The sequence below is a fragment of the Halichoerus grypus genome, chromosome 4 (assembly GCF_964656455.1).
Source record: "Halichoerus grypus chromosome 4, mHalGry1.hap1.1, whole genome shotgun sequence".
NCBI classification, from domain to species: Eukaryota; Metazoa; Chordata; class Mammalia; order Carnivora; family Phocidae; genus Halichoerus; species Halichoerus grypus.
Window position 1 is genome coordinate 55,425,716 of NC_135715.1, and position 144,179 is coordinate 55,569,894.

Here is a 144,179-nt window from a genome sequence, read left to right on the forward strand (position 1 = left end):
CTCATTCCCCGTGTGGCTGCAGTGATGGGTTACTAGAACCTAGAACCAGCCGACTGAAAATAACTCACTGAATCAAAATCCCTAGAGATGCGGTCCAGGACTCTTCATTTTGACAAGTTCTCCAAACACCCGTGTTTGGAAACCACTGACTGAATGTCCATATACGAAATGATTCCTGAACTCCATTATCAGCTCGGAGGAGCCTCACACCTTTTAAGGATTATAAAAACTGGAGATGGAGTGTTCTAGAGCCTGACCATGGGCAGAGAGCTTCTTGAAACCCAAGCAGTTACCCGCTTCCTCCAATTTTATACTCAAATCCCCAGTAAGCATGCTGAGTAGGAGGCCATTTGCTGGAGATTTTCCTACTTTTATTTTACATTATTGACTTTCTTAAGATTTCTCCTTAAGTTTCCACAGCTTATGTCTGACTCCTTTGACTATAGATGACTCTCTTGGCTGCGTCTTGGCACTTTGTGTTTCCTCCTGTGCCCAGCACATCATCTGTGCCCTGTGGATTTCTAAAAGTTCATTGATTGGTACAGCTCGAGTGTCAGTTCAAAGTTGAGAGATACCTTGAAGGAAACATCTGTGTCTGAGGTTCCTGCTCCTTCCCTCGTGCCTGGAACAGTGCTGCCACGTGGCAGGGGCCCAGAAAATGCATGCTGATGGACTGAGTGACCTTAGACTTGCTATCTTTTTTGACCAGTGCCTTCATATCTTTAGGAAAATCTGCTCCTGTTGGCAGTCACCTGAGAACATCCAGGCATCATTCCAGAAATGGCTGCTTCTCAGGTGGTTCCTCCAAAAGTTAACGCTAACACCCACTAACTGCCTACTTGACATCTCCTCTTGGCTGTCTAGTGGACATCTCTCACTTCATGCACCCAAAACAGAACCCCTCATCCTCTCTCCATTCTGCCCTATTCCCATTCTTCACCATCTTGTGCAATGACAACCCCATGCTTCCAGATGTTCAGGTCCAAAACTCTGGAGTCACCTTTCATGCCACTCTTCCTCTTGCCTCCCATATCCATCCACAGTAAATTCCGCTCACTCTATCTTCAAAACACATCCAGAATCTGACCGCATCTCAGCACCTGCACTGCCCCCTCCCTCATCTGTCTCCTGCAATGGTCTCCTCCTGTAATGGTCTCCTTGGTTCCATCCTCAGCCTCTAGTTTACTCTCAGTACAGCAGCTAGGGTAAGCCTCTGAAAAGTTAAGTTATATTGTGTGACTCTGCAGCTGAAACCCCTACAATTCTTTCTCATCCCATTTCTTCTAGAATAAAAGCCCAAATCCATAACTGGGCCCTTCCATATCTCTGTGACCTCATTTGTGACTCCATCTTACTCAGTCTGCTTCAGTGACATCATGCCAGGCACCCCCACCCCTCCCCGGGAGGTGGCCGTTCTGAGTGTGCCCCACGGAGAACCCCCCCCCGGTTTCATCCACATCTTTGCTCAAGTGCCATCTTCACAGTGATTATCCCCTCACCACTGAATTTAAAGCTTCACCATCCCACCACCACACATAATCTTCTTGCCCAGCCCTAATTTTCCCATAACATTTACCACACTTTCACACGAGGTATACATTACTTGTTGATTATGCTTATTGGTCATAGATTTTCCCAACCAGAATGGAACCTAGGCAGAAGCTTCGGTCTGTTTGCTTCACCGATGTTTTCCTAGTGCCTAGACTATCTAGTAAACTGTTAAGGAAGGAAGAAGGGAGGGAAGTAAGGGAAGATAAGAGGGAGGGAGGGAGGGAAGAAAGAAGGAAGGAAGGAAGGACTCCATTTTGTTGGAAGCCCTCAATATTACAATCAAAGTTGTTAAGGCAAAAGCAACATAAATCCACACTGAGTGAAGGGAAGACCACCACATTTTTTGAGAACCAGTAAAGGAGGCATTTCTCACATGTCAATTGTTTCTGATTGAACTCTGTATGAGTGGTCTGTGGCACCTGCTCAGATTGATTAAATGGCTTCCTGTCTAATCAACTCTGCATCAGTTATTATCTCTGCTCTCACCCGTCAGCCATATTGAATGGCAAATGGCTTCCTCTGGCTCCTTGTCAGGCTTTCAAAACTATGGGGTTTGTGACATAGGTTTCTGAGGAGGGTGGAAGAAGACCCTCATCTAAATAGAGGTTGGCAGAATCTCCCTGTTGGTAGCCAAAGGTCCCCACTGTAAGTGTCCCTCAGAAACCAAGGCTTTTGTGGGGATACTGGCTTATGCGAGCCTGAAGTGGAAGCTTTTATCCCGTTACACCTAATCTAGGAGCCACTGCTGCCTGCAGTGAGGAGGCGGATCCAAGAAAGATGTGGATAGGTCAAAAGCTGTTTCTGCGCGTCAGCAATATCCTCTGCATTAGCATTCAACAGCAGCGCTGAGTGTTAATGGGGGAGGATCTGAGGTCATGTCAGTCCCATGATTCCCTATGAATACGGTCCTTGGGGCACTCCCACAGAGGGGGATTGAAGGTGAGCTCATCCTTCTGATACCTTCTAGCCACTCAGGAACTCACCCTTCTGGGTGTGGGCCAAGTACACCTGTGTTGTACTGGTTGAGGTCCTGATGGGTTGGGTCATCGAAAGCTTCCTCTGTGCTTCCCAAAGGCTGGGACTGCACATGCGGGTGGTCCCTCTGGGTAAGAGTGGTTGTGTTGGTTTTAAAATGTGGTCACGAGTTCTTTCACACATCCCGCCTGGAGAGGCTGGGGTCTATGTCTCTCCTTCGGTCTGGGTGGGTTCTGTGATTACTTTGTACCAATAGAGAAAGGGGAAGCGATGCTATGTATGTGACTTCCAAGGTTAGGTCATTACGTGTCATGCAGCTTCTGCCTTGTTTGTGGAAACATTCTCTCGGAGCCCCGAGCCACCATGTACAGAGTCTGATGATCCCGAGACCACCATGCTGGAGAGGCCCCAGGGAGGTAGTCCGAGTGACAGCCCCAACTGACCAAACTGAACCTTAAGTCCTCCCGACCCAGACACCAGACCCGTGAGTAAAGAAGCCTCTTTGAGAGGGGATCCTTCAGGCCTTGTGGAGCAACTCTGCCCTTTCCACATTTCTGACCTATAGAAGCCTTGAGCATAATCAAATGGGTATTGTTTTATGCCACTAAGTTTTGTGGTAGTTTTGCAGCAATACGTAACCGGACCAGCGGCATATGGGGAAAATACCAGTTTTGGAGTCACTTATAGGTCAGTTCGAATGTCAACTCCTACTTGGCTAGCTCGGCGACAGGGCACAGGGTCTGGTACATCTCTCAAGTGGGGAAAAGAGCACGTGTGCTTCAGGTTGATGTAAAGGATCAGTGAGGTAGTAGATGTACAAGGCTTATCATGTATTAGGGATCTGAAAAAAAAATCTTAGTTTCCCTTGTCTTCCCTTCCCTTCTACCGTAGAAAAAAGAAAACCGTAGCCTGGCTGTGGCCATGTTGGAACCGTGAGTATGGCCAGTGCATCTTGTGATCCCAGGGTGGGCCACTCTGTGTTAGAGCTGTGTTAGAGTGTCCCAGTGCCCCAGCTGCCTCCCCTGGCTCCTTTAGGCAGGCTCTCTACAAGCTTAGAGCTTCGCACTGGCTCTGGCCCAAAATAGTTGTTCCATAAATGTTGTCAAATAAATGTGTTAAGAAATATGTATGCAAGTAGAGATCTGAAACCTGCATGTACGGCTTCATAGTGGGTCAGGGGTATACAGGGAATTCTAGTTCTAAGAATCAAACCTGATTTTCAAAAGTCAGCTGTCAAAGACATCCAGACTCTGGCTCTATTCCTTATTGGCTGTGTGACCTTAGGCTAGTTACATAACCTCTCTGTGCCTACATTTCTCCATCTACAAAAGGGGAGCAAAATAATGGTACGTACCTAAGTGGTTTGTTGTAACAAGCAAACCACTATGCAGAAAACACCTATCACAGAGCCTAGCTCATGTAACCTTGTAGTGTTGTTTCTCAAAGTATGGTGAATGGGACCAGGAACATTCATGTCACCTATGAACTTGTTAGTTTTGTGGGAATCTCAGGCCACAACCCAGACCAATCAAATCAGAATCTGCCTTTTAACAAGATCCACAGGTGATTCATATGCCTGTTAAAACTTGAGAAATACTGCTATCCTAAGCTTTAGCGATAATGATGGTATAGAGGAGAATTGTCTTGCATTTGGAAAAACATCTTTCTAAAAATTTTGTGCAGCCCCAACACGCAGTGTTTTACAAAATGGGACGGCCTTGGGATTAGGCCCAATGAAGGCCAGTGCCGAGGGCCGCCATATACCTGTCCAGCGGCATCCTCCTGTTTTCCTCCTCCCACTATGCTCCATCCTCAGCATTTCCTCTCTTCTTGCCTGTAGGCTAATGCACACTTTGCCAGGGGCCCCCTACTTCATTCCTGGGCCTGAGCATTCTCTGGGGTTCAAGTATGGCTTATTGTCCAGTGCTTACTCCAGGTAAAGCGAAACGGTGTTATCTGCAGTGTCCCATGCCATGGAAATTGGCTTGACATTTGTCAGAGGCTTCCTCTTTTGTTATGTGTATAAGTGCACCTGTAATTTTATCTCAGACTAAGGGAACATTAAAAAACATATTCCTTTGTGTAAAGCCTTAGCTTCACAGTTAACACCCTCTGCCACTCTTACGCAAAAATAACCATTGTGGCCTATTTGTGGCCTGGTTCTTTTAGTAATATATACCTCTCTAACTACGTGTGTCACTGTGGAGACGGTTACTCAAAATGGGTTTTGGAATGAAGATAATCATTACTTTTAAAATTACTGCAATCTGACTTCTCATTAAAATTTCATTAATGCCTTTCCTGAGTGTGTCAAATGGGATACTCTTAAAAGTGTATTGCTCTATTATATTTCCATTAATATTGTCCACTATTTTAATAGCCCTGGAATGTTTTAATACCTTTGTGTACCTAATGCAAGAAAAAAGCCTTGTAGAATGACTGAACTAGAGTAAACACCCTGACACAGTGTTCTGCACAGCCCTGTCCCATTCCCACAACTCTCTAGAACTACCTCTACAGAACTCAGCAATAAAAGTAGCAATTCTGGGCAGTGGGGGAAGCCTAGGTGACTCAGTCGGTTAAGCATCTGCCTTCAGCTCAGGTCATGATCCCACAGTCCCAGGATCTAGCCCTGCGTTGGGCTCCCTGCTCGGCGGGGAGTCTGCCTCTCCCTCTCCTTCTGCCCCTCCCCCCTGCTCATGCTCTCTCTCTCTCTCTCTCTCTCTCAAATAAATAAATAAATAAAATATTTTTTTAAAAAGTAGCAATTCTGGGACACTATCAGTTAGGAAATCAGTGGATTCTGCATTAGGAGTCTTTGGACCCCTGTGTTGTCATTTGACCGATAAGGGCCCCCCAGGGCTGGGAATGCAGTTTTCTCGGTGGCAGGCTGGGGACAGCTAGGTCTCCTCCGGGTACAGCAGGCTGGCTGTGGCCAGCTCTCTGGACTTCACGACCAGGGCGGGGGCGGGGGAGGGGCATCTTCCACTCCTGCTTGGAGGTGCTCCAACCCCTCCCCGCCCCACAGACTCGCCCTTGCCTCCTCTGCCTCACACAACCATAGTCCTAAGACAATGCAGACGCCAGAGATGAAATGGTTTGGAACAAAAAGGGAGGAAGAAGCCACCGCCTCACCGCCTCACCAAGGCGCCTGTGTTCATGCTGATTCTCCTCCTGCTGTGGTTTAATGACTCAGTTGTGGGCAAAGAAAGCTGCATGTCTTTATGTGCCCAAAGGGAGTCATTCAAATTTGCAAAGCCTCCTTCCCAGCCTGCAGGAGTCCGAAGGTTCTGGACCAAATGATCTCTCCCAGTACAGATGTTATTGTTTTAATATAATGAAAAATGCAGTGACATCAAGGGCTCACAATAGCCTCCATCATTCATCCTTTCAAGCCAGGCAAGTGTAGTTCATAAACGGATAGAGTAATCAGGGAACACAAGGCAGGCTGATCTATTATTCAGGTTATTACAGAATCGGCAATGTTTACTTTCTTATTATAGTTTTCCAATTAGTGGGAGAGCAATGGCAATAGCCCAGCTTGGGGTCTCCAGGGAGATGCCTGAAATTTTCCGTGCAACTTAAAGGGATAGAAGAAGTTATCAGGGCTGTGACTTGTGCTAATCTTGCTTTTTCACCAAGGGATTAGGTGGAGAGTTGGGGATTTGCAGCTTGAATCAGAGGAGCTGTTGGAACTTTCTTCATGGCCTCTGAGTGCTGCCCGCGGCTCCTTCCATCTCTGACGGAGCAGGTCACTGGGTCCTTTGTGCGCAGGCTCTAGGATTATCAGGGCTTTTGGGAATTGGCAGCCGTGTGGTCAGCTCTTTCCTGTTCCGAGTGCAATGAACGTTCCCTCCACTCCCGGCTTTGTGCACCCCTGTCCCTCGGCCAGGGGTGCGGTTGAGGACGCCATACTTCGCCGGGCATTTCTCCTGCTCCAGCCTGTGCCCGTGGCCTTTCCTGGAATGCTCTCCTCCCCTCTCGTGGGCCACCACCCTGGGGTGGCTTTTCCAGCTCTGAGGACAGCATTCTATGCCCATCTCCTTCCTCTCGAGGCTCTACTGGTCTGTAAACAGGCCCTTGCTTCTTAAAAAAATATACTACACTAAGATCTAATTCTGAGAGCAATTCATTTTAGAAAATGGTGGTAATAAAGAATATAATGTAAACTAGCATATAATCCCACTGCCCCAAAAGGTAATCATTTTTAGCTCTTTATCAATGATTTTCATACATACATATTCAGTTACTTTCGTCACTTGACAGCATGCCAGGAGCTTGTTCTCATGTCATTAACAATTTTTCTAACAGCATCATTTTAAATGGCAGAAAAGTATTTTATTATACAGGGGTCTTGTTACTGTTTTAAAACCAATTCTTTATTTTTGGCCGTTTAAGTGGTTTCTAAAATTTCTCGTGCAAACTGTGCAATGATGAATGTCTTTGTGCACATCTGTTATTATTGCCTCAAGATAAATTCCTGATTGGTGGAATTGCTGATTTAAAGTGCCTGCCTATTTGAAGGGTTTGACCAACATTGACATTTTGTTCTCCATAACTATTGCTCCAACTTCCCTCGGCCCAGCAAGCAACTGTATTATTAACAACTGCTTTCTTGTTTCACCGGGGCAAATGGGCAAGTTCCTGAAGGGTGGGAATCCCCTCTCCTCATTTTGTCCCTATGCGAAATATGTGGGACTAGGTCTCTTATCCATGTCCAGCTAATCAAGGCTGGATCCGGTGAGAAGCTCACACTCAGGGTTCTGCAAAGTGCAGGGTCAGATCTGGTCTTTATTTATAATTCTGATTTTTTTTCCATCATGGATTTTTTTGGCATCAAGTTTTTAAACATATTGCATTAAAATATTTATCTTCATTATTGATTTTGGGGCACCTTCTTAAATTTGGCAGCTGAAGGGAACGCCTCACTGTCCTCACCCTATTCCTGGCCCAGTGCCAGCTCGAGAGGTCTTCTCTAACCCACTGCTACCCACCTTGCAGGGCCTGGGCCCTGTGGTCCTGCCTGGGCTGACCAGCCGCTGAGCACTCGGCCTCAGCCGTGTCTCTGTGGCCCCTTCCTGCAACAGTAAATGCGTCCCAGTCCTTGCTGATGCTTGTGAGGGAAATGGGGGCTCTGAGGTTGAGGTGAACCTTTGCCCACGTGTTGCTTTCACTGGGTGTCTGGTGCTGGAGGAGGAGGAATTCCGGGCAAGAGAACGGGGCTGAGGGGCAATGTGTCTCGGTGCAGGGCTTTGCATCTGGCCAGGAGGTTCGGAGCATCCCAGATCCTCCCTTCCTCCTCCTGCTTTCTAAATCCCATGGGTTTCCTGCCTCGTGGTCTTAACAATTTAATGGTCATAATAATAGACCCTGTTATCAGGCACTTATTGGATGCTCAGGAGAACACAGCCAAGAGGAGGTAGAGTCCTTACTTAGACTCACGCCACCAGGCCGTGGCAAAGTAGTCACAGACCGTGGCTCTGGGTTCAGCCCTACTGCATTCAAAATCTAATTTGGCCATTTTCAAACTGGGTGACTGGGCACGTTACTTAAGCCTCCTTAAGGAAGCCAGGGTTTCTTCAGCTGTAACGTGGGACTAGCAGGAGTGCCCATTTTATAGCGAGTGCTCTGCTACCTAGTACTTTGTACGCAGAAAGTAGAAAGCCCAGTGCTCAGCACGCGCTAAGTGATGCCTCGGTGTTCGTGTGGCAGAGGCAATGGTCTTCCTCCAGCAGCTGTTCTCTCCTCTTTTTTTTTTTTTTTAATATTTTATTTATTTATTTGACAGAGAGAGAGAGAGAGAGCACAAGCAGGGGGAGCGGCAGGCAGAGGGAGAAGCAGATTCCTCACTGAGCAAGGAGCCCGATGCGGGGCTCGATCCCAGGACCCTGGGATCATGACCTGAGCCGAAAGCAGTCACCTAACCGACTGAGCCACCCAGGTGCCCCACTGTTCTCTCCTTCTTATATGGAGCCAGGAGCTCCCAGTTTTTCTGGGCATATGGCCATATGAGCACTGACAATTCTTCCCAGCCTCTGAGTCAGTGTGGTCACCCGAGGTCCAACCCTTCAGAGAATCATAGGCTCAATCCCAGCATTGAGGGGTCTTAGAAATCATCTCATTCTTCATTACATAGTGTGTGACCTGAGGCCAGCAACATGGGTGTCCCTGGGGAGCTTGTCAGAATTGCCGAATCTGAGACTCTCCCCCGCCCTTTGGAATCAGAGCCTGGGTGTTTACAAGATTGCCCAGGTGATTCTCAGGTACCCTAATGTGTGAGAAGCGTGGATCTGGTCTAATTCTCAAATCTGTCTCTCCTTCCCCACTTCACCGTGTCTTCTATCTCTCCTCTTACACCCGTATTCCCTTGAGTGGTAACAGTGTACTCTTTCTCCCTCTCCTTTCTCTCTGATGCCCCTCTTCCCCCATGGGGCAGAGAAATAGGACAACTTGATGTCACATTCTTGAAAAGCCACTTGCCTTCTAATCTAGGCTCTCAAGATGCTCCTGCTTTGCTTCACATTCTGGACATCCCCAGTCCATCAGGCTTGGCTCTGACTTATATAGGAATGGTGACAGCTTGTGTGGAGCCACACTTACCAGCTTCTGAGGTGACTGCAGGATTCCTGAACCTGTGTGAGTAGGCAGCGTGTCCCTGATGGGCCCCAGAGGAGGTTTCTGTCAACCCAGGTGGTGGATCTGGGGTTAGGCATGGAGAGGGAGCACAGCGAACCAAAGAGCTAGGATAGTTGAGTGACAACAGAATTGTACCAACATCGCACCCACCAATCCTCAAATCTGCTGACAGGGACCCAGTGTCACAAAAGCCAGGAGGTGAATCATGTGGAATTCTCTTCTCAGCGTTTGCTAAAGTCACGTTGCTCTTTGCTTTCTGTATTCCTCTGGACTTACATTTTGCCACACGAGCCTTCAAATTCAGCTTTATCAAAAGTAGCAAATGTCAACTGAGCTTGTGCTAGATGCTGGGCCATGTGCAAGGGTTGAAGAAGTGGTGGTCCTTGCCTTGCTGTTCACACCTGGGGACAGAGACATCTGTGAATGACTGGAAAGGAAGAGTAGCTGGACGGAGCTATGATATGCACAGATGAAGGGGTGACAGGAGAGGAGTGTGGCGTGGGCGGGGGGGGGCGGGAACAAACACCTGGGCTGTCCACCCAAAGGCCATCAGTCTTCCTTCATCCCAGCTACAATCGCTGTCATTTTGTGATCCCCCATATTAGGTGATCAAGGGCATCAACGGAATTGGATCTTATGTAACTTTGACAACCTAAAGAGGTTAATGAAGAAAGGGAGGATTATAACTTTTTCAAAAACATCACCAGTGGAAGTAATCATATTCCTTTTTCATCTGTTTATGTCTTAAAATCTATTTCCTTCCATTGTAATAGAAGGCCCTTGACAACAGAGATTCTTCCGCCTTGTTCAGGGCTGTTTCTCAACACTTTGGGAACAATGTCAGGCATGTGGTAGGTACTCACATGAAATATGCAGACCCACCCAGGCAGGCAACTCATTTCAATTCAGCAAATAGTTACATGGCTTTTCCTCTTGCATGCCAGACCCTGTGTTGGGCCCTGGGGATACTGTGGTGAACAAACACAGATCTGGAAAGAAACACAAGACAAGGTAGTGCAAGTGTAATGAGTGTTGTGTGGCAGAGGGTTTTAAAACCATGTGAGCCTGGAGCACTTGGGTGGCTCGGTCAGTCAAGTGTCAGACTCTTGGTTTTGGCTCAGATCATGATCTCGGGGTCATAGGGTGGAGCCCTGTGCTGGGTGGGGAGTATGTTTGAGAATCTCCCTCTCCCTCTGCCCCTCTCCCCCATGTGCTCTCTAAAAGAAATAAATCTAAAAAAAAAAAAAAAAAAAGCTGTGTGAGCCTTACGTTAAAATAGAGGTGTCAAGCACGACCCCCTGAGGCACGAGGAGTGAGAGTTATTCATATAAATGTGGGCGGGTGGGCAGGAGGGAGAGCATTCCAGGCAGAGGCAACAGCGTGAGGACCCTGAAGAGAGAGGATGTCACACGCGTCCCAGGGCCTGAAAGCTGCAGGAGAACAGAGTGAGGGAAGGCAGGTGGATGAGGCTGATGGAGGGAGCAGGATCAGAGTGGGCCAGGTAGGCAGAGCTGGGAGACAGAAGGGAGGGCAGACTGGGGACGTGCACTGGGAAGGATTCAGGTGGGGGTCAGGTGACTGTGGACGCACACAGGTGAATGGCAGCGTGCGTCGTTACTGGTGAGAGCTGACCGCGGGGAGCTTTTTCCCCCTGAGCACCCCTGGCCTGAAGCCCACTGCTCAATGGCTTCTGTGGACCCCACTTGTAGCCAGAAGAACATTGGCAGTAGAGTCACCCGGACTCTGACAGTACCCCTGGGAGGGACCTCCAGGGCAGAAATAGGGGTGGTGGTGGCGTTGCCATGAAGCCGAGCTCTGGAAGCCGAATTGGCATGACAGTATGGCCTCTGAAAGGAGTGCCACATTTATTCTCCCTTGTTTTATTGACGTGTGCTTTTAATTTCTGTTAAAATAACAGGATGGAAATGTCTGAGGCCTTTCCTGGCAGAGCTCTAAGCCCTGAATTTAGCTCCATTAATAGGGCTCTCAAGACTTCCCTTCCCTCAGGCTCACCCAACTGGTCTTTCTCCAGAAATATTTTGAGTGTAGCAGGATTGGCTATTTCAGTCAGCTCAGGAAGCATTTCTTGGGCAGGCATTGTCGAAGTGCTAGGCATGGAGGGGGACCCAGAGATAGATGGGACAGTCCGGGCTCGTAGGACACACCCGTTAGGGGAGAGGTATGCAAACAACTCAACTATGGTACAAGGAGGGACGAACTGGGCCCTCGAATGGGGCTTATGTAAAGCATTCAGGAAGAGTAGGGGATCTGGGGGCAGGGAAGCGTCACTGAGGAGTGACTATCTACTGAAGCTTGGATGCTTGATAGGGGAGAAGGGGAGTTCCAGGGGAGGGAGCTGCATAAGCAAAGGTCTAGAGAAGTAAGCTCATCCTAGGTACTGATGCATAGCGTGTGTGGTGGGACACATGGAAGACACAGCTTGAAAGGCAGCAGGGACCCATTGTGATGACTGTACACGCCACACTGGAGAGTTAGAACTGCCTCTCAGAACAGTGGGGAGCCGGGACAGACAGTGAAGGAGGAGAGCGACGTGGTCTGATGTGTGCTGTGTCAAGGTCATCTTTCCGGCAGTGTAAAGGGCAGACTGGAGACGCCACATGGGGAACGGGGTAGGGGATGGATAGTAATTAATTTTAGGATCTGGGGAAGAACTTGGAAAGAAGTGGTGGGCCTGGGAAAGAAACATTAAATACAAGCTGTAAGCGAGCAGTATTTATCAACCCCATCTGAAATGAAGTTCATAAATAATATAACCAACCGACTCTCGTAACTTCAGAAAGTATCAGGCACTAAGCGTAATATAAAGGAGAAACAGCAAGAAAGTTATTTACTATCAAATAACATGCATTTCAACAGGAACCAGTCAGATCTTTTCACCCATACTAAGATCACTGTGAAGGCGCCACCTTGCAAATACAACATGACATCGTGTGGAGCATCTTTGTGGCAATTTGCATACCTTGAGTGATACTGCCATTTGTGATGGAATTTTCTGAAACGTGGGACAAGACTTGAAGAACCAGTGGGGTAGGAGAAAGATCCAGAGGATGCCAAGGTGGACTGGAGAAGCCTGCGGAGGAAAAGGGAAGATGCCCCAGGTGACTGAGAGTGCAGCCTTTCCTAAGGCAGGGAACACAAGGACGCCAAGTTTGTTGGGGATGCCCCCTGGCTGGTAGAGGATGCAGGTCCATGTTGACCTGCGTGAACCAAATATGAGGTGCCTAGAGGAGCTTCATTGTGGCATTTAGGAATTTCCTGGAAATCCATGAGCATCCACGGCGTCAAATGTGACAGAGAGTTTGGGTAAAACGAAGTCTGGAAAGAGGCGACTGTATCTGGCAGGAAAGTGGTAGCTTGTAACTTGAAAGAGCCAAGAAAAGTAGTTGTGAGGGATGACGCTGGAACGCAGAAAGGAACATACTGGAAGTTAATGAAGTAGGAGCGGCAGATTTTAAGAGTCTGGATGCTTGGAAGGAGTGGGGAGTGGGAAACGAGTACGCGAACAGAATGTGTGCATTCACGCGCAGGCGCACACGCAGAGAGGTGGCTGGGGGAGCGGAGCTAGGGAGAGAGGAGAGTGAGTGGCAATTCATGTGACTTGAGTTCTACTTAGAACTTAGAGAATTATGCCCTAATTTTACTAGACTTGTTGAATTAATAAAAAAAAAAAAAATCAAGGGCTTTTTTTTTCTTAAGACATTTAAAAGGCATCTAGCCCAGTGTTTCTGGTGCACAGCATTGCCGCTTTATCATTTTTAGTGGAATCTAGGCGTTGGTTGGCCGTGCAGTTAAATGGAGGTAACCTAGTTAAAGGATTCAGGGGCAATTTAATTATTGTTTTCCAGGGACCAGGCCAAAGGATCCCCTGGTAGCCGAGGAGGCCTCTCTTGGGCTAAGGCTTCTCCAAGAGGCGGTGGGTGGATTGTAGATATCATCTCTCCATTTGGATATGGACAAAGAAAAATATGTGTTTGTTTGTTTGTTTGTTTAAAAAAAAAGGTCCATCACAGAGTACCAGCATAGAAATCCATGTGCAGCCTGAGCCCTGAGATTAGAATACTTACAGGCTCAGGTTCAGAGCTCATTTCCCCCGCGGCACAGCCCCTCAGTCCCTCCCTCCAAGCCCATGACGGGGGAAAAATTCATCTAATTCCATTTTACATCTCTGACCTCTTGGGCTTATTACCTTGCCTTTCTCCCATTCACCCAATTGTTTTGTACAACTGAATCAAGCTGACATTTTGATAGTAAACTCCAAGATGGGGTGAGTTTTCAAATTTGGTGTCTTTTCCCCTAATATGGTTTTCATTGATTCAGAGAGTTACTCTCTTACAATTCCCGGGCAGGGATGGAGACATTCTTCTCCGAGAGCAGGTGCGGAGAACACTCTCTTTGTACAAAGATGGCTTAGATTTCTTCCCAGCTTCCTCTCCTGCAACAGCTCAGGAAGCTTAAATGGGTTGGGGGATGGGGCATGTTTCGAATGGAAGCTGTAATTTCAAAGCAACCAAACAAAATAGATCCTTCAGAATGGTTTTATTTTCTGTGGCGACATAGTCGTGGGCAAAAAAATCTCCTCCTCTTCTTTAACCTGCATCTGTAGCCTTTTGCATTACCACGTCACTAGCAGAAAATAGGATTTCTCACCTACAGATGGTGAAGAGAGAAGAGGCTAGCCTGAACATTAGGTAGAAATTACTTGTCAAGTTTGATCAATTCAGAGAAAATCCAAATCCCCTTTGAAAAGGCACGGTTGATATTCCAAGATTAGTGGGGATGTCCTTTTAGATCCATTGTTTGGCTAAATTGTCTGCATATGCAGCGTGTTTGCTAAATGAATGATATATTTGCATCTAAATGGTCCATAAATGATTTGATTCTGCTCCAGACAGGGTAATAAACCAGCCCCCTCCCCACCATTGGACTTGTGAGTTGTGTGTGAGTGTGGACTCCTCTCTTCTTGCTTTCACTGTGCTGCTATTTGACAAGACACTGGGGAAGGAATACCTGAATCTGTTAACGAGAACCAATCTCCATTATGAGCTGAGGTTTGAGGGAGCTGACAGAGGAATCTTTCATAATGTGCTGCTTTTGGCCTCCAGCTCTCTGGGCAAAAATTTTTAAAAGGAAATCAGAAATCAGAGTTGCTGCCACTGTAGAAATTCTGCTTTGCGTGTTGGGGACAGGGTGAGGCATTAATTACCGTCTGCATGCTGCTTTTTATGAGAGCATTAAGTACCTATGTCTCCCATCCAGCACGTTGGTATTTACAGCACACAGGTCGGGCCTGAGATCTACATGTGAGTTGGTACTGCGAGGAGTTTAGCTACTGAGCGGACACGGCCAGGTATTAGAGTCGCGTAGAGCTTTCCTTCCATGTCCAAGCTGATGAGTTCCAGCTCTTACTTTGGAAGGCAGGGAGCTGACAATGGCATTGACAGTTGCCAGTTTCCATCTGCAGTTATGTCAGGCCTGTTATGTCAAAACTGTGACTTTTTATGGCCTCCTTTCATGAGATTTGTGACGTTCTGTTCTTTTAAAGGCTCCAAGGGGATGGTATACCTTGATTTAAGAAAGCTCAATATATTAAATCTCACTTCACGTGAAAGAAATGTAGAAGCCCAGTTACTCACTTTGCAAAAGGATTCACAATGGGATTCTTTCAGTAATAAATATTATATGTGGCACTTAGAATGTGAATTCATTCCTTGTTTCAGGAGTAGGTCTATTGGCACAATGCAGTCTACTTAAAGGGTTTTGGTGCTTCTCAGGGCAGATTATTAAGCCCTTGTTCCCCGGGCCCCACCAGCATGGGAACAGTCTAGAACTCAGATGACAATTCCAGTGGTAGCTGCTGCTGCTTATCACCAGTTTTGTTCCTGAAACTCTGTCATTCTTTACCATGACAGCTTCGGTTGATGTGTTTAGTGCAGACGCCTGTCCCCTTTCAGATTGCCTTCTTGACCAAAGCTGAGTCTGAAAGCTAGGACCTGTACCTTGTAGTTTTCCTGGCATTTAGGGCTCTTCATGTAATTTAGGGATTTGATCTTTAGGCAGGCTTGGAGGAAGGGACATCTGGCTCTTGCAGGGGAGGAGGAATCATTTTCCCTCTACCCTTCTGAGTTCTTAGCTGAGACTCTTGGAATAAAAGATGAACAAGAGAAAAGCAGTTTATTAATATGTATACCTCATGTATACATGGGAGATACTCAGGAGATACAAGTAAGCCGAACAGGTGGCTTTAGAATTCAGGGTTTAAGGGACACCTGGGTGGCTCAGTTGGTTAAGCATCTGTCTTTGGCTCAGGTCATGATCCCAGAGTCCTGGGATGGAGCCCTGCATTAGGCTTCTTGCTCAGCAGGGAGTCTGCTTCTTCTCCCTCTGCCTGCCACTTCCCCTGCTTGTGTGCTCTCTGACAAATAAATAACAAAATCTTAAAAAAAAAAAAAAAAAGAATTCAGGGTTAAATACCATCTTAATAGGGAAAGGAAAGGAGGGATTTAGGCCTCTTAGGAAAAGGGAATGATTTTTCATAATGATGAATGGGCCTTTAGAAAAGTAGTAGGGAGTAGGGGCGCCTGGGTGGTGCAGTCAGTTAAGAGTCCAGCTCTTGGTTTTGGCTCAGGTCTTGATGTCAGGGTCATCAGATTGATCCTCGCCTCGAGCTCTGCACTCAGATCAGGATCTGCTTAAGACTCTCTCTCTCTCCCTCTGACCTTCCCCTACCCACACTCTCTCCCTCCCTCTCTCTCTCTCTAAAATAACAAATAAATCTTAAAAAAAAAAAAAGTAGTAGGGAGTTATGATAGTTTGTGACAAAGTTTGTCTGAGTATGGTGTTGACTTGAAGTCTCCTCTCCATGATAAGAGTCAGTCTTCCCCCATTGGTGAAACTCTGGGGGAGGGCATTTATGACAACTGAGTTCCTTTTGGAGGACCTGTCTTTAGGCAGATAAGGGGAGTTCAGAGAAAGCCTCTCCCTGCATTTGCTGTGTTTTAAGCACCTACAGCTCAAAATATCAGTATACCAAAGTGATATTTTGGGGGGGGCATGTCCTGAACTCCTACAGGCATATTTTGGAGTGGCTTGTTCTGCTCCTCTTCCCTCTTCTGGGGCAGCTGTGACAGAGTTTCTGAGCCTAGTGTTTGGTCCCTAGCACCAAAATGTCAAGCAGCAAAAGGTAACAACAGTGGTATTTCTGCTAGAAGAATTCCGTACTGTAGCCGAGAGTTTTCTCTGGCTCTGTTTCCCTGTGTGTGACTCTGAACTTTCTGTGAATTTCCTAATATACTTCCCACTTAAACTAGCTAAACTAGATTCTACTGTCTACAACTTGGCTGATATATCCTCCCCTTCCCTGTGTGTCCTGGGTGGTTCACACTCAAGGCTGCTGTGTACAGCTGTTGAGATTGTACAAAGGACACCATTCACATAGGCTGAACAACTTTGCCTTATGGATTGCTGTCTTCTTGAAAGCCTGTTGGCTATCACTAAGCCCTGCTGCTCCTACTGCCTTAGTTTGGGTCTCACTCCACAATCTGTACATGAACCACCCAAGTGTGAAGGGAGAATTTTCTACAAAGATTACAACTCTTTCAGCCCACATGACCTTCTCCAAGAGATTACAACTCTTTTAGGATGTACTTTCTTCTGTACAGACCTTTAGAAAAAAAGTTTTCCAGGGGCTGGCGATATTAATCATGTTTTTATTTTTTGCAGTTTAGGATGCTTTGATACCTTGAGGTCTTGAGCACCTGGGGAGGTGACTGCCCCTCCCAAAGTCAGCTAATTCCTAGAGATAGCAAACAACTTGCCTATGAGCATGCCTTCAACATGCAAACCAACCAATCCTGAATCCACACCCCAACCCTATTTCTTTTATCAGGTTTTTCAAGTCTGACACTATCCCCCCCCCCCCCCCCGCCCTGGCCTAAATCACTCCAGTGCCAAGTACCAGATAAATTCAAGAGACCACCTTTGTAGCCTAGAGCCCACTGAGACGATTGAGACTATCCAATCCTAAACCTGCTCGATGTTTACTTTGTAACACCCATTCCTTCCTGTAAAAAACCCACATTCAAATCTTTTGCCCATGCTTTTCCATCCCTCCTATCTCCTGATCAACCCTGGGGCTACCTTGCATGGCCCTGCATGGCATGGTGTGCCCCCTTCTCTTGGGAATTGTAAGCAATACATTTTTCTTTCAAAGGCAGTTGTCTCCATGTCTCATTTTACCATACGTGATTAAAATGAACCCTGGTACATCTTTAAAAACTGAGAAAGAAGGTATTTGAGTAGTACTACATACTACCATATTCCAAACTCTTTATCTCTTATAATGAACTGGATTTCCCAAGACAAAACCTTTGTATTTTGATTGATTTCTGCCTCAGGGAAGTTACTTGCAGAATTATCCATCAGTGTACTCCCCTTCATTGTTAGGATTAAGCTTAATCCTAGTGTTAGGGACAGGCCACTGACCATCAGATTCAAAGTCCCTTTCATCACTTATTTCAGGGAACCCAGTAGCTATCATATAAGCAAGGCTGCTACAAACTATATAGTTATTCTACCAAATCCCTAAATAATTATGGAATTCCAGAGTGATAAAGAACTCCAGGAGTTACCTAGTCCGGGTACTTCCTCTATTACTCTTGTCCTTATTCAGTACTTTATCCAACTCTCTTCCCCTTCCACCATTTCCAACAACTGATCATCCACTGCATCTGTTTGAATGTTAATTGTGTGTTCTAGTGTAGAAGTTGACAAACTATAACCCATGGGACAAAATCATTCTGCTGCATGTTTTTGTAAATAAAGTTTTATTGGAACACGGCCACACTCGTTTATTTAGGTATTGTCTGTGGCTGCTTTCACATCACAATGACAGAACTGAATAGTTGTAATGTGTAGGGTATATGGTCTGCAAAACCTGGAATATTTATTGTCTGGCTCTTTATATAAAGAGTTTGCCAACCCTTTTTCTAGTGGATAAAATGGGCTGGTAGTCTTGGATATTATTTATAAATTCTTCAGGGACAATTTCAAGTTCCTCTTTATCCATGAAGCATTTTTCTTTAAGGTTTTATTTATTTATTTATTTATTTATTTTTTATTTTTTATTTTTTTTAAAGATTTTATTATTTGAGAGAGAGAGAATGAGAGAGAGAGCATGAGAGGGGGGAGGGTCAGAGGGAGAAGCAGACTCCCTGCCGAGCAGGGAGCCCGATGCGGGACTCGATCCAGGGACTCCAGGATCATGACCTGAGCCGAAGGCAGTCGCTTAACCAACTGAGCCACCCAGGCGCCCTTATTTATTTATTTGAGAGAGAGAGCAAGTGAGAGAGAAAGAGAGAGAGAAAGCACACATGAGTTGGGGGAGGGGCAGAGGGAGAAGGAGAGAATCTCAAGCAGACTCTGTGCTGAGTGTGGAGCCTGATGCAGGGCTTGAGATCATGACCTGGGCCAAAACCAAGAGTTGGATGCTTAACCAACTGAGCCACCCAGGTGCCACTCCCTGAAGCATTTTTAATTATATTAGCTGCCATCAAGCTCCTCCTCAAACCACATCAGTAAAGTCTTAATCATTGTATTGACTCTTCATTATATAAGGCTCTGTGTTGCTGTTGGCAGGCAATTGTTCACGAATATCTCATGTTTTTACAAATTGAGGCATGAAGAGCCAATTTGCTCCAGAACTCTTTTCAGGAATATCAATAGAAGCATGGAGATAGCAACTCCTTCTAGAGCCAATTTATTTACATCCCTGGATAGTAAAGAAGGACGTATTTCCTTCTCAGAGAGATATTACATTCCAGGCTAATAAAAATCATCTCTCTCTCCAGAAGGGAGAATGGGCAGGTTTGCTGGCAACCCCGTATAAGAGTAGAGTCTCCTAATCTCAGGGTTTCTGTCCTAGAATGCGCTCCCACTTCGTGTGCAAGGCAACACCTGGCCCTCATTGCATCATCCTGTTAGAATTGGGGCTCAGGGAACCTGGACCAAAATGTTCTGACAGCTGGAAATTATAAACTGTCTAGCCCATTTGGGCTCACTGGCGCCTTCTGGCCAAATCTACGCACCCACGCAAGCCAGCCCCGCCGCTGTTCCTGTGCCGCTCCCCACGAGCTGCAGGACCGCTGGGCCGCTGCTTGATGTAGGTGTAAGTGCATCCGTTTTGTCGCTTCAAGTACACCGAGAAGCTCCTCAAGGGCAAGGCCCACATCTTCTCTTCCCTTTGTATCCTCCAACAAGCCCAACGTACGGTAGGCATTCAACAGCATTTTGTTGTGCAAACTAAAGGCACCTATACATCGCGTCCTGAAACGCTCTTCTTAGCGGGGCACAAAGACTTGGAACTATTTCAAATTGCCATGGCTTCCCTCTGCCCAGGTATGTCTGAGACTCGGGGATCTGAAGCCATCTGGTCTTGGTAAGAAGCAGAGTCCAGTTTCACCCCCCCCGTCCCCCAATGTCCACCTAGGAAACAAGCCCACGGTGGATGCGGTGGCAGGGCCTAAGGAAAACAGCCCCGCCAGCCCTGTGGCCAGAGCGAATTGGCCACATCCTTGGCTGCCCAAATTAGGGGCAAAGTTACAAGGGGGGGGGACCCTCCCTCCTTGAGTGCCTGCTCTGGATAGGAACCTGTACTCACAATAAAATGAATGTACTTTATGGGCTCTTTCCCTCTTAGGTTGGCCAGATTTAGCAAATAAGATACAGGACACCCAGTTAAATTCGAATTTCAGATAAACAATGAATACTTTTTTAGTATAAGTATGTTTATTGTGTATTGCGAGTATTGCAAAAGATATACTAAATTTTTTTGTTGCTGTTGTTTATCTGAAGTTCAAATTTAACTGGGCGTCCCGTACTTTATTACACAGCCCTAGTCTCTGCGGTCTCCCCACTAGAGCCCATTCTGCAACTGAGCCTCTTCCTCAGAGCGTGACCCCTACTCTAAACCTGCCCCGTGATAAGGGTTTTTCTGATTCTCCTTGTCTATAGAGTAACTTTTCCTGGGTTGGTGAAGAAGCAGAGCTGGATGTTTAGGGAAAGCATGAGCCTTTGAGGAGAGTTTCCTTGAGTTTGCCCCAATAGCCTAGGACCCTCTGTCACTGTTTGCCAAAAGCAGCTGGGCTTGCCTTTTGAATGATCTGGAAGCATTTTGATGCTTTTAGGGTGCTTGATTTCCTGTTTGATTGCTTTATTTTTTTAAAGATTTTATTTGTTGATTTGTCAGAGAGAGAGATCATGAGCAGGGGGAGTGGCAGGCAGAGGGAGAAGCAGGCTCCCTACTGAGCAGGGAGCTCGATGTGGGACTCTATCCCAGGACCCCAGGATCATGACTTGAGCCGAAGGCAGACGCTTAACCAACTGAGCCACCTAGGCGCCCCTGTTTTATTCTTTAAAATCTGTAATTCCCAGAATTGTCAGGTCCAATCTAAAAAATAAAAAAAATGTCTATCTCCTTTGTATTAAAGAAAGTGGAACTGAAGCCCAGGAGGAGGAGAGAATGGGAGAGGTAGTTGCCTCCCAGATGGGTGGTAATCCACGCCCCGAACTCGGATCCTTAAGAGATGCTTTTCCCGTTGGCCCCTTGCAGAGGGTGTGCAGAGGACATCTTGTCTTCCCCCAGGCTAAGAAGAAAGCAGTTCAGTGACTTCCTTTCCTCTCAGCCCCTAGGCAAGTCTTACGTGGAGCTTAGCTCTGAGCTGCCTCACAAAGTGTCCTGATAATTCACATTCCCCACGGAGGGCCCTGAAATGGTGACCCTGCTCAGGCATCCTGGGGAGATTTGCAGGATAAATACATGCCTCCCTGGGGATTTGCCAGGTAACTCTCTGTCAGAGCTGGGAACAGAGATTTAAATATGAATTATCATTCCAACCTGGCAGGGATTTACAGATGAGCCCCTTCTGTGCTCCTGGGAAGATTTACACAGTCCTTTCCTGGGCGCCAGGCTGCGGGGCTTGTCACTGGGGGACACTCGGTCCTGGGGATCATCCTGCGCTGGCCTCCCTCAGCCGGGCCCGGCCGCGGGTCATGGCTGATGAACTCTGGCATCCTGCCTGCATAGACACTTCTCCCGCGCCTCTGTCGCCGCCGCCCTCTGCGTCTGTCCCTGAATGATGGACGAATAGTTCCCTCTCCTACTTGGTTATAGGGAACTCCTACCGAATTCCCTTCTTCTGTCCTTTCTGGTCTCCTTAAGTGGTTACTGCTTCTCCATCGGTATGAAATGTTGGCCGCTTACCCGTCACCTCTTCTCCTGCTTTCCTTGCTCTTATGGAAGGACCAGCTCTTTTCTTCAGGTGTCTTTACCGGCTCCTTGGTTTTCTGTGGTTTTCTCACCAGTGAGCTCAGCTCTGGATTTGAGAATTGAATGGTCAGCCAGACCCTTAGCAGAATCCCAGAGAAGAGAGTGTTAAAAATCAGAATCCTGGGTCTCACTCTGGACCTCCTGAGTCGGAAATCTCTGGTTCTGGGGCCCAGAAATTAAGTTCTCCTGGTATTTCTTAAGCACGCTAAGGTCTGGGAACAAAAACCCCAGATCCCGGAATGGGGCTAGGGCCGGGCTTCCCTCCCCTGTTGTCTCAGGCGGGTCAGCTTCTCCCTTTTTCAGTGGAGTCTCGCTCTAGCACCGAGCAACCTTCCTGCACAGCTTTGAAGGTTTTGGAGGGAAGGGGCAACTATCTGGAACAGCATGGGACGCAGAATTGTCCTGAGAGAGGCCATGGCCTGAGAAGTCACCTGGCTCATAAATATTCATGCTGGCCATGTGGTCAGTGTGTGATCCCTCAGATCAATTCAAGGCCGTGTCTGTAAGCCTTTGTGAGAGCATGAAACAGGTTCTGGGAATAAGGAGGTAGGGAAGAAGATAGAGGTTAACGTGAATTGACAGGCAATAGGATTAGTACGCTTGCTCAATCCCGATCTTGCGAGTAACTAACAGTGGCCTGAAATTAAAGAATTAAACCGTGAAGGCTCCCTTGACAACTGATCTGATAGGCCCAGAAGTAAATTTCAGGGACATTGTTGTCAGGCTAAAGGAGGGGAGAGCCGAGATAAGGGGCACAGGGAGGAAGGGAAGGGGAGCGAACGCCTGTCTCTTTCTTTGCAATCCAGTGAGGGCAGCTTTGGTCCCCTCGGGGCTGCACCTAGCGGGCAAATAAGTTGCCAGGGCTTTTATTCACCTCTAGTAGCACTCTCTTCCTTACATCCAATTATGACTTTAAAATAGAGGCAACAGTGAAAAGGAGAGGAAGATAATGAAACATGAGTCAAAAATGGCAGCTGGTGAATATTTGGTAATTGCTTTCCCTTGTAGTATTTCATTTCTGTTCCCGCATGTTGCACAGTAGCCTGTGGGGAGAAAAACAAAACAAAACAAACAAACAAAAAAACCCCACCACCAACAACAAAAAATAACTCCAAAGGATTCAGGAAAACAATATCAAATGCACTTTAATGACACTCTTCATGGGAGACAGGATAGAGGTAAATGAGCATTCTAAGTTTGCTTCTTGGTGACTTAAACATCATAAGAAAGCCTAGAAAAGTATATATACATCAATAATTCAGAGTGAGTAAAATGATTCTGGGTTTCTTTTCTCTTTCTTATGTCAATACCCTAAAAAAAGGTTAAAAAAAAAAAAAGAGAGGAGAGTGTTTACAGTACTCAAGGTAAAATATTTTCATACAATACTGGAAAAGACAAACTCTAACTCATGTAGGTAACGCATGTGATAGCCTGATTTGGGAGAAAAGAATCAATGCTTATCTACAACAGGCCTCTTGGATCTCTTTTCGGTGAGGTTTTTTTGGCTGGCCATTCTCCAGGTTAACACAATGGAGAACTCCTAGTTCTTGAAGGAAATTTTCAGAACGAATAATCAGAAAATCTAACAATCTACTGGGAGACTCTACTTTCGATGCTATTTGTAGTTGAACTTTTAATCAAAGCACAGTTTTGTGACGTCCAGTCCCTTCACCTTCTGCCAGAAATTGGATCTAAGTGGAAGCATCAGCAAGCATCAGTTCTTCCCTCCCCCACATCGAAACCACTGGGATCAGAGTAACCGATTCGCTGTTGACCTTGAGGTTCTGCCTGCTTCCAAACACAGCCTGGAGTTTCCTGTGACTTTTACCCTAGCAGGAACCATGCCCTTCATTTAGAAAGAGTATTGGTGAGAGTAGGTAGAGTAGGCTATGGATTGTGAACAGGATCCTTTGTTGGGTTGCAGTGAAGTAGCTGGAGTAGGAAAGTAAGGTGCTGGGCTCTGTTCTTTACGTGACGTCCCTTGACTCATTGCCTTTTCTGTCCCTCAGCTTTGTGCTATGTAAGGGTCCTACTTTGGTGGTAACACATTTTATGTGATGCTAGAAACCACTGCTCACTGTGCCCTTCTCAGATGTGGGATATTTCCAATCATTAATTTCAAAGTAAAGTATTTCTTTTTCTTTTCTTCTTTCCAAAGTAAAATATTTCTTTAGATGAGGTTTTGGTCTACATGTAGAGATAAGAAAGATGACCTATAAGAGCAAGTAACAGGATCATCCAGTCCTGTAGAGCTTGATTTTACTTTTTGGATTGGGATGGCCAATAAGCTGGTTTCATGGAGCTATGACTTTTCCATGAAAGTCGTCAGATAGAACTTCCTGCGCTAACAGCAATTGAGCAGGGTCTGGAGAAGGGCAGGGAATGCCCCTGAAGCTGCTTAGAAGCCCCAGACTCCTTTCTACAGAACAGATCATGTTTTCCCCATAATTCGCTGTTCTAGCTTGGCCGTGATCTGTGTCCCTGTCAGTGTGGCCAACAGAGTTTTACTTCTCCTTCCAAAGTCCTCTCTCCTCCAGACTCTGTGCAAAAGAGATGTTTCGGTAAATGTTTAACAGCTAGTTCTCCAAGGGGGAAAAGCCCTGGCTTATCACATTTGCCAATTTCCAGTCGTGTAAACACTACCTCCACAGCCAATTTTAAACTATTGCTGTAACGTCACTCAGTATGGAGTTGGGAGCGCATCACTGTGTGATATGTTCGCCAGACAATTATGGTAGATGTAAATAATCTCAAGAGCGCAGAAAATAAAAGAGTAGTGAGATAATTAGGAAGTGAGGAGTTTTGAATAGTTGTTACCTTTGTTTTTATTATAACTAATTGTACATTTATATAATTTAATTTTTAGTCATGGCTGTGCTTCGCTTGCAGAATTCCTAAAACATTTAACAACTGGTATACAAACCAACTCTGGCCCACCAGCCTGTCTTGGGCTGGGAGAAGAGTGGGAAAAAGGAGAAACGAAAGGGCATGGTTAGTCCTAAAAGGCCTCTATGCCATTCAGACTTTCTGAGCCTTGGGTCCACGAATTCATAGAAATAGCGCGAGTTGATATTGGCCTGGACTTCGGAGTTAGACATGTGGGTTCCAGACCCAGCTCTACTATTTGCTGGCTGTGTGACCTTAAACAAGGTCCAAACTCTCTCAGCTTAACTTCTCACCGGTACAATAATAGTACCTGTTTCATAAGGTTGTTATGGGGATGAAATGAGAATAATATATTCAAAGTATTCAACTTACTGTGTCACACAGTAAACCTTCAATAAATGGTAGCCACGAGTCCTGTTACTATTATTAACCTGGCCCATTTCTAAAGTGTCAGAAGTAGCCATGGGTAGTGATGGGATCTATTTCAGATGCAGGTTCATGCAAAGACTGTTAAAGATAATCTTCTTTGTATGGGCTGACCTCCATTTCAGCATCTACTATTTATGTAGGCACAGCCTCCAGGGGAGGAATGTCCACACCTCCTGAAAAAAAATCATTCTCACAGATGCCTGGAGTTTAAGTACCAGCAACTCATTTCTTGCTGTAGGTGGGGCTCTCTCCCTAGGCCTACTTCTAAAATGCAGATACCCCTTAGAAACTGAGTCATTAAGTCAGCACCTGGGTGTGAATGAGGTCCTGGGATCCCAGGGCTCTTCACGGGACAGACTCCAGACTCTGGGAAATCTAAGAATGAGGATCCTGGAGTGGGTGGGTGATGCGTTCAAGGACACGGAAGACTCCACAGCCGGTTCCCACGCCCCCTACTCCACCCCCTGCTTCCAGGTTGACCAGTTCTTTAAGCTGAGCTGCCTTTAAAAGCAAATCCCCTCCTATCTCTCTCTCTCTCCCTAAACCCTCAGGTATCCCAGAACAAAGACCTGGTTGACCCCTGGGACCATAGTCCACTGATGAGGTGGGAACACTGCTGAATATCTGGGGTCAGTCTTCCTTTTTCAAGAACACCAAATTGTAGTCAGTTGGCCGGGTTCTAATCACGGCCCTAACCACTTGATGTGTGACCTTGGGAAGGTCATTTCATGTCTCAGAATCTCTATTATTTCTAGTATATTGAAGATGCCGTTAAGGATTAACCTGAGACTGGAATGCGGGAGCGTTTTGTGATGCCCGAGCTCACCACCACAGGCTCTTTTGGTGCTGTTTTCTCTTCTCCACTCATTGTTTTTGGTTTGCTCTTTTTTCTTCAACTCCTCACAAGTGGCTATGGGGAGAAAGGCCTTCTTGGGAGCACCGTTGATGGATGAAAATAAAACATTTCTACCCTTTATTCTAAACATTCTTAAGTACTGAAAATACAAGTTCCTATCTGGGGCTACCCATTCATAATACAGTCTTGTGTGCAATAATAACCAGAAGTTATTCCCCTTTTGGCTCAGGTAACAGCACAACAAGAAGGCAGAGGTGATGTTGGCAGGAATCCTAAGGCCCCTGTGGACTGTAATTATATGCTTGTTGAGGTTTTGTCTGTTGGTTTCTCTGGGGCACCTGTGATGCTAGAGAAATGTTTCCGAGTAGCTGAGTATCAGAAACCAGGGGAGGGACTGCGGCTTCTCGAAGTATCAAACTTACAGGCAAGGAGATCTGAGGTTTTGGGGAAGGGCCTGGGGATAAAGGAAGGAACCAAGTGAGCCAGTCTCTCCCAGGGCTGGCCAACCAGCCTCAGCTTGTTCCCAGGCTGTCTGTGTGGTTTGAGGGCAGAGCTGGTGCCCTGGGAGGATGTTCTGACAGAGCGAGCAGGTTACAACCCTTTCCTTGGGACTGTGACCTGATGTTTGCCTCAGTCGGTGATGTGATGTTTATTGGCCCCCTCAGGGCGCCAACCTAACAAAAGGTTGGCCCCGCGGTCTCAGCGATGGCTGTGTGACTAGAGGGGGCTGCATTATGAAATCTTCTGACTGGCCCCACCCTTCTGGTGTTTGGGGTGTGGGTTGGCAGCACAGGTGGCTGGAGGAGTACCTAATTTGGGGGGGGAGGGTATTGTGTTTCGGGATCACTTATTTTTGGTGGGGAAAAGACTGCTGATGGCCAGCCAGGGCAAGTTGCCTGAAACTAAGTACTCACTTGGAGGCCTGCCCAGATGCAGCCGAGGTGGCCGAGGTGAGGGAACGGGGCAGAGAGCAACGTCTGGGTGGCGGAAGGCTTGCTCAGTTCTAACAAGCATTGTGTGGGGTTTGGGTGCCATGCTTCTCAGCGACCAGAGAGTAGGCAAAGAGAGAACAGAAACATCAAACAGGAGGGAGAAGAGGGTCTACTGGGAAGGCTGAAAGGTGTTCACCTTTGAACAGAAGAGACAAAGTCGATTAAACATGCTTACTTTCTTCAAATACACAAGAGAGACTTCTACAAGTAGGTGTTGAATTGTTCTGACAAGCAAATATGAGAAAGCAGTCTATGTAGAGGCAAGATGGATTTTTGTCGTCTTTTCATTCACACTGCAACAGGGAGCTGATAATAGTTGACCAGTGACAATGTTTGTGTGCTGAATGGGGCCCTTGGAGCTCTTAGACGGTAAGAAAAAGAAAGAGGACGCCCCCCCCCCCCCCCAGGTGGATGAGCCACCTCTGACCTCCAGAGGTCAGAGGTCCTGGGCACACCCTCCCAATTCCTTGTGTTTGATGCTGAGTTGTGGTTCTGGTTTACAGACTATCAAGAGTAAAGTGGGTTCTTCGCATGATATAAAAGAGTTCGGCCCCAGTGGAAGGATTGATGGATTTTACAATCTGATAATAAAACTCTCTGAAGAGAGAACGCCCTCCCAGAGGTGGGAGATTAATTTTATCTTTTTTCTCAACGGCTTCTCTTCCCCTGCATCTTGCCTGTTCTTTTCTCCTACTTGCTCGACAGAGGGCGAAGAGGTTTTCAAGAGAGCACCATAAACATGAGGACTTTGACTCCAGAACAGGAAAGGACAGGCCAGGCTGATGGCAAGCCCACAGCAGCCTGCCAACAGAGGTCACCCTGGCAGCCTCATGATGTGATGTCACCTCCAGCCTCATGCCCTGGCCATCTCCTCATGTCCAGGCAGCTTAGCTCTGACCCTAAAGTTCCCGGGAAGGTGTCAGAGTTGTGTCTGGTTGGTCTGAAACATGACTCTGAGCTGGCCAGGTCCCCTTCCCCAACCTGCTGCCCTCACACATTTCAGAGTTCGCTTGGTCTGAAATAGACTGAAGAGAGAAGGAAGAAATGATTTGGACACTAAATCTCCTTTCAACCCCAGCAGTCTGCTTCATGGTCTCGGTGCCTTTTGCTCATGTGGGAAGCAGTGGAAAAGGGCAGTGGGGGTGCAGGACATCACCATTCGGACTGAATCGGATTACAAATGCTCTATCAAGCTCTACTGACAAATCAGGACAAGCATCACACCAAGGTCTTGAATCACAGGCTGTTTACCTACTATAATGCCCATGGTAGACAAATGCTAAATACCACAAAGTACCTGAGACAAAAAAAGAAAGGAAGGAAGGAGGGAAGGAGGGAGAAGAATAAAAAGAAGCCTGGGGTCCTGGCATTCGGAGATTCCCAGGGACACAGGCAGAGCGTCTGGGTGCGGGGTGGCTGCGCCCCAACGTCCGGTGGCCTCTGGCTTCACATCTCGGCTTCTGAGGAGCAGACCTCCGCGGCAGTGATGGCGATCCCGATGGCCAGGCTGCCGTTGTCGGAGAAGAGCTGGGCCAGCGAGGTGTTGAGGATGAGGCAGTCCCCGTCAGTGATCACTGAGTCCACGCACTCGAGAACAGACCGGGGCGTGGCCTCCCATTTGAGACGCCGATGGTTTCTGTTGAGCTCCAGGCGATAGGTGAAGCAGTCGGCCTGGGTGGGGGTCCCGATCAGCATCATGGTGGCAAAGAACTGGGGGTGCCCTTCATGCCTCTCCTGTTTCCTAAGCACCAGCAGAAAGTGGTGGCCCAGGCAGGAGTGCATGATGATCCAGTCGGCTGGTGCGGGGAGGTGCATGTCCGTGGCCAGGAAGACGATCTCCGCTCCCTGAAGGATGTCGACCCTGTGCATCTGCCGCAGGTGGGGCACCACCACCTCCAGGTGGCCTTCCCACTGGCAGGAGAACAGGGGGCACATGCAGGGTGTCACCTGGGCGGCGTGCAGCCCCGCCTCCTGGTGGTGGAGGTGGTGCGGGCGAGCGTGGTGGCGAAGGTGCGGGTGGGGGCGGTGATGGCGGTGGTGGTGGGTGAGGTGGTGAGGGGGGAAGTTGCCTTGCTCTGGTGTGCTCTGGGTGACGGCTCGGCAGCTGGACACATACTGTGGGAGAAAGAGCAGAGGGTTAGTGGCTGAGGCCAGTCTCTCAGCCTCGCTGAGACTCCCCAGGTATGCCAAGTGGTAAAAGCAGACTCCCCAGTGCAGGTAGAGAAAGCTTGCTTGCTTGCTTTCTCTCTTTCTTTCTTTCCTCCTTCCCTTCCTTCCTTCTTTCCTCCCTCCCTCCCTGCCTTCCTTCCTTCCTCTCTTTCTTTCTTTCTTGAGGGGAGGGGGAGGGTCAGAGGGAGAGGGAGAGAGAGAATCTCAAGCAGACTCCGTGCTGAATGTGGAACCCGACCCGGGGCTCAATCTCACAACCCCGAGATCATGACCTGAGTCGAGATCAAGAGTCTGACACTTAACCGACTGAGCCACCCAGGCACCCAGAGAAAGCTTTATTTCTTAAAAAATGAGAGGACTGCCAGACTGTTTTCCAAAGTGGCAGCACCATTTTATAATTCTCATCAGCCATGTAAAAGGATTCCAATTTCTCTACATCCTTGCCAACACTTGTGATTATCTGATTTGACAAATACTTTTATGAGGCACAATTAATTGTTTTGAGTGTTTTACCAGATTTAGATGCTGAGACTGTTAAGTCTTCTCCATGATATTTCATTTTGGTATAGAATCTAAATTTTTCCAATTAAAAATAGAAGCTCCTGCAAAAGATTCTTCCCTGAAAAAAGAGATTTTCCAAATCTAATATTACATTAAAACAAAACAAAATAAAACAACCCAAAAATTGAGGTAGATGCCTTGGGTGGTTGAGATTCTGAAAATTCAGTCCAAGAAAATACAATATTTATGTCTTGCTGATTCTTTAATAAGATATTGAAACAAATAGGCAATTTCCCCCTCAACATGCATTATGATGGTCACTAGTCATAAAGGACAAAAAAAAAATTTTTTTTTCTTTTTTGATACTGTTAATATTTTTGTGCAGGCATTGGAGGTCAATGGAATTTCTGACTCCCTTTCTTATCACTGCTATTATTTTTAGAACAAAGTTTCAGTAAGTGCCCGTCTGTCCTTCCCGTGGGGCCAGCAGCTGTGCCATCTTGGGTGCCCTTCTCCTGGGTCCTAAGGTGGGGTGCAGAGCTGATTAGGTGCAGTTGGGCCACCGTTCCCAGACAGGGGGGCCTCACTCTGATTCCTGGGGCTCCACCTCACCAGCCACATTTCTGTCCTGTTCCAGGCTCACTGCTGCCAGGCAGCTTCCCAGGGGCTCAAGTCGAGGCGCCCTCCACCCTCAGACTCTCCCGACCTTCTGCTCCTCGTGGCGGTGTGTCCACAAATACTCTCAAAACCACCAGGAGCTGTGACGGCCCCTTCTGATCAGGTATCAGTAGACATTTATTGAATACTTTCTATGGCCAGACCAGAGGGTGCTAGGGGTCCAGCTGTGAGCAAAATAAACTGCGTTTCTGGCTGTGGGGGGCACAGACATTAGCGTGCATATCATTAACTGTGATTTTCGCAAGGGTCCTCCGTGTGACATGAGGACTATGATTCATATATTTCAGCTGAAGAAACGGGCTCCCGTGGTAATGGTCCCAAGGTCACAAGGCTTGTAAGCGAAAGACTGGGGTCTGTTTGCATGCCTCCTGACTCTGCACACAGAGGCTCTGCTCTCCCTTCCCTCCCTTCGGTTATCCCTGCCTCCAGCACCGGGTCCCTTCTGCCCTAGCTCTCCAAGCCCTTTCAGAAGGACGACAGGTGCCTTTGGGCCCTTGCCTCCTCCCCTCATTTCCTTCCCGCCCCAGTGTGCAGAGGGTGAGGGCAAAGGTCTGCCTTGCCAACTCTGGTCACGGCGGCTGCCAGAGTTTCTAGCTGCCTGGGCTCCGAGGAGGGCTAATGGTGGGGGCCAGGCTAGCTTTCCTCTCTTTAGGGCATCCGGGGCACCCCCATCCACTGCAGATACACACCCACATGGTGTGCTGGGATGGTCACCGTGTGGCCGAGGTGACCTGGAGGCAGGTGGGGGTCAAACTAACTCTGCTCCCGGAGTAGTCAGCTCCAGCTGCCGGTTTCCGTGCTCTGCCTCGGGAATGCAGCAGACCTGGACTGGGAGCTCCCGGGGCCCTTTCAGTAGTTCTCGCCCTGTTCCTGGACGGAAGCTAACGGGCAGCCTGCTGTCACCAATCCTGCACGCCTACCAGGCTCATGAAGGACTAGTCTGTGTTCCAGAATCCTGCTAGTGATGAGCCTGACTTACCCTTTAGTGTTAAATGTAGGAAGGGAACTAACTAGTATATAGCCTCTACTAAGAATTAGGCAACAAATAAGTTGGTGTTTTTTTACGTAATTATTTCATTTAATTTTTCACAGAAAAGATCAATTCCCCTTTAAAAAAAAAAGGACATTAAATCTGGCTTAGTTCCTACCTGCCTGCTGGTGGCATGTACCATTTGGTCAGTGGGCGAGGGGGAGTTCCTCCCACCCCTTGGGGTTGTACAAAAGTCCAGGGCTGACACACTCTGTCAGCCAGGGGCCAGCCCTCCCCCCCCCCCCCAGGTCCAAAGCTTATGGTTCTAGCAGCCTCAGGCCTGGCAGCTAAGCTCAAGGCGGCCTGGTCTCGGCCTCTCATGGAAAGCCCCAAGCACTGTTCCCTCTCCCAGCCTCTGAGAAGCTCCTCTCTCTCACTTTGTCTTTACAAAAATCACTAGAGAAACATACTACATTTGTCTTACAGATGAAGAAACACAGAGAGGTTGAGTCACTTGCCCAAAGTCACGGGGCTTGTAAGGGGAGCAGTTGGGAATAGAGCCCAGATCAGTCAAAGGTGACATAGATCACAGACTGGCAGTCAGCAGACTTTGGTCTTTTTCACTGTTTACTTGTCCAGCAGGCCTGATTAGGTCAGTTTCCCTATCAAAATATTTCTCTTCAAGGGTTGCTTGGGGATCAAATGAAATAATGCCTGTAAGACAGCTTTAATAACGACATCAAGTATTACATCAAGATGGCATTTCCATTTAGATGTGGTTTTGGGGGATTACTCTGGTGGCCTTCTGCCTCAGTCCGTGCCTGCCTCTGTCTGTCCTGGTCCACTGATCTTTGCGCTTGCGGAGCACCCTGGGCTGAGCACAGGCCAACATCAGGGCTTAGAGACCCCAACGTCACACTTGTCCTGGGGTCTCCTGTCACAACACCGACCCATGACAACAGACCATCTGGAAATTCCCATCTCAGAAATGGGTCTCTGAGCTCATTATTCTCCGCAAGCCCTTCTCCAGATCCATTTTCCGTTTCCCGCAACCTGCTCTGTTCAGCTAATATTAGACACGTGAAATCAGAGTAGGACGGGCTGGGGAAGAAATACCTTCACCTTCCTTTCTTCCCTCCCTCCAAACTCCTGCCAGCCATTGGCCAAACCCAATCAGAGACCTGCCAGAAGGGAGCCCAGAGTTGCACTCAACAAGGACCTGCTCCCTTTGAAAATGGTGCTGGGTGAGAGGCGCAGGTGCAGAGGGAATGCCCACCTGTACGCAAATGTCTCAGTTCCCTCCTCTGGGATATTTGCTGATCTGGCTGGGCTGGGCCTCCTGGGCTGAAATTTGACTAGGCTGATAGAAGGGGGAGACAGATGCATGCCTACAATTCATTTAGCCATTTGATAAAAACGTATGATGCAGCCCCTAATACATGCAAGGGGCTGAGAATCCCCCACAGAGTAAGACCCGAGTTCCTGCCTCTGTAGCTCACTATGAGTTTGTATAATATAGAATGCAAAACTTCAGGATGTGGGGGGGCGCTAGGGCAAAGTAGGGGAGGTAGCTCTTCTAGTCAGGGTGAAGCGACATTTACACTGGGCAAGGTGTGAAGAGTGGATGCTCTAACAAAAGAGGTCAAAGGTTTGATGATGGGGCAAATAGCAGAGAGGACAAGTCCCGTGTGGCCGGGTAGATGGAGGCCGGTAGAGATGGAGCAGAGGTGGCCATAGTGCTGGAGGGCTGTCCGAGGCACCGAGATGGCACCAGTGCTCAGGGGAAGGCATTAGGGGGCCCAAGAGACACAGCTCCATGCCTTAGAGTGCTCCTGTGGGCCCAGGAGGGGGCCAGTGGCCAGTCCCCACGCTTGTCCAACCAGAGGACCTTAGCAGTGGCCATTCCACGTGGACTCTCTGTTACTTCCTTTTGGCCTCATCTTCCACGAGCCTATTTTCATTTTTTAATTGCTGCAGAGAGACAAAGCCGGGGGGCGTCATCCAAAGGGACCGAAGTGAATGACTATGCAAATAAAGCACGATATTATAAACTCAGTGAGCCCGTGCCCTTACTGTGCCCCAAGAAGGCTCTAAGAATAAACACCGCCTTAATTCTTCACCTCGTCCTGCTCCATTTTCTGATGTAAAATATGTTTCATTGAAACGATCTTTGGGTGAGTGAGGTCACAGGGCTTCTGGCAGGGAGAAAAGGATTCTTTTAATTGGCAAAATGCTAATCGTTTTGGAAAATGAATTCTAATCTTCCCATCTAATACAGTGGATGTGTGAGTAATTACTTTGCTTCACTAAACTGTTAATGCAACATTGGTGATTACACTAATTAAAACTAATGAACTCTTACAGACTGATAAACTCCTCAGTCAGACAGCGGATGCCTTCCTCCCATTGGCTGTATTTAACTTCCCATTTGGAAGAGAGATCTTGAATTAACCTTTAGAATAATGTGCAAAATTGGGTTTAGAAGTGTTGGGCTTTATGGACTGGGTATAATTCTTTCCCCAAGCATTAGTGAGACCATTTCCACTGAGGGTGTAATTGAATTTAAAAAACCGCCTTCTTTAATTTTATCAGCCACACTTCCATGGTTGGTAATGGCTATGCCTCCAAATCCTGGCCTCCAAAGAGGAAACCTTCCTCTGGAAAATCGCATGACCCTTTCTCCAGCATCTGCTCTCTGTGATCAGCAAGCCCTGCTATTGCATTTCAGCAGGAGGAAGGTTTGTACCCAGTTTCAAATGACAGGCATTTGTTCGGAGTTTGCTCTGAGTTTGCTCGTGCCCTCATTTGTGAGAATGACTTAACCGGGGTTTCCAGTGCCTGAAGGGCAAGGGCAGTGATGCTATCCCTAGAGACGCATTTCACGAACAGGAAGAGCAGATGGGGGAGGGGGTAACACTTCAGGGCAGGTATCAGAGTTTGGGGATCAGATCAAGGCCTGAACCAAGTCAGGAATCAGGTCTGCTAAGAAGAGGGAGTAATTATAACTACTCCTAGGTCCCACTCTGTAGTGCTTAAAATTTTTCACTGTTTCCGGGAAGGACGGTCAAGGCTGAAGGCTGAGTGTCGCCTATTCCATTTTCCTGGGATGCCCTGGCTCTTCACCTCTTTTCCTCAAAACCTAGAATGACTGTACACGTGCACACAAAACCCGGGAGGACTCTGGAATGCCTTCCAAACAGTTAAAAAAATAAGTTCAGCTGAGATAGAAAACAACGCTTTTGTCACCTGGGATAGGACATCTTCTGTAGCAAATGTGTCTCATGCTCCAGACTTAGTTATACTTGGTCCACAGATGGATGGGATCTTCCTGTGGACAGCATGATAATGTCTAGAATTTTCTCTAAAATACTTTTAGAGGAGGGAATGTGATATGAATGTATACCTTTTTAACCTACACTCTAGGGGCTGTCAGTTCCCTAATGAGGAATTCACACTTTGAGGGGATCATCCAACATTTTATCAGGAAGGCCACACTCCAGAGGTAACGACTCCAACTGCCTCAATTAGTATCCATATTTCTGATCCACACCAGATGCTAATTAACATTTCGCAGAGGTTTTCATTGACGAAATTAGTAGTGAGTTAATCAGAATAATAAATGCTAGAAATGGACTCGCCCTGATGAAATTTGTGGTTTTCAAGCCATGCTGATTGGCTTAAATGCTTCAGAGAGATTCTTCACTTTAGGGATGGGCCTGGAAGCTTATTCCCTAAATATTCCTGTATCTGGCCGCTGAGTCGAGGACCACCTTGAGGAGATGCTGATTACTTGCCTCTGTTATACCGCTGCATACAGAATTTCTTGACTGATGACCAACATTATCTTTAAATCGAGCGAGGAGATACCAGTTATCAAGCGCACAAAAGCCTTGGGTCTTGGGGTATGTATGCCATTCACCAGTTAGAAAAGAGGAACGTGAAAATTTTGGTGGACAAAACTGTTTAAAACCAAGGTCCAAGGGCAAAGAGCAATGAGAGGGGTCCATACAGGTGTCTACAGATACCAGTGCTATGGCTTCCAAAGCCTCTAGGCCAACCTGGTCATCGTATAAATACAGTACAGTCTCATTCTGGGAGGGGCTGGGAAGGACTATGTGGGTGATATTTTGAACCCAAGAAACATGACTCAGTCCTTGAGCTCTCAGGGACCTTCTTTAGTACCTAGATCCAGGCCCTTGGCTGCCCAGGGTTGGGTGATTTATGTCTGAATAGGTTCCATGCCTTTTGAGAGCCTTCAGGGTGGGGACTTACCGTTCACATGACCTCACTGCTAACACAGTGCCTGGCATGCAACAGATGCTTGCTACATATTTGTCATGCTCATCGGTGTCTCAGCGACAGCTTTCCATATGAGGCTCGTGCTGGTTCTTGTCCTTTATATCCTGTAGGTGGGTCAGCCACAGTCCCAACTGGTGCTGTCTGTTTGAGACCGATCAGCCTCTGTAAGACGGATGCCCCCATTCTCTCTGCCCAGTGAATTCAAGCAGCAGTGAAGACCTGTCCACAGAATCCCCTACTTATTGCAGCTCACACTGAAAATCACTAGCTCAAGGCCTTCTCTCCTCAACTCGGTTGGAAGTTATTGAGAGCAAGGGGCTCTGTTTGGTTTCCCCCGTGCCTAGTTCAGCGACGGGCAAATCCAGCACTTTGCTATGTGTGGCATCTGGTAGACTCTCAATAAATTTTTGTTGCTTGAGTGAATGCATGCATGCGTGATTTATAAATGGAACCCTGTTCTGGACCATATCCGTAGGAAAGCTCTTTGTTTTCAGTTGGAGGCTCTGTCCTCCGCTCCTATAGAAATATGCGGGATGTGTGTGGGTGTGTGTGTCCGTGTGAGTCCCCAGCTATGGGCTTATCAGGAAGGTCTCCTGGCAGCCCCTCGCCCAGAACCCGACAGCGATGGGACATAGAGTATGTACTGGGCTCTGACCGGGAGGAAGGCAATGAGGTGTGCTCAGCTGCCAGCACAGGAAGTAAAATGAAAGCTTTGAAGAACATACTTTTCATGTCAGAGAGGTATGATTATTTGCTTTTACTCTTTATGGAGATTACTCTAAGCCTCAGGCCTTCCTTTAATCAATTGCAGATAGCTTTTTATAAGTTTTGGGAAAGACAGCCTGCTGGATCAACCCAGGAAATCTGCCCACCTCCTAGACTGATCTAGACCCACTTTCCCTCCCTATACCTCAGCAGGACCGCTGGCCTAACAAAAGGCTGAATGCACCCATACTTCCTTATTAGTTATTTTCTGCTTGTAGTCACCAGGAAGTAACTTCCGTCCAACCAAAGCTTATTGGCCCTCTTCCAGCTCTACCTCTCCTCATGAGACGAGGAACGAATGGGTTGTGTCTACCCAGAGCCCCTGAACTGGACCTTGTAGCCCACGCTCCAGATAACTGGGATCCTGGAACTCTCTACCCAGTGGCTCTAAGTCAGCTTCCTGCAGCTAAGCTATTCCTGGGATCCAACATCCAGAAGGTGGACCATTAGACATGAGATGTGGCCGATGGGTGACTATTTTGCGGGGGATATGCACAGATCTTGGATGTGTGGCTAGTGGGGCTTCACTTGCCTTTGCCTGAGACCTATCACAGTGCAGGATTAAGCCTCATTAGGAAGAGAGTGAGACAGGTCATTGGCTGGGGGCTGTGGCCATGAAGATCACTATGAGGGCATAATTATTAGAGTGGGAGGGTAGAACATATTTGAAGAGTCTCTTACCTTGATTTTTATTTGTAAGTATCAGGACTTGTAAGTATGTGGACCTCCATTTGCACTTTTGCCTTGAGCCCTGCAAATGTGAGGGGCGGGCCTGCAGTCAAACCAGGGAGTCAGAGGAGTGCTGCTCCGCTCTTCATTGATTCTTGGGCTCTGCCTTTCATCTGCGAGATTTTGAGCCTGCTAATGAGCGTTATGGGTCTTGTAGATGAAAGACTTTTTCTTAAAAGCAACTTTTTGTGTAGTCAGATGTTTATATCTGCAATTGGCAAGTGAAACCTGGTGCTCGTGTGAGCAGTTTAAAGCTGAAAAATAAATGAATTGGAGCCCCATTACCGTGAGCATCTCCATGGGATGACTCTAGGGCTGAGGGAGTGACGTGAGGGGCGTGTGCGTAGCATGCTGGGAGCACTGCTCCAACCAGTCTGGACAAGCGCAGGCTGTGGGCGATAGGGCTGCTCAGGGGGTGGTGGGAGTCCGCGCCATCACCCGGCACGAGCGCGTGGGTGGCTAAAAATGACTACATATGCAAATGCAAACTTCAGAAGCTGGGAGGGGGCAGAGGTGTGTCCTGGGTGAGCTGAGACATTTTGACGGCCAGGCTGCTCCAAGGCCATATGCCATCCCTGGTGTTTGTTTAAGACATCATGACAGGAACTCCGCAAATTCAGTCCTCTCTGCCAGAGCTCTCTACCTTCACCTTCACCCTTACCCCCGGAGTAGCCTTTGGTACCCAGCCTGTGACTGCTGATACCGTGGAATTTCCAGTATCTGTAGGGACCTGGGGAGGCAATGCAGAGAGGTGTTCATTCATGTGTGTCCCTGATCCCAGGTGTATCTTTGAACTCTTTATTTGCAGATTCAGAGTCAAATGTAGCAGAAGTGTTCTTGAGCTCACTCTGACTAGACTTTCAAAGTGGACCCGTGCTTAGGGTCAGGACTCGCTTACTGTATATAATATTAGGCCTGTCTTCTAGGACTTTCCATTCTGTCCCTCCTGGCTCCCAGTCTCCAAATTTTCCACCATTGATGAATTCCTGCCCGCACATTGTACTCTTCAAAGTCTTCTAGGCCCATAATGGCCAGGCTGTGAGAGAAGCAGGGGTTCTCTGCCGGCCTCGGACCCCCCCATTAGGATCCTGTTTTCCTACCTGAGGACTTGCCTCTTCCTTGGATGATTAGGACTGGGAATGGCTTCACTGTCAGGAAACACCATGTCTACACACAGGCATGGGTGTGGCTGGCCGGTAGTCCATCCAGGATGGTTATCAACTCACATCTATATGCTAATACCAGAAAGGCCCAAGTCCAGAGCAGAGGACCGGGTCATTTCACACAAAGACCATCTTCCAACAGCAGGCTAAATTCCCACGTAATCATCTTTAGCAAATTAGGTCTTCCTATAAGCTTGTCTTTAAAATAGGAAGTGTGTCATTTGATGAGAAGTAGATGGAAAGATGGTGCTAGAGTAGAAGGAAAACATATTTGAAGTCAGACAAACTTGGAAATGAATCCTGGCTTTGCTACTAAAAACCGTGAGACTGTGGATTCATTAATTAACCTCTCTAAGCTTCAGTTTCTTTATAAGATGGGAATTATATGATGTCATAGAGTTGAAGCAAGGACTGAATGAGATACAAAGCATGTGGTGTAGTACCTAGCCCAGAGTAAGAAGGTATTATTACCATGATTGTCGTGTTCACTACTACTATCTTTATTGTCGACCAGCCAGTTGATTGAGATGTAGGCTAAGGCAATTCACCCTGCATAATTTCTAGGCTCATATCAGAATTAGATGAAATCGTAAAAACACCAAAGCCCTTCCAAATCTCCCTTAAAGCTCCCTGACAATTCTCACCCAAGACCGATGTTTTCGCTAGCAGAAGGCTTTTACTGACCATTTCCATCTCATCACTGGCCAGTGGAGGCTGGTTGCAATGTACAGAGTAGTTTAATATAGGTAAAGAACCCAGCTTAGTGCTTGGAACATAGTTGGTACTCAGTAAGTGATTACTGTCACCTTCATCATCATCTTCATTGTCAGCATCATTTACCAGCATTTTGGCCAGTGCAGTGCTGCTAGAAAGTTTAGGCAATCTTCTGAGCAGGTCTGATCATTGGTCCTCCCACCTTCCCCACCTGCACATCCCCTCCCCCTTTCCTCTTTGAGGCCCCTCAGACATGGTGGTGGGCCTGAAGAGGATTGCTTCCCTTAAGACCAGTTTGCCCTGCTTAGGAACTACCTCGTCCTTTCTATACTTTTAAAGCATGTTTCCTGAGAGAAGTTTGCCCTGTGCATCTTTCTGCTTCCCCAGAGCCTCTGATCTACACTGCCCGTGGCAGTGGTATTCATGATGATTCAAACCATCATTATAAATAACATGTAAGCAGCCCTGCTTTGTGGAAGAGTCCCTAAAAAAACAAAAAACTAAAAAACAAAACAGAGGTATGGCCATATGAGAGGATGGCTTAAATGAAAGAGATCAACAATACCAAGAGTTGGCAAGGATACGGAGCAATTGAAACTCTCATACATGGCTAATGGGAGTACAAATTGATACAATCACTTTGGGTTTTTTTTTTGGCAGGTATCTATTGATGCTAAATAGACACCAGCCCCTTTGACTCAGTAATTCCACTCGTGGGCATATAGTTGTTGGGAAGCAATTCTTCATTGATCTCTTGCAGTTTTGCACATCTTGCAAGCATGGCACTGAATGTCCTTTATTCCAGACCATGTTTTCAAGGATGCTTTCGTAGTGAACAGCCTTGAATAGAGAGAGAGTGTTTCTCTGGAGCAAAGGACAAGTTTGTTTATAGCCTTGGGACATAGACACCGTATCTTCCTTTGGAGTTAAGGGCAAGCATGCTTACTGTACATTAGGAGAGATTTGGGTTCCCTAAGCTTTTGTAATGCAACTTACTGTATGTGCAGACGTCCTCCGCCCGCTCTGCAGTACCCTGTGCAAATTGGGTTTCAAGGAACTGGTGCCAAAATGCAAATACCTTAGCGGTTGCTACTGCTGTGGCTAAGAAACTTCCCTTCATCTCTGACCCAAGAGTCTCATGTCTTCCGCCAGCATCTATGAAACTGGGGCAGGCTACTTTGAGAGTCTACAAGTAGAATAAAATCTCAGGCCGTTTATGGTTATATTCAACACCTCACAGAAATGAGCATTATGTGATGAAAAAACATACACATGAATATTTATAGAAGGATCGATTCCTAATAGCCCCAAATCTAAAAACCATCTAAATGTCCTTTAAATGGATACATTGTGGTAAATTCACACCATGCAGTGCTACACAGCTGTAACAAGAGAATGAACTCCGGCTACACACAGCAACGGGGAAAAATTTCAAAAATATGTTGCATAAAGAAAAGCTAGACACAGACGAGTACATACGTAATAATTCTATTTCTATGAAGTTCAAAAACATGCGAAACTGATCTATGGTGACAGAGGCTTGAACAGTGGTTATCTTTGTGTGGGGGCATATTGACTGGGAATGGACGTGAGGGACCTTTCGGGGAGCTGAACATATTTTAACTCTGGATCTAGGTGGTGGTTATAGGGACACACACACACGTATAAGTCCATTGGGCTATTTTTATGCTATATGTATACTGCATGCTCTACGTGAACAAACAAAGGACAGAGGGGGAGTGTGTATTTGGCCATTGTCTCTAGGTCACTATTAAATGGGCACATTGTACAAAGCTTAAGGAAGAACCCTAGAAAGGCTTTTCTCTCATTTTTCCATGTGCTCATTTGATCCATGGATTGATCTGGTTGCCTGTGATGTTAATACCTAGGAGATTGGAGGTTGGGGAGGAGAGTCACAGCAGGGACAGGCCCTGGGTACATAAGAGTCCTGTGGGCTGACACTCCCAGGGTGAGGCAGGGTCTGGAACCAGAAGAAGGGCAGTGGAGGGAGGGTATTCCGGGTCGTGGCTGGAGTGGTGAAGCCTAGCCCATTGGTTCTACGGGCGGCAGGCTCCTCTCTGAGATGAGATTAACGGCTGAGGATGAAACTAGTACCAGAGCGTGTCAACGGGTGAGAGGAGGCTAACCCTAACTTTGGGGTGAGTGCCTGGCTGAATAAAGGCTCCCTCCCTCTCTGCAGTGTGGCCCTCCTCACCCCAGTCGAGGACCAGTACTGCCATGGAAAGTGGCTGACGGCTCCAAGTAAATCCCCATAAGCGGGGTGGGGGCAGGTGTTTTATTGACTCTAAAGCTTTCCCAGTAGCTGGGTACATATTTAATAAAAAATCTTAGGCTTCGGGGGAAGGCCTAGGAAGGCAGAAGGGTGAAGAGCTGCCCCCTGGGCTTGGGAGGTTAGCAGTCCGGCCAGTCCCTAATAACTCATTCATCCAATATTCATCTTTAAGTTATTACAGTCACCGTGTGTCTCTAAGGAACACATTTATTAGTGTCCGCTAAGATAATTAGCCCAATGTACTTCAAGGCAATTGCAATTGTTCCCATAAGTGCATTTCTTTCCAGAATTCACCATGGCTACCTTTCAAGGTTGGGCCCGTTTGGTTCACATCTCCCCATTCCCCAGGGGAGGGTCTTCACTTTCTCCCGGTGTCCCAGGCTCTCCACCCGGCCCAAGGGGAAGGAGATTGACTCCCCCATCTGCAGGCTAGGATTGCTGCAGCGCGTACAAGGCCGGCAGCTTGGCTTACTTCTAGGATCACCCCAGGGGCTGGGCTTGCCTCCTATCTGTCTGCTTTTTCCCATGCTCTGGGGAATGTTTAGAAGGAAAGGCACAGGCAAAACTCTGAATGATCCAAAGCACCTGATTTTGTGCCTTGCACTTGTATAAATCCCATAATGTCCCTTGTAGTATGACAAGCAGCAAAACTCCTCTTACTGCTCGGCAGACGGCAGACAGTGGGCTAGCCCGGTGCGCCTCAATCACTGCAGTGTGCACACGAGTCCCCTGGGCATCTGGGGCAAGTGCAGACTCTGAGTCAGCGGGTCTGGGCTGGGGCTGAGGCTCTGCATTCCTCACCAGCCGGCTTGCGGATCAGAGCTGCTGGGCCACTGACTGCACTTGGAGGAGGAGCTAGACCGGCTCGTCCCCGCCCACTTCTAGCCTGCCGGGCAGCCCTTTTGGAATCAGATAGAGGATTCTCAGTGATCTAAGACATTCCTCTTCACTTTCTGATTCTTTAACATCCTCCAGTCCTTGCAGGTTCCAAAGTACCTTTGTAACATAGAGAGTAAGGGCTGCCTGATTCCACAAGACACCCGGTAATTTGTCAGTTCTCAGAGCCCCCATGGCCAGAGGGAGCTTGGAACGCAGACTGACTTCACAGGAGGGGCGAGAAGGAAGCATAACTCTGAGGGAATTTTTTAAGCACAGGATGGCAGGATGGTTTATCTTCTTTCTTTTCAAAGTATTTAAATGCATTCTTTCAGAGAGCCTAGCTTTAATTAATAAATTCTTCATTTTTATGACTGTCTGCAATTTCCTACTATTTAGTTTAATTGGGTTTTCATGTTCAGAAGTTAGAAGCAGCTTCCTCCTCCTCATTTTTTTTTTTTTAAAGATTTATTTATTTATTTCAGGGGGAGAGAGAGAGCCTGGGTACGCAAGTGGGCATGGGGGGCAGACTCCTTGCCAAGCACAGAGCCCAGTGTGGGGCTCGATCCCAGGACCCCAAGATCATGACCTGAGCCAAAAACCAAGAATTAGATGCTCAACCAACTGAGCCACTCAGGCACCCCCTCCTCTTCGTTTTAAGTAGTAATACATAAACAAACATCACTCTCTTCAGCAGCATCCAATGATTTCCACACTGTTCTGCTGTTACATAGTGAATTCATTGATTCATTCACCCACTCATTCATTCATTTAACAAATATATGTGGAGCAGTTACTAGATGCTGGGAATAAATTGGTGAATGAAGCAAACATGGTCCCAATTGTCACAAAGCGGGGTTTTCTGGTGAGTATGGCAGAGGCGGTCAGCGGTCAGGAAGGGGTGTGTAGGAGAACGGTCAGGGCGGCATCCTGCCCAGTTTCGTGCAGAGAGTTGAGTGCAAGTTGCCTTGTCCTTTTTCACTTTCTCTTCTCTTAATGCTGAACCCAGTGGGAGGAGAGGGAAAGTAAGAGGGAAAAGAAGGAAGCCTTGGACGGCAGGTGACGAAGGAGCTAGGATGCACTTTAAGGGTCTGGAAAGTGATTCATTTCTGTGTGAATTACCGGTAAAGGAAGGGGGGTTTGGAAGGACTTTATCTTCCTCCCCATGCTTTCCCCCATTCCACCGCTGCCAAAAAATTCTTCCATGAATCCAATATTGGAGAATATTTCTGAAGGAAGACAAATTGCTAATGGCACTAAAAAGCCTTCCTCCATAAAACACAGAAATGACAAGTCCTCAGTCCTAGCCCTGCTAACGTACCAGCCTCATGACCAGGAGCCAAAAAGAACCGAAGTCTCTTCAATTTCTCCCCATTACCAGACTTAGGCATTTGCATAGCATTTGATCTTGGCCAAGCACTTAACAGTAATTGCCTGGCTCATCTTCCCAAGTCTTGAAGAATAGGCCTCAGGATGAAACCTACATCTTGTGTTGGCTAAGAAAGGGAGCGGAGGCAGAGATTATGTGTGATGGTGGCAGGGCAGGGGCTCATGGCAAAGCCAGCTCATGGAGAACTAAGATGTGGTCTCAGTCCTTCCACTCCTTATAAAACCAAGAGCACTCTTTTCACTTTTCCAGGCCTTCGTTTTTTTTTTTTTTTTAAAGATTTTATTTATTTATTTGAGAGAGAGAGAGAGAGAGAGAGCACATGGGAGGGGGAGGGCCAGAGGGAGAAGCAGACTCCCTGCTGAGCAGGGAGCCCGATGCGGGACTCGATCCCAGGACTCCAGGATCATGACCTGAGCCGAAGGCAGTCGCTTAACCAACTGAGCCACCCAGGCGCCCAGGCCTTCGTTTTTATAACTGTAAATGAGAATGACAAACCTGCCTCCCCTCTTCGAGGATATGAGGAATATGTTAAAATGTGTTATAAACAGTGAAATCCGTTTGGAAGGAGGTATTATATGGATGCAAATCATGGCAGGGTGTGCCCCCAACACACAGTTGTCCTGGCTGACACCTGCTGAGGGCCTGTGTTAAACACATTACACGCATCGTTTCATTTAATCCTCCTCTGGGCTCCAGGAGGTGGGGACCATCACCACTAGCAGTTTGCAAATGAAGAAACAAGAAACCAGAGCACAAAAAGGATAAGGGGCTTTCCTAAGACCTTGGGGTTCATAGTAGGGGAACTGGGTTTTGATCCTCAGGAGTCTGGCTTTCGAGCATGGGAACTGAGCCCCGCAGAGCCTCCTACCCATCTCTATGTGTGCAGCCAAAGCTCCCTTAGGTGCCTGTGGATTATCTGCAGCTCATATTTCATTTCATTCCAAGCTGACTTTTTCTGCCATGTAGTTCAGCTCATTAGTTGGCAAGGGAGCTCAGGGACTTAGAACTAATCCTAATATTAAGTAAAGAGCAAAGCATAATTAGGAAGATAAATCTTCTGGGGAAAAAAATGTATGTAACAGATTCCAAAGTCAAGCATGGGTGATTTTTCCCATCTTCTAGATGATCTACACCACTGTTCTCTTTTTCTAGCAGATAACTAAGGGAGGATGATAGATTTAAAAAAGAATAAAAAAACACAAAACTTTTTTTCTGATTAGAAAGGAATGTATGCTCATCACACAAATTTTAGAAAATTCTGCATAGTATGAAGAAAAGAATAGAAAACTCAGAATGCCACCGTCCTGGGGGCACCTGGGTGGCTCAGTCGTTAAGCGTCTGCCTTCAGCTCAGGTCATGGTCCCAGGGTCCTGGGATCGAGCCCCACATCAGGCTCCCTGCCCTGCGGGAAGCCTGCTTCTCCCTCTCCCACTCCCCCTGCTTGGGTTCCCTCTCTCACTCTCTCTGGCAAATAAATAAAATCTTCAAAAAAAAAAAAAGAATGCCACCGTCCTGACAAATGCCACTATTTAACATTTTGGTGTGTACTTTTTTCAAGGCCTTTTAAACAGAAATACCTAAACACTATATGCAAATTCTTATAAGTTGTTTTTTTCCACTTAATATCTTATGGAACAATACATGTTCAAAAAGGTTGATTAACACCAGCATTTTCATTGGCTCCATTTGGCCCTGGAGGACTCACAAACTGGTAGGGATGTGGAATAACTGGTTTCATTCAGATCTGGCTAAGAGACACAGTGGCTACATGCATCCCATCATTTACTAGTTCGTTCATTCAGCAAACCTGCCAGATATTGGGATAAAAAGAAAAATAAGATTTAGTTCAGATCCTTGAAGACTTCATTGTCTTGTGTCAGAGACTCTGCATCAGTGTTTTTTACTGGCCCAGTTTCATCGTCTTCGGCTGTCCCCTCCCCCTTGTCTACACAGTCCAAGAAGTAGCTTTGTCGCTGGAAGTGGTCAGGCCTTATTTGCTGCCCCTCCCCCACTTCCAATCCCTTCCCCTTTTTGCCTCTGGGTTTAACAGTAGCATAAAACTAATTTATAGCTCTTGCCAGGAAGAGGACAAATTTTCATCTCAGCCCGTCATGCGAAAAGCACTAGTACAAATGAATAATTGTTGACCCATGCTACCTATTAGAGATTGTGCTGGGGTCACCTCATTTGTTGTTTTAACACAAGAAATTAAGGGCCCTGGCGAGGGTTTCCCCGGAGACTGAATTGGTAATGAGATAGAATGTCGTCTTTGTGGGTGACCTCTCCTGGCACCATGTTCATGGCAGGCAGGGGGAGGGGGCCCCTCTCCCATGACTATCCCTCTATCCCGTGAAAAGGGCAGATTCTGCCTGTGTCCACTTTCGATTGTAGAGACCCCATTTTCTCCCGGGGTCTCTAACAATTAGCATATGCCTGTAGAGCAATTAGAATATACTGGATGCTGTCTGACGTAGTGAGGGGACATGGCCGTTGACATTGCTGTTCTGGCCGGCAGGCTGCTCACCAGCACCTGCCATGTGTGAAGCCATATGTTTCCGCAGTGTAAACGTTCATGGAGTGAAGCAGGCTGTGCTCTCCTCAGTCTCAGATGGCTTGAGTTGTAGGAAAAGGCTTGTGCAGGGGGAGACCCCAGAAATGGGCCAGAAACAATAGACGAGGACTGGGTGGTGGAAGGATGAGGGGAGAGCACTCCTGGAGGAAGGAGAATGGCTCAAGCACGGACAGGAGCTGGTCTTCACTGACTGGTGAGGCCTCAGCAGAGGACCGAGAACTAAGGCTGGGCAGGAACAGGACACCCTGATTACTGAGAGCTTTGAAAACAAGACTGGGGGGTGGCGGGCAGGAGGGGTGGCGGAGGGTTTCACAACACTTTTGATCCGTTCCGTATCCTGGATCTATGACCACGGTACAAAGGCTCTGTTGAATGCCTTCTAATACGAGTGACTAAAAATTATGACAAATTGTCATCATTGTCACGTGTGTGTGTGTAGAGCCTTTCGCACAGCAGGGGCTCCACAGATATTTAATAACATGTTACATTATTCATTCTTCCGCCATCTTTCCAGTCAAGAACTATTACCTTGAACCATCACTAGCATTTAAAAAAAGGGTTTTCATATCTAGTGTTTCAGGTAATCCTGAATATAGGTGAGGTCAGCCAGCTGCCCAGTCGATAACACTTGCTGCCTGGTGTTCCCTTTGTTCCAGGCATTGGCCTCGGCCAGCAGATGAAAACATTAAGGGGCAGCGAGGCTGAGTTCTGGAGGAGATTGTGCCTGTCCATGCTGACTCTGGAAGGTACAGGTAGCAAGAGGGGAAAATGCTTTGTCTAGGGACTGGGATATTACGCAGGAGAATCCACCAGAAAATTAGTACAAAGAGTAAGAAAATTCAATAAAGTGGCAGGGTGACAGGAGTCTAGTTTTTTCTAGCCACTGGGCCCTGATGATGGTGAGGTTATAGGGCTAGGTGGGGTGAGGCAGGGAAGGAGTTAATCCTTCTTTTGGACCTTGGAGTGTGGTCCCCGGGCAAAAAGAACAGTGGGAAACCTTCTGGATCTGGAGAATTACGATAATTCTCAACAAAGGTATTCCCACACTAGCCAGGGAAGCCACATTTGCTGTTACTAGGAGCCACAGTTCATGTCTTGAAATAGGCAGGGGGGATGCTGAGGGATAATGCAATATTCTAAAACAGAGACCAGAGGCCTTGGTGAAACTCATGAAAGCACCAGGTACTTCCAGTTCTGTATTCAGCACGTGGCCATCCCAAAGAAACACTTGAGCCATTATTAAAGGACACTGGTAAAATATGAGATGAGAATCGGCGCAGACAGAGAGGAAATCTGTAGAAATTATAAAACAATATTTTGCTACAGCCTATATGAATATATGTATACTTTCTCTAAAAAAGATGAATTAACAAAAGTACTCTCAGGAAAAGATAGAAAATCTAAACATATCAGTTGCTAAGAAGCAAGTGACAGTTGTCACTCCTCTCCCATTAGCTCTTCCAAGAAGTAACCCCCAGGCCAGATGGTTTCAGAGGGGTTCCTTACCAAATAAATGATCTACTTAAATAAAATAATAAAATTTAATGAAGATAATACAAAAAGAAAGCTGTAGACAAATCTCACTTATGAATATCGTTGTAAAATTCTGAACAAAATGGAGTACAGCAACAGCATATGGAAAGAATTATAAGCCTTGGCTAGAAAGGGCTCATATCAGGAATATAAGGATGTTTCAATATTTAGAAAGCTATTAATATGATTCACCATTTAAATAGATCAAAAAGATCTTCCTTGATGTTGAAAAACATTTGATAGTGTGAAAAGTGAGAGAAGATACCCAAATCATATATCTGGTGAGGGACTTGTATCCAGAATATATAAAGAACTCGTACAACTCATCAGCAAAAAGACAAAGAACCCAATTTAAAAATGGGTAAAGGAGAAGTGTTGAATCACTATATTGTATACCTGAAACTAATATTACTCTGTATGTTTACTAAGCAGAATTTAAATAAAAACTTAAAAAAAAATGGGCAAAGGATTTGAGAATACATTTCTCAAAAGAAGATATATAAATGGTCAATAGCTCCTAAAAAAGATGCTCTGTGTCACTAGCTCTTAGGGAAATGCAATTCAAAGCCCCAGTAAGAAACTGTACCCCCTAGGATGGCTAAAATAAAAAAAAAGATAAGTGTTGGTGAGGGTCTGGAGAAATTGGAGCCCTCATACGCTGCTGGTAGAGATATAAAATGGTGCAATTGCTCTAGATAACATTCCAGCAGTTCCTAGAAAGTCAAACATAGAGTTACCATATAATCCACTCCAAGTACATACCCAAGAGAAGTGAAAACTGATGTTCACCCAAAAACTTTTACAAAAATGTTTATAACAGTATTATTCAGAATAGCCAAAGCCTGGAAAAAAGCAAATGCCCATCAACTGACAAATGAATAAACAAAATGTATATATCCATTCAAGGACTATTGTTTGGCAACAAAAGGAATGAAATATTAATACATGTTACAACATAGATAAACCTTGAAAACACTATCCTAAGTGAAAGATTTCCTTCAGAAAAGACACAAATTGTATGATTCCATTTATATGAAATATCCAGAATAGGCAAATCCTATCAAGCAGATTTGTGGCTGCCAGGGGCTGGGGGGAGGAGGGAATGGGAGTGCTTTCGAATGGGTATGGGTTTCTTTTGGGGGTGATGAGAATTTTCTAAAATTAGCGAGTGGTAAAATGGTTGTGCAACTCTGTGAAAATATGAAAACCAACTGAATTATACACTTTAGAAGGTATATGAATTATATTTCAATAAGACTTATAAACAATAGAATGAGATAGAAACTTTCTGAACAAGTAGGCAGGCATTATTTATAATGGGTAAACTCTGGAAGCATCACTGAAATCCGGGACAAATCAAGAATGTTCATTGTACTGTTATTATTTAAGATTCCACAGGAAGTAGCCAATGCAATTTGATAGGAGAAAGAAATAAGAGGTATAAAGATTTGGAAAGGAGAGGCATAACTGGAAAATTATTATAAATATCAAAGAACTCAGTAAAGCCCAGGTTTAATAAATATAGGTTAATAATTATATTCAAACACAAACTAGTTATACACATTAAAAACTACCTAAGAATAAATTTTACTGAAAACATTCACAAGCTATAAGAAAAAAAAAGTTTAAAATGCTACTGAAGAACAAAGAATTGAATAAGTAAAAAGTATAATCTATTCATGAATAGGATGGTTCAATATTATAAATATGTTGACATTCCATAAATTTAACAAGATGATCACAAATATGCCAATACACAACCAAACAAGTTGATTTAAAAAGTTTATATAAAAAAGCATGCAAGTATAGTTAGGATATTACTGAGAAGTGAGTAGCAGTGAAAGAGACTAGCTGACCAACTTGTAAAACACAGAATGAGTTACAGTATTTAAAACAGTATGATTCTGCCACATGAAAAAGCAAGCAGACCAATGGAACAGCACAGAGAGTCCAAAAATAAACTTAAATAGATATGAGTCTATTTAGTACATTTAGTGGAGCAGAAAGCATTGTATATCATTAGAAGATTCTCCAACTGTCCCAATGAGTTTTAAAATCTGCATCTCCATTTATCCATAGAAGTGAACTGAGAGAGAGCTTATGGACCTGGAGAAGACAGTGTGTATAGAGAAATCAGGACATAGCAGTGACCTGCTTAGACCGATGACCAGAGGCCAGATGGCAGCGAGAATTCTTAGTAGGTGTCATTATGGATAGATGACAATAGCTAGAAAGAATGCCATCAGATCCAACCATTCGACAGTGCACAGGTCCTGTGTGTATCAGCTCACAAGAGCTAATTATGAAAGTTTCGGGAATTTTGTGAGCTGATTGTTAAATACAGCTGTTGTTAAAATTACGTAAACTGACAATTAGATAAATTATATTAAGAACAAAGGTAATACCCCAAACTCATCACTTCCTAATTTTTTTACTATTAGATGTATTCTTGAGGTTATTTACATATCTATAAATCTGTATTTGTATCTTCATCTGTATGGTGGAAATACTAAATAATGGTAAACATCTCCTCCCAACTTCACGAACAATGTCATGTTGGTAGCTTGAAATTAGCTATGGGGAGAGCATTTACACCAAGGAAATTGACAAATGCTGGGAATCAGGGCTTAATTTCCTGGTTTTTTGTCTAGAGCAGACTGAAGAAAGCAATGGAGAAAATGCTAATAAGGCAAATTAAACTTAAAAGTGTTGTGTGGGAACACTTGGGTAGCTCAGTGGGTTAAGCATCTGCTTTCGGCTCAGGTCTTGGGTCCTGGGATTGGGCCCCACCTTGGGCTACCTGCTCAGCAGGGTGCCTGCTTCTCCTTCTTCCTGCCCCGCCACCCCCGTGCTTGTACTCTCTCTCTCTCCAATAAATAAATAAAATCTTAAAAAAAAAAAGGTGTCGTGTGTGTAGCTGTTACTTTGTGTTAGATAGCACACAGTATTGGTGGAATATTCTTTTAGTATTCTTAAAATTATTATCCAGTTCAGCCAAGATGTCGTTCACATCATTGATGAGTGAGTGATATTCTGACATTTACCTTTGTTTTTTCACTTGTATCTTGTTAACATAAAAGAAAATATCAACCAACATTCATATGGAAATCACACACATTCATCAGTGATGTGGTGGCTTCTTGTTGTAATCTGATTTTGTTAAATAATGGCTGAATTACAACCATAGGTTGCCTAGGGGTATAAGAATTCAGCAAAACAGTGAAGGCATTCTGTGTGGCTGTGTGGAATTCAAAATGAAAAATACTGCATATTTTATTATTTTAACAAACTATAGAAATGGTCCCTGAAAGTATAGCCTTTATTATTATTTTAAAATTGTGTCACACATCCTTTATGTCAGTAAAATTTAAAATGAACCTATGTATGTGTATGTATGCATACCCTGTCCCCCCCGCCCCCGCCCCCGGAGCTGATTGTCAAACATCTACCAGAATTTCACTTCATTGGCCCCTCCAAACTTGGACACAACTCTGGACAAAAGTGGGGAATCTTCAAGTTGGCTAAGATTAACTTTCCACTCTTGATGGAATGGGAACCTAAAATATGTATTAAATTCAGTTACAGTTAATGCACACATCAAATTATCAATGTTTAAAATTTATACCCATTTCTCATCTGAAGCCAGAGTGCCCTCTCTTTCTGCCTTCAGCAGGAAATGAGTGGGCTTCCAACCCAGTTGTAACAATATTGATGGTCCCTTCCTGGTCCTGACTCATAAAAAAGTCGATGAGGGTCAATGAGTCCTGAAGTGGACATAAATCCTGAGGCTGCCCTTCCGGACTTTTGACCTTTCAGTGGTTGTTGCCTTAAGGTAATTGGCTGAGCTGCTGGGAGTTAAGGTAGGGGAATGGGCGTGTTGGGGGCTCCACAGAACCAAGACCTTTAAATGGACTCCATAATATTCATTTCACACTTAAGGCTACACTGGAAATTTATAGACTGTGGTTTAGGAATCATTGCAAGTACTAGACATGTTTTTTGTGCCTGTAGATCTGGGAAATGAGTATCTCTGGACATTGTGACAAACACCCCAGATAAATGGTGTATGCCCACTGAAGATGGAGAGCTTTGCCCCATGTACAAGTCGCTGGGCATGACTCCTGACCATGGGCAGGATCAGCGGCTTCCGGACTGCAAGGAGACTCCCAGTAGAGTGTCAGTGATTTGGCCCATGTTCCTTCTGCCTGGCAGAGATCGAATCAGGGAATACAGGGCTAAAGAGAGCCCAAAGTGCTTACCCAAGAAGGTCCTACCTTCATACTGACCTTGTAAAGTGTTTACAATATGTTATTTTTAAAAAACCAGGTAGGACTGTATAGGCATATCACTATATAATTCTTTTCTTATAGAAAAATACAATCAAATATATCGCATAAAAAATGTACTAGAAGTACAAATACCAGAATTTTTTTTTTAAGATTTTATTTATTTATTTGAGAGAGAAAGAGCACGAGTGTGGGGAAGGGCAGAGAGAGGGAGAAGCAGTCTCCCTGCTGAGCAGGGAACCTGATGTGGGGCTCCATCCCAGGACCCCGGGATCATGACCTGAGCCGAAGGCAGATGCTTAACGACTGAGCCACCCAGGTCCCCCAGATTCCAGAATGTTAACTGTGGCTATCTCTGGGTGGGAATACAGGCAATGTTTTTCTTGGTGGCTTTCTATATGTACTTTTTTTTTTAAAAAAAAAGATTGATTGATTGATTGATTGATTGATTTGAGAGAGAGAGGGAGTGTGCTCACACAGGAGCTTGAGTGGGAGGTGCAGAGGGAAAGAATCCCAAGCAGACTCCCTACTGAGCATGGATGCCCATGCGGGGCGCTATCTCAGGACCCATGAGACCATGACCTGAGCTGAAACCAAGAGTCCAACACTCAACCGACTGAGCCACCCAGGCACCCCTATATGTACTGGTTTTGTAATTAGAAAAATGTTATTTTTAAAATAATGTGTTGGGGGGCAGGGAGAGAGAGGGAAGGAGGGGAAACACAGCAAAGACAAAACCAGAAACACTTCCATTCTATCGGCAGCCCCAAGCTCAGAGCTGTCCCTGGTTCCCTCCTTGAGCTCGTCCTGACCCAGAGCACCCAAAGCTCCTAAGCCAGTGCAGGGTCCTGGGGCAAAGCTGAAGGCAGAACTCAGCAAGGGTAGCGGACAAGCGTTCAGCTTGGCTCACAGTGGCCCGTGTTATGTTCTGGACCTTCCCAGGAAACTGAGCTCTACGTCCTCCCTTAGGAGAGGCCAGGGTCCTCCACCCGCTCCGCCCCACCTGCGCCTCCCAGTGAAGGTGAGGGGCAAGCAGGCCCAGCCCTGTCTCGTGTGCATCAGGGTTGCTCCGTAACGGCTAGGCGGTTGAGTGGATGGATGAACTCCTTCGCGCCGGAGTCAGCTTTCACACAGTGCGGGGTGAGGAATGGCTGGCACCAGGAGCTCACATGCATCTTGACTCTTGCGTGTGTTATCCAGCTGATGTAGTGCTGTTGCAAACCACTCTGGATACTTAAAATCTGGGAGGCATTTTTCAAAGGCTGCTACCAGCAGCTGGTGTTTAGTGGCTTAGACGTGGGGTATTGATGTGTGCTGGAATCAGAGCAAATCACCCTCTGGAAATAGAAAAATGCTAGGACACGGGCCAAGGAGGGCTGGAACTTTAGCCTGGGCATGTGCCTGAAGCTGGCTGATTTCAACACTTCTAAGCTTGAAGTCAGAGGCAAACCCTTAGAGAAATACCATGTTGCTATACTCTGCCACTGTTGGGAGTCTAGAATTGATACTCTACAAGAATGATTCCTTTGAACAAATTCTGCTGCTAAAATTTGGTTGTGCATAGTCTACTGACTCAGTTGCAGGCAGCTCTGGAGACAAGAGGCAACAAATTTCCTCAGGGCCCTCTGGTTCTTTGTCTCCGTGGAACTTTTAGTTAAAATAAGGGTCTGCACATTCGGTACCTGAAAGGGCCTGGGACAGACTTTCCAGGAATCAGGCACAGGGTCAGAAAGAAAGAGAATACATAGCTTGCATGCCCATAGCCTTCTGGTTGGCTTCCATGAGAATATGGTTAGGGAACTATTCTGTTATGCCCCAGAGAAATAAAGTAGGGAAGAAGTTTAACAGCATGAGTTTTGGGGACCTGGGTTTGAGTTCCAGTGCCGCTGCTCATATGCTGTGCCACCTGGGGAAGTTACTTAACCTCTCTGAGCTTCATCTGTAAAATTAGGCCAATAATAGAAATTCTGTCATAGGGTAATTTCAAGACTTAAAAGAGAGATTCGTATACCTCAGCACATTGCCTGGTAAAGAGCAGGGGCTACTCAGTGCCAGTGGTGGTCATGATAATGATTCTCTGAACTCAGGGAAGCACGACTAGTGGGAGGGGATGAAGGATGGTAGCAGTTGGTACTCTGGCCATGGTGGGGGCAATGGACGTTTCTCAAGGGAAATGAATGTCTTCAGCCTAACTAGATTTTGAAAACTGCAATTAGGCTTTGTTGATAGGAAAAATAGATATTCTGGAAAAGTCCTTTTAATGTCCCCTAAGTGAAGCCTCATGGCTGACGTTTTCTTTGTGTGTCAGGAGACCACTTGAGGATCTCAGGGCTGTGAGGCTATGGTGTGGGACAAGTGAGGACTGCTTTTGTTGTCGCCTACTCCAGTTTCTCTTCCCAAGGGTTCCCAAGCCTGTCCTCTCTGGGAGCTGGCTGCTTCTGGGTTTCACTTCTGCTCCTCATGTACATCAACCTCTACTGACCTAGGGCTCAGAAGCCCTTCTGGAGAAAGCCTTCCAAAGGGAAGGCGATTCTGCCTCTGGGAAGCCAGAGCACGTTTAGCCTGGTCCTGCTGGGAGAGGCTTCAGGGCCTGAGCGCGGCTCCACACCGGAACCCTGTGGAAAGGTACCCTCTGGATTTTCAGAGTCCTTAGCTCTCGACTGGGCAGGGACACATCACCCGGGCAGGGACGCTGAGGACATTCAGAGAACAGAGCTAGACTCTCCCCATGTGCTCCTCTTAGCCCAAAGCCACTCATCCAAAGGACACCTCCCAGCACCTGCGGAGGTGGAGGAGAAAGTGCGTCACGTTTGAACAAACACAGGGATTTCTGAGAAAGAGTTGCCAGTCCATCCCCAAGCTGGTTGATGCAGAAACCTGGCCCTAGAGTTGATAATGCAGGGCCGAGCTTGGGAGTACGTCCCAAGCCGGCTAGTTTTCATAGGCTATTCACTCACATGATCTCTTTTTTGTCCTCCTCAATCCCCAGAGAAAGGACAGATAAGCCCTGTGTGCCCATTTTACGGATGAGGAAACAGAGTCAGAGAGGATCTAAGACTGGCCTAAGGCCCCACAGCTAAGACATGGCAGGGCAGTGGCCAGGATGTGACTCCGTTCCTAGTTTATATTTTCTTCCCCACCTGAGAGAGCTTCAAGCCCGTGCCTGCTAAAGAGCTTTCCCCAGGGACTCGTGGCACTTTGTTAACACATCCCATTACTCCTGCAGGCGTTCTGGAGCGGCGGGTGGTTAACATTACAATGATTATAATGATTGTTATCATGACAGAGAATCACTAGGAGCCCAGGGTAGACCTTCCTTAATGTCATGCTTCTTTGTGACACACATGGGGGTGTACACACACACACACACACACACACACACACACACACACACACACACACACCCCTGCACCAAAGAGCAACCTGATGAGGCAGCTGAGTGCTAAGAACAAGGCCTGAGGCCCCAGGACCAGAAAGCAGGAATGCCCTAGGATTTTCTGGTGCTCAAGTGGTACGAAAGCCTTTGCCGATGACACACACACAGGGCGTTAACACAGTTAGAGCAAGTTTTGGGTGTCTTCACACGCTCAAGTGCAGGTAGCAAATAAAGGTGCTGAGCCTCTCCTGGGCTGGAAATGGGAGGCTACCGTCTGTTCTCAGGAGCAGGAGGAAGCTGGTGAACAGAGGCCCCCTCAGGCCTTCTAGGCTCCCGCGGGGGCTGCTGGGAAGTGAGAGAGCACCTGGCCCTTGTGTGGGCCCATCCACACTCAGAAGCAGATGGGCTGGACCCAGACGGAGCCTGTGAGGCTGCCCCAGGACCTGGCCTCAGCGCTACGTGCTGGTGCTCTCATGCAGCTGAGAAGGGGAGAGGTCGAGCGTGGGTTCCCATGGTTTAGGGAGCAAGACAAAAAAAGCCCCAGACCTGCTACCAGGGAACCCGAATGATATGGTCTGCATGTTTTTGTTCCCTCCAAATTCATATGTTGAAATCCCAATGCCCAGCGTGATGGTATTAGGAGGTGGGGCCCGCGGGAGGTGTTTAAGTCGTGAGGATGGAACCGTCATGTGTGGGATTACTGCCTTACTCAAGAAGTTCTGAAGAGCTCCTTTGCCCCTTCTGCCAGATAAGGACACATCTGATCACCTTGGCACCCTGGTTTGGGCTTCCAGCCTCCAGAACTGGGAGTAATAAATTCCTGTTGTTTATATGATGCCCTGTCTGTGGTACTTTGTCATAAGAGTCCGAATAGACGAAGACATGGAGAACACTGTTCCTGCGGTCTTGCGTCCGAGACCCCTTCGGCCCCCTTCGTAACAACAAGCCCTTCTACCTAGCCTGACAAAGTCATTCCGTCTCTCAGTTGCTTATCTCTCTTGGTTAGTTCAGGTAGCTGTAACAGAATGCCATGAACTGCATGGCTTAAACAACAATTTGTTTCTCTCAGTTCTGGGAGAGTCCAGGGTCCCTTCCCACAGGCTGGGGAGTCCAGGATCAAGGAGCAGCAGGACTGGTGTCTGGTCTGCAGATGGCCATCTTCTTGTTGCACCCTCACATGGCAGAGGGGGGCCAGATCCTCCATTCTTGGGAGGACACAAATCCCATCGTGGGGGTTCCACCCTCACAGCGTCATCGAAATGTCATTACCCCCCAAAGGTTTCATCTCCTGATATCACTGCACTGGAGGTTAGGTTTCAATGTGTAAGTTTCAGGGGTTGGGTACAACCACGCAGTCCATAACACCTGTCCATCCATGCAAGAAGTTTTTTGGAGCATAGTCCCCAAGACACTGAGAATTCAGTGTCAGGGAGTAGGGGCGCCTGGGTGGCTCAGTGGGTTAAGCATCTGACTCTTGATTTCAGCTTAGGTCATGATCTCAGGGTTGTGAGATCGAGCCCGGTGTTGGGCTCTGTGCAGGGTTGTGAGATCGAGCCCGGTGTTGGGCTCTCTGTGGAGCTTGCTTAAGATTCTTAAGATTCTCTCTCCCTCCCCCCCTCCCCTCTCTGCAAATGCATGTGTGCGCGCTTGCTCACTCACTCTCTCTAAAAAAAGAATTCAGGGGGAGAAACTGACAAGTTGTTAAGCAATTACATACCTGGGGGAGGTGCCATGGCGTGGGGGAAGTGCTGGGTGCCAGAGGATATTTAACAGGAAAACCAACATCATCTTAGGGCATCAGGGAAGGCTTCCCAGAGGAAGTGACCTCTGGGAAGAGAAGGAGCAAGAAGTGGGCAAGCAGGAAGAAACAGGAGAGCATAATTGCTGGCATGGGGAACAGCGCATACAAAGGTAGTGCTGCAGTCTGTAGGCTTCCTTCTCTCTCACCTACCCAGATCTCGGCTCGCCCCACAGCACCAGGCTGCTCAGATTGTTCTAGACTGCTGGAGGAAGTTCTAAGTTTATTTGTTCATAAAGATCCAGCAGAAATAAAAATCTATCACTGGGTGCTTGCTGGGGAGCTGTCATACTGATGTATTTCATCTTTTTGGATGTGATGATTTTAGGTGTCAACTTGGCTAGTCCAAGTACTCAGATATTTGGTGAAACACCAGTCCAGATATTGCTGGGAAAGTATTTTTTTGGGGGGGGGATAAGATTAACATTTATTTGCTTATTTTTATTTTGGGGAGAGGGGCAGAGAGAGAGAGAGAGAGACACTCTTAAGCAAGCTCCATACTGATTGTGGAGCCAGACAAGGGGCTCAATCTCACGGCCCTGAGATCATGACCTGAGTCGAAATCAAGAGTCAGATGCTTAACTGACTGAGCCACCCAGGCGCCCCTGGGTAAGATTAACATTTAAATCAGTAGACTTCGAGTAGAGTAGATTACTCCTGATAATGTGCGGGGGCCTCATCCAGGCAATTGAAGGCCTTAAATGAGAACAGACTGACCTCCCACGAGGAGGAGGGAATTCTGCCTGCAGTCTTTAGATTCCAGCTACAACATCAACTCTTTCCTGGGTCTCAACCTTCCACCTGCCTTGCAGACTTTGGACTTGACAGCTTCCACAGTCGCATGAGCCAATTGCTTATAATAAATCTCTCTCTCTCTTTTCATAAATAGATACCATTGGTTCTGTTCTCCAGAGAACTCTGACTAAGACACTGGTTAAGCCCTGGCACCTTTAAGGTTGCCTGATTCATTTGAAGGCATTACATCTTATCTGCCAGGAAAGACTAACCTTTCTGGCTTTTCCCACTGATTACAGGTATTCACACTATGATCGCAAAGGGCTCGGTAGAAAAAACACCCCTGAATTCCATTCTTGCCCCATCTGTAGTGAGACTCCAGAGCTTAGACAAGTTGATTAACTTCCTAGGTGTCTTTTCTTCATTTGTCATACAACTCACAGAGATTGTTATGGTGATGTGGCAATATGGGGGATGCTTCTAATAAAAATGACAACAGATACTATTTGTATAACATTTTCCAAAAACCAGGAGTCACATTATGCACGTCACATGCATTGGCTCACAGCAAAGCCATGTGTTAGGAATTATCCATCCCACTCTAGAGATGAGAAAACTGAGGCACAGAGCAGCTCAGCTCATTGCCCAGGTTCTCACGAAGCTGAGGCAGCCAGGCTGGGCCCTTCTGCTTCCCCACGGTGCTAGACCTGGGTTGAGAGCAGAAGGAGCCAAAGCTGGAGCTCCATCTGATGTGTACTTCTGTTCTGTGCCACTCCCGGGGCCCCCCCCTCCTCTCACAAGCCTGCAGGGCCTCGTGCCCTGCCGTCCGGCAGACTGGTGGCCCGGCTTCTGTGGGCCTCTTCACTTCAGGATCCTGATGGCTAGACTGGAGTAAGCACAGCGCAGTGAGGTTGGGCCAGTGCAACCTGTTAATACCCCAGCTGGAGAACAGACGTGTCTCTAGCCACTTCTTTCCACTGACCCGTGGACCAGAAAAGTCTGCATATGCATCTCTCTTTAGAAGTCTCATTATACATTAGAACCTTGAGTTATAAAACCCGGGAGGGATAGCGTGCCTCTGTCAACGCAGCCCTCACGACAGCAGTACTCCGGGGCCACATCCTGTACGCACGTTTGCTCGAGGCAGAGCCGCAACGACACCGCTCACCTTCGCCTGCCTGGCCTCCAAGGCGATGAAGGCCCATGGGACCGCTCTCTGACATCACATGACTTCAGCAGGGGGCTCTCTTCGCTTTGCTCAGTGTTTAACTGCTGCTCACCTGCCCTGGGACAGCCAATCCAACATGGCGGGAGGAGAGCCCTCGGAGAATGTCCGTGGTAACCACACGCGCCTATGGGTTGCAGCCGTGAACAATAATGACAGCAACAACAGCAATGGTAATACTATTCTCAGAGCCTATTACCAACCAGGCAGTTACTACCTTGAATCAGGTAATACTATTTCACTGAAAGAAGGCAGTCGTACATCATGATTAGGAATTTGCACTAGACAACCAAATCGTCTCTCTGCCACTTCCTTGCTGGTGCCTGAATTTCCTCATGGGCAAATAGGAATAATAAGACCACCAGCCTTTTAGTGTTACTGAGGATTAAATGAGTCATTCACATAAAACACTTAACGACAGTGTCTGGATCACTGTAAGCACCTTAATAAATACCATGTATATTCATATTTTATACATAGTTTTATCTTTATATGTGTTTTTTACTCCTTCCAACTATCTCACGAGTCAGGCAGCATCGCTATTTCCATTTTACAGATGCGACTCTGATGTGAGGTTGGCCAGAGCCCCGAACCCCTGCGGTCGTGCACTGTGCCCCGTGGCCGCCGCCCGTACGTGTGTGGGGAAGACCGCCTGTTTGTTACCCACCCCCGGCAGGTCTGCAGGCGCGTGGCCCGCATCCCCGGCCACCCCCCTTCCCAAACATGCGATGCCTTACACTGCAAGTGTCTGCGACTCGGCCCCAGGGGCAGCCATTGCCACATGATGACTAGAAATTGGGGGAAAATACCCAGATTCCTCCTTCTTAAGGGGAGAACTCTGAGGTGTGTCCTAATGTCTCCCAATGGGTCCCCAGGGCAACCGCGCCCCACGTGCCAAGGTGGTAGCAAGCTGACGCGTGCACCTCGTGTGGCTGCCTTCCATTTGTCTGATGGTCTCACTCCCCTGCTGGAGTTTCCTCAGTTTACCTCCCAGAGAAGCCACCTGTGTTCATGTCCTTTCTCAGGGTTTGCTTCTGGAGAGCCCAAACTATGACACATACACACACATGGAGGTATTGGTTGTGTTTATATATGTAGTTGCATTAAATGATGATGTTTTAAGTGGTAAATGAGTAGTATTTTCCTAGGACTGCTGTAACAGATTTAAACCACCATAAACTTGATATTCTCTCACTGTTCTGGAGGTCAGAAATCTGAGATTAGTAGCACTAGGCTGAAATTCTGTTGTCAGCAGGGCTGTGTCTGTCCGGAGGCTCTGGGGCAGAATCCTTCCTCGCCTCTCCCAGCTCCTGAGGGCCACCGGCGTCTCTCGGGTTGGGGCTGTATCACTCCAGGCTTCAAAGCCAGCATGTTCAACTCTCTCCCTGCTTGGCCTTCACACGCCTTCTCCTCTGTGCGCCTGTGCCAGATCTCTCCCTGCCTCTGTCTTATAAAGATACACGCCATTGCATCTAGGGCCTACCCGGTAATGCAGGACAATCTCTCCGTCTTAAGATCCTTAGCTCAATCACATGGGCAAAGACTTTGCCATATCAGGCAGCATTCCCAGGATCCGGGGATTAGGATGTGGACATCTCTGGGGTCTGTTACCACAATAAAATAGTAATTCATGCAAAGGAATTTTACTCTTAGCCTCTGCCAGGTGCTGGAGGGCTAGGGACACAGAGATGAATAAAGCAGTCTTTGTCCCCTAGGTGCTCATTTGCTGATGAGAGATGGACAAGAAACCCTAACTTTACAAGGTACTAACTAACTGCTAAACCAGAGTCAGGAAGAGGGCACTGAGAGGTCACAGAGAAGGGCACATAACTGAGCCTGTGCAAGGCATGGAGGGCTTCTTGGAGGAGGTGCCCCTTGAGTCAAACCTGAAGACAGGCACTAGCAGAACAGAAACTGCCAGCGACCACTCAGCATCCAACCTCCCCGTCTTCCTCCAGAAGTGGGCCTGAATTTTGTTGGGGGCCATCATGTGCTTGGCCAGGTGGTACCTTTTTCCTGCCTGCCATATAGATGAGGGTAGCCATAGAAATGTAAGTGGAGGCTATTGGTTGGACTCTCTGGAAAGCTCTTTAAGGGAAAGCGGCCTCAGTGCATGTGCCCTTCACCCTTGTCCTTCCTCCTTCTCATGGCTGTGTGGATGTGATGGCTCAGATGTCCAGGGCCAGCTATTGACCGTTTGCAACACTGAGAAAGGAAGCAGGAGAGGCCAGTGTAGAAAGGCAAAGAGCCCGGGGCCCTAATGTCCTGTGTGGTCACCATCTATCGTGGGCCTGCCCGCCTGCCTCCAGCCTGCTTTCACGTAGCAACATGGTAAATCCCACATGAGCCGTTGTTTTGTTGTTGTTATTATTTGCTGTTGAACTTGGTTTCTAACAGATACTAGATGGGAAGAGCATGTCAGGAAGAAAGGAAGGACGGTGGGCACCAATTCACAGAGGCAGGAGGAAGTGGGTACATCTGGGGGCCGCCCAGCATTGGGCATGGCTGGGATGCGGGTGTGTGTGAGGAGTGGTGGTTGTTGAGGAAGAATCAGATCACCAAGGGCCTCTACGAGAAATCAATAATTCCGAATTAAAAAAAAAAAATATAGCAAAGAGGAAGTCAGACTTTAGAGGAGAGGACTGAGGAAAATTAGAAAAGAGAATTTCCCAGAAGTTGGTATTCAGAAGAAAGCTGTTTCTTAGGTGGCCACACAATTAGCTGTTTTGTGTTCAAGGGTAAAATAGGCCTTTGGTTCACTCAGCAGAGCCTTTGAACTTGCCCCTCTGACCTGCTTGGCTGTGCCCACGCACGGGGCAAAGAGTCCACAGCACCTGTGCCCTGCAGGGCCTCCTCCTAAGGATGGATCATCCACCAGTACACACCCAAAGCCGAAGGGCAGTCAAGAGGCTCTGTTTGTGGGGGCGGAGGGTCTGGTTTTCTAGGTGGCTGACCCCTCCCTCTGGGCCTTCCTCCTCTCCTCCCGGGACTCTCCCAGCAGATCTACTGTCCCACCTCTGTGGTCGCCTCTCTTCTTTGTAAATATAGACGGGTGCAATTATGGGTTGAATTGTGTCCCTGAACAAGATGTTGAAGTCCTAAGCCCCAGTACCTGTGAATGTGACCTTATTTGGAAACAGAGTCCTGGCAGATGATCAAGCTATATGAGGTCGTGAAGGTGGGCCCTAATCCAATATGACTGGTGTCCTTATAAAAAGGGGAATTTTGGACACAGAGACAGACCTATTACAGAGGAAAGATGATGTGAAGACACAGGGAGGGAGAAGTCCATCGACAAGCCAAGGAAGTCCTCAGGCCCCCAGAAACTAGGAGAGAGGCATGGGACAGATTCTCCCTCACAGCCCTTAGGAGAAACCAACCCTGTGACCATTTTGATCTGGGACGTCTAGCCTCCAGAACCTGTGAGACAACAGATTTCTGCTGTTCATGCCACCTACTTTGTTGGACTTTATTATGGCGGCCCTAGCAAACAAATGCAGGTTAGCCCAAACCCGGTGGGTTACATTGATTTGGTTTCCTGTCTCTCCATCTAAACTGTCAGCTCCTCTAGGCCCCAAACCATACTGCCCCAGGACCTAGTACATATAGTAGGCCTTCAAAAAATGTTGGTATTGTAAGAATCATTAGACTTCAAAGTGCAAATTTAACTGTCATCCTCATTAACCATAGCATAGATGCAAATTATGAGCAAGTGTTATTTAAATGACTCTGTGGCCCTCTTAATCATCTCATCACCCAGTGATGGCCCTGAGCAAATACCCGTTCTCCCTTATTGGTTTGTTAATCCATGAAGGTGGGCAGAAAAAGTAGCGAGGGGGGGATGGGGGGGGAGTTCTGTTCTGCAAGTTGGGTGGGAAGAGAGAACCAGAGCTCTCGTTCACCATGAAATACCCGGAGCTTCTTTCTCCCGCATGGAATTGATTTTCCGTGCTTGTCTTTTGGCACCACCCTCCAGGAAGCGGGGTTGAGGGCCTGGGGACCAGCCAGGAGTGATTTATGGGGCCTTCAGCGGCAGTTACAGGGAATGCATCATACCTGCATGTTCCTGGCTCAGACTACAGGCCTTGGCTCTTGGGGTACGTGTTCCCCACTGTAAGTGAGGAGTGGGGCCCAAGGCGTCTCAGAGAAGTCCAGCTCCCAGAGCTACCAGTCCAAAGAGCACCAGGGCCCTCTCTGAAGACACTGGGGTCTAAGCTCAGACCTGTATACTAGCCCACTCTCATGATTTGGGGGCAATGAGCAGGCAAATTGCAGTCTTTCAGGGATGTGATTTGGGGACTTGTTCTTCAGCTCCAAGATAACTTTCTTAGAGGTGAATACATTTCCCCAATAATTCATGATTTTTTAAAAGTATAGTAGGCAGCATATTGGATCATGTGAAAACACACTGCATTAAAAGGAATTACCTTATAGTCAAATAAACTGCATTTGAATTGGAATCTTTTTTGCCCTAAGCTTCAGCTCTGGATTATTACTCAAGAGGGTTCAGTGCCATCAGAAAGTGGGCTTCAGTTTTCATTACCAAATATCCATATGAAAACTAGGACAAAAGGCAAAAATAGCATTAATATTAATAATGACTGCCTCTGGACCGTGAGATTATGGGTGATTTAAAGTTTTTAGGTTTTTCATTTCCAAATTTTGAAAATGAACACGGATTTTTTAATGCAATCAGAAAAATCATACTTTTAAAAGAGTCAGAATCCTCAGTACAGATGACAAATATTTATTGAGTGAGAGCCAGGTGTCCGGCAGGCCTGGAAGATAGAAATTCATCCTCATTCTAGAAGAAGAGGTTTTAAAGGAGGAGCTGTTTTTTTAAAGCTGCTGTGTTCTCACACTCCACCTCCCACCCCCATGGTCTCCAGCCCCAGCCTTAAATATTACCTATGTGCAGTTCTATTTATTTCCTGTATTAAAGAACAGATGAAGACCAGAGTTCATGGGCTCTTCATGGCAGTCTACACTTGAGTCACCCTGGAGAAAGGCAAGCCCTAGGGATTCTCTTAATCACCTTCTGGATTGTCAGCTCCTTAGGCTTAGCTGGTCCCTTCTGCTATTGATTAAAGCTGTAGTCCTTATTTGACCCTCAGCAGAAGGTGGGCACCTTATTCCCTAATAGTCCTGGATCCACTCGCATAATAACGGAGCTACAAGTCATATTTGCATGATGCTCCAGAATGGCTGTTTCTCAGCTCCAGCTGCTCAAATGAATTGTCTGAGGAGTTTTTTACTGCCCAGCCCTCCCCGCAGAGTACTGACTTTGTTGGTGTTGGGTGAGGCCCCGCTCGCTCCTGGAGTCTTGCGAAAGTTACCCTGGTGATTCTAATACGCAGCCTGCGCTGAGAACCGCTGCTTCCGACTTGTTTAAAGCACCTGTCCACTGCCTCAGTTGATGATCAGGGCTGCTGCCGGCGAGGCGAGTCGGCCCTAGTTTTCCTGGCAAGGCTTTTTATAGGCACTACTTTAGAAACCTTAAATCTCCTTCTACCTCTGGAATTTTTCCAATTCTCTCTCTTTTTTTTCTGTGAAAGCTATGCTTGATATGCCTTCCAGCTTTAAAATTCTTCAATTATCGGAATGTAAACTCTCGACTCTAGAGAGCTTGGTCTATTCTGTGATTTCCCAAGCCCCGAAAACATTTTGGTCTCGAAACTTTCGCTATCCAAAGACAATGGAAAGCCTTTCCGGCTTCTCTCCACCCAGAAATTGTCCTACCTTCCTTGTTAGGCGGAGGCCAAAAGACGTGAATGCCTTCTGGGCAGGCACCTACTGTCAAAGCGTCCATCTGGTGGCCTCATCCTACTACAGACCCTACAGTGTAGTGAGTGGTGCTGAATCATAGCAAAAGGACGGTGTCCGTCCTAAGAAAGGCCTGAGCGCCCGCCTGTGACCTTGGGCAAATAGCTTACTGGCTCTGAGCTTCAGTCTTCTTCCCTGTTGTGTCACTGGGATGATGTTTTATGGGTCTACAGAGTAGACCCTGCAAAGTTCAAAGATATACTTTCTTCCATTTGATCTTTACACAACCTAACTTAGGGCAAAGTTCCACGTCCTGTTTTACCAAGTAGGCAGATTTGACTTAAAGAGGCTTAAGTGGCTTGTTCAAAAATCACACAAATAGCCACTGGCCGAACTTGGTTTTGGAGTCAATTCCTCTTCGTTCCAAACCCTTTGTTTGTCTCACTATGCCATATTAAGTTCCCTAGAAGTGTCAATAACGTCCCCTGGCTCAAAGGGTTGTGAGTAGGATTGAGTGTGATAAGGCCTGGCACCAAGCAGGGCCCCTTACTCACCCACGGGCTCTTACTCACCCATCTTTTCTTCCCCCTTAAATATGTCATCTTGTCATTTTGTCAATAAGCTGTTGCTATGAATAAAAATAGAGTACCCCCCCCCCCCACCCCACCAGTATCTTACCATATTCTTCCTTCTCTCTCTGTAGTGTAAATCTGGACAGTTTTTGTTTTATTTTGTTTTGTTTTTATATTTTGTAATGCAAGCAGCCGACTTAAGCTCTGAGGGCCTAAGCATCCACTTCAAAGATGCCTGTATCTCAGATACGCATACTGCCCACCACACAACCCGCCATACAACCCAATAAAGAGCCAGGCTCTCTCCCCCTCTGAGGCCTCTTTGTTTTAGAAATCTTGGTGGATTTCGATGACTGCCCATTTGGGCCACTTGTTTTTTTTTCTCTTCCCTTGCTTTAAATTCCTGCTTTTATGTTTTAGAATCACCAATAAAGAGTGAGTCCTGAAATCCTAGGCCCCACCCTCAACCTCCATAAAAGCAGAACCCAGGCCCTTGAGCTGGTGGGGTGGGGGTGGGGGTGTCTCTCTCTCCCTCACCTTCCTTCCCCTCCTTCCCTCCCTCCCTCTCTCTACACAGGACCTGCTGCGTGGCCTGTGTGCTGTATAATTTCCAGGCCCTGTAAGCGATAAACCTTTAGTTTTTCAGTTTCCTGATGGTTATTGCTGTAGGCTTCTTGCAGTCATGGTAAACCCACAAAGACCTGCAGGATCACAACATTGGTTTTTGAGAGGCTGAGACTGGCACCCAACACTCTCCCATACTCTGGAAGCTCGAAGGGTCTGGGCCTGCCCTCATCTAATCCAAGCAGAATCTCTGGGAGAGGGACCCAGGTTCAGCATTTTTGCCTTTTTTCAAAGCTTCCCAGATGAGCCTCACATGCGGGCAGAGTTGAGACCCACTGTTACAAAAGAGACCGCGTGCTGACGTTCTCAGCACCGCCCGACCTCGCCACATAGAACCTGGCACCTAAAGAAAGTTCTGTGGTGTGCTTGTGGAAACAGCGCACTGGGATTGGAAGATCCAGACTTAAGTCCTGCTCTACCACTGACTAGAGACGGGAATGTATTCTTTCTGTGCCTTGAATTCCTCCTTCATTAAGAAACAAACATGGGGTGGGGGGGGCGCCTGGGTGGCTCAGTCGGTTAAGCGTCTGCCTTTGGCTCAGGTCATGATCCCAGGGTCCTGGGATGGAGCCCCGCTCTGCCTACTTGGGCTCTCTCTCCCTCTCTCTCTGTCAAATAAATAACAAAGAAAGAAAGAAAGAAAAAGAAACAGGCATAGAAAAACAGGCCGTCCTGTACTGTCTCAGGGCTGGGCTGAGACGCGAGTCAGAGAGCTACCGTGGGCGCTGACGTGTTCTCGCTCGCGAACGCCGGTGCGTTGTGCGGAGGTAAGGTGCTGTGACGCCATTAGGGGGGCCTAATAAATATTTATTGATTTTCATGAGCTCTTACTCACCCATCTTTTCTTCCCCCTTAAATATGAAGCCGGGGGAAATAAAGAAGAAATATAATTGCACCTCACACTTCAGGACTCCCCCGGCATCTCAGGTTAATAGGCCTCTTCAGCTGTCCTCTAAGTGCTAATAATTCCTGGGCGTTTTGATGGTAGCATTTTCTCCTCGAGATGAATTGACCCCAGCTAAGAGCCCAGCTCCTTCCCAAATCTCATTACAATCAGGCTTGATGGCAGACAGGCTTCAGAATGTAACAGAATTAGAGCTTTTAAATCATCATCTCGACTCCGGGAGCATCGCGCTAATAAACGGGAGGGAAGATGCTAGAGGAAAGGCAGGGACAGGGACTGCAGCCTGCACGCCAGAGCTTCCTTCCCACCACGCTGCTCACCACGGCACACCGCAAGGGAAACCCATGTGGCCCAAGCCGGAGCCAGAGGGCCCACGGCTTTCATGAACCGTCTTGGTGAGGGCGAGGGGACACGGGAGGCCGCACTTTCTGGGCTGCATCCGCTCTCCCCCGCTTCCCGGCTGCCTCATCTGTTCGTTCATTCCGCAAGCATGAGTACGGACCTGCCATGGTAAGGCCCCGGGTGGGCCCTGCAGAGCGGCCAGAGAGGGAAGCCCGGGCACCCTTCTACTTCTACTTACCTCCCCGGTCACCTCTGTGTTCCCCTCCAGCCCCCTCCGCAGTGCGGGCCCTGGTCGTTTCTGGAGATTGTGACACCTCTAACGGGTCTCCCATCCATCTTTCCCCAAGGTGGTCCTAGCGCCTAACACACTGCCACTCACTGCCCCACTGGGGAGGTCCCAAGGGTCGAGGGCAGGGACCTTCTCCTTCCCCCATGTCACACCTGCTGCAGCCATGCACAGCCTCTGGGCCTTTGTCATTATCTTGCTTTGGCCGCAGGATGGCCTTTCCTCCTGCTCCCTCCTGGCTCCCTGGATTCATCCTCTAAGACTCGGCTTTCTTCCCAGGCTCGCGCACACATAGATGGAGCCCAGGAGCCTCGGCACGCAGGGGCCCCTGCCTTCTTCCCTCTGGCCCTCAGTACCCCAGCCCTGTGCCTTCGTTTCTTGGTTTCGCCTTAGCCTCTGCCCAGAAGGTGTTTTCCCTTGAACCCTGCAGGGCTCCTCCTCGGAATGTCCTTTTCCTTCAGATTCTAGGTCGCATGTCACTTTTTTTAAGAGAAGGCTTTCCTAGATGACCCAGTCCATAGAAGCTTGTTTTAACTCTCTGTAAAGCATTTAACATTACCTGGTATATTTATTTGGGTTTTTTTCCTTCCTCCCTGGACTAGATTGAGATCAAGCCCATGAGATCGGGGACCTGTTTATCTCATTCACGAATGCATCCCCAGTGCCTAGGACGGTGCTTGGCATATAGTAGGTGCTAAATAAATATTTGACTGAATGAATGAAGAGATGGATGGATGGATGGATCAGTCGTCTTCTCTGCAAGGCCTCCTCAACTTTCCAAGCTCTGTTATTACAGGCACTCTGTGCTTTCTCCTCTCACTGCCCTCAGGTCTGTGTTGTCACCTTTACTATACGTCAATGGACTGTGGCACCATCACAACTCCTAATGCAGTTGGCAGCCTTAAGTACATGTCTTCAAACTGAACATGGATTTGCCCGCTAGAGAAGTCTGCAATCCCATGGGAGAGGGAGGCATGCTCAGAAAGACCTTCGCCCTCTATGTGAGCTGTAAATGCCCCAAAGGGAAGAGAGGAAGCGACACGGGGCTGCAGGCCATGGGCTGCCATCTTCCCACGTTCCTGGGGTCATAGGCACCCCCAGGCCAGCCGTGACCTCAGGATCCCCTAGGACTGTTTCTGGGAGACATACAAGTGCACTGGGATGAATTCCGGGCACAAGGTCAGTCTACAGAGTAACCAACAGTGCCTTTTCCATCCCAGTTCTTCCCCTCTCCACACACACCCCCCCCCCCATGGCTAATAGTGCTTCAGTTTATTAATGGCAGGCCTGAGCTAGTCACTGTTCTCGGTTTTCCCAGCCCTTCTTGGCAGTTCTGGTTGACTGTGTGACCCTGTCCTGGTCCGTGAAACTGAAGGGGCATCATTTGGAGGTGGGCGCTGTGAGGAAGCTTTTGCTCTCCCTTTTGGCCACAGTTCATCCTTTCCCCTTCTATTATTTTTGAGAGCAGTCAAGATGGCTAAAGCCACAGTGAGCATCCTGTAACTATAATGTTGACACCCCCAGGGAAAGAGCAAGGAAATCACAGGGAGGCCAGTGTTGATATTTTGAGCACCTGAACTAATGCTAGAACCTCTCTGGTCTGAGTCTTTGTTCTGTGAGATGAATAAACCTCTGTTTGTTCAAGCCACTGGTGCTGGATCCTTCTGTTATTTACAATGGATCTTATTCCTAACCGATGGGGAATTATGCAGACAGGGCCAGTCCAGGCCTGGAGCTGGTCCAGAGGCCACAGAGTTCATAGAGGGATTGAGAAAGTTCCAGACTGAAGAGAATGAAGCGAAGAACTGGATTCCTTCCCACCTTCAGTACAGGCAGCTTGCTCCCGGGACAGACTCTTCAGTCCCAAAGGCTTCAGGGGATACCTGAGCTCCTGGCTGCATCGGGCTCTGGTTAAAAGGGTCACCAGGTTAGCCTCGTGTCCGTCTATATGAAACCAAAGTAACATTCTGCGCCCAGTTCACTGCCATGTCTATCAAGAAGGCTTTTCATTGTACCAATCTTTCCCATGAAGATTAGTCCCTCCCTCCTTCCTCTGTGCTCCCATAAGTCTTTGCATCTCCTCCACTCCTGGTAGGCTTCACGGGCATCCTAAGTGTGCAGTTGCACTGAGCCCCGAGCTCAGAAGGGCTCCAGGCTTGATTTAATGCACCCTGTCACTACTGCGAAATTCTTAATTTTTTAACCAACGCCCCATATTTTCACGTTGCACTGAACCCCACAAATTAGGTAGCCAGTCCTCCACTTAGGAACTTTGTGACGTTGGGCCCTGGCTTCTCTGAGCCTCCGTTTCCTCATCTGCAAAATGAGAATAATGAAAACTGCTTTGCAGCGTTGTCGGGAGGACTGAATGAGACATCATGAGCAAAGCAGCTCCACGGTGCCCGGCCAGCCAGAGCACCCTGTTCAGCTTCCTTCTCTCGAGTGTATATTTCTGCCTGACTCATAATGAGATGAGGTTGGCCGCATGTCCGGCTGCATGGCTGAAGTTCACGGTCCCAATGCCTCATCTAGAGGAGGGCCAGTTAAGCGCTTTGAGGGCCAAGAGCCTCTTTATTTCCTCCCACGGTGCTTGGGATGGTCTCTTGTCCTTGGTAGGTGCTAGGAGAGGTCTGATGAATGTATGAATACTACTCTTGAAGCTCCTAGAGCTCTGTCTCTTTCGAGGTTGATTTAGAGAACAGCATAATTTAAATGCGGTATAGTAAGGAAGGTATATTCAGTATTTTGGAGACTTGAAAATGGCCATCCCAACTTACCTAATATAAGAACAGTCAAACTCTCCTTTCCACCCATGCTGAGCTTCCAGTGTGGAATGAAATAAGAGCCAGGCCATTACCATAGGAATCAGATGCAGCCAGGACCAAGCCTCTTTCGGGGCCAAGGTGAAGTCCCCCGTGAGAGCAATAAAGGTCTTTTTCAACAAGCCAGTCTCAGCAGCAGCAGAGCGCTCTAGTTTCCCTCAGGATTGAATTCTGTCACATCGTCATGCCTGATGGTGAAGGGGAAACCTGCTTACCATGCAGAAACGTTGACGCCTAGACCAAGTGTGGTTGAAAAGAAATCAGTCCGTGAGAATGAGTGGTATTGACAGAATAGTTAGAAGGGAGGAGAGTTTTGGATAGAGCTAACTCGTTTTGTTGTTGTTTCTCTAAGAAAAACTACCTTGAAAAATCCATACATCTCGAAGTTTCAAGCGTTTTAATAAGCAACAGCTCCCATAGCTAATTTGGTAGTAGATTATACGGCTGGCACGATAAAGAACCACCGCCGACCGAGCACGGACTCCTTCCACCTTTCCTGCAGAGCTGCGAGGAGGCAGACAGGTTGATCTTACCCACTACAGATTAAGTAAATTGAGGTTTAAGAGGATAAGTAACTCGCTCAAGGGCACTGAGCTGGCAAGCCCAAGGTGACTGACTCCAAAAACTGCTTGTGTGTAAAGTGCATTAATCTCAGGCGTGCAGCTTGGTGGATTTTCAGTGTGCATGACCCAGTCACCCACTCAGATCAAGGTATAGGACACTGCCAGCATCCTGGGAATGTCTCTTGTGCCCCCTTCTCAGGCAGTCCCCCTGCCCCGCACCCACCTTGAGGTAACCCCTCTCCTGACACCTATCTCCCTCAAGTAGTTTGAGGCAAAACAATCTTGTTTCTGTCCCTTTCTGCATTTTTTCCTCGGAGAAGACCAAGAGGTGCTTCTTTCTCTCAGGTCTGCTAATGAGTCATACATACGTGTGTGCACACATACATGCACATGCACATGTGTGTATATATGTATGCACACACATATATAAAGGTCTTTAAGGTCAAGGTTTTCCCTTCACCATCAGGCATTCCAATGCAACCTTACCTCCAGGACCTGGAGGTAAGGTCCATGCTCCCGGGAGAGCATACAGTGGCCTCTTCCCACACTACTCATGTCACCCCTGAAACCCTCCCACGCTCTCTGCGTAGACCATTCTTAACTTGGCTGTTCTCTCTCCACGCTTCTGTGTCTGGTTAGTACTTTCTCACTCTTCAAGACTGCTCAGATGCCATCTCCTTCCAGAAGTCCTCCCCTGAACGTAATACGGGAACGAAAATAAGGGAATTTTCTAAGGGAAACTGGAGCATGCCACTAAATCTAGCTTATTGAAAAAGACCTATTTAGTGTAGCAATTTCCTTGTGTTTTTAGAGGCTTTTTGTTTAGGACATGAGAACCGTATCTCATGATCCCCCTCTCTTCATGGTGAGGATGTCCTTCCTTCTGGCTCAGGTGGAGGCCCACCCTCAACATTAGCAAGACTGAGGACAAGGATCAGATAGAGGCTCACAGACCATTTGTCTAGACGTTTCAGAGTTATATACCAAGCCAAGAGACTGTCAAATAAAACACATGCTTTCTTCCTATCTTAATGAATAAACATCTTCACAACACTTCAGAAAGCCAGCCATAAATTTAGAGGGCTTGGACTCCTCAGAGTTCCGGAACATGGGGGTGGAGAGAGAGTCAACCACGGGCAGCCCGCCTCCCTTTTCTTCCCATCTCTGGCTCTGTCCCATACCTGATGTATGTATGTGGCCCCCCAGCCTGTACATCAGATTCTGCCGCAGTCTCCACAAAAAGGAAGCCTTGACTACCTTCCAGGCCCTATGGGCATGCTTGCCGGTGGTATGGTGTGCGCTTGGGAGAACAGATCTGCCGAAAACAAGCTCTGGATACCCAGAGAGAGGCCTGGAAGGGAAGGTGTGAGGTCCAAGTAAAAACATTCACTTGGGGCTGCAGATTCCTCCCCCACATGGTGGGACACAGCCTGAGGAGGGCCAGGTGAGAACCACAGAGCACGGGGTTTAGGATGCCCTCTTGTTTGGTCCAAGGGTGGTTCCACAGAATGGAGATCACTTGTCTCAATCAGGAGACAATCCTCTTCATTTTCAAAGTCACTCTGAAGAGTTCAGTTTGGTTAAAGCCCTCTTCAGGGAATGCTTGCCATATGCCAGGCAATGAGCCACGCACGGAGATGGATGGAACTTGCTCCCAGCTCTCCAGGACCTCAAGTCTAGTGGGAGAGCTCAACAGTTAACAGTTTTGTGTCATGATAGAAACACACACGTTCAGGGGAGGACTTCTGGAAGGAGATGGCATCTGAGCAGTCTTGAAGAGTGAGAAAGTACTAACCAGACACAGAAGCGTGGAGAGAGAACAGCCAAGTTAAGAATGGTCTACGCAGAGAGCGTGGGAGGGTTTCAGGGGTGACATGAGTAGTGTGGGAAGAGGCCACTGTATGCTCTCCCGGGAGCATGGACCTTACCTCCAGGTCCTGGGGGAGCACTGGAGACTTAGAGCAGAAGTGGGACAAGGACACACTGACATTTGTAGACATGTGACTCTAGCACCCATATGGAGACAATGAAATTGAGTAGAAGATAATCCAGGTGGGAATTAATGAAGATGTTATTCATTGATTCAATAGATGTCTACTAAGCCCTGCAACATGCCAGGCATTGTTGTATACCAGGGTGCTGCTGGGGGGCAAGGCAGAAAAAGTCCCTGTTCGCAAGGGGTTTGCATTCTGATGAGGAGGCAAGGACACCGTAGATACGTAAAGGAATAAATTCTTCACGTTATTTCAGCAGATGTAAGTGCTATGGATAATGAATAACGGGATAGAGATGATGGAGGAGAGATAGGGAAAAAGGGTGGAGTAGCTCATTTGTTTATGTGTTTCTTTATCCAGAATGTATTTATTTACTGAGGGCCTACTATGGGCAGGAGCACTACAGTAGAGAGATTCCACAGACACTGGCCCTGTTACCACCGCATTGATGTCTCATGGGAGCACCAGACGTCATTCAAATATTCCACCGCTGGCGTCTTACTTTGAAGAAGGAGCATGGGTCTCTGAGAGTACGTAACCAAGGAACAGGCCCGCCCTGGGTGGTCTGAAAAGGCTTGCTCTGGCTGAGGGGGGGAGCGTCCCAAAGGCCCAGGGGTGGCAGGGAGCAAGGCGAGCCTAAGGCTGAACCAGCCCCAAGTGGCTGGAGGGGCAGGGAGAGAGGCTTGAAGGGAAACCACCCGGGCAAGCAAGGGCCCTACCATGCCCAACCCTGTTTGGGAACTTGGCCTGAACAGGGAACTTTGCCTTTTTTTTTTTTTTTTTAGTGAGTATATATTTTTTATACGATAAAATATATAAAAACCCACAATTGGCCATTTTTTAGTCTTTTTAAGTGTACAATTCTGTGGCATTAATTACATTCATAATGTTGTGCGACCACTACCACTATTTCCAGAACTTTTTCATCACTCCAAACAGAAATTGTGACCATTAAGCAAGAATAATTCCCCATTGCCCCTTCCCCTCAGCCCCTGGTAGTTTTGAATCTACCTTTTTTCTCTATAAACTTGCCTATTTGAGTTATTTCGTGTTAAGTGGAATCATACAATATTTGTCCTTTTGTGCCTGGCTTATTTCACTTAGCATCATATTTTCAAGGTTCACCCATGCTGTAGCATGTATGTCAAAATTCTATTCCTTTTTATAGCTGAGTAATATTCCATTGTATGTATAGACCGTATTTCGCTTCTCCATTCATCTGCTGACAGATTCTTGGGTGGTTTCTACCTTTTGGCTATCTCGAAGAACGCTGCTCTGAATGTTGGTGTACAGATACCCGTTTGAGCTCGTTTCCAATTCTTTGTGGTATTATATATTCCAAAGTGGAATTATGGGGTTACATGGTAATTCTATGTTAAATGTTTTGAGGAAGCTTCATCCAGGCATCTCCTGTTTTTTAAAGGAGCTGCACCGTTTCATACTCTGACCGATTGCATATGAGGTTTCCAGTTCCTCACATCCTTGACCAACACTTGTGACTTTCCAATGCCTTTATCCTAAGAGCATCACATCTAAGTCATCCCTCAGAACCTTCTCTGACCTCAAGTCTGGCAGGCCATCTGGGGAGTCCTCACCTGTGGTGGGACTTGGATGAAGGTGCGTTCCAGTTGAAAGAATTCAGGGGAATACCGTTCAGCATCTCTATTACCAACGTCCGCTAGAAGGCAGGGATGGAGATGGGAGGAAACCGGATAACTGGGAAACTGGGGAAGAATTGGGGCCTGTCCCATGAGGTACCCATTAAGTAGGTCTTGTGAGGGTCCTTTTAATCTCTTCATTATAGTGCTGCTTCCCATAACAGCCCCCCAGTAAATAAATATATCTTCATAGCCGGAGCCCAATAAATAGACACATGAATGAGTGGGCTACTCCATCTTCTCTTCTCTCTCATCTGTTATCTGTAGCCCCTTCTGAAGACCTGGCAAGGGTTCTACTCCCTCAGGAGCCCTTAGGCTCCTGTCCAGTGGACCCTGCCAACCATCCTGGGTCTTTTCTGGTCTTTTTTTGGTCTTTTCTGGTCTTTTCTGGTACTGAACCACTGCTTGCTTTGACAGTTATCCTATGTGGTACTCACAGCTCTGCAAGAAATTAGAAAAAAAAAAAAAAAAAGGCAGGTTGCCTCAAGTCCTTTTTAGAACAAGGCAGGGCTAGGCAAACACATAAAACGATGAGAAAGGGGGTCATTTATCCAAATACTGCTCTCCACCCACATTGTGGTATAAAGATCTCAGAGCACTTTGTTGTTTCTCATTTGAGCCTCACCATAAGCCACTGAGATTGGCAGGCTGAGGACTGTTTGCAGGGGGACCGATTCAGAGAGGACAGGTGACCCGCTGAAGGGCAGAGCAGAAGTGTCAGGGACGGCTCTGACTCCATGCCCAGTGCCCGCTCACCTTCCCCTAGCACAGTCGTGACTCACCCCTGCCTTGCTGCCCCCACACCTGCTCGGGGCCCTTAGGAAGAGCTCAGCCAGGCTTTTAATAATCAATCAAGAGTTTTCCTGAGGCGTCTGCACAGACTTTTGGCTAGTCTTCTCAGAAGCTGTTCTTGCAAAATGCTTTCTTATTTTTCGCCCAATCAGAACTGAGGTCAAAAAAAAAAAAAAAAAAAAAAGCCCTTCCATTCTCTTTATTTTTTCTGCACCAGCCAGCCTGGCAAAGCCTATTTCATTCCCGAAATTCAAATTGGAAACTGCCTTCTGTTCTCATTAGTTTGGGTTGTAGCAATCATTACATTCTAAACAATTAATCCCCGAATGCCAATTTCTTACTAGAATTATCCTGGACTCAACAACTGGTTTCCTTAGCAGCAAGGCTGAAGCAATTATTCCTGGCTTTTGTAACTAAACATGCTGTGCTTGGCACTTTACCGTGTTTTCATCATCATTGAGTTATCAACATTTATCTCTATCAGGGGAAAGAAAAGGCTGTGCAATTGTGAAGGCCCACAATCAGGCAGCCCTGTTTACTGACATCCACGCGGCTCCCTGGGGCTCCTTCCCTTTGCTTGGAGGAGAGGGAGGAAGTCCCCCAGGCCCCAAGCCCTACCTGTTCTCCCACGGGGACTAAGAAGGCAGATTTCCCAGGGGAAGAGGCAGCAGAGGGGTCTCAGGTTACAGGGCAGTGCTCGCTGGGAGCTCAGGGCCTGTGGCTGCTGGACAGTGTCTTTCGTCCTTGTGGGGGCTGTCTCCTTGGGTTCTTGGCTCAGTTCTGTGGGGCACAAAACCTTCCTTCCAAAGCTGGGCTCCCAGAGTCAGCAGGAATCTGCGAATCTGATGGGATCTGTGGGATTTCTCTTTCCTTCCAGCAGGGAAGACAAGGCTGCTCTGAGTGGGAGACTCTGGCCCAGCAGGCAGCTCAGCTCACCCCGGGCTGGGCAAGGCCAGCTTCCCTTTTGTGCATTTCCCCAAACTTAGCCCGTCCGGAGAAGTGGCTCGGCAGGAGACACGGGAGCAGCTCTGGGACCAGACTCCACCTCTCACTGCTGTGGGGCTGTGTGAGCACATTGCTTACCCTCTCTAGGCCTCATTCCTCACCTGTAGAGTAGTGATAAGGAGAGTTCTATTTCACAGGGTTATTTTGAGGATCGAATTAATATTTATAATTAGAATAGTGTGCCTGACACATAGTAAGTGCCTTATAAATATGTGTTTAAAAACAAATAAACAGGAACTTTCCTTAACAACTGAAAGGGTTTTTAATGTTCTCTTGCCCCCTTTAAGTCTGAGAGCCCACAAGATAGCATATAAGGACAGAAAGCTTGATCCCCCATCCCCTAAACCGCAAAGCCCCCTGATTCACTTGAATATACCAGCAAACAAATCTCAAACTCGTGTTCTTTTCAAAGTCAAGCCGTGCCACCGCTGTGGTCATGACTGCCCCCAGCTCCCCAAAAGTGGAACCTAAAACATTTTCCAACAGCCTGTAGAGAACAAATCTTCAGATGGTCAACTCCTAACCGGTTACAGTTGGAGCAGCTCTAATACGGTGGCTGGAAGCCAGAACCCACTAGCTTCCTCTCTCCATGGACTGCATCGCTGTCAGGCCCTGCGGACGCGGTGGGTGCCCCCCTTGCATCTGGTAATGACTCCACCACCACCCCCGGCAGTACTAGGAGCTAACACCTGCGTAGCATTCGATCTGTGCCAAGCTCTTTACCATATTAACTCATTTGGTCTTTATAGCCACCCTAGGATGCAGGCACTATTATCATTCCCATGTTACAGGTGGGAAAACTGAGGCATAAGATAAGCTAAGTTACGAGTCCAAAGTCACGGGGCCGATAGCTGCGGGGGCAGTAGTTGAACCAGGCAGTGCGGCTCCGGAGTCCATCACTTGGCATTGCACTACATTTTCCTGTATCATTGACCTCAACCAGGAGCCCAGATCCAGTGCGGGCTCAGAAACCCAACCCTGTCTTCAGGCGGGAAGGATCTGGTGGGGGTTGGGACCGAGTCTCACTGTTGGTCTAGCTCTGGCCCTATCACCTGACTGCTCTCTTCATACTGAGTTCATAGCTTACAGCAGGCTTCAGGACACAGGCTCTGTCTTTTGAGTCTCCGTCTTGATAACCCTCTCTGTTCTCCGGCTTCCTTTCCTTGTTCTTATGATCCTGAGCCTTCTATTTATTAATCAGACCTACATTTGCTAAGCACCTATTATGTGCCATTCATTTATGCTCAGGCTGAGGACATGGAGCCTTTGGGGGGCTCACGGTCTGATAGGGACACAGATATGCAGACGACCGCATAGAGTGAACGAGTCGGAGGACTGCGCATAAAATCAGTGTGGGATCTGTGAGGTAGATGAGGCAGCTTTGGTTCTCCCCGGGGAAAGAGGCTGGCAGGAAGGGCTTCACAGAGCAGGTAGCCTGAGCTCCTTCCTGCCGCCCCACACCCCTGATGCGAACCAGCTGCTGGGAATTCTTGCTGGCTGTCTCTTTGCACACACCTCAGCCTGCAAGCCTGGACATGCCCATGTGACCTCAGAGATCAGAAAGAATTGCATTTGTCACCTCTATTTTCTAATTGGTTAGTGGAAATTGTCCAGGCATCCGCTGTCCCAGCACCTCCACCAGGCAGGGGGAATGGAAGCTTCTAGCGCCCCCTGGACCCCCCCGGCCATCCCGTGTGTCCGGGAGTTGTGCCCTGGCCCTCCATTAACAGCAGCCCGGTCCGTCCCTGGTCTTCCCGGCTTCACGTGGAATGCACATCGCCCCAGCGCTCCTTCTGCTCTACATCCCTTTGAGAGAGCTGAGGTGTAGGAGCGGACCCGTCTTACCAATTCCTCATCCAGAGAACAAAAATCAGATGCAGAACATTTGAAGACTCACCTGGTGACTTTGGATAAATTAATTGCGTCATCCCCCATCTTTAAAATTTTCCCTTCCCTGCATGACAAGGATTTCTTCCTTTCATAATCCCAAAGTCTTTGTCATGCCCACAGAGGCCCTTTTAACCCACTAATTAAATTACGGCAGAAGCGTTTCCTGGAGACGTTCTTATTTAACAAGGAAAGACAAATGAAAAGAGAAAAACAAGGAAGGAGAAAGGCAGAAAGAAAGGGAGGAAAGGAAGGAAGAGAGGAAGGAAGGAGAGAAGGCAGGCAGGAAAAAGAAGCCAGTGTTTATGAGGACACTACCATGTGCTTGGTGCTGGTCTAGGTGCTTTTCCACATATTTGCTACATTTAGTCCTCCATTCGCTTCACACCGCATGCCTTCTTATAGACAAGGAAAATGAAGCTCAGGGTGGTGATAGCACTTGCCAAGGGTCACACAGGAACATTGGAGCTCAATCTGAAGCCGTGTCTGAGTCCAAAGGCCATGATCTTTTTAGCATATTGAGAGGTCCATGGAATTTCACTTACTACCAAATTGTTGTCACTCACTATAAACGGGTTAGGCTCCTAGAGTGAGCCCACTTGCACTCACCATTTTACTTCCCTTGCCACTGCACCATTTGGTGTAAATTGCCTCAAACCTTTTCGCAAAAGAGGCAGCCTGGAGATAGGGTCAAAGACAGAGACCCATCTCGGCACACCAAGGTCACCTTGCAGAGAGGCACAGAGCAAGTGTCACCTTCTCACCTGACAGATGGAGAAGCCAAGGTTAAATGACTTGCTCAAGACCCACTGGGCACCGAGCCAGACTGCAGAGAAAAAGCTCAGCCTCTTGGTTCTGAGAAAAGCTCCTCAGCCAAGTATTTTGAAGAAGTGGGCGGAAGTGCCTGGGAGCTCGCCTTCCCGCCTCTAATTTCTCTCGGATTCTTGGAGAGCCCCGTGTATCTGGCACTTGCTTCAGTAAGCACGCCGAGAAGGGTCCAACTGGCATTTATTTAATTACTGTAAACAGATGCATCACTTTGGCTTCAGGGAGGCTGGTTGTCATTGTGCTCATCAGCCCTCCTGCTTACGGGGAGGCTGGGCTGGGCGTGGCGGGCGGCAGGGGCGCCTAAGGTGCCAGGCACCTGCCCCGCTGTCCTCCATCCCATCCCCCTGAGGGGCGTGGGGTGCCATGGCGGGGACACTTTCCTCACGACGTCCTGTCATTCCTTCCCCGTCCGGGTCCCCTGCGAGCCCCGCGCAGCCCCCGGGGCTCTCCCGGGGTGTCAGGCTGCTGGAGGAGGGCACTGGCGTTTACTCTGGTAGTTTCCCCTTGGCGGCGCCCGGCTGAGTGGGTTCCCCTGCTCTCCAAAGTCATTATCAACCTTCCTCCGCATCTCTCCGGCTTGCACCCTGGAAGCAAAGCTCACCAACATCAAACACCGTTCCGTTTTTCTCTGATAAGCTCGCCTCTCAGACTGATGCCTCCCTCCCTCAGTTTGTCTCACAGCAGTTTGGGAAAGAGAAAATGTTTGCAAGGAATTAGGGGAAAGGTTTACCAGAAATCAAGGTGGAGGCTGAGTTTAGATAGCAAATGGTCATTAAAATTTCATTTCTCTTTGGTTTTAGGAAAAAAAAAAGTAATAAATATGGCTGCCAGTGAGACAGGACATTTCAAAGGCCTGTGGATCTTCTTAGAGAACCGGTGTGACATCGTAAGAGGCACGTTCTCTTAAAGGACATTTTCACTTTTGTATAAAAAAATTTCCTTTCTTTTTTTTCCTCAGAGAAAAAGTGGCCTGTTGAATGCTATCCCCATGTTTAGAGAGCAATTTGCATTTGTGATGTGGTCAACTAGCTCCCATTGTCATTGAGAAGCAAGTGAGGTATGGACAAGATAATGTGCATGCCCCAGATTTGGGGGTCAGTGCTAGTTTCAGACATCTGTCTGCCTGGTAAAACATGTAACCATTTATCTCTTTACTTATATGGAGGTAAACCTGTATATAACATTATATTAGTTTCAGGTGTGCGACATAGTAATTCGATTCTTGCATACACTGCAGAGTGATTGCCACAATGAGTGTAGTTGCATCTGTCACCATACAATTGTCCCCCTTTACCCTTGTCACCCACCCCCAAACTCCTTCCCTTCTGGTAACCACCAGTCTATTCTTTGTATCTATGAGTTTTGTTTTGTTTTGTTTGTTTTTGTTTTTTTAGATTCCACATCTAAGTAAGATCCTATAGTATCTGTCTTTCTCTGTCTGACTTATTTCATTTAGCATAATGCCCTCAGGGTCCAACCATGTTTTCGCAAATGACAAGATTTCCTTCTTCATTATGACTGAATAGTAGTTCATTGTGTGATGTCTATCTGTAGATTTAGATATCTATAGATATGTATAGATATATAGATAGATATAGATATATAGAGATATAGATATCACATTTTCTTTCTTTTTTTTTAAAGATTTTTTTTAACTTTTATTTATTTGACAGAGAGAGAGATAGAGAGAACAGGAACACAAGCAGGGGAAGTGGGAGACCGAGAAGCAGGCTTCCCGTGGAGCAGGGAGCCCAATACGGGGCTCGATCCCAGGACCCTGGGATCATGACCTAAGCCGAAGGCAGACACTTAATGACTGAGCCACCCAGGTGCCCCGATATCATATTTTCTTTATCCATTTGTCCATTGATGGATACTTAGGTTGTTTCCTTATCTTGGCTGTTGTAAATAATGCTACAATGAACATAGAGGTCCATTTATCTTTTTGAACTAGTGTTTTCATTTTCTTTGGATAAATACCTAGGAGTGTAATAGCTGGATCAGGTAGCAGATCTACTTTTAATTTTTTGAGAAACTTCCACATGTTTTCCATAGTGGCTGTACCAACTTACATTCCCACTAATAGTGCACAAAGCTTCCTTTGTCTCCATATCCTCGCCAACACTTGTTATTACTTGTCTTTTTGATAATAGCTGTTCTAACAGGTGTGAGGTGATATCTCACTGTGGTTTTGGTTTGCATTTCCCTGATAATGAGTGATGTTGAACATTTATTCGTGAGCCTGTTTGCCGTCTCTATGTCTTCTTTGGAAAAATGTCTACTTAGATTCTCTGCCCATTTTTTAATTGGGTTTTTTGTTATTTTTGCCACTGAGTTGAATTCTTTATACATTTTGGATATTAATCCCTCATCAGATATATGATTTGCAAATATTTTATCCCCTTCATGAGGTTGCCTTTTCATTTTGTTGCTGGTTTCCTTTGCTGTGCACCCATTTAAAAAAAAATGGCCATGGAGGACAAATTTCTTTTATGCAGGATAATTTAGAGTTGGGCGTGTAGATAAAGTTGTTGCAAAGTTTTCTCTGAAGTATTTTATGCAAATCATAATTTTTATTGAGCCTGAATTTGGAGGGCTATGCTCTTTGTGGAAATTTCAGGACAAGCAATTGTGTTATCAAGAGGGAGAGACAGCTTAAGACAGAGGTTAAAAGCACTAGCTAAACCCTACTGCTTGGGCAAGTTACTTAATCTCTCTGTGCCTTAGCTTCCTCCTGTGCAAATTGGGCATAGGCTGATGGCATTGTCCTGAGGATGTTAAAAAAAGGCAATTCAGGTAAACCACTTAGCACAGCAGTTGGCAGTTTGTAAGTGCTCAGTAAACATTAGCTAATAATAATAATAAAAAGCACACACACATACATAGTCTTAACTTGGGTTCTCCAAAAATAGAGCCTGAGATAAGGACTTGGATACAGTAGTTTGTTTGGAAAGTGATTCCAGGAAGCAGGAGGAAGGGAGTCGATTCACTGCTATAGGCCACAGGGGCTTGGTTCCACCAGGCAGCATAGAAGAGCCTGGAGAATGCCTCCCAGGAATGTCCACCAAGAGCTGGAGGAGCTACGGGTGGATCTGATGTATATACACAGGGGTGAGTAGGACAGGATCCCACCTCAGTGTTTTTAAATGAAATATAATGTACTCAATCCTGGTCCCATGGCCAAGCAAGTGGGCTCCATTGTTTGTTGTGGAAAGAGAACACTAACGGATTTGACTTAGCAAGAAGTACTTAAAAGCACAGGATTTTAATTTAAGAAGGCTCCGCCACCATGAACAAGCTCTTCCACCTTTTCCACTTTGGTGTTCTGTATCATGGAGAATGGTAATAACACAGCACTTCCTAGTGAGAATTAAATGCACAGCACTTAACACAGGTCCTGGACGTAGCCTCCCTTCAGTGAATGGTAGCCGTTTTGGGGCTCTTACTTTGTTGTTGTAATTGTTTGTATACCTGAGACAGCAGAAAATGATTGTCTAAAGGTTTCAGGATGCATAGCTGGCTTAGCTTAGTATAAGTCACAATATACCCCTGATTTATAGAAAGGAAACCCGACGTTCTGGGTGGTTACTTGCATTGGGCTTCCTGGGACATCTTTGATGAGGTTGTAGGGGTTAGATCTGGGGGGCCTTGATATCTGGCTGCAAAGCGGGGCAGATGTTTAGATTTGCTGGCCAGTCTTACAAAATCTGTTATTGATCTGTATATGGTTCACTCTGTGTGGCCTTCCTGATGCCAAGCAAACCCCATCTTCCCTCTCCAAATGTGGTCTACAATGGACTTTCTCCTCCATAGAGGACATTCTCCAGTCTTGTCGTGGGGGGCCCAGCCTTGCCCCTTCCACAGGCCATTCTCTCCTGGCTGGAGTTCCCAGTGCCTCGGCTGGAGACAGCCCTGCAGCACACAGCTCCCTCCTAATCACAAATTCCTGATTAAAAATACATTAAAGGACAGAGAGATTATTAAGAGATACAGCATCTTGCAAGTAAAACTGACATTTCCAGTTAGACCACAATTCTCAATGATCCATAAGGACCTTGTTCTATGGCTAAAAACATTAGGCTGGTTTCAGATCTGTTTTCTGAGGGTGTTTTCATCTAGGGTCCATGGGTAAGATGAAAATGTAGCTTTTTTGTAGAACTTGATCCATCTGCTATTTGAAAGTCTGGGGTTATGGCTTCGTGGCTTTGGTGACTTCATTTGGAGCCTCATCCCTGTCCTTGCTGTGTATTTGTGCCAGCACGAGAGACCCGAGGAATATTTTTACCTTTTAATGCCCCACCCCTGCCTGGCTGGCTTACAGTCTGGCACATTCCTGAGGACAAGGACCCTCTGGGAAGATGTCCAGCATTGCCGTGGAGTCATATTAGAGAGGCAGGGTCCTTAACCGGCATCCTCACCCCCAAGCTGTCACAGAGCAATAGACCATGCCCCTCATCAGCTGTGACCTTGGGCAAGTCACTTCATCCCTTTGGTCCTTGTTTTTCATACCAGGACCTGGAACTCGAGCGTCGCTCTACCTCTCTTACCTTGAACAGACAGTGCTTCGAAATCTTAGTCACTCAACACAGGTCATCTTACTGCTGACCCTTCCCTCCGTCTAGTTGGAGTAGGAGAAGTTTGGCCACCCATGCGAGTTGGGCAAAAGAAGCTCGGTCAACTCTTGTGCACCAGGTGACATCACTATGGGACCCAGTTTCATAGTAATGATAGGTCCCATTTATGGAGTGTTTATTATGTGCTAGGGGCTGTGCTAAGCACCTGACGCCAGTCACATTACTTCATCCTCAAAGCAGTCATTTTACAGGTGAGGAAATTCAGGCTCGGAGGTCAGAGAGATCACTCAAGGAAAGCAGCTGCATTGGACTCAAACCCAGATCCATCTGACTCCAAAACCTGTACATTAAAGCCTCAGCTAGAATGGTACTCTCTTCTTTCCCGACACTGCTTTCTCCCTTTACCTCTCTCCTGGGCCCGGAGTGACCAGTCACAGATTGGACGGGGAGAAGGGTCTTGTTCAGTTCCGTCTTATTCTTTCTTCCACCATGCTGGGGATCAGTTTTCCCCGTCTACTGGGCTTTGCATCCTGCCAGCTTGCACCACTATTCAGAGGCCACGCAGGGTCCAAAGAGGTTGGCACCCTCAGAATCACCATTGGTTGTGTGTGTGAGTGTGCGTGTGTGGGGAGAAACTCAGGCTGGAGTGCAGGGGACCTGGGTCTGGGGCATAGCTCAGTAGTTTTATAAAACTCTCTGATGACAGTGGGATCCAGGAGTTCTTCGTTGGCTCAGAAAGGGCAGAGCATCTCTCTTGCCCCCCCTCGATGGCAGAGGCTGCAGCCTTGATGGAACACCATCCCCCTTCATCCTTGCCCTGCTCAGAGGGAAGCTGCTTCTCAAGGCAGAATGAACTGAAGGGCAAAGAGAACGTCCCGTCTCCCAGGGAGCATGCAGTTTCTGCCCACCTCCATCTCCCCACCCTGCTGAATCTCTCAGTGGTGTCACTCAGCTCAGATCCACAACCCTCCGGATAAGATGCCCCTCACAGAGCCACTTACCCATGTGCTTACTCAGCTGCCACTAATGAAGTCATGCATAAGTCATGAGGGGCAAGTTTCAGGATGGGTGGAGATGGGGACTTCTCTGCACGGCTTCTGGCTCTGTGAATGACAGGGGACCCAGCTCTTCAGCCCCTGTCCCCACAGGCACCTGTGTCCTCCTGAGACCCAGCCCCTCCTCCGTGGGATGAATGGGTTCGGAACCCACTCAGTGCTCTACTTCAGGGCTCTAGCTGAAGCTACACACTAAGGACAGATCTTACTTTTACATAAGGCAAGAAATTGTTCTATTCAAAATTCTCTTCAAGGCCAAGGGCAATTCACGAATATCAAGAAATAGCAAGCGGGAGGCTTGCAGAGAGGGAGGGAGGGCAGGGAAAGACAGCCAGGTCGGGCTGCAGGGAGTTGCCAATGCTTCTGAGGAGCTGCTTTCCTCATAATGACCACGTTGAGAATAACAACTGCTGTTTACTGACTCTCTCTACAGCAGACACTTTTCTCATGTGAGCTCATTTCAGCCTCACGCTGCCATAGCAGGTGGGCATTATTTTCTCTCCTTTAAAGACGAGCAAATGGAGCCTCTGGGAGGCTAAATCGTTTGTTCAAAGTCACACACCCACAAGTGGCACCAGTCTGGATCTGAATGCGGGCCTGGCTGCCCCAACGCCTGTGTTTTTCCCCTACGCCCACTTCTTCTCCCCATATTGATCTGGTGGATTTAAAGGTCTATGCTTTTGACTATGTATCTCTTTATCCTTCGATTTAAAAAACACAGTGTGTGTGCATTCATGTTAATTATATTATTTTTTAAAGAATTCAAAAAAATGGAAAGGAGATTTATGGCAGGGGGGGTCAGGGATTGGGGGAGGCAGGATGATGCAGAGACTTCAATTTGCTAAGGAAATGTGGGTTTGGTGAAGGGGGGGATGGTAAGGTATGTGGTACAACCCATGGGGTCATACTGCTGGGGCACAGGAAGGGGTCCCTGCAATTTTCTGCTCTGACAGCATGCACCTAAGCAAGGGATATTTCATTTGGGCTAATTTGAAGGGCAGCCTGGGACAGTGTCGGGGATATAGGTCTGGCATTAGGAGACCTAACTCATGGTTCCATTTCTGTCACTCAATGGGTTGACTTTGCAAAAGTCCTGTAGTGGGTTGAAGGGTGGCCCACAAGATGATGTGTTCACATCCCGATGCCTGGCACCTGTGAGTATTACCTTATATGGCAAAAGAGTGAATGTGATGTGACCAAAGGTAGGATTAAATTAAGGATCTTGAGAAGAGAAGCTTATCCTGGATTGACCAGGTAGGCCTTAAATGCAGTCCCATGTCACCTTGTAGGACAGCCACACAGAGGAGAGGACACACAGAGACGAGAAGGAGGCAATGTTACAGCAGCCCTAGGAAAAAAATGTACATCGCTCCCTCTCTCTGGCCTCAGTCTCCTGGACTATACAATAAGAAGGTGTGACCTCCCAGCTCTGACACCCTCCCTGTCAGTCCCCGAGCCTCAGGACCCTGCGGGAGGACAGGTCTCTGTCCTCCAGATTGACCCCTTCCAGGTGACATGTAGCGTCTTAACAGGTCAACTTCCACCTGTGAGGAACAGAGCTATTGGAGTCAGGATGACTTTGTGAAGGGTAAAATCCCTTCACAGACAGTTATTTTATTTTATTTTTCCCTATTGTTAATTGCTAGAAAAATACTCTGCCTTATCCCGGGGAAGTCATCCAAATAGCTCTGACCTCTCTGTGGATTTCAAGGAACGCTTCCAGAACCCGTTTTCTCATTTCTGCCAGTTTCTGCACCTTGAGGGACCGTGGTTAAGGGAATTGCACAGAATTTGCTTTGGCGCTGCTGGAGAAATGGGGTACAGGGGTAAACGGCTCCCCTCCCCTCAGCGCCAGCTTCGGCCTTCCTGCAACTCCATCACTAGCTCCCAGCTAGCCAAATGACTTCTCGGGGCCCGGGGCTGTTAGTTATGTGACTCAGGAGCCTCATTTGCAATCATCATTAACCAGGAAAGCTGCACCTCCGTGCCCGTGGAGTGGAGCGTCCTACAATATTCACAGGAACCCCAGGGCTGGAAGAGGCTGCACGGGGAAGCTTTCAGAAGAAAGCCCAGGAAGCGCCCACCGCCACCGGTTTCAGCCCCTCCCTTATCCTTTCCCAGCCCCTCCAAGGGGCTAATGAACTGCGAAGAGACTCAAGACAGGGCAGCAGAAGGAAGACGGTGACATTTCCAGAGGATGGGCAATGGGATCCTCGGAGGTGGGTTATGTCAACAAGAGCTGAGTAACCCACACTCTAGCTATTAAACAATCTTGTCAGAAGCCTTGAACTGCTTTAAAACAGGTATTCAGGCTGAACACTCCAAAGGCCACCTCTAAATCTCTAAAAACAATGTTGGGTCTTTAGCTCTCCTTCAGCTCCCTGCTGCGCTGTGTCAAGCAGTCAGTGAAAGCCCCAGGGTGAGAAGGGGATTTCCAAAGATTATCCCACAAACAGCAGAGGCGGGGTTTGGCTTTGCCACACATCTCTCCTCCTCGGTTCTCTCCTTTGGTGGTCCCCCTCCTCCTCCATGCAGCCCCCTCCCCTTCACCCGTCACTCAACACACATTCATCCACACTGGTCAGGTTGGTCTTAGAATGAAAGGCATGTGGATGTTTCAAGTAGTGGTACTAAAATGCCCAGATTTTAGATTTAGGGTCAGTCAGGCACTGAAATTAAAGCCATTGTTGTCCCACAGGCCCCTCCCATCTTGTGCGTGCATGCGTGCCGGTGTGTGTATATCTGTGTATGTGTGTGCGTGTGTTTCTGTCTGCAAGCCCAAGGTTAATAGGTACAATAAAGAAGAGGTGTGTGTGGGGGGGGGGACCTGGGTGGCTCAGTCGGTTGGGCATCAGGCTCTTGGTTTTGGCTCAGGTCATGATCTCAGGGTGGTGGGATCGAGCCCCGTGACGGTCTCTGCACCCAGTGGAAAGTCTGCTTGAGATTCTTACCCCCTCCCTCTCCCTCCCCCTCTGCTCCTCCTCCCCTCCGCTCCCCCCCCACACTTGCAGTGTACTCTCTGTCTCAAATATGCCTTAAAAAAAAAAAAAGAAGAGGTCTAGGACTAGCTGGATGGAGGCATGAGTAGCCTTCCAGGACAAGTGGGGGAAATTATACCCTCTGTTCTAGATGCTGGGGAGGGCACTGGGGGTCTTAGCAATGACTTTGGTACTAGCAAGGGCCTTCAGAAGTTTGCCAGAACGCTTTTTGCTAGCCTTTCAGAAACCTGTTTATCAAGGGCTGTGGTCAAGAGGAGGAAGTCATCCAGCCAGCCTCAGCACAGGTACTGTCTGCTTGGGAAGCGCTAAGAACTGACCCTCGAGGGGCTCTGGCTACTGCTACAGGCCCTTCCCTGGAAAGGCCTGGGTGTGGGGACTGGCCGTCCCACCCCTTGAAGGACATCCTAGAGATGGGGTGGGAGAAGGGAGAGCTGCCCAGGACAGGGCATTCTAGAAGGGGTTAGTGCCGATGGGAGAGGAGCCAGGAAAGAAAGGACTTGAAATAAGCAAAAAACATGCGGGAGAAAGGACTGCTGAATCAGGACCAGGAGCTGGAGCCCTCGCCAGTGCTGGCCTGAAGCCTGCTAGCCACATTTCTGTAGCTTCTGTGAATGAAGCAGAGAGCAGCAAGCCAAGAACTCTGGCTTCTTGGTGGTCACCTTTCATGAAGTGGGAAGGAGAAATGGGGGGCATCATCTGGAATCCCAATCTGTCTAAGGAGCCATCCGTACAGGCAGAGACAGAAAGACAGACACAGGGAAACACAGTGTCATTTGTCCTCCATGGAGAGGGCTCTGCCATGCATTCTCCCTCTGCCTGCCCCGTGCTTAAAGCAGAGATCCCCGGGGTTCCGATCCCTCGTGTTCCAGTCTAGCTGCTCTAAATGCCCCTTTCAATCCAGGGGGGCTTAAGGGGTGTAATGGCTTCACCAGGGTGTCTGCATTCCCAGAAAGGCTTCCGCTTTCCATTTAGAAAGAAAGGCATCAGCTTGCGTGAAGGAATCCCAGGTTACTGAGTAATCGCCATAATAAGATTGAGAATGAAGGTGACCTATAGAAGCATGGTAAATACACGATTTTCTCTGCTCAGTAAGTGAATTTTGATTATAACTCAGCACTTGCCTCCGGTCCTCGAATACTGTTAGCATTCTCAGGAAAGCCCGGGAAAGGACAAAGTGCAAATATGCTTCTACAAAGAAAAACACAGGCTTCCCAGCCCTCTTTGTAGCTGCACACAACCTAGAAAATTGAAAGCAAGGTTGCCGTCTCTGTCCTTGGTCACCATTTCATGTACCAGCCTGTCATACAAAGTGCAGGGAAGCACCACAGATCAATAGCTATTCTGGGTTAACATTGCCACAATGTTTTTTTCTTCAAAAAAAGAATCCCCCCCCCCCCATGTAGATTGCCACTTATTATATCCAAGGCATATTTCTGTGGTCTGTCTATGGAAATTAATGCTTAGAAGAAGCACTTTTCCTTTGAGGTTTTATTCACTTTTTAACGTTAAGTGCTGGGGCCAGCCACATGCCTATAGAATTGTTCCTTTAAAAGCTCTGCAAATGGCTGTCAGCCCCCAGGTTTGTAAAGCAGGTAAAACTTAGCTGACGAGCCACCTGGACCCTGGAAGCACACAAGGTGCTTATCGAGACCACCATAAAGGTGCTCTGGGTTGCAGAGGTCTCTCTGCCTGGCACAGCCTCTGAATCCTGTGCACCCTGCCAGACCCCCGGCAGCATTAGCAGTCCTCACCTTGCTTTGTTTACCTTGCTGACGCTTGTCTGAGCAAAATCTCGAAGTGGTTTTTTTATGGGAAATGAAAAGCCAAATGAATATGTATTTAAAAAAGTGAGCCACGGAAAATAGCCTCCCAAAGCATATGTCACCTATTTTGATGTTGCTGCTTATATGGTTTCTAAGTGGGTTAAAGGCTTGAAGTGACAACTTTTAAAGTTCCTTATGGAGCCCCACAAGTTATGTACAATAACATGATTTTTAAAAAGATTTTATTTATTTATTTGAGGGAGAGAGAGAGCACAAGCAGGGGGAGAGGCAGAGGGAGAAGCAGGCTTTCCGCTGAGGAAGGAGCCCGATGCGGGGCTCGATTCCAGGACCCCGGGATCATGACCTGAGCCGAAGGCAGACGCTTAACCAACTGAGCCACCCAGGAGTCCCAACATGATTTTTTTTTTTTTTTGGAGGAGAGTGCTATAAAGCACATCCACCTCTAGTAACTCTTGTTAGCCTCACAGAGCCATGGGCATTCCTATGTCCATTTTAAAGGGGAGGAAGGGAAGGCTCAGAGAGATTGAAACTTTCAAGGGCCCACAGCTGGTCAGAGCTGACCCTGAGCCTCCAACCCTGACTCTGAACTCCTAGGTTTCGGGCAGCGGGACAACTTACCAATATCCAGGCAGACATCACTGCAAAATATTCACAGATGCATTTCACCCCACCCTACCCCACCCCAAGATCTTAGCACCCCTCTCCTCCATCATCAGCTGCAGTCAATGAGCCATACAAATTCAAACTTTGGAAATGCTAAGTCTCATAAACAATTTTAAAGGTATTAAAATGCAAAACAGGAGTAAACAAAATTTCTTGCCACAGGGAAGTAACTAATGTAAAGTGACAAAATAATGGGAGTTCGAATGCGGTCTCAAAAGTGGCCATAAAATGGAATTCAGAATCATATTTTAGTATGTACGCCATACACTTGCTTTGCCAAGGGTGACTGGCAGCGAATTCTCATTTATAAAACTAAGGCATGAAGGCAAAAAGAGACAGTGGAATGCGGGGAAGGAGAGCAAGAGAAAGAGAGAGAGAGAGAGAGCATAGGAAGGAGAGAGCACCAGCAGTTGAGCCGAGAGGGTGCTAGTCACAGATGGGGTACCTCAGAGAGCCTGTTCCTAGGTCTGTGCACTGTAGCAGTCCCAGGGCGGTCCATCACCCCTCCACCCAGGACTGGCCACCCATAGGGCCTCCGGGCAGCGGTCCCTCCTAGGGACCTCCAGGAATCGGGGTTGGGGGAGGGGAAAGGCACCCATCAGTGCTGACCCGCGGGGCCCTGGCTGAGGAGAGCCTGACGCTTTATGGGAGTTTATAAAGTGATGAGCAACAAGCAACACTTTTCGTACCCAAGAGCAGCGGGGGGTCGGAATGACAGACCCAGGCTCACAGAGACGGTTCGGGCGCTCCTGCTGCGGACACGCGCTGCTCCCGGTCACTCAGCCCTGCGCACAGCGAGGAGGGCAGGAAAGCAACTCCCTGCGCGTCCATCCTTTATTTTCAAACAGAGCCAAGGTGGCTCCGAGTTTCCTGTTTGGGGAGCTCACCCGCGCCACCGCCAGCCCCGGCACCGTCTTCCTCTCTTCCCCAGCAGCCCTAGCCAACGGCTCCTCATTCGCCTCCCCAGCGGTCTGGGCTGGGAGGTGAAGCGGCCCTCCCAGATCCCGGATTTGGGCTGTTCGGGGGAAGGGCATTGACCTGAAGGCACAAACGCAGAGGCAGCGGCAGCCAGGCGGCCTGCGCCGATGCAGACAGCAGCAGCTCCCAGCCCGTGTCATTATTACACAACCGCCGCGAATCCTGCCCCCTCCCGTCCCCCGTGCGAGGGGCGCAGCCAGCTCCCAGCAAGCGAACTCCTCCTGGTCTTCCCATCCCTCTCTCTCTCTCTGTCTGCTCACACACACACACTCACAACGATAAACACTTCGCAGAAAGAGCCCCCTCACCCACTCCCGGGTTCCGTTCTTGGGGGTTCCTGCCCCCCCTCCCCCGTCCCCCATAGCTACTTCAGCGGTGGCCAGAAGGGGCTTCCAAAATCCATGTGCTTGCCTGCCTTTCCAAACACACGGGACGGTCTGCAATTTGGGTAACTTTTCAAATCCTGTCTCCCGAACACTTGCACACGAATATTTGGGAGCGAGAAGAGGACGCCCCCCTACTCCCTCCACCACCCTTGCTTCTGACCCCGACCGACCCCCCTCGTAGGCTGACAGCTTGGGGAGGGGGGCGGGAGGCTAGACCATCACTCCAGTCGTTCCTGCCAGTCCGGGAAAACAACACGCTGTCGCCGAGAGCACGAGACACTTAGAAAGCGAGAAGGAGCCGCGGCAACCCCTCCGGGTACCCGGCGCGTCCTAGCATTTGCCCGGAGCTCCAGGAGCACGCGGGAGTCCCTGACCCCGGGGTGGGGGTGTGTGTGGGGGGGAAGGACTGGAACCCGAGCCGCGCGAATATAAAATGATAGACAGCAACTCACCTTTAGGTTGTGCGTGGGGTTTACAACGCAGACAAGTTGCCCAGCAGCGGAGAAAACCCGTTTAGCCTTGTAGTGCTGAAAGCGGAGGTGAATGAGATCTAACACAGCCCCAAAGCACTGGGTAAAGAAAAGCATCACAACTTTTGGGGGGTTGTTGGCACAGGGAGGCAGCGGAAGAAGCTGTTAAGTCCTTGGGCTCTGGAAGGAGCGCAGCCTCTGAGACACTCCGCTCCAGCCCGGCTTAGCGTGCCTTCATATTCATCATCAAAATAAGACGGTTAGAATCTTGCAGCAGTGAGGCGGCCAATCAAAAGGACAGAAATGTTATCCTTGAGGTGCAGAGACAGCCAATAACAAATGCCTCCCCTACCGAAACTCCCTGATGAATTGAGCCTGGCGGAGAATGTATTATTGAACATTACCATAGATCAGCACATTGCATTTATCTTGTGATTACAGCCAACCATACATAATGCTGGGGAGATAGGCTGACAAAATTGATTGCTTAATGTGTCTCCATTTATTAATTGACTTAATTTAACATGAGAGCCTTTCTTAATGCACTGGCAAAAACGTAAAGCATTTAAACCGCCAAATAGTAAAACACCCTGCTCCAAAGTAGGCAGATGGATCACGCAGATCGGGGCTAGACTCACCAGAGCTGGTTGGGAGAAAATCAAATATTACAAGACTCCGATTCCAGATAAGGATTTGGCAGCATAGAAACGTGCATCTTTCAATCTTGTGCTCTCTGCAATTTGGATTTCAGCCCCTTGATAAATCTTACTTTCCAATCTTTATCAAAGGAAAGGATCCCTAAGAAATAAAAGCATTTGGAGGTGGTGGTGCTGAGTGTGTGTGTGCGTGTGCGTGTGTGTGTGTGTGTGTGTGTGTGTATCTATCTATCTATATATATATAGATATATATACCATAATTACTGAAGCCTGAGAATATTAAAGCATAGAAATGCACAGAGTATGCTTTTAAAAATAATGAAATCCCTGATGCATGAATGCACACACACAGAAAAACCTACACAGAGAGGAAAGTGGCTTGTAAATCAGCAAAATAATTACAGATGTGGAGGGCCTTTGCTTGTCATTCATTTGCATATTGGTGGGCAGCAAATTGCTAATTAACCACTAGATTGTTGGAGACATTAAAACAGGGATTAGGAGCACACATACCACATCATTTACTTGTCTCCATGAATGCCAGCAGCACATTTCTGTGCTGGAGCAGGCAGAGGGCATTCCAGTCTCCTGATTGCACTCCCTCTCCAGAACGGGGCTGGCGGGGGCACTAAGCCCACTCACTGGTTCTGGAAGAAAGGCTCCTGAACAGTACACAAAGTGCCCCAGGGTATCTTGGGAACTAGTTCTGATGGCTTAGTCAGTCTTTGCCCCTAATACAGGAGAGTTGAGTGTGTTGTGTTTCCCCTGGTCTTTAGTTGTTTTTCTGTTGAGAAGTCACCCAGCACCTGGGTGAGGAGGTATCAGCCTTGTGTGTGGATTGCACCTAGAATATGAGCCCATTGTTCCATCCTGAGAGGCTCTCACTCTCCTCTGGCTACAGTGCTTGGGTTGTAATGTATGCAAAAGCATGCACACACCTAGGACACCCACATCTATGACCTGGTCAGGAAATTAAAACAACAACAGATTAAAATATAGGGGAAAATGCATAGATTTACCAAAACCAGGACAAAGGCAGGTGTTAGTTTTAACTTGAATTTAAAACCAAACCAATGTTTTAAGAAACAAGTAAGCCAAACACCTAATTGGGTGCTTCCATTTTAATTAATGGAAACTTTGTACTTTTAAAAATAATTGCACTGACACAAAACTAGAAGGTAACAACATTTGAACTGATTAGAAACTCATACAATCTGATACAACATTACAGGAGGTAAGTCCCTAGAACCTCTCATTACATGGTTCATAAATAAGGGCTGCTGGACCACAATACCCGAATTTGCTTTCTGAAGTTTTCATTTTCCAGAACAAGCTTTCAGCAGTCCAGCAGGAAAGGATTCAGTGTTCTTTCATTGCCTCACTTTAAAAAAAAATAAAATAAAAGTAAGCATATACTTTCATAGACTCCTTCAAGACACAATTTACAATTCAGAAAAGCCCAGACTACCCCTTTCTACATCCTCTGTTAGAATGGAACCATTATCTTGTTTGTTTCTCCCATTGTATCATCTCAGACAGGTTTCTTAACCTCACTGAGGCTTGGTTCCCACACTTGTCACATGGGGATAATAGAAATTTGTCTCTCAAGGTCATTGTGAAGACTAAGATGATGTATCAGGAAGTACCCGGCACAGCGTCTGATTCAAAGCAGCCTCTCAATACTTGAGTCTATTGCACATCTCTGGTGGAAGGGTGATTATTTGGCAGCATGTTTTTTCTTCCTGCTCCGTGAAATATTTTTCCTCATGGATATTCACCCTACCCTCGAGGGCCACACAGGCATGAAAACAGTGGACTTGGCTCCTCCTATGTTCTCAAGGGTAGGTATTCCTGATATGACCTGGAGACCGGGTCTGGGAGTAAGGGCTGAGGGGCTGAGGAGTGCATGTTGACATCAGCAGTGAGGACAGTGCCACAGACCTGCTCTTGTGGATGCTCTTCTTTGGTCCCAGACTTGAGCCCTTGCTCTAACTCTCTACCCAAACACTGGTGTATGTCACTGTGTTTTAGAATATTAAACACATCATCTGTCTTCAGAATCAGTCCTCAAAATAATCACCCATTGAGAAATGTTTGGAATTAACCCTAACAGCAGATGCTCATGCTTCATGTCTCCAAAATAGGGTGGCATAAGTCAGCTTTCAAATAGAGATTTAGAGCTTTGTCACTGTTTACCACTAAGGTACCCCTCTGCAATCGTCACACCAATGTGCTCATGCTACCCATGATGCCCAGGGCTTCCCCTTCACCTCTGTAGCAACAATTTACATTTTATCTGGACTAGCAAGTCCCTGAGGTTGGTAATCAGACAAATTATACTTCAAACCCTATATTGCTACTTACTGTTACTGTTAGAAATTATTTTATTTCACTGATGCTTAGTTTTGTTGTCTGTAAAATGAAGCTAATAATGCTCTTGAAAAGTAGCTTAAAGATTAAGTGAGATAATGTAGGTAAAGTGACCAGCGCAGGACCTGGTTTTTGTAATAACTTTAATGAGAAGCTCTAATCATCATCATCATCATCATCATCATCATCTTCTTCTTCTTCTTCTTCTTCTTTTCATCAAAAATATATTTGTTCAAGTCAACCCAAAGTGTTGGTAAAGATGTGGAACAACCAAAAATTTCATGCACTACTGCAAACCACTTTGGAAAACTGTTTGGGAATAACTGCTAAAGCTAAACTTATCCATACCTTGTCTACGCCCAGAAAGTCCACTCCATGTGCCCAACAGCATTGTGAGCATGTGCTCACCAGAAGATTTGCACTACGATTTTCACTGCAACGTTGCAGCTATATCCATAGTGGTTACAAACTGGACACAACCTAAGTATCAACAATAAAATGGGTAAATTGCCTTATTTTGTCCTCTTTTTGCTAAATACTACATAAAAATGAAAAAGTGAATTATTTGCTACATGCAACAATGCAATAACATGGGTGGATCTCACAGATGTAATTCTGAAGTCTAGAAGCCAGGTATGAAAGAATACATGTTGTGTGATTCTATTTATATGACGTTCAAGAACATAGACAAGGTAATCTATGGTCTGGGAGATCGGGGCAGTGGTAATCTTGGCAAGGGGTTATGGCTGAAGTGGACACAAGATAGGTTTTAGAAAGCTAAGTATATTCTGTTTCTTGGTCTGTGTTCTAATTTTGTGAATGTTGTGGTTTGAAATTGTTTCTGTAAAAACAGATATGGTGAAGCTCTAACTGCCAGGACCTCAGAATGTGACCTTAGTTGGAAATAGGGTCATTCCAGAGGTAATCAAGTTAAAATGACGTCATTAGCGCAAGCTCTAATCCAATACAACTAGCATTCTTATAAAAAGGGAGAATTTGGATACAGAGACATACACACAGGGAGAATCCCATGTGAACATGAAGGCAGAGATTGAGGCAAAATATCTATAAGTGAAGGAACACAAAGTATGACCAGCAAACCATGAGAAGCTAGGGCAAAATTGTGGAACAGATTGTCCCTCACAGCCTCCAGAAGGAACCAATCCTGCTGACATTCTGATCTCCGATGTCTTGTTTCCAGAACTGGAACACAATAGATTTCTGTTGTTTAAGCTACCCAGTTTAGGGTACTTTGTTATGGTAGTCCTAGCAAACTAATACCATGAATACATCTATTTTGTGAAAATTCTTTAGGCTGTGAACTTACCATCAAGACACCTTTCTTATATGTAAGATACATGCCCGAAATCATATAAAAGTAACATGTGGATGAGCACATAATTGCATTTTGAAATAGCAGAGTACTTCATTAAGATTTTAAAAGTCTGTTGAAGTAAAAAGAGAAATACTTGATTACATAAAATGTTAAATTCTGTCACATAATGTCTAACAACTGAAATGAAAAAAAACAAACACCTAACATGTTGGGGGATATATTTGCAGCAATTATGACAACAAAAGATTTGTATTCCTGATAAGGAACTCTTGTACACACATTTTAAAGAACTAAAATTATATAGAAAAAAATAGATGAAGGATATAAACAGATTACACAGGAGAAGAAATAAAAACACTTTTTAAAGAGTATTTATTTTAGAGAGAGAAAGAGCGTGCAAAGGGGGAAAAGAGCAGATGGGGAGGGAGAGAGAAAGGGAGAAAATCTCAAGCAGACTCCACACTGTGTGTCTAGCCCGACACAGGGCTCGACCCCACAACCCTGAGATCATGACCTGAGCCAAAACCAAGAGTTGGAAGCTTAACTGACTGAGCCAAACCAGGCGCCACAGAAATGAAAATATTAATAAATGAAAATGTTTAATAGAACTAGAATTCTAAGAAAGGTCAATTAAAACAAAATAGCACCTTTTTGCTTATCAAATTGGCACTTTTTATTTTTAAACAATGCTGTCCAGCATTGATGAATCTTCTGTGAGACTTGACATTCTCATCTACTGGTGGTAAGACTAATAGTAACAAACACATACATGCTTGGAGCATGCCGGGCACTATGCTAAACACTCAGCTTATGTACGCAAATGTCTCCATAGTCTGATGTCTTATTTTGCTCTTCACAGCAATCCCCTGAGATAAGCATTATTTTTCTTATTTCTAGACAAGGAAGCCATGACTCAGGAAAATGAACTTGTGCAGCATTATTCAACTAGTAAATGGTAAAGGTAGGACTTGAAACCTCGACTTCTCCAGTGCCAGATACTGGGATTTACTGCCTCTGACAGGGTAAACTTATTGTGCCCTTTCCTTGAAAACAATTGGACAATATGTATCAATGCCTGAAAAGATTCATAAACTTTGACCTACTAACTAAATTTGTAGGAATCTGTTCTTATGCTATGCGCAGAAATGTCAACAAAGACTTAACTACAAGGATATTCATTGCTGTATCACTTATACTGGTGGAATAAATAGAGAAAACCTATGTGTCCACAATAGAAGTGCACTTAAATAATTTAAGATACAGCTATTCAAAACATGGAATAAATTATAGCTATAAAAATATGTTTCTGGAAAAAAATTTAGAAAGACAGATGCATAAAGCTATTCAACGCAGCACTATTTATAATAGTAAAAGACTAGACACCTCCACATTATCCCTCTGAAGGGGACTGATTGCATAAACTATATACCTCTATATAATGGTAGCCATTAGCCTTAAAAAGAAATGACAGTTATCTCCAAATACTGTTATGGAGTGAAATCAGGTGGAATTAGTAGATAAAAAAATGTGAAGAATCTTGTGCATAACATGCAAGTGTTTATCTTAGAATGGGGGATATGTATTTTTATTTATGCTTTAAAAGTGGAAGAATAAATAAACCAAAAACAAGGTCACTGATAGGGGAGAGAAGGGAAGAGGGAGGAGAAGGCAGAAATGAAGCTAGACTTCTCTGAATATACCTTGTTCTGTAGTTTGACTTTGAAACCTTGAAATTACTCTATATAATTATGAAACAAAAATGAAAGCAAACTAAAACAAATCAATAGTTTTTCAAGTTGGTGGTAGATGCACACAGATAGGACAATTTTAGGTGACTTTGGTACATGATAATATGACTGTAAATCTTTAGTAAAATATACCCTAAGAACAAAAGTAAGTTAAAAGTTTAACTACTTTTAGTAATCATATTGTTAACGATAGTGTTTGTAGTGGCTTAAAACTACAATACCACCTTCAAAAAGTGGAGCTGGACCCCCCTTCCCATGAATGTGAGACAGACTTAGTGATTTGCTTCTAATGAAAAATGTGGAAATGATGATGTGGGACTTCTGAAGCTAGATCCTCAAAGGAATTGTGGTTTCTCCATTGTTCTCGTGGATCCCTAGCTCTGGGGCCAGCCTTCATGCCATGAAGACATTCCATGAGCCCCCTGGAGAAACCCATACAGAAAGGTACTAATGTCTCCTACCAGGAGCCAGTCCCAATTTGCCAACCATGAAAATGAGACCCCATGGAAGCAGATCCCTCAGCCTGGACCATGCCTTCAGCTGACTGCAGCCCTGGACACATTCCTTACTGCAATCTTTGGGAAAGCGCCCACCAGAACTACCCAGCTGAGTTGCTCTCAGATTCCTGACCTACAGAAACTGTGGCATAATCCATGTTTCATGTTGCTTTAAGCCACTAAGTTTTAAGATAATTTGTCATGCAGCAACAGATAACTACAGAATTTGTGCTAGGAGTAGGGTGCCTCCATAACAAAACCCTAAAATTTAGGAGTGACTTTGGAATTGGGCATTGGACAGAAGCTGAAAGTATTAATGAAATCCTAAAGGGCCTTGAAAGGACTGTTAATAGAAGTCCAAGGTCAAGAAGGGCTTATTTTTGAAGAGTTTGTGAGTGTGGTCTTGTCTGAGTGGGCCAAGACGAGAATTGTAGGAGATCCCTGGAGTTTTTAAGAGAAGTAAATTGGCAGAAATGCCATAAGCTTGGATTGAAAGGGGGCAGAATCAGTATAAAATGATAAGAGGTCTTTGGACCCTGAAGCTTCTGCAGGCAGGAAGCAAGCTGAACAAACTCTTCTGCAAAAGACCTGGGCTGCCTTTCTCAACAAAGAGAGGGTGACCTAGAGGGTGGAATGAAGAGCATAGAGGCTGGGCCTGAGAGTTAAGGAGACTCATTTTCAGGCCTTGAGTCCTAGTCAAGGAACTTCTAACATTTGCCCTGATGGATTTTGCTGTGAGTCAGAGGCTCCTATGTGTCTCCTGTTTTCCTCTATTTTGAAAGTGTGTGCGTGTGTTGTGTGTGTGTGGGGGGTCCATAGTAGTTATCCTATACTTGTACTACCAATGTATGTATTGTATGTTAAGTGTGTGTATGTATGATGAGGTGGCAAATAACTTTTCTTTTGAGATCATAGGTCTTCAGGCTTTGAGAAACCATACTCAAGGAGATGTACTCTAGGAATCCTGAGGCATCTCCTCCACACCGAGACCTCATTTAGGTAACAAGATCCTGGATTTCAAGCTGATGCTATATAAGAATGATTTTCGGGGAGTCTTTGGAAAGGTAAGTGTATTTTACATTTGCAGTGTAAATCAGTAAGCCAGAGAGTAGAAAGAAATATGCCTGCAAGGGACATTACCCTTTCAATGGATGGAGATTAATTGTCCTCTCCTTGAATATGAGCAGACATAGTGATTCACTTATAATAACAGAATGTGATAGACAAGACAATGTGTGATTTTTGAGGCTAGATCATCAAAGGCATCGTCATCTTGAATACTCACTTTGGGGGAAGCCAGAAATCATGCCGTGAGGACCCTCCAATAGCCCTCTGAGAGCAACCAAAGTCTTCTGCCAACGTCCAGTCTTCTGGCAGCCATTTAAATAGGCCCCCTTGGAAACAGATCTCCCAGCCCCAGTCATGCCTTCCCATGATGGCAGCCCTGGCTAACATTTTGTCTGCAATCTCATGAGAGGCTCTGACCCAGAACCATGCAGCCAAGTTGCTTCTGATTTGCTCCTTCAAACACACTGTGACATCATTAGTGTGTATTGTGGCTTTGCACCATAAGTTTCAGGGGTATCTGATGTGTGTGTATTGTTGATGAAGCAAATGGGTAATTACGTTGGTGTCATTGGGGTAAGAGACAGGAGCCACGGGTTTAAGATTGATGAGGTTAAAAAAATACTGTAGTCTTGAATTCAAATGGTAATAATTGCAATGGCATATTTTATGTTAAGGAGCAGGCAGAGGAGAAGGAGAAAGAGGAGGAGGAAAAGGAGAGCAAAAGCAAAGTTTCCTAATTCTGTCCACAGAAAAGACTTTGAAAAATGAGTACCTTAAAACCCAGATAGCAGCTTCCATATAAATTTTCCCACTTAAAAACAAACTAGATCTCTTTGAAGAAATGTCTTGTTCCAGATCTGGAGCAGAAAATGTTTAAGATGAGCCTGGAACATCTCATCACACCAGAAAGTAAGGATGCAATGAAAAAAAATACTAGAAAAAAATGCTAGGATTTTCTTAAGGATTCAGAAAACAGTGCGAAGAGGCCCCCTACTAGCTGAAGATGGGACAATTGAAGCATGATTACGAATAATAACTGTAATGGATTAAAACACATCAAATATGTTTAAATCCATGCATTCATAATGATACTAGAAAAACTAATTAGTTCTCTTTGGCTCGTAGTTGGCATTTAATTCATTATTTTGATTATCAGTGAATAAAAGGAATAAATTAGGCATTTATCCTGCCTTTCTTCTATGAATGATACCTTAGTATAATTAGATAGCCAATGAGGAGAAGTTTCTCTTTGTAGAAGTACTCCAGTTCACAAATGAAGAAATAATGGTGAAATGAGAACATACTTTTTGGAAATTCCTAATGACAGAATGGATCTGGGCAGCTAGTATCCCCGCTGACATCACAGAGAGACAGCCAGGTCCTGTGTGCCACCTGGGAGGTCTACAGCATTGCCTAGAGAGCACTCTGGCCGAAGTAACAAATGTGCGTCTGATTGAACTTCTAGATTTAGCTACCAATTATTAGGAAATATAGGGGACAGAGGAACAGGATAAATGACAACATGGGGATCTGACTAGCAAAATCCAGGTTGTAGGAAAAATAACAAATACACTGCAGAGACAGAGAGAGAGAGAGGAGAAAGAGAGAAATCAAGTTTCAATTAATTTTTATAACATGCAAAAATACCCAATGTATATTGAATTAGGAAAATCAGGATATAAAATTGTATTTATAAAATAAATCCATTGTATTTTTAAAAGAAACATGCAGTACAAAAGAAAAGAAATGTAAAAAATAGTAACAGTATCTGTGGGCAGCAAGATTGTTGCTAATATTTCAATATTGTTCTATATTTGCCCAATCTGTTTTTTACAATCCAAATATTTATTTTACAATCACTACATTATCTCTTTTTTGGAAGAGGACAAATAGATAAATTACTACAAGTATGTCTATAGTCAAGAAAAAGTGCATATCATTATGAAGTGCTTATTATTTCACATGGTGGTCCTGTGATTCTGTCCACTGAGATTCTGTTTTCTACAAGAATGTGCACTAATCCCATTGGGTTGAAATGTGTTGGTGGGTCCTGTCTCCCTAGTTGCAGGTGTATATTTTACTAAGGGCCCTATGGAAAAGACCCGAATCCAAAGGAATGAATCAGCCCTTCTAACTTTGAGATAGTTCTCCTAGAACATCTGAGAAGTTCAGTTAGCCCTCATACAACTGTTCAGGAACATCAGCATCTAAATAGGAAGCCCGACTTTTGGCGGATGACAAACAGGAAAAGGAAACAAACAGCTTCAACCCAGCTCAGGTTGGGTACAGATGGTCCAAAAGCAACAAGTTTATTCTGTAATGTTGCCAAGGCAACAGCAGCTGCTTCTGTCGTGGTGGAGGGTGGGGGAGGGGGAAAACCATAGAAATGAAGCCGAATGGTGCCGTAAATCTTTCCTAGGAAAATAGGAAAGAATGCTATAAAATACTGAATATTTTCCGGGTGAACATACTTCCATAACACGTGAAGTGTCATCAGTGAAAGGCAAATGGTGTTTTTCATATTATAATCTGCCTAGACCCAAACAGGAGTCCAGTGTCTGTTGTCATATTGTCATTTTCCCTTCCATGACTCCAAACAGCAGTAGACAGGGCTTTCTTACAGCTCTATCCTCTTGAGTGTGAAAACACATTGACGTTTTCTTGTGACAGTTACTGCGGCATCTATTCAGGAGGCTGAAAGATGCTTATTATGTTTTTACTGTGTCTGGACTTGAGAGGGAAGAAGAGAAGAAAGGAATAGCATTGGGCTTCCTCCTCCTCTTCTCCTCCCTTTGGCTCTTGCCTCCGGTTCTTTTTAGCTGCAAAGGAAGAGGATGAAGGAAGGAGAGTGTGGCAGTGAGCAGAGAGAGAGAGAACAGCAGGTCTGGGGAATGTGCTAGAGATATTTTCAGCCAACGGGTTGTGCAGCCAACAGGCTACCTGGCCAGAAGGCGGCCCCCAAAGGGGTGCTGGGAGCCCGGGGAAGAGCGCAGTCAGGAGCCCAGCTCTGCGTGTAATGAGCCTTCGAGAGGGATCAGCACTGGACATGAAGACAGAGGTTCGGAAACAATTGGTGGGAGACGTTGGGCATCTCAGTCATTCTCCAGGTGGAGAAACTGAGCGCTCTGACCTACCGGCTCAGGGAAAGGCTCTCTAGCCTGCCTGAACCGCATTTTGTGTGTTCAGAACCTGAAATAGTCTTTGGGTGGTTTTCACATGCTCAGAAGTAAAGAGAATTTAAAGCCCTGCTCATGCCCAGTGGGGACTGAGTCTTTTTTCAAATGTCAAACCATTTCTATAACAAGGCGGCATGGCTTAGATAGGTCAAAAGCCTGAACTTGGAAGTCAGGCAGGTCAGGCGAACGTGGATCAGGACCCAGGCCTGCCACCTGGAGCTGCTCAGACTCTTTAGTAGGAGTCACATTTACAAGGTTAGCATCAGGCTCCCTGGGCCTTAGCTTCCTCTTCTGTCAATGCGGGCTCCTAGGCCAACCTCCTAGTGCTGGGTTGTGAATTTGGCATAGCACCTGGGACATTACTATGGTTACAATTGTCATGTCACCTTGTCTTAGAAAAGTGGGAAGGCATGGATTTCACCTATGCTTGCTTCTTGGATTTGGAATTGACACTAGATAAGGTAAGAACCCTGACCAGAAACCTCGGTCCCAAGTTGATGATGGGCCTATATTAGGATTCTCCAAAGAAAGAGAACCAATGGGGTCTATAACTGTATCTATGATAGAGAATTGGAGTGAATTTATTTTAAGGAATTGGCTCACATAGTTGTGGAGGCTGGCAAGTTCAGAATCTGCAGGGCAGACGAGCAGCAGGTGCAGGGAAGATTTGATGCTGCAGTTCAAGTCCAAAGGCAGTCTGAAGGCAGAATTTCCTCATCTTCAGGGGAGGTCAGTTTTTTCCTATTAAGTCTTTCAAATGATTGGATGATGCCTGCCTCCCTTATGGAGAGCAATTTGCTTCACTCAGGCTCTGCTGATATTAAATGTTAACTCATTGAAAAAAAAAAAACACTTTCACAGAAATATCTAGAATAACGTTTGACCAAAATATCTGAGTATCATGGTCTAGCCAAGTTGACAGAAAAATTAGCCATCCCAGGGCCCTTAGGGCACTGTCCAAACTTTGGTATCTCCTCACAAATCAGTAACTGTGACCCCAGAGAGTCACTCACAGAATAAATACAGTCCCATTAATGCGGTTAATGTCATGGCATAAACGCAGACTAGCTGGGGCCAGATCTCACTGTTTCTTTATTTGTGCTGTCCCCTTCCTTAGGAGAGGCTCAAAGCATGACAAAAGTTTATAGCAAGAATTCTGTAGAAAAGGCAATTTTTTACTACAGATCCTGGGGCTAATATGTATTTATTCCAATGTCTTACATATTAAGTGAAAGAGGAGCATATTCAAAGGGAGCCCTAGCCTGGGGACCAGGGGCTCAACACTCTACCCTGCCATCTAGGCAAGTGTCCTAACCCGCAGCGAAGTGGATGATTATACCTGCCCCAAATCATGCAGTCGTGGGGAGGATTTGCTAGGCTGATCTATGTAAAAGCACACAGGTATCAACTGCACTCCAATCTGGAAAGAGGGTCGGACACTACAACCTTGCTGGGTAATCTAACTTTTCCAGAAGAGCCGCACTGTCTAACAGAAAGCATTGCTGCTTTTAAAACAGAAAGGAAGGAATGAGAGAACCGAGCCTCATAACTCTGAGCCTGACACCTCGCTCTTTTCTTTCTTTCTCTAGAGCCAGATTTCACTATGTCTTGCAGCGCCTCTCTGTTATTCCTCCAGCTTATGGCTGCCTGCCCGTCTTTCTTTGTCTGGTGCACACGCGTGGTACAGAGCCCTTTCTGTCAGCTGTTGTCAGGAAAGGAGTGTGTCCTGGGTGGGAGTCCAAGGACAAAGATGACACACAGGATTTTCAAAGGTGCCTTTCATGGGTCTAGGGAAAGAGGCTCTCTTAGACACTGTTGCTAGAAGTGTAAATCAGTACAATATCCTGGAAGACAGTTTAGAAATACATAGAAATACGTGTCAAAAGGGTATGTGTACTGAGCAATTCTGCTCTAAGAAGTTTATGCTAAGGAAGTGACAGACCAGTATGCAAAATGTGCGTACAAAGATACTCATTATGGTCTTTTGATAGCAAAAAGCTGCAAGTAACCTAAATGTCCAATGGTATACAGGACTGAATTACAGTTCATCTTGAGAATAGAATTATTGAACCATTAAAGATAATAAAATGATGATGTGCATGTGTGTGTGCACATAACTATCTAAAGATACTCATAACATATTAAGAGACAAGTAGGTCACTAAATATTAAATATAGTATTAATTCCATTAAAAAATAAACACACATAAACATATGAAAAAGTTTTGGTGGGTGTCTTAGTATGTTTGGGCCGCTATAATAGAATACCATAGACAAAGTGACTTATAAACAACAGATATGTATTTCTCCTAGTTCTGAAGGCTGGGAAATCCAAGATCAAGGCATGAGCACATTCACTATCTAGTAAGGATCCACCCTCTGATTCATAGATGGTAATCTTTTCCCTCTGTCCTCACATGGAGGAAGGGAGGAGAGGGTTCTCTGGGGTCTCTTTTATAAGGGCACTAATTCCATTCATAAGGGTTCCAGCCTCATGGCCTTATCAATTCCCAAAGGCTGTACCTCCTAATCACACTGGAGGTTAGGATTTCAACATATGAATTTGGGTGGGGGGCAGGGGGACACAAACATTCAATCTATAGCGATGAATATACACCAAAATATTTACAGTGATTTTCACTGGGCAGTAGAATTTTGGTTGACTGTTTTTATTTCTTTTTATTTATCTGTGTTTTCTATTTTTCTACACTGAACATATGATTACTTGTATACCTTAAAAAATCAGGGGAAAACTGCCTTCCTCAGATATTATTTACTTCTTTGTGGCCTGCCCACTCTTGATTAGAAGGGGAGTTCCGTGTATTCTTGAGAACCATCAGGACATCTGGGAAGGAAAATTGTTCTTGGCATTATTTCTGTTATTTCTCAACTTCCACTGGCATTTTGACATCAGTGTTATGGTAACCCCTCAGATTGATTTTCTTTCTTCTGTAAAAAAGGAACTCTTAGCAGACACTAACACCGGACAGCTCTTTCCAAAGAGTCTAGATCATGAACCATTACAAGGTAAAGGATCCATGTACCTGGTACCCATAAAGAGGCCCTGGTACCCATATTATCATAAAGACTATAATTCTTTGAGGTTTGTGGACATGAATCCATCAAGAAGGTTCTGAGGTTAATGCAAAAACCTGAAGTCAGGAATATAAACAAAGGTAACACTGAGAAACCTTGACAGGTGGGTGTGTATTTCTGTAAGGAGGGTTGATATTTTTCCTTTTTTTGGCAGATCATGAGATCTGATATTTTTAGTGTATGCAATGGCAGGGCTTGAAATGCTGCTATTTCTTGATAACACTGGGATATTTTCCCCTGTAGGTAACCTAGAAAACACTTTGCAGGTTGGACAATGCAGGAATGTTAGCATGGAATCGTGTTATCCTGTCCTTCTTTTGGGCTGTTGGCCTATATTTAGAGATTTTGTCTCCTGACGGCACAAATATTAAGATGACTTGAAGTAGTCTCAGGCTTGTAGATCCTGAAACACAAAGCAGAAGGCCCAAAGTCACTCTGTTTCTTCAAGAGGGAGCAAAGAGTGAGTCCAGATGAGGGGACAAGGGGGCTGTAGGGAGGAAGGCCAACGTACTGCCCATGTATCTGCAGTGTCAGGCTGGCTTCTGCTTTCTGACGAGCCTCTTTCCTGTCTCCACTCTCCTGCAACAATGGAGATGGTAGGTTCTTCTCTTGCCATATCTCTACCACCTCAGAGCACCTACTAGCCTTCACTGCGTCTCTCTCAAGACATTCCCTTTATCCTGCCTTGCGCTGTAGTAACATACAAATACTTCTTAGACTCTACTAAGTTGCAAGCTCCCCGAAGGCCCTGACAGTTTCTCGGTTGGCTTGGCATTGATGATATACAGTACCTAGCAGATTCAGTAAAAAAAAAAAATTCAGTAAAAAAAAAAATTCATTGAATGAACAAATGAATGAATGGATGAATAAACCATAGGCACTCAAAATTTGCTCATCTCCACTGGCAGAGAGAACAAGAAGTTGGAGCTCTTGAAAAAAAAAATTGATTTTCAATCTCCTGATGGTTTAATGGTGTGTGATTCTCCCTTCTCACAGAAGGAGTGGCTCTGATATCCCTGACGTCACTGCTTTGAAGCTTTCTTACTCTTCCTCTCCCAGTAGAAAAAGTGAATTTAGCAATGAATCCAATGGACTCATTATCCAAGGACCTGTTCTCCATCTGGGGCTCTGCCTAGTTTGTTTCTCTCTGCCCATCATGCCCCCCTCCACTGTTAACAAGCTGTCTGATGATGGAACAGGCTCAGTCTTTCCACCTACAACCTATTAAATGGATTCATAAAATCAGCCCATAGGTATTTGTTACTCAATGATTACATGCACAACACCGAGAGGTACAATACTCATAGAATTTGGGGACTGACCAGTAAGGTGTTTTTTCATAGATGACATGACATAGCATAGATAATGTAATCCCTCCCTTTTGCAGAAGATTGCACCAAGCCATTCCAAGGCATCATCATCTTCATCTCCTCCCCCTCCCCCTTCTCCTCCTCCAATCATCACCCACAACCTTTACCAAAGGCCCTGTGTACAGAGTACTATGGTAAGTGTGTAAAATGAATACACGGACGTGTTAGATCAATATATGCCTGTCCAAAGAATTGTGTTCCTGGTTTAGTTTTACATTGTGGACTGAAACAGAGACTATATCTTCCATTTCTAATGATCGCCTGGTGCTTTGTCACTGCTTTAAAGCACATGCTAATAACATTAATAGAACGTACAACAATTTGCTGGCCCCGTGCCTCTTTCCTTCTCATAGGCTCCAAAGGAGCGTGGCCATGGGCAAGCTCCAGGTGTTTCTATTAAAGGGGCCATGGTCTCCCTGATGGAAGGTCCTGGGAGAGGGAAGCTGGCCCTGTAATTAGGTAGCGCCCCCTCCTTGAGCTCCCCTGAGACGTGTGAGCGACGCATTCCCTCACACACACGTACCAGCCATGCCTTCCCAACTCATGGGCTGCCTGTAGATCTCTCTTTAGTGAAGGAGCTCCACTCTCCCTTACCTCAGCTTTAAATCGAGCCTTAGACATGCCCCAAATCGTTGGGCCAAATCTGCCAGGAATCATAAAGGAAAAAAACATTTTTGCGGGAGTGAGTTATATATGGCAATGAATTCATACACTTTGTGTAGCTCCTCATTTCCTTCCATTATGTTCATTCTTCTAACTCAATAACCTAATTCCACCCCCCTGCGACACACACACACATTTTTTTTTTTTTTTTTTTTTTTTTTTACCCAGGGAAGAAGCTGATCGATGCTGAGTCAGACTCCATCCAATTTTGTGATGGTCTAAGTAGTCTAGGCAATTGGCCTGCAGCGGCGTGCGGCCGGCTTCAGCCCCTGCTAAACCAACCCCGTGCTCAGCAGGCTCGTTTAGAGCGGCAAGGAGGTCAGGGGCGTGTGCTAGGTGTGCCTTCAGGAGTTTGTGTGCGGCTGCGTGTCCTGGACAAGTGCCAAGGTCAGGAAACCTATAGAGGGTTGTCCTGATGTTTCCTCTTTGCTCTGGAGCAGCCTGCCTTGGTGCCACTCGGGGAGGTGCGGCTCTAGCCTGTTGGCATTGCTCCCTCACACGGTCCGTGCTGACTCGGCGCTTACTTATTATTCAATTATTAGAGTTATTGGGTGTGCTTATGGCTTATTACCCTCTGGATGCATTTGCAAGTAGGATAGGAAAAACCTGCAGCAGCTTAATTTCTGGGATCATCAAGAAATGTGTACTTACTGTGAATCATTGTCTTTGTTTCATAAAGCTTCTCAAACCTTGATTTTCCATTTAGGGGCTACCTAAAATGTATATTTAAGTCTTTTATATAACGTAGGTTAGAAGCAGGCATTACTGATCGAGAGGCTGGGCGAAGAGCCAAGAGCCCCTGCTGTTAGGGAGAGGGCCCCATGCACTAAGACCTCCAGGGTGGTACCTGGCTCCTGATTATGTCAACATTTGCTAACAGACTGCATTTCCATTTCTTTCTGGTCTTTCTCAGAAGACTCCTGTCTTCTGAGACCTGTTCTCTCTGTCTCCAATTTGTGAATAAACACATGTGTACACAAGCAGATGTAGACACACACACACACACACACACACACACAACTGCAACATTGCAGTCTTCTATCCACAACACAAACAAAGGAGCATTAATAGTTTTCTGGGGATGAAGGAGACACATTTCAAGTCATCTCAGCAGACATCCCTCATGGATTCTTTCAGATGACAGGAGGTTCCTGATTTCCTGCATTGCCATATACCCTGATGCAGAAGGAAGGCTCTGAGTACCTATGGACCAACTGCACCCAGGGATGGTCTTCTCTGCATATAAGAAGATACAAGGTTCATAGAGTGCCAATAATGTTGCAGAACATTTCTCCCTCCTACTTAGGAAGAGAAGTGCTGGGATGAAAAGGATCTGGGAACCTAAGTTTTATTGTTCTGGCTATAAAGTTTCAGTGATGGTCAAGAAAAGAGAGGAACGTGAGAGTTCTGTCATTTCTTCTTTCTCATTTTCTCTCATTCCTGCCCTTGTCTTACCGCAAACCACCCCTGTGATTAGGCGGGACTCCAGCCACGCTGACATCACTACAGAGATCATCATCTGGAGCCCAAATGATTTCCTTGTCTCCTGGCAGCTCACGTCAAAAGTTCTGATGCTATCTACCAGCCAGGTATTTATCAGAAGCATTGCTCTGCCTTCTTGTGGTTTAGGGTTGTGACAGGGCAGCAGTTAACTCTGATTTCTCCCATAGTAACACCTGGATGCTCCATCCACTTACCTTTTCAAGGCTTGAACAGAATGTCCCAGAGTACTTACATGCAGCCAGAACCTACCCAACTCTCTGGTCACTCCCTGGAGAAGGGCGTGGGACTAGCCCATGGCAGAAGGCATCTGAAATAGCCCATATGAGGTTTTGCTAGATGGGCGGGGAGCCTCGGAGACAGCATCCCATTGGCTCCCACTCTAGTCTGGGTTCTAGAGCCTGTGGGAGAGTCACCATTTACTGAACTTAGGAGTCTACAGGAAAGCCAGAGGGCGGATCTCTTTCAGGGGTCCTGAAAACTGTGAGACCATCCAAGCAGGTGCTTGGTCTCTTAGAGCAAATGCATGATTCACATGAATCTGAGTTGTGGGAGTTGGCTCTGCCCAGGGTCATACTCAATCTTAAAAGCAACGCTAACACTGAAGCACTGGAGAGGAACATACTGAGTAATTTGGACACTAAAGGAGTGTTCGCTGGTTGTCTATTGATTGTTCCTACAGCTGCTCTGTTATCTGGCCAGCAAGCAGCTCTCTCATCCACAAGCAGCTGCTCCCTCCACATAATTCGCCAACCGCACGCAACAGGACAAAATGCTCTGCGATGGGATGCCCTGTTACGCTCCATTTTCATCTCAGCATTCCAGTCCTTTAGATGCGTCTGCTGCAATTCTCATTCCCTGCTGCATCAATAAGTAGCTTCCATTGTATAGTTCCTGATGATACACTTCGGTTTGTCTCCTGGAAACACTGTTATTGCACCCCAGACAGGCAGCCCCCAAACTGTTGCATTCAGCCTTCTTCTTCCTCGGCTGTTTGGATCAGATGACAAGCGTGCCCCATTCCACCGCCATAACCAGCAATCACTTAGGGGACAGGCGGAAAAGCTCTGCCGTTGACATGCAAATGGCTGATCAAAAGCAGTCAATCCCTTCCAAGAACAAGATCTGTCTCCGCCACATTGGGCTTTGCCAAATATTTCCAAATAGCCTTTCTCATCTAGGCAAGGGGGAATGTTGGTATTTATCATTGGTCCGAGGCAGGGTTCTTAAATTGTGGGTCGTGATCCACTGGGGGGTTCTGAAATCAGTTCAGCAGGTTACAACTGCATTAAAAAGTAGAATTGAACCAAGTAGAATAGAATAGACATACAGGGGTACAGCTCGTGTAATAAAGGTTGGTTTCTTTGTAAAATTTTCATTTTAGTATAAACACACACATATAGATATAGATATAATTATAGATATAGATATAGATAAATGTGTGTACTGGTGTGGGGTATAAGTGTATTTCTGTTTAGTTTTTAACCTTTATTTTAATTGTAAATACTGTTAAACTCCTAGCAGCATATATACGATTTCTATTTTAAACACTAATTAGGCAAAACTCTGAATTTCCACCATGATGGGTTGGGAACTAGGCCAGAGCTGAGACCTTAGAAACCTGCTGTCTGACCCTCCTCACCTCATCCCCCCCACCCCCCAGAGGCAGCCACCATCCTGAATTGTATGATAATCACCACCCCAGGCCAGTGGATGTGGGGATGGTTCCAGATCGGGTGTTTACAAACGGCACCGCTATGAAACTTCTCCCTCATCTTCTTGACACACAGGAGAGGGATGTTGGGTTTGTGATTCCTGCATGTTCTACATGATGGGGTGGGTCAGTGTTTGCACCCATCCTCCCCTCCCCCACCAGCCCACATGTGGTTCTGTTCAGATGTGTTTCTGACTGTGGATTGTGACCCACAAAGTTGGAAAACAAGTCTAAAGACCCTAAGGTAAGAACAGTCCTTTCTCTCCCCTCCCCTCCATGCTGGATTTTGTAACAGTAAGAATTTTCTCATTGCTCTGTGTGTGTGGTGGGGTGGTGGGCCTGGAGGAAATCGGAGCAGGTGAAAGGATAAAAGGACGCTCACATTATTGAGCATTTGTTAACCTGCCACACACACACCGCACAGCACTTTACCACTTCAGAGGTACTTTCTCCTAAATCTTTTTTTTTTTAAAGATTTTATTTATTTATTTGACAGAGAGAGAGAGAGAGAAAGCAAGAGAGCACAAGCAGGGTGAGGGGCGGAGGGAGAAGTAAGACTCCCCGCTGAGCAGGGAGCCCGAGGTGGGGCTCGATCCCTGGACCCCAAGACCGTGACCTGAGTCAAAAGCAGACGCTTAACCTACTGAGCCACCCATGCGTCCCTCTTTCTCCTAAATCTTCACATCCGCCTTATGAGATGCGGTCAATCCCACTTAATAGAAGGACTGAGGTTCAAAGAAAGTAGAGAACACACCCAGAGTCATATAGCAAGGGCTATGCTGGAGCTGGAATTTGAACCTAGGCCTGTCGGTCTCCAAAGCCTGGCTACTTTTCCCACCTTAGGTGCTCTTCCCAAGGCCCCTCCCTCCCCAGGCTGTGCTTCTCTGCTCATTGGCACATGGGCTTGGCCTAGGGCTGCCCTGTCATGCCTGGGAGAGAGGCACCATTCATCCCGGGACCTCAAGTCTTCTGGAGAGTGCCCTTTGCCTCTCACCCAGCTACCGGTGCACAGCCCCCCTCCAGACGCTTGGACCTGCACAGCCTGGCTCCCCTGCTCTGTGCTGAGACCTCTCCTCCCATTCACCAGCTCCTCGTGTCTCTCACTGTCTCTTGCTCTTTACATTGTGCCCTCTCCCTGCGAGGACCGGATCAACCTTTCCCCTCTGAAAGTTTTCATGTGTCTGCTCTCACACAGGGAGAGGTGAGTTTTAGCTCCTCCCCCCAAACTCCTCCTCATGGGGAAATTTCAGCCACTTGAACTGCTGGCCAGAGAGAGATGTTGGCACGGAAGAAATCCTGTCCCACCTTGGCCACAGATTGCCAGAGTAGAGCAGGGCTGGCTGTTTGGCTGGCAAAGTCAGTGCCTGAGTGGCCATCCCAGCGGGAGTTCTTTTCGACTCTATCCTATACAGCTCCCCACACTTTTCTCACAGACGTAAGGGGGCTACTTGTAGCCAACGAAGTATTCCCCTTCATTCAAAACAAAATCCAGCGTGGAGGGGAGGGGAGAGAAAGGACGACCATTCGTTCATTCACCAGAATTTACTGGGCACCTCCGGGAGCTGGGGGAGATTGCTGCTGCGGCATCACCCAGTCGGTCCTCACAGAGGCGCATATGGGAGCCCACTCCGCGTTCTGGCCTTGAGGGCGTGTTCTCATGTGCCCAACACAGATGGAGGCTTTCTTTTGGTAGGAGACATTCTCCTGGCCATGAAGAGGCCCATCACGGGGGAGATGTTTCATTATCAAGGTATTCTTAGGATGTTTTTAGAATGTTCTCAAAGCTTTAACATTTCATGCAATAATTAATATATTCAGACAGATGAGTCACTTTCCAGCAAAAGCCTCAATTTCTATAGCACTGCTGGAGGCAGAAAACTCGCTGTGTTTAACGGACTTAATTAGTAGCTCAGAGTTACAGTGGAGATCATTTGTAAGTCCAATGGACAAGAAAAGGTGGCAGGAAGGACTGATCACTGAAGACTGAGAAAATGTGTTATCTAGGGAAGTAACATGATAGAGTTTCCATGGACTCAAATGGAGCTCACCTTCAAAGGACCCATCCCTACTGATTAAGGACTTATATTCAGTGAGCTACTCTGGAGACCCAACATTCCCCCACATTCTCTCTAGTCCCAGGGCACTCCACCCCGAGTCCTCAGGGGCTGGGCCTTCACCTGCTGGACAGCACGGCCTGGAGAGCCTGATGGGGGCCAGAAGGCTGGTGTGCATGCCCCTGCCCCCGTTATATATCATATGTTCTAAACCACATACGGAGGAGATAGATAGATAGATAGATAGATAGAGATTTGATTTAAGGAATTGGTTAATGTGATTGTGGGGGCTGGTAAGTCCAAAATTTGCAGTGCAGAGCAGGAGGTTAGAAACCCAGGCAGTGGGTGGCTCAGTCGGTTAAGCGTCTGCCTTCGGCTCAGGTCATGGTCCCAGGATCCTGGGATCGAGCCCCGCATCGGGCTCCCTGCTCCACGGGAAACCTGCTTCTCCCTCTCCCACTCCCCGTGCTTGTGTTCCCTCTCTTGCTGTGTCTCTCTCTGTCAAATAAATAAAATCTTTAAAAAAAAAAAAGAAAGAAGAAAAAGAAAAGAAAGAAAGGAAGAAGGAAAGGAAGAAGGAAAGGAGGAAGGAAGGAAGAAGGAAAGGAGGAAGGAAGGAAGAAGGAAGGAAGGAAGGAAGGAAGGAAGGAAGGAAGGAAGGAAACAAACCCAGGCAGGATTTCTATGTTATAGTCTTGAGGCAAAAATTCCATCTTCTTCAAGAATTCTCAATATTTTCTCTTAAGGCCTTTTAGTGGATTGGGTGGGGCTGATATGGACTGAATTGTGTCCTCCCCAAATGCATATGTTTAAGTCCTAACTGTATTTGGAAATAGGGTCTCTAAAGACATAATTAAGGTTAAATGAGATCACAACGTTGGGGCCCTAATCCAACCGACTGGTGTCCTTATAGGAAAAGGAAGTAACACCGGGGGAAGGGGGGAATGCACGTGGCCTCACATGGCCATAGGAGCCAGGGCCATCTATGAATCAAGGAGAGGGGCTTCAGGAGAAATCAAAGCTATTGGCACCTTGATTTTGGGTTTCCAGCCTCCAGAACTTCGAGAAATAAATTTCTGTTGTTTAGGGACCTGGTCTGAGGTATTTGTTATGGCAGCCCACCCATATTATTGAGAGTAATCTCCTTTATTTAAAGTCAGCTGAGGGATACCTGGCTGGCTCAGTCGGCAGAGCATGTGACTCTGGATCTTTGGTTGTGAGTTCGAGCCCCACATGTTTCATTACTTAAAATGAAAAATTCAAGTAAATAAAAATAAAAGGCAGCTGACTACAGGCATTAATTTCATCTTTAAAATACCTTCACAACAACTTCTAGACTAGTGAGGGGCCGAATACCTGGGCACCATAGCCCAGGCCCCCCATCATCCAACACAAAAAGTTTCAACAGCAGAATGTATGAGTTTCACACTAACATGAAATCTGTTGCTAGGCTCCCTTGACTTCAGGTCAGATTTTGCCACCAAATGAATTTTTGGAGCTTGGGGGTATGGAGGGGAGAGCTGGAAGGAGACCAAAGGTTAATTTCACTTTCTTCACAGTTTTGATTCTGGTCAGACCTGCTCGCCAAGGTGTATTGAAAGAGCAAAGGGCTACTGTCCATTCCTAACAGTGATAACAGTGCCCGTCACTTATAAATATGCGACACTCTGCCAAGTGTTAAATGACTTTCTCCTCCTCTATCTTTCACAATAACCCTAGGAGGTGCATATTATTTTTCCCATTTTATAGCAGAGGAAAGTAAACTCAGAGAAGGTGAGTAATTTGCCCCAAATCACACAGCTACAAAGAGGCAGAGCTTGGCAGAGCTTGTGACCAGCTCGCTATGCTGCGTCCTCCTACAAAGGGTTGTGTGCAGAAAGGAGAAAGTGTAACTGCTCAGAAAACAGAGAAAGTCTCATCCCGGAAGCCAACTCACTGCCACACCATTGACATTCTTCTGAAATCCTTCCATTTGAGTCTGCCAGAGTCTGTCCCCATGCCTTGGGCCAGAGCTTCTCTGGAAAGCTCTTCCTGCTTTCTGCTCCTGGATCTGTGATTGACATGCTTTTTTCTGGGGATAGAGGTGGTAATGAAACTCCACAGGCTTGAAGGACGTTGAGCAGAGTCTCGCTGAAATTGCCTTTTTTTTTTTTTCTCTTCATTTTTAATTTGAAGAAAACAAAGGCCCAAATGCTGCAGCGGAAGATTCATTAAATAATTTACTGCACCTGCCATTTTAAATGGTAATTTAATACAACCAGCCTTCGAGCCACCTTTACAACAGAAATTTTCCTAGTGCCTCCCTGGAGCCCCTCCGGCGGGTGAGAAGCCTCCTTGTTTGGGAGAGAGCCTGTGTTCCCTGGAGTGGGTGCCTGGGGAGCAAGAGAAACCAGAAGCCCTCCAATGTTTTCCAGCCCTGACATGAGAGATGCAGTTGTCTAATAACTTTGCAATTTCATGCAGATTAATGTACCTTCGGGGGTGAAATATGGACACGTTCAGAAAGAAAACCAAAACCCACATGTTAAAGGTAGCCTGAAGACGAACCGGGATTGTGTGTGCCTAAGATCCTAGCTCGAAGGGATGGGAACAGAGGTTTGTGATTTGGGGGATTCAACAACTTTTCATTCTCTCACTGGCTCTTCAGAGTTTACGGTGCTTTTTTTCTTTGTGAGCTCACCCGTATTAAGGATGCCGCTGTTGTCATTAACGAAAAAACCTAAATGGATTGTTTTTCTTAGCTTAATGAGTTAATTGTATGACTCTAAGAAAAATCTGGAATAAAACCCTCAGGAAATCACTTGTGACACATCTTTTTAAAATTGTGGTAGAATACGCATAATGTGAAATTCGCCATCTTAAGCATTTTTAGGTGAACAGTGCGGTGGCATCCAGGACATTCACATTGTTGTGCAACTGGGGACACTTGTGCTTCCTCCTACCCCCACCCCCCGTGGTGCCGACTCACTGGAAGTGGTCAGAGCAAGATTTTGTTCAGTGATAGTTCTGCTTGTCCCTGTCCAACTGTATCGGGATGTCGTGCCTTTATCCTGCGAGAGTCTGTCCTCCAACTGAACAATCATTACCAGCAAACTCGTTTACCTTAGCCGAGTGCCCACAGAACGAGAGGGACAGATTTATTCTCTAATTTATAGTCACTCTTCTTTACATAAAGACTACAAGCGAAAAGAAAAGTTGTAAGAGGACAAGGACCCAACGTTTGTTGTGTAGCTCTGGGTGCCTTTTGTGCTCAGCCATTTACAGATGTCCTCTCATTACTGTTTACAAGTGTCCTCCACCGTACTAGCTCCATTTCCCAGGTGAGGAAATTGTGGCCCTAAGAGGTTAAGGAACAAGGTCACACGGCTAGGACTGAACTCCATGGTCAAATGAATTCGAAATCCAATACGGCATATCGCCTAAGAGAGAAAGAAGCTGCAAAGGCAGGAAGATTCTAGGAGGGAGATGGGGAGGGTGAGTGAGTCAGAGAGTAAAAGACAGACAGTGCTGGTCTCCCCGTCCAGGAGGAATCAGCATCATTGACCTCTGCTCTTCACAGCACTTACAGATTCTGTAGACAGCTGGGCTTCTTTCTTAGGGAGAGACCTCCCAAAAAGGGCTCCGAGACAGTGCTCTCCCCGCTTTGGGAGTCTGATTATCGGCATTACAGATTACTTTGATCACCTGCATTCTCCTGCTCCAAGGGTCACTCCAAGCTGCAGGCAGAGTTTCTGACTCTGCCTCAAATTAAAATGCCAACTATATGTCAAGATGGATTTTCTTAACCACCGGTCTCTGCCTGTTGGAATGTCTCTGTCTAGTTGAAAATGCCCCTGGAGCGTTACCATGGCAACCCTTGTCTGCAGGACGACAGGATCAGATCTTTAAAAGAGACTTCCAAATTGGTGTGGCCACTTTCAGCCACAGGCCCACGCAGCGTTTTGCTTTGGGTCCCTAGCTGATGACTCTGGCTTAGGGGAGGAGAGTCTGTGAGGAAAAGTCAATGCTACCGAAACATAGGACGCGCTCCCCTCCCTACTTCTCTCCCTCCCCACGCCGGCCTCCCCCTGCAATGTCTCTGTCAGGCTGTGCTTTTTTTCCTCCGTCCTTCCTCTGTCTTCCAGGCTCAAGGTCAAACACTTAAAAGTAGATGTATTTCTTATAGAAAAGCGCTGACATGCAAGTTAGGGAAGAGGTAGCCAGCCCAATAAAGGGGGATAAAAGGAGATCAAATTATTTGAAGGTTTGAAAACTGGAATTGGGTTTTGATAAAAGATAACATAATTTTCAAGAAAGCTCAATGACTGTCTTTCTTCCTTTCTTTCTCTCCTTCTTCCTTCCTTCCTCCTTGAAATGGAATAGAAATACACACAGCCAAAAGATTTGGAATATATAATTTATCATAAGCAAGTTTAAAGTTATACAGACTCCTCTGCCAGTATTTAATTAGTGCCATGATCCATCTAAAGATGGCAAACAACATACCTTAGCATTTAAAAGCTGTGCAAGATTAGTTATGTGAGTGCATAGAAGAGATCTACAAATACTATAGAAGCATCAGCCACTTCCAGTCCTTTCTGTCTGTAAAATATGATCACATTGTTATTTCCATTGGCTATAATCACCCAGAAGGACTCCAGAAGAGTCCATTCACTCCTTTCTCCCATTCCTATCTGCCTGATCTCTCTTGATAATCACAGTCTGCCCCCCCCCCCCGAGCAGGAACAAGGGGGACTCCTACAGTAAGGGACTATGAAGCATATAACCAAAGAGCCCCAGACTCAGAAAATCCAGAAGAATGAAGCATTCATTTTTTATCATAGATCGGTGTATTAGTTTCCTAGGGAAGCTATAACAAAAGACCACAAACTGGCTATATTAAAGGGATAGGAATTGATTTTCTCATAGTTCTTGAGGCCAGAAGTCCAAACTCTGGGTATTGGCTGAATTGGTTCCTTCGGGAAGTTCTCAGAGAGAATCCTTTGCATGTGTTTCTCATAGCTTCGAATAGCTGCTTGCAATCCTTGGTGTTCCTGGGCACACGGATGCATCACTCCCGGCTCTGTCTCCATCTTCACATTGCCTTCTCCCTGTGTGTGTCTGTGTCTCTTCTCCTCTTCTTATAAGGATGCCAGTCATTAGGGCCTACCCCCATCCAGGGGGACTTCATCCTAATTTGGTTTCATTTGCAAAGATCCTATTTCCAAATAAGATGGCGGTGGGCAGAGATCAGAACTTCAAGCTATCTTTTTGGGAGACACAGTTCAATCCACAACAGTGGAGTTCCTCCTGAAACAGACCCTGGGACAAAGATTTGAATGCAAATAGTTTATTTTTGAGGGGCCCTCAGGAAGCACTGGTGAGTCAGTGGAGAAGTGAGAACGAGAAGGAAAGGAAGCCAATACGGAGTGCATTGATGAGCAAGATGCTGTTGTGGGCATTTGGGGCTGTCGTCACGAGGGGCTCCAGGAGACAGTGTCAAATGCATCTCAGAGTTGTTCCACCTGGGGAAGTTGGGGGATTTATCCCTGTCTTCTTTCATGGGTTGAAAGCCCTCCAGCAGAACCGTAGACGTGGCAGTAGGAAATGGCTAAGTGCGGGAATGGTGGGGGCCACGGGTGGGCTGCAGGCAGCCTCTGCTATAACATCAGATCATGGAGCCTTCTCTTACACTGAGAACAAAGAATTCTTACTGTAAATCACTTCAATTATTTTTTGAACGTTGGCAGATAACTACTGTATAATTAATTACAAGTAAAAAAAAGATATTTTACTCCAACTAATTTTCTTCAAATATTGTCCAGTCATAGATCATCTCAGATGTTTTAAAATTACTAATTGTATTATCTGAACTTTGAAAAACCTTGTGCCTATGTCATATCTTTCCATCGCTTCCAAGTTTGACTTTCAGTCCTGTGCCTCCCTCTTCCCAACTCACGTCCATCTGGTAAGTTCCAATTCAATCTTTGAGAACAAACCTATCCATTGGCTTGGAGCTCCTCTTAGTCATCCTGTACTACCGAGCACAGTGCCTCACACACCGTTGTTGCCCCATAAATGTTTGATGAGTGAATGCATGAACATGGGATCATTGGTTATTTCAAGCTCTCCATACAACAACTGGAAAGTGGCACTCGAACAACAAAACTGTGCAATTCATTGCCCTTCGAAACATGCCATAAACCAGGACACACTTTATATTCACACAAACACCTTGAGAATAGTTACTGACAATTTGTTCAGGTGCCACTGAAAAGGCCAACGCATGCCAGGCTTTTCTCCCCACGGTGACTGTTCTCCGGTCCGAAGCTGTGCTGCTCTTGTCGCAGGGCCCGTCGGGGTTCTGTCCACAGCTTCTTCTCTTTGACTTGGGGTCAGCTTGTTGTCGCCCCCCAGCTCGCCCAATGCCCGTCACCCGTCACTTCCAGAAGCCTGACTCCTCTGGGCTCACATCCCAGCTCTGCTCTCTGGGCTCTTGTTGCAGGTGTGGGGCAAACGCGAAGGTCTTTTCCTATCTTAGACCTTTTGTTTACTTTTTCTGGATTTCTGCAGGAGCTGAGGAACATCTACAACACAGGCAGCCTATCTTTAAATGACCCAGTCTTGGGGCGCCTGGATGGCGCAGTCGATTAAGCAGCTGACTCTTGGTTTCAGCTCAGGTCATGATCTCAGGGTCGTGAGATGGAGCCCCGCTCAGGCTCCCCGCTCAGCATGGCGTCTGTTTGGGATTCTTTTCCTCTGCCCCCCCAAATAAATCTTTTTTTAAAAAAGAAAATAAGTAAAAGAAGTGACCCAATCTTGCCATCATCTATGATTCTGTGAAACCCAGTACTGCATCATTCTTCTTCATTATTCTTGCCATGATTGTCATCACTGTCAGTACCCATAACATCTGCCAAGCGCTGAACGCTGTGAGCTGTTTTTCTCTGGAGTTGGAGATGAGGTAACAGGACTCTTTAATCTTATAGGGAAATGTAAATCTATTACATTGGCGTATTTTTTTTCATAACCAGCTTTTGAACATTCAGCCACAAGTATTTATTGCAAGCCTCCTGCACAGAGTACAATGGTGGAAAAGACCCAGTTCCTCACCAATGTTTAAAGCAACACTATTCATCATACCAAAAGGTGGAAACCACTAAAACGTCCTTCAACAGGGAGTGGGTAAATAAAAGGTGGCATATACAATAGAATATTACTCAGCTATAGAAAGGAATGAAGTAGTGATACATACTACAACGTGGTCGAACCTTAAAAATATTTATGCTAAATGAGAGAAACCAGACGCAAAGGGCCATATATAATATGATTCCATTTATATGAAATATCCAGATAAATCTATGAAGACGGAACCCAGGTCGGTGGTTGCCAGGGGCTGGGGGAGGGCTATAGGGAGTGACCGCCTAATGGGTACAGGATTTACTTGTGGTTGATGAAAATGCTTTGGAACTAGATGCAGGTGGTGGTTGCATAACAATGCGAATGTACTAAATGCACCGAATTGTATACTTTAAAGTGGTTAATTTTGTATTATGTGAATTTTTCCTCAGTAAAGAAGTTTTTAAAAAAGAACCAGTTCCTACTCCTCACAGTCCATTATTTCCAAAGTTTCATGTTTACAGTTTTATGAGCACCCATGGGACGCCTGGGTGGCTCAGTTGGTTAAGTGGCTGACTCTTTGTTTTGACTCAGGTCATGATCTCAGGGTCCTGGGATGGAGTCCTGCATTGAGCTCCGCACTCAGAGGGGATCTGCTTGAGATTCTCTCTCTCCCTCTCCCTTTGCCCCTCCCTGCCATTCTCTCTCTCTCTCAAATAAATAAATAAAATCTTTAAAAAAAGTTTTATGGGCATCCAAAGAACCTATAATGTAATGAGGGAGACAGGCAATATTCTTACAATAGAGGCAATAATTTATATCAACAAGAGCTTTAAGGTGGAGGACAAGGAAACTATCAATGGACAAGAACTAGAGTGGGACTGGCAGAGAATTTAGGTACTATGGTGTTAATGCTCCATGGCCCAATCCTTAATTAATAGATATTTTTTGTTTTGTTTTTGAGGGCTTTTTTTTTTTTTTTGGCACAACTACTTGGCAGCCACCGGGAAGGTGGACTGAGGAGGAAGGAGGTACAAGGATGAATGAGATGAAGACTGCCCGCTGTCCAGCCAGCTTACATTCTAATGCCTGCAGACAACTGCAAAATGAGGTAGAACAATGTATGCCATGGGAGAGGGTCCCATTGAACTCTCTGGTGCAAGCCCAGGAGGCAGAAAGGAAATGATCTTAATCCAAGAGAAGGCATCACTTTATACCCACACAGGGCCCGATGGTTATGAGGACGCCATGCCTCAAACTTTGTCTTCGTAAGCTTATTTGGTCCCTTCAGTAAAAGAGGCCGGTTAGACATGTGGCACATTATTTCCGGGTTAGATCAGCAACCTGCTGAGAATTAGGGATGTGCCCAAAATGCGGGCTGATTCTGGTCTCTTATTTTTCTCTCTCCAGAAGTTCTCCACCTGGCTTTCCACATGCCTTGGGGTGACCTGTTAGGGACACGAGGCATTGAGGAGAAGGGGATCCTCCAGCTGGGATTTCACTCTGCCCAAGAGGGTGCTCGGTGCTTTCCCTCTAAGTATTCCTCATAGCTGTCCTTTCAAAGAGGGATTGTAACCATCCCTCTTTTGCCGATGAGGCCCAGAAAGATGAAGAGATTTGCCTATAACACACAGTCAAGAGGTGATGGAGTCAGGGTTTGACCCAAGACCTGGGGCCTGCGTAGGCTCTGCATGTGGGCCTTACCCACAGCCTTCCTGTCCGGCTACGAATCAGTGCTACAGAGCCTAAACCTGAATGAAGACAAGCTCTCCGACTGAAAACATTAAAGGAAACATTAGCGGGAAGCTGAAAATACTAAGAGCTAGTCATTTAAAATATGCACAGCACAGAACTTGCCCTCCTGGGTGACCAAGGCTCTCTTCCTCGAGACCTTTCAGCCGTTGGGTCCAACCACTGAACCGCTCATTAGGGCAAAGTTACCATAGATCAGAAGCCAGCTGGTGGGGGGATGGGAGGTGTGGGGAGTTGGGGGCGGGGTGGGAGGAGAACAAACCTGGCCCTCAGATGTGTCCTGTTAGGGCCTCACAGTGTTCTTTTTTTAATTGGTGAGTTTGAGGTCACTATTTAATTTTTTTTTTTTTTTTTTTTTTTTATTTGCGAGAGAGAGAATGAGAGACAGAGAGCATGAGAGGGAGGAGGGTCAGAGGGAGAAGCAGACTCCCTGCTGAGCAGGGAGCCCGATGTGGGACTCGATCCCGGGACTCCAGGATCATGACCTGAGCCGAAGGCAGTTGCTTAACCAACTGAGCCACCCAGGCGCCCTGAGGTCACTATTTAACATTCAAGAAATGTTACATAAAATATAGAGTTTTCTGCTTTTCCTTAAGAAGCCACACTGAACATATATTGCCGGGCATTCCCAGGAGTTGGGTGGCCGGGTGGGCTTCATCACTCACAGGATGTCCCCAGTTCCCCTGGGCATCATAGCCTTGACCGCTGCACAAAGTCATGTCCTCAGCATGGAGCTGAGACCTGGGAAGTTTCTGATGAAGAAGGAGCAAAGTGTATGCAGACTTGAGTTACACTCTGTCACGGTGAAAAGGCCAGAATTGGCATTTTAAAAATTCATCATCTTCTAATAATAAAACTGTATTTACAGAGAACGGTGCTTCCGAGAGCATCAGGCTTGTGCAAACATCACTTCTGGAAGGATCATCGCAGAGGCTCAGGGAAGTGAGAAGGTGACTCGGAGTGGGGTCTCTGCAGTTCAAGCAAGAGGCATAAAGGCAAAGTGGCCTATTCCAGGCGTCCAGAGGGATATGATGTGAGTCCAAAGAACAAATATTTGCTGAGCACCCACATGTGACAGGCACCAGGCTTTGCCCCGTGGAGCATCTGCCTCCAGGCTCCTGGGCTCACTTCTTTATTTCTTGATTGCAAACGAGATAGAGGTGGAGGAAGCTGGTCCTCAGAGGGCCAGAGGGACAAAGTCCACTTTGGTGGCTTCCTGCATGTCCCCCTGGCCTTGCACTTACCCTCTTTATATTAGGCTCTGAGGCCTGGCACATCCTTGTCCTTCTGCAACTTGTCCAGCTGGTAAGGGCCCTGCTCATGCTGGCCTGAGCCCAGAGACCACCTGCTCTGTCAAGCAATTCTCTTACTGTTTTAGAATTCCTTCCCGGTCTCCCTATCGCAGGGCTGTCCTCTCCATGGGGGGAGGGAATGCGTTAGGGGACATCTCTAAGTCCTTGTCCCATGCTTCCAGGTGGAGGGGCTTTAGCCAGTACAATGTTCCTGACCTGTTCCCATCCTCATCCATTCGTTCTTTGCAGAGGAGTAACCAGCATGTGGAACCTGGGGTGCTTCATAAAGTGCCTGGTCTGCTGGGCTCTCCCCTTCTTTTCTCTATCGCATCTGGCCCCTGGGGAGGAGCGGGGATGCCCACCTGCTCTGGGCCTGGCCAGCGAGCTCCCGGGGCATGCTCCGCCCCTTGGGGGAGGCTGCAGCAGTGGGTTGGACAGGTGTGGAAAATAATAGAAGGCTGCAGATCTAAACCGCGTCCTCAATCTGGCTTTTACCAATAATATAGCTGATATTTTCATCTCCATCTGTTTCACTCATGAATATGTCTCTCCATTGGTTCTGAACTTAGAAGATAGAAACAGGAGTAGAATTTCTTTCTTTACTAGAGCCATAGGGGTGTCTGTTTTCTCTCCCTGTGCCTAGCACACTGCCTGGCACAGAGGAGGTGCTCTCCACGTCGAACAATGAATTTTTCGAAGATTCTGGGCTAGGAGGCCTCTGCTTTTCCTCCCTCAAGACGGGAAAAGTGTGAAGGACAGCCACAGTCATGGACCACAGGTGAAGCCCCCAAATTCGATTGGCTGAGGGTCTCCTATCTTTGAGGGAGTTATGTATGAAATGGAATTCACCTCAGTTTGAAATGCCCGAGGCAAACCCCCTAAGGATCCTTCTACTGGAAGAACAAAAACAATGTGAATTTGACGAAGTTTAATTCTTTTTCAGGAGATCTCACTGTGTCTCACTTTTCCCACTTGTTACAGGAGGACAAGAGCATCTATCATCTCAGAAGTTGTGCAAATTAAACTAATATTCTGTGCCACAATCTGTCCCATCACCTTGTTGTAGATCCAGAAGTCCCATCCTTAGAAAGCCTCCCTTCTTGTGCATCTCTTTGGAACTCAGCCACGTAATCGCTTCCTACTATGGTAGCTGCCCCCGGAAGCACGGCCCTTCTGGGATGGCCACAGATGGCACTGGGGTGGGGAACCATCATGGTGATACCTGGAGGTTCCATGAATGGCAATGTCTGTTCCAGGTGTGAGTTAATCCTCCCAATCACCTTACTAAGCAGGTACTGTTATTCTTCTCCTTTTGCACACAAGGAAAGTGAGGCACAGAGAGGTTAAGTAACTTGCTTCACGTCACAAATCTTGTCGGTTTCGTCAAGTCGGCTGTGTGCGGTGCGAGCCCTGCCTTTACCTTTCTGTGCCCTCCGGCCCCCCTTCCCCCGCACCCCCTCCTCCGGCTCCATTCACAGCCGGACTGGGAGGATCACAGATGTTAAGTGGAGGAGCTCCAAGAGACTTGGAGTTGCTCTGCCAGGGCTGGGACTTTGGACAGGCCACTTACCTGCTCTCTGCTTCAGAAGCCCCCTCTGAAAAGAAAGCCTATCTGTAAATTAGAGATACACACGGTGCCCTCCTCGAAGGGCTGTCGTGAGGATTCAATGAAGTAATTATGAGATGTGCTTACAAGGGTGCCTGGGACATATTAAGCATTCAGTAGACGTGGGCTCTTATGATCATGATTGGATTCGTCCTCTCAGCCAGAGCATTCCTGAAGGGAGAAAGTGCAAGAAGCTCCTGGAGCACGGGGGAGGGGCTGTAGCTCCCCGCCCCAGGATCGTTAGTGCTCTGCAATCAGATCTTGGCAGACTTTTTTTCTCAGAGATACAGGAGGGCGATTGCTTGAATCTGCCAAAAGAAATAACTCGTGCCTGTGGTCACCAGATTGAGCAGCTAATCACGGCTCTCCATCTGTGATTATAAAGTCTCGAGAGACGTGAGCACGGGGAGCTTGTTAAGAACGGAACCAGCATTAGCCACTTCTAGAAGCAAAACTTGCAAGGAACATCAGAAACTGCTGTGTCTTAGGCATTAATCAGGCAATGGCTTATGATGGTTTTTTTTTTCTTTTGAAATATCCAAAGCCAAATCTCAACAAATCTCAAATGTCTTAAAAATGAGGACCCGGGACAGACTATGAGTTGAAAATACCCAGGACCAAGTGAACTCTAAGGTTCTAATATGGAGTTGAGTGTACCACTCAGTTCTGAAGACTGTCCTCGGACTTCAGCTGCTAATTAGGGGGTTTAAAGTACTTTGTTTCCCCCCTACTTTCTCCCTTGTGTGTTTTTAGTGTTGAGTTTCCAATAAATCTGGGGTCACCTGCAGTTATTTTATTTTCCCCCCTCAGCTCTTGTGCAGTGCGTCAGAGCGCGGACACCTGGGTGATCCAGCCACCCAGCTTCTGATTACTGTGTTTCTCTTGCTGCTCCCATGGGGAGCAGAGCCCGCCCCCGTCCCCTAGCTGTAGGGTCCTTGTGCAGAGCCGGCAGCGATACTCCACATGTGTAGGGGTCGCTGCCCAACTCTGTCCAGTGCACACACCCGCAGGTGCACGCATGTCCCTGCACCCTGGCCTCTGCTTACTGGCCCTCAAGGGAGACATCTGACCCAAGGACTGTAGTCATCTGGCTTCCAAAGATGGCTGAACCAATCAAATTCCTTTGTTCAGAAATTCAAACTAAAGAAAAATAGAGATAGCACATTTACCCACTGTGTTTTTTTTTTTAAGATTTTATTTTATTTATTTGACACACACAGAGAGAGAGAGTGCACAAGCAGAGAGAGAGGAAGAAGCAGGCTCCCTGCTGAGCAAGGAGACTGATGTGGGGCTTGATTCCAGGACCCTGGTATCATGACCCTAGCCGAAGGCAGACACTTAACCGATTGAGCCACCCAGGTGTCCCTAGCCACTGGTTTTAAGAGCTACCGCTGAATGGTCATGCAGTGGACGTGGACATGGGGGGGGGATCTTGCCTGGATGGAGGGGCTGCTGGTGGTCCTGCAGAAAGAAGCAGATGTGAGATGTGTGGCCAGGTCTGACTGAAGTGGAGGGCCAAAGTGAAGGTCCCCAGATCCAGACTCCAGGTGCATCTTCAAAAGGTTAGCCTGATTACAGGTCCATGTGGATCCTCAAGATGAACCCTATTTCAATAGTGCTGGCTGAGCCAGATGCTCTTTATTGCAACCAGATGATCCCAATCCCACTAATCAGTATTCTCCTATAAGATGCCCTCTGAGGGCAGCCCTCTGACATTGAAACAAGCTAGTCTGGCCGTGGCTCTGGGCTGGCCGGTGGAATACTGGACTCAACGCTATGATTGCCAGGCCTGCTCTTGGGGTGGTATGTGAGTAGCTGTGACTTTGGGAACATCCTCTAAAACAAGCACTTATGGCCCACTTATAGGTAAGTGGCAAATGTATCCTAATTCTAAAATGGCTTTTTGGGGTCAGCATACACATAACTATTCAACAAGTATTTATTGGGTCCCTCTGATGTTCAAGTCCTTGTACTAGGTGCTGAGCATGATTCAAAGATGAAACGTTCAGGCAACTCTTGCTCCAAACATACAATTTTGAAAAATGCAGCACTGTAGGAACCATGATAAAAAGTGATCATTGTCTTACAGAAGTACGAATAAAATGCCATAGGCATTCAGAGCAGGAACAAGCTACTTCCTTCCAGAAGGATTAAATGAAATGTTGAGGCTGAGCTGACGTTTTGTCTGGGCCTTGACCATCGGGTAGGATTTGAAGGCTGGTGACTAGGAGGCATCAACAGGAAATAGCTCCTGGTTAGCAGGAGAGCAAGAGGCAAGAAAAGGAAAAATCCTAAGTCAAATTGTGGAGGCGGATTGTGATGTTTGTCATTTAAGATCTGTCTTCAATGTGGAATCTGTGCTTTATTCTGACAACGATGTGATGTCTTTGGATGTTTTTGAACAGAACAATTGTGGGCAGAACTTTAGAAAAATTACCACAGATTGTAGGAGGGAGGGAAGCCCTGGTGCCCCATAAGGAACTCCCCAAATCTCACCAAGGTGGGAGGAGGGTGTGCCTTCCATCCGGAGGCACCCTTCCTCTGTTTACTCCACTGAGGTCCGAGGGAGCTCTCCCCTCCACAACAAATTTCTTTTCTCCTCCTGAAGGACCCCACCTCCCTCCATGGTGAAATGTTGCAAAATGGATTTAATTCAAATTCTATGTAATAAAAACATAAAGTAAAGCAAAATAAATGGGAATGCTTTAAGTAACATGCTCTGGCATCTCATAAAAGCCTCTTAAATTGATCACCTAAGAGCGCATGGTGTAGACTCAAGAAAAAGGGTTTTATGGGAACTCTGGCAGAGCCCCAAAGTGGAGTCGCGCTGTGCTTGCTACGATCATAACTCTTCCTCATATCACGTTTTGTGCTTGAAATGCTGCACCCCGCACAATTTTTTTCCTTCCCTAACCAGGGCATATATTTAAAAACAAAAACCCGCAGTCATTAGCAATTCCAATCAGCTCTGACCAGATTCATTATGCTGGGCCTCTTGGCTGCTAAAATCCTGGGGTCTGTTTCCCAATGATCGTGAAAACCAGGAGGTTGAGATAGTTGTCCAGAAGTTGAGAAAGCTCTGCTTTTGCCCCAGTCTGGCAGCCCTCCCCCCGGGGGGGGGGGGAGCTGATTTTGCATGGTGCCCAGCCCCAATCCTGGTAAACAATAATGGCAGTATTCCTTGCAGCTGGAAATCTCAAGAGGTGGAAAGCTTTCTTTCTGATTCCACTCCAGAGTCCCCTCTTGCCTGTCCAATCCTCTTCTACAAAATGCCATCCAAGTGCAGATCTCTGACAGCAGAGCAAATCAGCCAGGCTGGGGGGCTGGGGGGCTGGGGCAGGGCTGGCCAGTGGAGCCCAGAGGCTGATCCTTGCGTTCTGCAGAATGGTATGAGGGCAACCTGATTGTCAAAGAAATTGGCTTGAGTATAGGAACACCTGGCAAGGCTTGGAAATAATTTGTGTCATAGAGGTGGAAGGTCTGCTAGATGCCAGACTAGGAGAGAAGTGAGGGACTGCAGGCCAAGTTCCAGAGGCTGGTTGATGTGTGTTCTGTGGATGGTTTAGATTGGTGCTTAGAAGACCAGGAATAGCTTCCATGGTTTGGCTGTGCCCACACACCAGACACCGGTATGCCTTTCTCAGTGGATCTATCTTCTGGCTCCTAACTTCTTGAGAAGTAGATCCGGCCCTTACAGCTAAACCTGGAAATTTCTTTTCACAAAAATCCTGTATTAACTTGCAGTATTTTCCCCCAGAGTGTACCATTCTTCCAATAAGCCTAGAACACCCCCTGCTTCACCCCTCCACCCCCCTTTTTTTCTCTTTTTCATTGCACAGTGACTGGAAAGCTAAGTGCTATTCTGCCATAGGTCAAAAATGAACAAGACATGGGGTGCCTGGGTGGTTCAGTCGGTTGAGTGTCTGACTCTTGGTTTCAGTTCAGGTCATGATCTCCGGGTCCTGGGATAGAGCCCTGCATGGGGCTCCATGCTCAGTGGGGAGTGTGCTTGAGATTCTCTCCTTCTGCTCCTCCCCTGCTGGCACGCATGCTCTTGCTCTCTCAAATAAATTAAATCTATATGAATAAGACCCAGTCCCCAGACCTGGCCTGCTCAGAACTCACAGTTCAGTTCAGTATGGTGGTTCTCAAACAGGGGTGCACATCAGAATCACCTGGAACACTTAAAAAAAATTCGTGGGCCTTATCCTACCTACTAAATTAGAATCTTCAAGGATGCTGCCTAACGATAGGTATTGTGGTGGGGAAAAAAAAAAAAATCTTCCCAGTTGATGTTTATGTAATCAAGGAGAGAACTACTAGCCTGTTGGAGAAAAATAGTTGCAACATTATATGGTAAGTGCTGGAATAGAGGTCTGAACACGGAGCTGTGTCAGCAAGGCGGGAACTTGGAATTTGTTGGAAGGGCATTGGTGGTCTGGGAAAACCTGACCGAGGTAATGCTTGAACTGGGTCTCAAAGGGTGGAAAAGGAGTCTGCTAGGAGGCCACGGGGACAGGTAAAGCCTGGATGGGGTGGGAGAGTGCTTTTGGATAGATATATACACCTGAAAAGAAAAATGGTTCATTGCAGGAGCTCCGTGCAGCTCCATGTGGCTGGAATGGAGTGGACCGATGGAAGCGCTTTGACATGTGGCCAGAGGCCAAATGATGCTAGCTCTAGAGGTCTTGCCAACTCCTTTGTAGGTTTTCCCTGCAAGCCATAGGGAAACCGTGAGGCATTTCAAAGGGGATATAATAAAATTACATTTACGTTTGAGAAGGATAAACGAGGGGCATGGTTGGGAGGCTGTGGCTGGCAAGATGAGCTAGTTTTCTTCCATTAACTTAAAAGACCGACTCAGCATCTCTGAAGGCCCAATATTAAAAGGAAAAGATGGCTTTGTCAGGCACACAGGCAGGACTCTTCAGACCCTTTACAAATGTGTCCAAATTCTTCAGGTTCCATTTATTCCAATGGAAATTTAGGTCGTGCTCTTCCTATTGCCCCATTGTTCCATCAAGCATGCCCACCTGGTGTGAAAAGGGGTTTATAAGCCTTAGTTAATATACTGATTGCTTTTCAAGCCCCTCCTCCTCAAGATCACATGGTGGATGAAGACCTGGATCCTGAGCCAGTCTTAGTATTTACCAAGTATTTGTTGATCAACTCTGGCAGATAATAACGATAGAAAGAATCCACGCCTTTACTTCATGCAAAAGATGTTTTCCAGGAAGCACAAGCTTTCATTTCAGGGTTAAATCAAAAACAGCTTGTTAAATTTATTGTCTTATAAATACATTCTCTATGTTCCCCAAACCTACAGAACTGATAAAACATAAGTGAATGAAAAACTCAGAATTCCCGTAGAATAGCCTATAATGCTCACAAATAGTTATTAAACAGCTCAAAGATAATTTTTAAATCAAATGCTTATCTAGACTTAAATTTGAGTCTGCTCCAAAAAGCTTTGCGACCTTAAAAAGTAGGCAAATATAGATAGAGCAGTTTCGAAATCCCAAATGAATGTGGTTAAAGCAGTCCCTAGGAAAAAGATTCTAAGTGGAAAAGCAGATTTGCTTAAGAGCCAAATACTGAACGAAACAACCAAAAATAATGGGTTACCTGCTGTGATTGCATGTTACAAACAAATGCTTTAAAGTATGACAATAGGTGATAGTGTTCATAATATATGCTGGGTTAAAAACTGATGTCTCCATTATTTTGTACTGATTGCTTATAACTCGGTGTACGAAAGGGATTTATAAGTCTCAACCAATACACTCCCTGCCCTTCAAACCCCAGTCCTCTATCTCGAAGAATATCAAAAGCAGTAAAAATGGACTGAAAAAATGCCTGGAGACTTATATTAGGCTCGTGAGCCTAAATTGTGATTTTTTATATGCATAAACAATGATGAAATCCTCAAAGAGGTCAGAACAAGTCACAAAGCCCGAGAAGCTATTAACAATTTAGCTTTTTCAGATCATGTGGAAATTTTAATTCCATCTACCAAAGATACGTGCAGAAATGGTATTTGTGATGATTAAGACCTGTAACTGTAAAATTGGGAAATTTATAGCATCATAAAATGGTTTGTATAGAATGCAAATATCCCAGCTGGGTGGGTTGGCCGAGGAGGTCTCAGTTGGGTTCCTGCCTGAGCTCATTACCATTCTGGGTTCAGCATGGGCATTAGTTTTTTAAAAAAGCATGTTATTCTTTTTTTTTTTTTTAAAGATTTTATTTATTTGAGAGAGAGAGAATAAGAGACAGAGAGCATGAGAGGGAGGAGGGTCAGAGGGTGAAGCAGACTCCCTGCCGAGCAGGGAGCCCGATGCGGGACTCGATCCCGGGACTCCAGGATCATGACCTGAGCCGAAGGCAGTCGCTTAACCAACTGAGCCACCCAGGCGCCCGAAAGCATGTTATTCTTAAGTAGCTTCTTTGATTACCTTTTGAGCACTGTGATGGCCTCTTCAAATGGTGAATAGCTGTGTAAGGCAAACACCTCAGCAAAAGGTATGTTAATTTGGGGGCTAAATTAGGTCATCATCCTATGTTCTTAGGACAACAGAATAGTTCATTCAAGTCTGAGTAAATTAATGTTATGTTATCTGGTATGCAAGAGGAACCAGGACCACTAAGATCCCATGTTTATGGACCTAAACGGTGGGAGGAGACTAGGCAACTACAAGATGAGAGCTAGTGGAAATAGAGAAAATAGAAAGTTGGAGTAAAGTTGGCATTCAAAGGAGAAGGGAAGGGAAATTAGATGACCAGTAGGCCTCAATTCCAAAAGTATGGCAAGATACTGAACACTGGTGGGGCCTACTGAGCAAATGAAATTATCCCTGAGAATTCCTTCCACTGGTCCTGTGCTTTAGTCAATTTAAACTATTAGTCCCTTAGTCATAGTCCCCTCTCTGGGACTATCCCTGCCCTTAGCTCCCATGGAAGAGGCAGGTCTTGGCAGCCTTGGGTGAATCCTGTGGTTGTGATTGATTGAAATTCACACTTGTAGTCATGGCTGAGTGGACTGGGGTCCATTTTAATGGCTCAGAATGATCAACTTCTCTCCTGGGAACGTGAGCTAACACACTGTGTTGGAAGTGCATCTCTATTATCACAGAGTTGGGGGTATTTGGAAATACATGGAGGTATTTTTGGTTGTTAGAATGAATTTGTAAGGAGACATTACTAGCATCCATTGGGCAGGGGATGCTAAAACTCTAGCTATGCACAGGACAATTGGCTCAATGAAGAATTGCCCCACCCAAACTGCCAATGGTGTTCCCCCTGGAAAAACATCATCTCTAAGAAAGAATTGGTTAGGGTGTTGGGGGCACAGGCATGGATAGCAAGCCAGTGCGGTGGAAGGAGACAGAAACACAGTGCTGAAGGGGACTACTGGCCCTGAGAGATGGCAAGATGGCTCCATGTCTTGTACATTTCCCATTGCACTTAGGCATGGCTAGAATTCCTATACTTGATTCTGTGAAGTGTTCCTATAACCTTCCAGTAAAACACTTTTTAACTTGATCTCATTTCAGTAGGATTTTTTTTTTTTTTTTTTTTTGCAACCAAATGATTCCACACTGAGGCAAAAATCTATGACCGGATCCCCTCCCTCAAGAGCTTAGAAATCCATTTAGAGCCAGGACCATGTACATTAACACACAAAGCATTATGTAATACCTTTATTAATGCAGATAGTGTGTTCCAGTGACAGGATTCTTTGTCAGCCTTTGTTTTACTGAAGGGAACATAATACAGGTATCTCTTTCACAGCAGTTAAATATTCATGACAAAAATCAAATGTGCTTCCCTCAAAAGAAAAGTTATGCTCATATATTTGGGACTTGCGAGGAAAGGAATGTCGGGGGGAATTGTTTTGATTTTTGTTTTGAGACCGAGGCCCAAGCTGTGTTTGGGCAAGAAGCAAAAGGGAAATCTGTGGGGTCCTACCTTCCACCACAAACCCCTTTGCATTTTTGCGCTTGCTGTCTTCTCTCAGCTTTGGGATACACAATGCTATCTGCATAAAAGCCAATTTTGGAAAAATACATGTGTTTACATTTTCCCTCTTTCAAATAAAAACCAGCATTATTGCATTCCATCGACACACAAATACAAGTTTACAATCTAGCTGACCTACTTTATCTCACAGGGGAATGTCAGTGGGAAATGTGACACTATTTTGCCAGAAATTATTAATATTTGAGTGTATTTGAGAACTCCTATGGAGACAATTTTCCGATCTCTCTTTGTGGAACTGGATTGTAGATGATAACAAAGTGGACCCCATAAGCAAGGTCGTAGCTCCTTGAGACCGTCCTCATGCACACCTGTTGTATCTGCAGAATTAAGTCTCCCTCCCACCCTGTCCTTAATCTCCAAGGCATTCCAGTTTGGATGACCTGGTTCTACTATACATGACCTATGTAGACTCTAGGTTACTCTTCACTGACTTAGAACAAAAAGACAGGCTGGAGGTCCTGCACTAGGGAAGGGTCTTTGGGCCCTGGAAGCACCAGCCATTTCTCCCTCCAGTTATTAAGAAACATTAGTTCTATACTTAGCCTCTGGCTGGGATGGGGGCTAGAAGAACATCAGAAATATCCCTGCCCTTGCAGAGCTCAAATCTAATGCTTGGGGCAGATCAGTGAGCAAAGCAGACACAGTGTTCCCTTCCCTTATGGATTTCAATTCTAGCAGGAGATGGAGTGAACTATATACACGATCGATGTATAATTTAACCCATTAGAAGGTGATAAATTTCCTGGAGGAAAAAATAGATCAGGGTAAGGAGATTATGAGTGTGGTAGGTTAGGGGATTCTCGTTGTAGAAGTAAATAGAGTCAGATTAGGCCTATTTCCCTCTAGCTTTATACGATGTTATATCAACTATGTGTCCTTAAGTTTAAGGTGTCCAACAAAATGATATATATAGGGTAGACCTTATTGAGAAGGTTTTACATTAAGAAATTATATCCTTTGATAGTCCTACATGACCAACTGAATCCTAGAGATTTCCACTGTGCTTCTCAAACATTGTGACCCTTCCAATCACCTAGGGGTCTTGTTAACTCGGGGATTCTGATTTCAGAGGTCTGGGGTGCATTATGGGATCCTATAAGCTCCCAGGTGTTGCTGTTCTTGCTGTGTTGTGTCCTTGGCAAGTTAATATTTGTTTAGTAGAGCACGGGGTGTGGGATGGTGAACAGAAGTTCAACAAAAGACCACAGAGGAAATTGACATAAGTTTATTACAGGTCCTGGAGGTACACAGCATGCTTTGAGGGGACACCTGGGAAGGTCAAGGCAGGGTGCAGGCAGAGGGAGTCGCAGGAGCTTGGGTACATGCCTTTAAGGTTGGTGGGTGGAGTGCTTTGCGCTTCCTGGGGTAAGGTGAGAGGAGTCCATTCAAATGAAAGAGTGGAATTTTGGTAAGCTTCTTGGGAGTTTTGTCTTCAGGGTGGCCAAGAGGAAGACCCTAGGAGGCAGGGGAGAATGTTTATCACAAGAGCTGTTGGAGAAGTCCTATCAGGCACTTAAATCTACCTGGGCTGTTATCCTGGGCATGAGCTTGCCTGAGGAGCTAATGTTGGTTCCCGATACCGGCAGACTGATTGGCCACACCAAATGGATGCTGAGGCAGTTAAATCCTGGAGTAGTTGGGCTAAACTCTCCATATGCTGGTTCTCAGACCACCTTGGCACAGCCAAGACCTACAGCACAGGGACCACACCTTTCATTTGTGTTGCGTTCCCCAAGTCCCCTGTGTTTGAGCAAGTGTTCCGTAAATGGAATGTTGGAAAACGCAGCTGAGAAAAATGATGCAACACAGAAGGTGTCAAGTAGTATTAAAGAATAGCTAAGCTATGGTGATTGAGTCTCTTAATGGATTCGTTTTCAGAAGAACGGCCTCGTCACAATTATGTTTGTTTGCACTTCATTTTAATAATATTTAAACCATACAGAATTAATGTAGTCTTAAATGTTGATGTCATTAGTGCTTCTGAAAGATTTCTTGCCCTGGAATTTTTAATGATTTCATCGTGAATTTAGATTTGTTTTAGCTACATCCCCAGGGCTGGCCCCATGCTTAGAAAATGACCCATCTAATATAACTTGATGGGTGCTGGAATGGGCCATCTGCTCAAAAATACTTCCTGCCCTGACTCCAGAAAATTCACCATCATAGTTTGACTTAATAAATCAACAAATAATTTGATTGATAGTCAAGTCAGTAAATACTTACAAAATACCTACAACTTGCCAAGAACCATAGGTTGTATAAAGATGAATAAGACCTAGTTCCTGCCTGTGGGGACCTCTCCGCTTGATGTAAAGTTAAGAAATAGATACTTAAAGATGCATGAATGACATAAGTTATTTGTTAGAAGCCCTAAGCAATGCAAAGGGGTTGCTTTCTAGTTCTTCAAGCTTTGCAATTATGAGGGTGTCTAATTGGGGAGGGAGATGGAATGTAATGATACATAGACCATGATTATTGGGACTTTGGAACCAGTGGTGCAAACTGGGTGCCTTTGAATAAACTCCTTCCCTCTCTAAGCCTGCTTCCTCATCTGCAGTAGAGAAATAACCTCTGCCTCCCTGTGTTGATTTGAGACTTACTGAAACTGTATATCCAAAGCACTGAGGATACTGTATTTGGTACAATGCCTGGAGCAGACCTAGCGCCATGTTATTTCCCATGGCCTGGTCATTTGAGTAGATGAAGCTGTGAGCAGCATGCATTTCTTCAGCTTAATCTTCAACAGACACCTACAGGTGCTTACTAAGTGCCAGATACCAGGTTAGATGCGGGGATAACAAGTAGGACTGCCTTCCTGTCCTCACACAGTTTTGAACGTTACATAGAGAAGTCAATGGTAACAACAGTCAGCTTGGGGCCAGGAAGAAGCTGGACCCAACTGGGAGGGTCAGAGCTGAATCTGGAGGATGACTAAGAGTTGGCCAAGAGAATACAGTAAGGGCATTTCACTGGGAGAGAGTGGCATTGGCCAAGGCCTCTAAGCCGAGGAGAGCAAGGCACTGTAGCAGAGGGGGCAGTGGGAATAGGCTGGCGGCAGACAGACCAGCTGGTAGGTAAATTTGTCATCCCTCTGAGAGGTGATCAGGACCTGAGGCCAATAGTGGAAGTGAGAATATCACTGAGATTGGTACACAAAACACCACAAGGAAGAGTTGAGAGGACCCTTAAGGAGGAAGGTGTCAAAGATGGCTCTGGTTTTCAGCCCCATGTCTAGTCATCAATGCCTTTTAACAGAGAATGCAATTTGTGAGGAGAGCTGGCTCGGGCAGGTGGCGATGGCCTCAGCTTAGACCAGCCGAGTTTGTAGCACCTTCCAGGAGGAAACACCATTCCTCTGCGTTCCCCTAGGAGCCACCTGCCACATGCAATATGCCTATAGGAAGTAACATACTACATCCGTATGTTGGTTGCTTATGCAAGATTTTGTGGAAGGGAGAAAAGTAAGAACACAGAGCTGTGGGTGCCTAGAATATATTTTAATAAGAAGGTAAGAAGGACCCTGGTCCCAGGTGTGACCCAAGAACAAAGTGAGGTAATTCTTGCTCTCCTAAAGCCAAGCCCAACACCAGTCATGGGCCCCATGCTCTGTACCAGAGAACACAATCCTGGGGCACCTGGGTGGCTCAGTGGGTTAAGTGGTTGCGTTTGGTGCAGGTCATGATCCTAGAGTTCTGGGATGGAGCCCCGCATCGGGCTCCCTGCTCAGCGGGGAGGCTGCTTCTCCCTCTGCCCCTCCCCCGCTCGTGTTTTTTCTCTCTCTCTCTCTCTCTCTCTTTCTCAAATAAATAAAATCTTTAAAAAAAAAAAACAGTCCTTTCTGAGGCCACTCTGGGCTCCTCTCCTCTCCCTCCTCTTTGGAACATTTCAGGAGTGAAGGGTCCCTCATCCTTCTAAGATCATCTCTTCTCCAGCTACTGATCTGTACCTGTGGCCATGGTCATTCTCATTACTTACTCTTGCCCTTGAGTCTTGGTTTCACCATCCCTGTTTTATTCTTCTTTGCCTAAAAGGATGGTCTATTGTACCTTGCCTTAAAAGAAATTTAACCAATCCTTCCCAAACCTTGCTACCCCTTGAATTACCATATTCTTTCTCCCCATCCTTTCAACTGAATTTTTTTTTAATTGAAAAAAACATAGTCAGTAGTCACCATGCTGTACATTTTACCTCCAGGACTTATCTTTTAACTGAAACTTTGTACCTTTTGACCACCTTCACCTGTTTCAACCACCCCACCCTCTGCCTCTGGCAACCACCAATCTGTCCTCTGTATGTAGGAGTCCGGTTGTTTTAAGATTCCACATATAAGTAATATACACTATTTGTCTTTGACTAATTTCACTTAGCCTTCAAGGGCCATCTATGTTGTCGCACAAGGCAGGATTTCCTTTCCTTTTATGGCCAATAATATTTCATTCTATTAATATACCACGTTTTCTTTATCCATTCAACCACCAATGGACACTTAGGTTGTTTCCATGTCTTGGCTATTGTAAATAATGCTGATATGAACATGAGAGTGTAGATAGCTTTTTGAAGTAGTGATTTTACTTCCTTCAGATAAGTACCCAGAAGTGGAAATCCTGAGTAATATGGTAGTCCTATTTTATAAATTTTTTGAGGAACTTCCATACTGCTTTCCATATTGGCTACACCAATTTACATTCCCACCAAAAGTGTACAAGGGTTCCCTTTTCTCCACATTCTTACCAACACTTGTTTTGATAATAGTCTTTCTAACAGGTGTGAGGTGATATCTCATTGTGGTTTTGATTTGCATTTCCTTGATGACGAGAGATGTTGAGCATATTCTCATGTACCTGTTTGCCATTTAGATATCTTTGGAGAAATGTCTATTCAGTTCCTCTCCCATCTTAAAATCAAGTTTTTTTTGTTTTGTTTTGCTACTCAGTTCTAGGAATTCCTTATATATTTTGAAATTAACCCTGTATCGGATATAGGATTTGCAAATAGTTTCTTCCATTGGTAGGTTGTCTTTTCATTTTGTTCATGGTTTCCTTTGCTATACAGAAACTTGTTCATTTGATATAGCTCTACTCATTCGTTGTTGCTTTTGTTGCCTTTACTTTTGGTGTGAAATCTGAAAAATTACTGCCAAGACTGATGTCAAGGAGCTTATCCCCATGTTTCATTGTAGAAGTTTTATATTTCAGGATTTACATTTGTCTGTAATCCATTTTGAGTTGATTTTTGTGGTCCAATTTTTTTTTTTTTTTTTTGTATGTGGCTCTTTAGTTTTCCCAACACCACTTATTGGGGGAAAAAAAAAACTATCCTCATTGTATAATCTTGGCTCTTCTGTAATAAATTAATTGACCATAAATATGGGTTTATTTCTGTGTTCTCTATTCTGTTCCACTGATGGATGTATCTGTTTTTATGCCAATACCATACTGTTTTGAGTACTATAGCATTGTAATATACTCTGAAATCAGGAAGTACGATGCCTCCAGCTTTGTTCTTTTTTCCTCAAGATTACTTTGGCTATTCTGAGTCATTTGTGGTTCCATACAAACTTTAAGATTGTTGACTGTAAGTGAAAAAATGCCATTGGAATTTTGATAAGGATTGCATTGGGTCTGTAGATAGTTTTGGAGAATAGGGACATAACAATATTCTTCCAATTCATGAGCACAGAATCTTTATTTTAGAATCTTTTTATTTCTGTGTGTCATCTTCAATTTTTTCATCAGTGTCTTAAAGTTTTCAGTGTACAGGTTTTCACCTGCTTGGTTAAATTTATTATGTATTTCATTCTTTTTTGATGCAATTATGAATTATTTTCTTAATATCTCTGAGAATTCTTTATCAGTGTAAAGAAGTACAACATATTTTTTATATATTGATTTTGTATCCTGCAACTTTTTGTTCTAACAGTTTTTTGGTGGCATCTTTAAGGTTTTCTATTTGTAATATCATGTCATCTACGAATAGAGACAATTTCACTTCTTCTGTTTAAATTTGGATGCCTTTAAATTTTTTCTTACCTAATTGCTCTGGCTAGGACTTCCAATACTATGTTGAATAAACATGGCACAAATGGGCATCCTTATCTTACTCCTGATTGTAGTGGAAAAGCTTTCAGTTTTTTACCATTGAGTATGATGTTGTCTCTGGGCTTATATATGGCTTTACTATGTTGAAGTACTTTCCCTCTATACGGTTTCTTGCAAGTTTTATCATGTTAAATTTGCCAAATGCTTTTTCTGCATCTGTCAAGATGATTTTTATCCTTCACTTTGTTAATGTATCACATTAATTGACAGATGTTGAACCATCCTTACACCTTGGAATAAATCCCAATTAATCATAGTATATGGTATTTTTAATATATTCAGTTTGCTAATACTTTGTTGAGAATTTTTGCATCTATGTTCATCGTGGATATTGACCTGTAATGGTTTTGGTTTGGGGGAGGGGGGGACTTGCGGGGTATTTATTTTTGTTTGTTTTGTTAGTGTCCTTGTCTGGTTTTGGTATCAGGTTAATGCTGGCCTCATAAATGAGTTTGGAAGTGTTCCATTCTCTATTTTTTGGGAGAATTTGAAGAGTTTGTATTAATTCTTTAAATGTTAGGTAGAATTCACCAGTGAAGCCATCTGGTCCTGGACTTGTGTGTGTTGGGAGGTTTTTTTCTGTTTCAATCTCCTTACTAGTGATTGGTCTGTTCAGATTTTCTGTTCTTCATGATTCAGTCCTGGTAGGTTACATGTTTCTAGGAATTTATCCATTTCTTCTAGATTATCTAATTTGTTGGCGTAACTGTTCATAGTAGTCTCTTATGACACATATTTCTGTGGTATCAGTTGTAACATCTCCTCTTTCTAATTTTGAGTCCTCCATCTTCTGTTCTTATTGAGTTGAGCTAAAGGTTTGACTATTTTATCTTTTAAAACAGCTCTTAGTCTCATTGATCTTTTCTATTGCCTTTTTACTCTCTATATCATTTATTTCCACTCTCATCTTTATTTGCTTCTCCTAAGTTTGGGCTAATTTTGTTCTTTTTCTAGTTCCTGGAGGTATAAAGTTAGGTTTTTTTTATTTGACATTGTTCCTGTTTCCCTTTTTTTTTTTTTTTTAAGATTTATTTATTTGAGACAAAGTGCAAGCAGGAGAAGGGGCAAAGGGAAAGGGAGACCAGCAGACTCCCTGCTGAGCAGGGAGCCTGATGCGGGGCTTGATCCCAGGACCCTGAGATCATGACCTGAGCTAAAAGACTTGATGCTTAATTGACTGAGCCACCCAGGCACTCCCCTTCTTGTTTCTTAATGTAGGCTTTTATCACTGTGAACTTCCCTTTTAGAACTGCTTTTGCTGCATCCCATAGGTTTTGGTATGTTGTATTTCTATTTTCATTTGTCTCAAGATATTTTTTCTTCTTTTCTTTGACCCATTGATTGATTAGTAACATGTTGTTTAATCTCCATATATTTGCAAATATTCCAGTTTTCTTATAATTGAGTACTAGTCTCATACCATTGTCTGGAAAAGATGTTTGATGTGATTCCAGTCTTAAATTTATTGACTTGTTTTGTGGCCTAATATATCCTCTGTCCTGATGAATGTTCCATATGTATTTGAGAAGACTGTGTGTTCTCCCTTTGATCAGAAAGTTCTGTAAATGTCTATTAAGTCAATCTAAGGTGTTGTTTAAGACTAGTGTTTGCTCACTGATTTTTTTTTTTTTTTCTATCTGGATGATCTATCCATTGATGAAAGTGGGATATTAAAGTCCCCTACTATTATATTGCTGTCCATTTCTTCCTTTAAGTTTATTATTTAGGTGCTTCTATGATAGTTGCATAAATATTTACAAATGTTATATCCTCTTGTTGGCTTAACCACTTTATCATTACCTAAGGACTTTCTTTGTCTTAATGTCTATTTTATCAGAAGTATGGCTGTCTCAGCTTTCTTTTGGTTTCCATTTGCTTGAAATATCTCTTTCCATCTCTTCATTTTGTGTGTCTCTTGTAGACAGCATGTAGTTTAAAGCTGAGGTGCATCTCTTGTAGATGGCATATAGTTGGATCCTGTTTTTTATCCATTCAGCCACTTAATGTCTTTTGGAGAATTTTGTCTATTTATATTTAAAGTAATTATTGATAGGTAAGGGCTTTTGCCATTTTGTTAATTGTTTTCTGCCTTGTTTGTAATTCCTTTGTTTTCTTCTATTCTCTTTGTGATTTGATTTTTTCTGTAGTGACATGCTTAGATTTCTTTCTCTTTCATGTCTCTGCTATAGATTTTTGTTGTTACCATGAGGCTTATATAAAACATCTTAGAGGAATAACAGTCTATTTAAAATTGATAATAACTTAAGTTTGAATGCATTCTAAAGTTCAACATTTTTATTCTCCCCCCCCCCCCCCCAATTTTGTCTTTGATGTCACAATTTACATCTTTTTATCATGGGTATCCATTAACAAATTATTGTAGTTATTTTTACTATTTTTGTCTTAACCTTCATACTAAATTTATAAGTGACTTGTCCACCATCATTACATTAGGCTATTCTGAATTTAAGTATATATTTACTTAAAATCAGTGATATTTACTTTTATATGTTTTCCTGTTACTAATTAGCATCCTTTCATTTGAGCTTAAAGAAGTCCCCTTCCGTTTAACATTTTGTGTAAGGCTGGTCCAGTATTAGCTCCTTTAGCTTTTGCCTCTTTGGAAAACTTTTTGTCTCCAATTCTGAAGGATAGTTTTGCTGGGTAGACTATTCTTGAACTTTCAGAACTTGGAATACATCATGCCACTCATTTCTGGCCTGCAAATTTTCTGTTGAAAAAATCTGATAGTCTTATGGCAGTTTCTTTATATCCAACAAATAGTTTTTCTCTTGCTGTTTTTAAGATTCTCTCCTTGTCTTTGACAATTTAATTATAATGTGTCTTGGTAAGAGTCTATTGGATTTATCTTGTTTGGAACCCTCTGGGATTCCTGGATCTGGAGGTCCATTTTCCTCTCCAGGTGAAGGAAGTTTTCAACCATTATTTTTTCAAATAAGTGCTCTTCTCCTTCTGGGACCATTTATCTCTTTATGTTGTCCCATAAGTCTCTTAAGCTATCACCACCTTTCTTTTAGTATAATTGACACACAATGTTACATTAGTTTCAGGTGTAAAACTTACTGATTTGACAAGATTATACATTATGCTTTGCTCAACACAAATGTAGCTACCATCTCTCCTGTTACATTGCTATTACAATATCATTGACTGTATTCCTTATGCTGTGCCTTTCATTCCCATGACTTAATCATTCCATAACTGGAAGTCTATATCACCCTCTCCTGTCCACCCATTTTGCCCACCTTCCCACCACCCTTACAGTACAAACCTACTCTAAAAAAAAAAAAAAATCTTCCCTCTTCTCTTTTTTATTCCCTTCTTGTTTATGTATATGTTGTCATATTTTACATCTTTTTATTCATAATTTTCATATGCCAAATTATGGCCATTTCTTTTCTACGTAAGTACCTTCAACATTTATTGTAAGGCTGGTTTAATAATGATAAACTGCTTTATCTTTTGTTTGGAAACTCTTAATATTACCTTCAAGTCTACTTTGCTGGGTAGAGTATTCTTGATTGTAGGTTTTTTCCTTTCAGCACTTTGAATATATCCTGCCACTCTCTCCTGGCCTGCAAAGTTTCTGTTGAAAATAAGCTGATGGCCTATAGGTCATCCTTTGTAGGTAACTTTTTGTTTCTCTCTCGCTGCCTTTAGGATTCTCTTAATCTTTAACCTTTGACATTTTAATTATTATGTGTCATGCTTGGATCTCCTTGCATTCCTATTGTTTGGAACTCTGTGATTCTTGGGCCTGGATGTCTATTCCTTCCCTAGGTTGGGGAAGTTTTCAGTTATTATTTCTTCAAATACGTTTTCTACACCATTCTCTCTCTTCTTAGAACCCCTAAAATGAGAGAATGTTTGTTCACTTGATGTTGTTTAAGAGATCTCTTAATGTATCCTCGGGTTGTTTTTTGTTTTTTTCCTCTTTTTGCTGTTCAGCTTGTGTGCTTTCCATTTCCCTGTCTTCCAAATCATTGATACATTTTTCTGCATCCTCTAATCTACTGTTTATTCCCTCTAGTGTTGTTTTATTTCAGTTACTGCATTCTTCAATTCTGATTCGTTCTTAATATTTTCCATCTCCTTATGGAAGGTTTCACTGAGATCTTCCACTCTTCAGTCCAGTAACTATCTTTACAATCATTACTTAAATTATTTATCAGGCATATTAATTATCTCTATTTCATTTAGTTTAGGGTTTTTTTTTTTTTTTGAGTTTTTTCTTGTTTTGGAGCATATTCCTCTGTCTCCCCATTTTGCTTGACTTTCTGTGCTTATTCTATGGATTAGGTAGAATGGCTACTTCTACACTTGAAGGAGTGGTCTTTATAGTGTCCTTTGTGTAGACTGTGTGTGCTTGGTGACTTTTGCTGGTTGGCTGAAGCTGTGGCTATATATGTTAGTTACTCTCTTCAACCATGGCTTTTTTACAGGAAAAAAAATTGATAATTATAATGAAAATAATAAAATTAAATTAAAAAAATCAAAACCCAAGAGCAAAAATTAAAGCAAAATAAGAAAAGACAAATTAGAAAAATTAAAAAATTGCAATAAAATAAAAAATTTTAATTAAAAAAACAAACAAACAAACCTAAAAAACCCATGGCTTATTTTCTGTGCCCCAGCACCAGAGAGGCTGGTATGGACTTAAGGATTCTGGGCTCACTGATGTCACAAGCTCTCTGAGCAGGACCTTGCTCTAGCCTAGGCTTTTAGGGTAGAGGGGGAGAGAGCATTTCCACAGCTCCTCAGCCTGTTTAAATCCTGGCTTTTTCTCTGTGTTCCAGCATGACTCGGACTGGTCTGCTTTATGAATCCTGGGTCACAAGCTCACACTGGCAACCAGACACCCTTGTTACAGTGTCCAGGCTCTGCTCCAGTTTAGTCTTTTAAGGTGGATGGGAACATAAAGCATGGCATTCTCTGGTCACTTTGAACTGGAGCACTTTCTCATGGCTCCTCCACCACTTGGCAGAGTTCTAGCATTGTCTCTTTTATATGCTAGTCACTCTTTTAAACCTGGCTTTTTTTCTGTGCAAAAGTACAGAGGAATCTGTTCCCAGTCCCTCATTACTTTTCCTCCCCACTGCCATTCACAGAGTCAGGGATGGGGCTTCCCTTTGTTACCATGTCTGTCTCTTGCTGTTCTCTCTATCTTGGGTTGTTTAGTAGCTGTTCCATCACCCCTGTTCTTCAGGTTATATTAGTTTCAGGTGTACAATATAGTGATTCAACACATCCACGCATCACCCAGTGTTTCATCATAACAAGTGCACTCCTTAATCCCCATCATCTATTTTACTCATCCTGCCACCCACCTCCCTCT

The 144,179-nt window shown here is 45.8% G+C and overlaps 1 protein-coding gene and 1 long non-coding RNA gene across 2 annotated transcripts; both read right to left on the minus strand.

Annotated features, from left to right (window-relative positions):
* Positions 1-22,633: 22,633 nt before the first annotated feature.
* Positions 22,634-92,012, minus strand: SIAH3 (siah E3 ubiquitin protein ligase family member 3). Its single transcript, XM_036071073.2, has 2 exons — positions 91,672-92,012; positions 22,634-28,783 (listed from the first exon to the last, which is right to left on the minus strand). The coding sequence occupies exons 1-2, from the start codon at positions 91,804-91,806 to the stop codon at positions 28,115-28,117; spliced, it is 804 nt and encodes a 267-aa protein (XP_035926966.1). The 5' UTR covers positions 91,807-92,012; the 3' UTR covers positions 22,634-28,114.
* On the minus strand, positions 78,350-90,915 carry LOC118522203 (uncharacterized). Its single transcript, XR_004910527.2, has 3 exons — positions 90,545-90,915; positions 84,356-84,457; positions 78,350-79,364 (listed from the first exon to the last, which is right to left on the minus strand). It is a non-coding gene; the product is annotated as an uncharacterized LOC118522203 (long non-coding RNA).
* Positions 92,013-144,179: the final 52,167 nt, after the last annotated feature.

Coding starts and splice junctions, on each gene's coding strand:
- SIAH3 (XM_036071073.2), bottom strand. CDS start 91,806: ATGCTTTTCTTTACCCAGTGCTTTGGGGCTGTGTTAGATCTCATTCAC. Junction 28,784..91,671: donor ACCCCACGCACAACCTAAAG/GTGAGTTGCTGT, acceptor TTTCTCCCACAG/TATGTGTCCAGCTGCCGAGC.